The following is a 144,179-nucleotide window of genomic DNA, read 5'->3' on the forward strand; positions in this document are numbered from 1 at the left end:
TTCTTAGTTTAATCTATAATTTATCTAATATTCATGAACAAACTTAAAAAGAATTGGTTTGGAAAAAGGTTAGCCTTGGCTCAAACAGGAACAAAAACCTCCATGTTAGAAGATTTTTTGGGAATCAACTTTTTGCAGGCCAGTGCCAGCATGAGTTCATTAAGTTGAAATGCAATACATTTTCCAGCTCTTTTTTCTTCTTGACATTTAATTCTTTATTCAAATAAATAACACAGTTACTGCTGCCAAATGACCATACATATGCCTCACCTTCAAATTGTTCATCACTTGATGCAAGGACAAAAATGGAGACAGATATGTTCAATTCCAAAACTAAGGATAACCATAAGACTGAAAATACTGAAAAGGGAAAAGAATAAACAAAAACTAGACAGTTAACCGGAATTCTAATATTTCTTTTGTCAGTTACAAAAAACAAATACACTTCAGTTATACTGTCAAAACCTGAATGTCTAATGAAAATATTTTTCTGGAGCCAATACAGTCATTTCTTTAACAATCCACTGCTACTTAAGTTTGTTGAATAAGTTTTTTGCTACCTGAAATAAGAAAGAAAATAATTGTAAAAAAAAAAGCTCCCTCTGTCAGTATTTTCTAAAGCATTTATTCATGTAACTTATACTACTAAATTGTTTAACAACTTTAGTCATTCTATTAAGTTCAAAACTTAATCATCTAGTTGTGACTTATTTTATAACTAAATGTACTTTCAAACATTTTGTTTCATTTAAACAGCTATATCCCTATAATTTGTAGTTTTTACGTATATTTATATGTATATTATATATAATTGGCTATAACTATTGCAACTTGAAAAAGTTCCTGATTACAATATATATATTTAATGCTTTTTATAGTAGTATGTAATAATAATGTAATATTATATTATATTGTTTTACTAACAAAAGGTATAAATAGTTTCATGCAGTTATGTTCATCATAAAACATCGTAAGTACAAAAGTAGAATTCTTACAAGACTGATAACACGGAGTAAATTTGATATCATCCTGGAAAAATTTGGTGTTTATTCATATACAAACTTATACCACGTCTTCTTATATCTATTATTTCTAGAAAGAACCATGATTTGATGTTTAAAATGTAAATTTAAAGGATACCTATTTCTGTACCAAATTTATGAAAGCAGTTTATACTATATAGCCCCTCATTTTCAAAGATTGAATGTAAAAAAAATATTGAACATGACTTGAGGTCTACATTTATATGGTTTTATAAGTCAGGATATAAAATCAAGTTTCTCTTTTGACTCAATTTCTTCAAGACTGAGTAACAAAGAGATGCTACTTGTCTATATTCCCATAAAACATGACAAATAATCATTGAATTTCAACATAATGACACATATTCCTTTTCTACTTTATTGTAGCATATAATGCATGAGTGTCATGACTTGTGTAAATGTTTATAACAAAGCTGTTCAATAGAAGTACACCTTTTTGTTATTTAAAACACATTTATAGCTATACAAACTATTGTACCCCCAGTCTGCACGGTTAGCTACTAGTCCGATGCCCCAGACTAGTAAAATTTCATTTGGACTAGTAAGTTTTTGCAAAACATTTGTTTGGTCAAATGAGAAAAATGTCAGAATATTGGTCTTCGGACTAGTAGTTGAAAAAGTTTTTAGTGCAGACTGACCCCAAGATTGAATCTTTAAAATAGATATATTCCTTTCAGAGACTTTTATAGCTGACTATATGCAGTATGGGCTTTGCTAATTGTTGAAGGCCATATGGTGACCTATAGTTGTTAATTTCTGTGTCAGTCTCCTTGGCAATCATATCACATCTTCTTTATTATAGCTCCCTTCAAGTGAGAACTTAAAATGGAATTCCAAAGTTTCAAGCTCAAATCTGACTATTACTCAAGAAAAGTTCTCAGATCCTTGATCTACAGGAAATCATAAGGACTTGAACAACTGACATGACATTTCTTGATAACAATTATAAAGCATGAATAACCCATGAAGAGCAATATAACTGGGATGTTCAAAGATAATTCATGTACGTTTCATATTGAGTAGTCCATACATTTATCTTTATAATTCTAACATTTACTGAACTTACACAATGATCTACACAATGGACATAATCTAAAACTTCTTCATAACATGTTTCTTCTGTTTCTTTCCGACTGCTTACTCTTGCATTACAAGAATCTAATGCATCTTTATATTTGACACACTCAGCATTCTGCTGGCAGGATTCTTTTATTGTTACTTGAATGTCCTGTAATCATTCATATAAATAGTATAGAAATGCATGTAGGGATACACAATTTTATAATTATGATTAGCTCATATCTGCCTGTCATTAAACTTTCTTAGGTTTTTGTCATGGCCAATCCTAACATCCATTTGTTCACCTTATTTCAATAAAAATAAATATTGTTAACCAGAAACCAAAAACAAAATTGAATCTTACATTTTCTATATAAAAAAAAGTATAATCAAACTATATATTAAAAAAGTAAAATGTACTACATTGTATGTTCATGATGTTATAGTACCCTAAAAAGATTTTTGTATAATTCTAATCTTAGAATTATATGAGATATACTTGTCATTTCTGTCTTAATTTGTGTGACATGATTTTTTTTCAGTAAATAAAATAATTAACTCTTATTCTTATGTCACTTTAGTAACTTGTGGAACTTAATTCATTGTTATTGTTTATGATAACATGGTTAAGAAAACTGTACTTAAATCAACAGTTTTCATATTTTTCTTTGTGTATATTAATCAGGATATGAAGTTGACACACACTACAAGTAATTATTTTATAATCCTAATAACCTTCAGCTTGGATACTCAAAATAATCAGTCAAAAAATGTATCCATGCTGGTATGCAATAGTAGTAAAACTGACTATTATTAAAAGGCTTTACAATGTTTATTTGTTGACTGATGTTAGTTTTAAGGTTGACTTATTTTGAAAACTTTAAAACACTTTGTGTAAGAAGTTAAAATTAAAATGATAAAATTCTAAGATCATTTATACATCTATATACATGTATGGCCAATCCAAGATACATGTAGCAAGGCATCATTCAAAGATTATATTTTTTCTGAAAAGGAGACTGAACTTATCATTATATCCACTGCAGGTTTATAAAACCATTAGTCTTTGTGCAATTTATTTGTTTATTCATAAAGTAAAAATAATAATAAATATTTCAGAATATTGTCAAACAAAATACCTCTGGTTCGTCATCCTCATCATCATCTGCTGGAGCATCATCCTATAAACAGAAGAAATACACATTATTATTACCACTTAAATCTTAGACAGATGAACTTACAAAAATATCATCAACAGATTCATGATGTTTCTGGAACATTTATTTTAGTTACAAAGGCATATATCTATTTTATTAATACCTCAAAAACAAGGTTGGCAAAAAAGCGGTCAATACTAGATCTTTTAATTTAGTTAAATGTGTTTTTTGTTGTTTTAATTTGTTTGTTTATTTGTTATTTTTTGTTGTTTTTTTTGGAGGGTGTGTGTGTTTTATCATTTGTACATGACTACAATTAAAAAGATTTAGTCTGTGCCATAGTTGTGAATTATAGAGACAAGGAAGGCAGTTGCTCTATGCCTACATAAACACACATTCTACACATTTGGTCTTTGCCAATGTTTGCTGGAGAATTTTTCATTGGCCATCATACTACATGTTCATTGTCTTATTTTATTAGATAGATAGAGTTTTTTAACATCTCACCGTTAATATACACAATACAATATTCTAATATGACGTGCTTCTTTCGCTTTGTAAACAACACTGTGTGAAAAATCTTGATATATCTATACTTAGCGCAGACTCAGAGATATACATAATAATGGATGTTACAATATACCTCCCACGTAAATCCTAATGTATTTGAACTTACTTTGCAAACGCTTTGCCAATTTATTGTATTAGAAATTGTAATAAAACAAAAGACAAAAGAACTTTTATTCTTATTCGGATGCATAATAAAAAGAATTAATATATTGCAACTAGTTTTGTTTATTTCCTAAATATAGTACACAGCTATATTTTTGTGCAATGTCAATTTCATCATGGAACACTTTCTCTACAATCCGGTGTTCACTAAGGGATGAAAATAAGCTTCATATTTATGTTACTATTTAAAAGCTATCGATATACTTATTTAAGTTGCAGTATAAAAACAACGCTCAGGATAAAATTAGAATATCAGGACCCAGGCCATGTGTAAATTTCCAACAAATCTATGGCTTCCATGAATTATTTCTTAATTTACACATGTTACATATATCATAAAAAAACATAGATAGATATTAATGCCATTCTTAAAGAATTATGAGAAACTCAAAGTAAAATTTCATAAAAAAAAATAAAAGGAATTTATAAAACTATGTACATCTTTTTATTAAAAATTCTTAAACAAATTATGAAAATTTTTAGTCTCAAAATTATTGATATAAAAAACGTCTCCTACTGTCTAAAATAAATTAAAATTTCTAAAACAAATTATGAAATTTTTTTAGTCTAAAAATTATAGATATAAAAAACATCTCTTTCTGTCTAAAATAGATTTGCAGGTTTTGGTACATTTGTAAATAACATAAATGTGTTGGGGATGTGTTGGCATCCCAACACAAAAGACAGTTTCTCAAGATTCATTAACATGTTTTAAAAGTTCTCATCTTCACTGTTTATATATTCATACAGTTCATTTCTTAAATTGTCACAGAGTGGACATTCAAATAGTACATGTTCCTCAGTTTCAATTTTATTATTACACATAAAGCAAGTCCATTTATGCATTGCAGTGCTCTAGCTAGAAATCAAAAGGGGCAGGGTGCCAGTGGAGGGCAGGGCACTTTTTATGATAAGAAAAGGCACTGCTCATTTTTTTGTCTACGTTTCTGTGTGTATCACGTGTTAACGAATCTCTTTTTTTTTACTGTATATGTTGTTTTTTTTTAAATAAAGATGCTTTTCAACTATAGTCTTTATTTCATTGTTTGTGTAGTTATGAATGATATAGTACATCTTCATCAACATATTATGTTTTTACAGTTTAAGTTCACTCTACCCATTATCAAAGAATATGCTTTTTTTTTTTTTTTTTTATCTATATAGGAATTATAGCTTTTAATATATCATATAATCTGAAACAACAAATGGAAGTTTTTAACGACCTTGACTGGCTTTGCATGGTCGGCTATAATCTGAATTTGAGAGCATTACTAATTTAACAATTTTTATAACATGGATTGCAAAAAGTATAATTATCAAGTAGAAATTGCAATATATATTTTTTAATATGTTCAAAGACAGTTAATATCTTTAAGGTAACATTATTATGTTATTATATATTCAATTGGTAATTTATTCCTTTTTTTGATACTAGATAATATTTTTAGAGCACAAATTTGTAATAAGCTAAAACAGGGGAAATAAACTCCAAAATCAATTTCCACCACGTTTGTGTTAATTAAAAACTGTGCTTGTCGCTAACAAGTTGAGATGGAAGGCATTTCTGTAAAGGCATAGTTTTATTTTGATGACTTAAATTCAATTCTAAAGTCATGAAAGTCTTCATTTATACGCTCTTCCATTGTGACTTGGAGATCGAAAATGCCGACCCAAGCTAAAGCTAAACACACTCGCTAACACATTCATCAAAAGTATGACAAAAAGATACGTTGTCCTAATTAAATTACCTAGTTATTAACACCTTTGAAGTCTTTATCATTGTAATTGATTGTAATGACATGATTAACCTGGGGGCAATCACAAAGGTGTCATATATGTAATTAACTTGGAGATCAGAAATCGATGAAACAAAATTTTACCAAAACGGCACAATATAATTTAGGAAAAAGACGTCAGGGCAGAAGGGCGCGGATGAAGGCACCCAGGGCGCGGCTGAGGGCACCAAGGGCGCGGCTGAGGGCACCCAGGGCGCGGCGCCCTTCTATTTTGGGCTAGCGAGACCACTGCATTGGTAAACGTTTGTATTATGGCAAACTTAAATAATGGAATTCCAAGAAAGTTTACCGTCAATACAATGATACATCTTGAAATTTAATCATGCTTTGTTTTTAAAATATCACAACTTTATGGTTTGAAATTAGTTCACAATGTCTCACAAATAAAACTATAATAAAACTAAACATTTAAATCAATACCCATCTGAATATATTTTGTGCATAACAATAACTTCCATGACTTCAGTAACAATAAAAAGATGAAATTAGGTCCTTGACTAGAATTTGCAGAAATATATTTCTGCAATTACTGAGTAAGTCTCTGATATAAAATTTAATAATTATTATATTTTTAATTGTTACTTTTAGCAGGTTATCGTGGACATGGATCTTTTAAAATAATTTTTGGGATCCAGGAATTCATTTTTTTTTCAAATCTCAGGATATTGGGATTTAAGTTTTTTCAATTCAGGGCCTCAGGATTCCATGTTTTTAACCCCGGGATTTCGTGATCAGGACCCCTTGAATCCCCCTGCCCACTCATAATTTATGGCAAATGTTACATTGTGGAAAATGCCCTCTTGTAAATAGCATCTAATCTAAAATATGTAATTTTCTGTAACTATTTCAATAAAGAAATATGTAAACACTTATAATACACCTTAATTTCCTTTTATTCAAGTTTATCTATAACATTTGAAGTCAAGGACACAGATCAGTCAAAGGGCATATATGATATTTGAAAAAAATTCTAGTTAGAAATCAGGAAAGGTGTTGAAAAAAACGAAATGGTTTGTCTTTTGAACCCAGTAACTAGTTCTTTTTCATCTTTTACCTCTACCTCAGGGTCTTTGAGGGCAACTGTGTTTTCTCCAAGGGTCATTTTGGAGTTGAGATTGTGAAGGAAAGTTAATATGCAACTTAACAATGAACACCTTTTCAGCCCCGTTCAAACGTTTAAAAGACGTATTTTATGAGCAGATCAGAATGAGGATTTAATGAAAAATGCAATTTATATGAACGAGGTGCACCGAAGAACTGTAGATATCAAGAAACAAATAAATATTAAAGTCAAAAATTTAACCACAAAATAATTATTCCAATAAAATTTTAATCACTGTTCATCAAATTCTCAAGACAGATACTAATTAAATGTCAACCTGATTATCTGCTCATGAAATGACTACTCCCTGTCGTGACGTCAAGAGTAGCGGGCATTGTGAAAACAGCTGAAAAAGGCCTACAGCCTAAACCATTCATATACCTGTACACACAGAACAAATACGTCAAATGTACAGATAGTCAGTATCTAAACTGTTTATTTTTCAAATCATGTTGCTCGTTTGAAAAAAATATATATATATGTCTCTGGCAGCAATGAATTCAAATGATGCAAAATATGCCAAAAGAAAGCTGGATTTCCAAAACCAACCGTTTCATTTTAAGACATTTTATTTGGACATAAAGGCGGAAACGGTGAAGAGGAAAGTCATCAGAAGAATCAGAGAACTCGGGGGAACTGTCGAAGGCTTTCTATCGAAAGATGTACACTTGGTTATCACTGACAAGAAAAATGGAGAGTTGGAAAGAAAATCGAATAAAGAAGTTAAAACAATACAGATCAGTAATCTGAGTAGAGGTATGTATTTGCACTTGAGACTTTCTGTAATAGTAGGTCTTAGGTTTTATTCATGCATTGAAATATGACATGCCAATTCCCCTTAAGGTCACTGCAGCCGTTTTGTTTGTGCAATACAAGTAAATCAGTTCATTTTGTTGACGCAACTTAAATCACATTCAGCGATAGCATGTTCAAGACACGTTTAAGACTGGTCCAAATAATTATGACGTCTTGAAAGGCTATTATACCTTTTGTTTTGATGTCTTATAGCAACATATATTTTTCTTACAGGCACCAGGTTATTAGTTTGTGGGAAAAGACGTCATAATTATTTGAACTAGTTCAAGACCAATGATTTTAACAAGACGTATTGAACACATGACCAGTTCAGCCAAAGGTCTTTTTTTTTATGATACTTTCAGTTAAGCATCAGTGGTTTCGTCCACAGTTGATTTGTCCTAACTTTTCATAATGTTATAAAATTAAGAATCGGGGGGATTATTTTACTGTTCAGAGGAAATGGGAAATGGTTGTCAGGGAATGAGTCGATTCAGGGTCCATTTGCCCAAAGTTCAATCAAAGTTTTACTGTTGGATGTGAGATTAAGGAACAGAATTGTCTTCAATCAACATGATCAAAGAACAAATTAATACATTTAATGATTTTTATTCTTGATTGCCTCTTTTGGTTTTTTCATACTTTTTATGATTTCTTTTTTGTGTTTCAGGAAGAGCGTTACTGTTGAAAGCAAATGCACAAAGTAATAAGAGAAGATCATCAGTAGGTGGGAATGATATTACCCAGAATGCATTAAATCTTGGTGTAAAGGTGGATCAAGCTAGTATTTTTCTTCGAGATTCCAGTAAATTTATTCATGCTGTGAAAAAAACAAAGAAGACGAATGAACTTGATGGAATAACACCTTTAGAATGGACAGAAAGTGAAAAAGAAAACACATGTTGCCTCAAAATTGAAGATACAGAACAGTTGTATAAACCTCTGATAAAACATTTTGAAACATTCCCTACATTATTTTATAACGAAGAAGTTGCATCACCATTTGTTAAAGGTGTGGTTCTAACAAAACAGACAGATAAAATAGTCAATAGATATTCTACAGCAAAGAAAACTGTGACACACAATAAAGGAGGTTTCTGTGAGGCATGTGATTATTGGTACAAATGTTCATTAAGGGAACATATCAAAAGTGCAAAACATGAAAAGTTTGTTAAGGATCAAACAAACTTTGATCACTTAGACACTGTTATAAATAAATTGCCTTCTTTCTCAGATTTCTTTGTCAAATTGAACAAAATGCCAGGAAAAGAATCAAATATGGATACTGAAATGCCTTCGCTACGTAATGAACTTTCAGAAAAGGATAATGAAAAAAGAGTATCAGATTGTTCTATGCCAAATTTGTCATCATGCATTGTTGACACCATTGATGTTCTAGACAGTGAGATGCCATCACTTCACAAAGAATTTCCATATGACACAAACACACAAGATTCTGGTACTGGTCTAGACATACAAGACAGTGAATTATATGATGTTTCAAAGTGTGACATAACTGATAAACATTTAATAAAAAGAACAAATAGTGATTCTGCTTTACCACCTGATGAAGATTTTCCTATACAAAATGTATGTTGTACACCATCCCTTCATTACCATAATGACAATGCTGTTTTGATGGATGAGATTACTCACAAATCTACAAATACATTAACCTCAGTACAAAATGTTACCTCTAATGTACGCAAGAAATTTTCAAAGATTTCTTTGTTTGAAAACAATCAAGATATTTCAGAAACCTGTGATAATTATTCTAGTATCAAAGACAGACTCTTTCAAGAAAAAAGCATTGTTTCTCAACAAAAGGTTGAAAAATCGTTTTGTTTCTCTGAAATATCATCTCCCACGTCTAAGGGGGTGGGTCAGAGTAATTTTAAAGATTTGGTCACTAACTGGATTCATGAAATAGAAAACTCAGCACATATTCCTAAACAAAACTCTGGTGATCGCAAAACAAACAATGATAACTATAGTGACATTAGTTCTGAAGCTACAGACATGACAGAAGAATATAATCCTCAGGACTACCATAATATGATACGGAGTAGAACAGACAAAAGTGAGGTGACAAAAGAAGGTATTAATAGTTTATACGGGAATATTAATATTGTCAATGAAAACAGTTGTTCAAGAGATAGTATTTCACTGATATCTATGCCTGAAACCCCTGAAACAAAGAAAACAACTTTTTCAGGATGTAAATTTGGAATCTTGGATGATTCTTACGCAACACCAGATAATACTCTATGTGCAAGTGACACAAGTGTTTATAGTATGATATCAGAATGCACCCCATTCAATCAAAAGAACACTCATAATTGTGGACAAGAACATTCAAAGGGTCCTTCTTCACAATTAACTCCTCATTCTCATAAAGATTTAGATAGTGAAAATATTGGTTCAAGTTCAAAACAAGAACCCATAAAAATCAAAATAAATTTGAGTGAAATCAAGAAAAATGGGAAGAAAGCGAAAAGAAAGGTCAAAGTTAAAAGAAGAATATTTCCTGATAATCAAAAAGAGAATTACGACTCTTTCTATCAAATGCATCAGCAGGGTGAAATGAAGATCAAGTTGTGTAAAGTTGCTAAAACGCCAGTGCAAAAGAATGGTGACTTGATGTCATATTGGAAAGTGAGGAAGAGTGGAGGATGCCGGCTTGTATTCAGCTCTGAAAAAAGAAAAGAAAATGATATTGGAAATAAAACTGGAGACATTAGTAGTAAGAGAGCAGTTCCTAGTTCTGACTCTGAGAAAAGAAAAGCATGTCATCTGGAAAATGACCACCACGACCACTCAGAAAAGTTAAGGAAGAGAAGAAAATGCATCTATTTACAGTTTTTCTGATTTAATTTAAATTTTTTAGTGGTACATGTATTATGATATTTATCTTTGAGTAAAAATGATTGAAAGTTTTGCCTGAGATTGTATCAATTTTGCTGTTAAAATTTTATAAGATTTACATTTTTAGAGCATTCGTGATTTTACATGCAATCAAATGTACCTGTAGTTCTATTGATTAGTTCATTGCAGGTGGTTTTCTTTTATCTTTTTATATGGTTTTAAATAACAATGATACTGAATCAGTTTACTTTTTAGATTTTTTTACTAATCATAGTAATTAATTTCAGTCAATATGAGTTGTATAGAATTAAGGGTAATATTGACATCTAATTTTGTATTTATTTTTAAATCTGTAAAAAGACCAACTTATAATTATACTGAACTCTAAATGCAAATTTTAAATTATTAGATAAGATCTAGACATGTTAGACATTCATATTTATTGTTATATTTATTTTCATGATTTTAAATATGCCTGTTACTACATGTATATGATATAGCGCAAAGCGCATTAAAATGTATGGAATGTTTATGTTTTACATGAACTTATTTAAACATATATAGTGACCATGGTCATAATAGTTGCATCATATATAACCTGTGAGAACCTACTTTTGACATACATGTACATGACATAATTACAATGTATCACGATAATGAAAAAAAAATTGTAACTTTAATTGTAATTTTCATGAATATGAAATAGGTTAGTTTTACTATCTGATGGTTGAAATGTAAAATATTTGTATAAAGCTTCATAATTCCTAGAACTCAGTTTCATAGCAAACTGCTGGTTTTTTTTAGGTTTTTGTCATGTAAATTTCTTATTTATTGCATTGTTAGTAATTAGGGAAACTATCAAGACTATAGCATGTATACATTTTTTGGTTGCTGTGTATACATGTACATGTATTAATTTGATCTGTTTATGGCCATTTCAATTAAGATAATGACATGAATATATTTTTTTTTTAATCCACATAATAAATGATTTTTGCTTTCAAATTTTTAATCTTGAAAGCTTAAGCTGTAGCAGGCCAGCTGAAGGACGCTTCCAGGTGTAGGAATTTCTCTCGCTGTATTGAAGACCTGTTGGTGACCTTCTGCTGTTGTCTGCTCTATGGTCCGGTTGTTGTCTCTTTGACACATTCCCCATTTCAATTCTCAATTTTATGGTAGTCACAAAAGTTAAAAAAGTGAAAACTTTTCAATATTTTTAATTTTAGGCAAAATGTTTGTTTTTGTTGCCAACTTAAAAACCTAATAGAAATAGCATATATATATGCTAAAGAAAATTCAAATATCTGTACAAATGTATGTACTTACTTCTTATTATTTGGACCATCATAACCACAAATTTTTTTTTACATGTTAATATATTGTGAAAATTATTCTGATTCATGTTTTAATCAGCATTTAAGCATTGTCTATTTCATATATTTATATGTCCTACAGTGTTATGGAAAATACTAATTCTTTTTAAAGTTTTGTACATGATGTATTATTACCATTTATTTACCAATATTAAACCGTGTTCTTTCAGAAAGTATGCATCCTTGTCCTTTTTTCTCTGGTCTCATTTGTAAACAGTCCATGTCTCCTTTTTATGCCCCACCTACGATAGTAGAGGGGCATTATGTTTTCTGGTCTTTGCGTCTGTTCGTTGTACCGTCCCGGCAGCCGTCCGTCTGTCCGTCCGTCTGTCCCGCTTCAGGTTAAAGTTTTTGGTCAAGGTAGTTTTTGATGAAGTTGAAGTCCAATCAACTTGAAACTTAGTATACATGTTCCCTTTGATAAGATCATTCTAATTTTAATGCCAAATTAGAGAATTTATTCCAATTTCACGGTCCACTAAACATAGAAAATGATAGTGCGAGTGGGGCATCCGTGTACTGTGGACACATTCTTGTTTTATTTAAGTATTAATTTAGGGTGTCGTTTCTTTATTTTTCCTTAGTTATCCCCATATCTTTTGTCTAATTTGTAAAATGAGTGTTTTTTCTCTAAAGTTGGATGCCTCTTTGACTTCTTTTGGTAAAATCAAAAAGTTTAGATGTTATACAAAGAGTGAATTTGTTTAAAGGGGTATTACCTGTCAAATATAACTGATTTGACTCAAAATTCTCATATTTGATTTATAATATACTATTTCAAATGTATTTCCAAATTACAATATAACATGTATAAAGTCTGAAATAAATGACTCCATAAGATAAATCAACATTTAGTGTGTATTTTAGTCTGAATGCCATCTAATCAACCATTGGGAAGACCTCTGAAGACTGCCAACAATCACATGACCCAACATTTAAATCAACCTAGATATAAATAGGTCTGTTTGATTTTATAATATAGGTAAAAATAATAAGCTCATCATTGGTTTTTTCCTGTGTAAGAATGATTTTTTTAGTGGATAAAATCAGTTGATGAAAGAGTTCGCCTTTTGTTTCACTCTCAATGTTGACATCATTTTTTTCCTTTTATTAAATGGCCGAACAAGACTCATACTCCAAATACATGCACAACTCATCTCTAGCTAATTTTTATGCCCCCACCTAGGATAGTAGAGGCGCATTAAGTTTTCTGGTCTGTTCGTCCGTTTGTTCATTTGTCTGTCTGTCCCGCTTCAGGTTAAAGTTTTTGGTCAAGGTAGTTTTTGATGAAGTTGAAGTCCAATCAGCTTGAAACTTAATACACATGTTCCCTATGGTATGATCTTTCTAATTTAAATGCCAAATTAGATTTTGATCCCAATTTCACGGTCCATTGAAAATGGAAAATGATAAATTAAATGCGAATTGGGCATCCATGTTCAGTGTTTTCCTTTTTTCACTAAGGTAAGGTGGGTGTTTTAAAAAAATAACTTGCAACCGGGTGGTTTTTTTTTTAATGTCCAACCTTTTTTAATTTACTGTGGGGGTCACGGAAATAAAGATTAGTATAATATTCACATTTTATGGAGTTGAACAAACATAAATAGAAGTAGTCATATTAATTGTCAAATATTCTTTGATTTTATTTTTTCAAAAAATTATCTTTTATCTCTTCTTTCATTTACAATTTTATGCATCAGCATGGATTTAAGGCCTTTCGATCCAGGTTTCTGTTCTGTTTCTTGCTTTTGTGCCGTATTTTTGGCACACAGAACAGTAGTATCCTTCCTCTGTGACTACAAGTCATTTGAAGTCTTGCTCATATTTGTCTTCACTTGCGTGTCTTTTCCGTTGTTTGGTTGATTTTTGTTCAATTTCCACAACTTCAACATTACTATCAATTTTATTTAACTTATTTGGTCTAATATTTTCTTTATCATCATCGTCATCTTCCTTTCTTTTCCCCCGATTGATTAATAAAAACATTGAAATTTGACGATTGGACGCCATCTTTGTCAATGAAAACAAGGCGGGATTAGTATTCAAATTTTAAAGGTACGGAACCGAAAAAAATCCGGATTTTGAAAAAAAAGCCGACCACCTCCTAAAATCGAAAGGTGGTCGGCTTTCAAAAGAAGGTGGTCGGCACACCCGGCTTAAATGCCGAATGGAAAACACTGATGTTCTTGGGACACATTCTTGTTTATTAATTATTGAACCAAAACAAAATCATATTTTATTTTTGTTATATCATGTAGCTAATGCCCCTTTTATAAAGCATGTAAAATGAATTAAAATGTTTTTGGCAAAACACTTTATTAACCTAAGGTTGATGATTACTGACATTGGGAAGCAGTTACATAGGTTGTATGGGGAATCCCTGTCAGCAAATTTTTGATATTTTCTCAATGGTAATGTAATACCAATATGGATTACTGTATTCAAATGGTTTTAGTGATTGCAAATAGAGTTAGTAGTGATTTACATGTCACAGTGAAATTTGCTGTGAACTTGTTTATTGATGATATGTCATAAATTTTCTAGAACTAGAATCAGACCGTTGTGACGTAGCTACTTTTAATTTGTTAGTATTGTTAGCAATATAATTGTATTTGTCATTTTTGTTATTCATGTAATTAAGTGGTAGATATTTTTATGCTGGATTTCAATTAGTGTTTTATAGAAAGTTATTTTGTAGCCATTTTTAGATCCATATTAATTTTGAAATGTATAAATGTAACACTAAAGTATCTTGTTTTCCATTTTGCCAAAAGGTGACATGACATTTGCAGTGCATCAGTAGGTGTCACACAAAATTAAAAGAATTAATAGTCAATGATAGTTGTATATGTTTATTAAACAAACTGGATCTTTGAAAAGCAAACACAATCAGCTTACTGTCCAACAAGAGACGCCTACATGTGCCTATTATTAGATTTTCCTGATAAGTTAATTTTCAGAGTTTCTACACTGTGGATTCATTTATTTTCTTGTGTACCAAAGTTTTGTGGATTGAGAAAAATTGTAATTCTGTGAATATTTGGTGTTTTAGAAGTGAACTTCATATAAATATACTTACTTTTTTTAAAAATGATTTGTCATTTTATGAATAATGTTTTTAGGGGTAAAATTGCATTTCTCAGGCTTATATCTCAAAAACTGCAGCAAAAAGAGCAAAATTTACATGGTTAAATATAATCAGCAGGTCAAGGTATGGCTATCTGGCTATCTGATTTTTAGGTTACTGCCCCTGAAGTGATGATTTTAAGGAAATTTTGTAGTTTTCGGTTATTATCTTGAATTTTATTATAGATAAAGATAAAACATATAACATAAATAAAACATAAACATCTAACAGCAAAAAAGTTCAGAAAAGTACAATGTAAGATCTACAAATAAGTTTGTATGACCATTATTGTCAATTGACCCCTTAAAAGGAGTTATTGCCCTTGAAGAAAAATTTTCACAATTTGTTCATCTAGTTTGCTTACTTTGAAAAATCTTTTCCTTTGAAACTGCTGAATCAGTTTCAAAGTATATGTATATGTATTGATTTTGTATTTTATTTCATTTTATTTCACTATGCTAAAATGAAACATAGGGAGGGGTAAACTGCATTTGCATGCTTTTGAAGAAAATATGACGGCATTTAAGTCCATTCTTTATAAAAGCTTTTCATTTGTATTCCTATTTTCTAATATCCTACAATTTGTGTATATTTGTCTTTGATGTATATGCAATATGAATTTTCAGTAAATTTACACAATTTTTAATTTAAATTAATGTTAATTAAGTTATTCAATGATATATATTTGGGTTGTACATCTATTTTTTGTAATATCTCGTGGAATATTTCCAAATTTTTTGTTGAACAATGTCCATTTTTCTGATCATTCCAATATACAATGATATATATTGAAGCCAACTCAATTCTTTGTTCATGCTATATTTTTAAAATTGATGTTTTTATCTGATATTTTTATTTTAAATTGTACCAATTGAGCAAAAATTATTGTTCAAAAGCTTAGAAGCAATAAATTATATTTTGTTTTATTTATCTGTTTATATGTGTTTTTAATTTTTTAAGACATCATATATTTAATTTCCCATATAAAAATTCTGAAATATCCCCAGTATAAGTAATGTAAGGAAAGGAGTGATTGTATTAAAGTAGTACATGACTTGTCAAGTTTCATCTCAGTTCGTTTTCATGGTTTATTGGTCATGGAAGGTTTTCAGTTTAGTTTGTTTCAAATTCAATGGAATTGCAAGAAAAAGAATCATTAAACTTTTATTCAGTGAAAGGACATGTACATTATCTTCTTAGCAGGGAAACATGAGGTTAAATAGATGTGGTTACAAAATAGGTATTTACTCAATATACACTTTCAATGTATAGATAAATATATCATGCATAATCAAGAAATTATATATATAGATATACAATGTATGAAGATGTGGTATGAGTGCCAATGAGACAACTCTCCATCCAAGATCATCCAAGTCACAATTAGTAAAGAGTAAACCATTATAGGTCAAAGAATGGCTTTTAACCTTTAAATGATGTTTCAACATTGATTTTAGTATACTTATGCTTAGAAGTCCTAAGTTTTTTGTCATTCATTGAAACTTGATGGATATTTTATTATGAATGGAATGTATCAAAAATTGTATGCAATGAAGGATCCTTAGATTATCTCCCCTTAAACGTATTGTACAGTTTCCTTTCAAAATGGCAGCCTCCATAAGAAAAATTGTTAAATTTATAGGTTTGTAATTAAAACTGATAACGGCTTCTCACATTCATTTTTTAGAGAACGTACACAAGGAATGGCTATAGACTAATGTTTCAAGTTAAAAAGAATAGTACTTGCTTGTTTTAAATCAAAGGCACTCGAGTCTAAGGGCTCACACTTTTTATGAATAGTAGCACTAGCTGCCTAGCAGTATACAATGCAATATTATTTATACAATACATATTTATTCTAATTAAGGTCCACCAGGAGCAATGACCAGGATAAATCATAATTAAGTTATGTCTGCCAACACATACAAACTATACCATGTAATGTATTGAGTACAAGAATACTGCTGAAAAAAAGAAGGCTGCTGTAATTATCACTAAATAAATACAAAATGATGATTTATATGTTCTGTGGCTCTTATCACTAAAAATTTTCAAAGAAAAAAATTGGAGTAAGTGACAAATATTGCACAACATGTAAACTAAAGTCAATCTGTAGATCCATAAAAGTAGACAGTTCTTTGTCTTTGTACACTAGTGACACCTGTTTCTTTAGTCCTATAACATATGACCTCGGGGGCATTATTTACTATTTCTATTTACTGTTCTGATATTTTTATTTTACTATTAATGTGCCACCATTCAAAAAAAATAAAAAATGAAAATATCAGTATAAAAACGTTAAAAATTGAATAAGAATGCGAAGTCATATGTTATAGGACTACTGTTTCTTATAAGTTGAAAATTTAATTATAAGTTGTATCCAGTAGTATCTCGATTGAGTGAAGGATGTGGTAGTGGTTATGACAAGTCCGTCCGTCAGTCCGTCCGTCAGTCAGTCAGTCCGTCCCATGAAACTTTCGTCACATTTTTCTCAGGAACTACACATCCACCCTTTCTGTAATTTGGTATCAACATTTATATATGTCAGCCACACCGTGTGATGCGTTTTCAGATTCATCACTTGACAACTTCCTGTTTACCGAACACTTGTATGATTTTACACATGATAGCCAAGTTGAAAATTTTCGTCACATTTTTCTCAGGAACTACAATACAAGGATTTCTGAAATTTGGTTTTAGGATTTATATAAGTCAGCTATACCGTGTGATGCGTTTTCAGATTCATCACTCGACAACTTCCTGTTTACCGAACACTTGTATGATTTTACACATGATAGCCAAGTTGAAAATTTTCGTCACATTTTTCTCAGGAACTACAATACAAGGATTTCTGAAATTTGGTTTCAGGATTTATATAAGTCAGCTATACCGTGTGATGCGTTTTCAGATTCATCACTCGACAACTTCCTGTTTACCGAACATTTGCATATTTTTACACTATTAATATTATCCACTTGCGGCGGGGGTATCATCAGTGAGCAGTAGCTCGCAGTTTCACTTGTTTGTAACTGTATACTACCACTGTTGCCTGCATCCAAAGAATAACAAGGGAAGAATTCCATTATGTGCAGCTTTTCACAGAATTACTGCAGTTGATCAAAGGTCTATATTTATATATTTATTTTAAGATATAAACAAGTCTAAATTGAAAAAACGTGTGCATGTAAAACAAATTTCATTGTAGACATGGTAGAGGGGTCTAAATACAGTACAAACAACAATTTCCAAAAGACCCAAAAAGTGAAAAAGTATACATGTAGTTTAACAAAAAAACACATTTGACTAACTGGTTGAACAAGTGATGTTCTTAAATCCTGCTGACTGCCATTTATGATTGCCAAATAAATTGATCAGAAGATGTAACAAATGGATCTTTACATAATTTAAAACCAAACAAAAAACAATAAACTTGCGGCAAAAATGGTGAACCACAAACATCAGGTGCTAATTTTAATTACACCATATCCGGATTTCAACAATTAATGTCTCTTCATTGATGTTAGGGATCGAAACAGTATTTGGAAGGCCATATAACTTTTAAAATAAATACATTTTTATATCAATATGTATTTCAGATATTGGAGCAAACCTTACAGGTAGGTTTAAATCTATAATTATAGAGTTTGATATTGTTATCTATTGTCTATGTGGAGAATTTCATTTTAATTTCTGAAACCTAGAACTTAAATGTATAAATATTAATAATTTGTAACACAAAATTTGGATTCAGAAATAAAAAACTAGTAGATTAATTCTATTTCTAGATGGGGGATTTTATTTAAATTTATAGAAGAATTATTTGTATTTATTTTTTATTTGCATGGCTTATATAAATATGCATCACCTCAGTTATTTTATAGTAGCATGCTCACATGATTTGCAGAAGGTACCGTAGTGAGGACTTGAAAATTGTTATTAAATGCTTCAACCCTAAGCATGCAGCATTTAGGAGAAAGAGAAAAGGCAATCAAGACTTGTTGCCCCCGAGTCTAAAGTATGTGTCAGTTTAGGGTGACGTGTCTGTCTATAGACTGTTACCTTATTAACTTACACATTTAATACCCAGCTCAGCCAGTCTGGTGAAATAAAAGCAGAGAATTAATTCATATCTCATAAGCATGTTCTTAATATTTTTGTCATGAATATGCATTAAATTTAACACTGGACTTATAACAGAGCCATCCATCGTCTTCATCATATTATATAAACATATATGCAAGTAAAGCCACTAAAAAAAGTTACTGCACAGCTCTCTTCAAATCACAAGTCCAAAAGAGGGTATAATATTTACTGCACAAGACTACATACAATGTATTTTTGTTGATAGCTACCAACCAATAACTATTGCATGTATTGGTGAGAAGAAATAGGTTATACTAATGGTCTAATATGTGAAATAACTTGTCGAAGCTTTTGATGAAAATAAATATTTAATGAGATTTCTACAGTACACATTATTTCCTATAAAATAATGAAATTGGATTTAATAATAATAATAATAATTTATATATTCCATCACTATTAAAATTTGTGATATCTCACATTCAATTCTTATATTTAGTACAGTACTTTGACTGTATGGAACTGTTTCTATCTTCTTTTTTTCAGATCCTGTTTTTAGAGGTGTATACCATGGAGCTAAAAAACATGAAGGTTAGTTATCTCGAAACTATGATTAAATTAGAATAATTCTACAAAAGATTTATATGAAAAAGCTCTACATGGTATTTTTACATGGAGTAACTCTATAATGATGATACTCATAACTCAATATATATATACTGTCTCCAAAAGCCCACATACCAAGGGTTATTCAACATGTTTAAGTATAGCATAATAACAATATGGTGAACTGAACTTATTGAATTCAGTAGTATGATCCATCCTGAGGTGATGAACTTCTGTGTGAAATGGGTAAATATTGAAAAACTATTGCAAAGCCTCCATGAAGTGTCCTGATTTAGGAAAAGTGTCTTAATTGTCATAACATACAGTGGGAATCAAAATTAGCCACAGTTGTAATTCTTCCTAAATATGTTTTATTTGCTTTAGTACTATGTGTGTATCTATATATTAAGTGTACATTATTTTAATGACAAAAATTTATTATTTATTTTATAGATGATTTCAATGATGTATTGCAAAGAGCATATGATAATGGAGTAGAAAAGGTAAAGTGATTGTATTATAAATAAAGATTTCATTTTCATATTACAAACAGGATTTCAAAACTAAATAAAATGCTCTTTTGAAAGAAAAAGTTTTGTAAGTGTGTAAAAAAACCATTCAAACAGGTGAATAGAATATCTTGTGTTATTGAGATTTATACTATATGTATCTCAATATAAACCCAAGGACAAAGCAATTTCTAATAAAGAGTTTAGAAACTTTCATGAGAAAAGGGCTTATAAAACCAGACTTATAGATAGGTATCAAATGTATGTTGGTTATAACAATCTATGAGATTTGACCAATGAAACTGCATTTTGTATTTCAAAAACTTATACATCTCATGGGTAACTTGAAGACGAAGAGAAAATGTAACCAAGATTTCCAGCTGCCGGCACATAAGACTAAATATTTGTTTACTTCAAGTGGATTAGAGGATAATTATTGATTACAGTTTTAAGCTTTATTTTATACTGCCTAATATTTATATTGGGAGTTCTAAACAGTGAGTGGCTATTCCTAAATTAAGTTAAATACATTTATGTTGATTTGATTAGTCAAAGCTTTCCAAATTTGATAATTTGCCAATACTTCCCATCCTTGAGTGAAGGAGAAGAAAAAGACACCTTAAAATATTTTGAATGTCCTTAGGATGTAGATATCTTGATGGCTCATGTCTGTTTGTCATGTTAATTAAATAAGTCTTATAAGCTCGTAAGATTAAACTGGGATTTTTATTTTATGGAAATTACTTACCATACTTTAATACATACACATCATGGGATAAATGTAACAATGTTTTTAATAGTTTATGATTTGAAAATTTCTATTCTAGATAATGGTGACATCAGGCATGCTGAAAGATGTAGTGGATGCTTTAGATATATGCAAATCACATGGTTGTTTTTTTTTTTTTATATGTAACAGTATTTAGTAACACTATCACTTGCACTAATGTAAACCGTTCTATAAAACTGGCAGCCTTCTATTTATTGCCAGTATATATCTTGCTTTCATGCATTTCAAGCTTAAAATTTCTAATGGTAGTAAAAGAAGTGATGCAAATTGGAGTCAAAATGGTTGAATCGGAAAGTATGGAATAATTGCAATCTACTCTTGTAATAGACTTCAGTCAAAGTTATATAACTTCTTCCTATTTTTTTGTAGTTCAGCATCCTAGATTTAGTTTTTACAATTAAGTGTTTCACACAAATTTATAAGCCAGAACTTAAATAAATTTAAGAAAAAAAAAAATAACCTCTATCCAGTTATTAACCTTGAACATTTTTTTGTTTTCCTGTTTCATCACAGAATGTAAGTCGAAGGGATTATTATTAGTGATCACAGCATATAGACTATTTGTAAAAAGCTTTTTATGTAATGATTATCATGTTGTCTGTATGATGATATTGTAAAATATCAGCTCTGATTCACAATAGGAAGCATTTTGTCAAGTGAGCTCAGCGAATCAGATAAAAAAGCCTTCATATTGTGGCAGACTATCGATTGGAATATTTTAAAGTTTATCATTATATAATTACATATATTGTTGCAGAAAATCTCTACACAACTTCTGGATGTCATCCCACAAGATGTACTGAGTTTGAGAAGAGTGGTGACCCAGACAAATATCTAAGTGATCTAATTCAGGTTGTCAAGGATAATCCAGACAAGATAGTGGCCATTGGAGAGTTAGGACTAGGTATTACAAATGAAAATTATACTTAAAATTCAGACAAGATTTTAGTTTGGAGAGTTGGGTATGACAAATATTAAACAATACATATAGTCTAAACAAGATAGTAGCTATTGCAGAGTTTGTACTAGGTATGACAAAAACAAATGAAATGTATAAAATCCAGACAAAAGTCTCAATGATATATTCTTATCCAGGTGTAAGAACATTGCTTTGAAATAATTTTTATTGCAATTTTATAGTGAAAACAGAGTACTTTCAAGATCATCCAAAATCCAAATAGTTACTTAAATATACAGCAAAGTCCAAGTTGATTAGAGACACATGTTATATAACATACATGTTGATGTAAGCCTGGCTCTCTGGACACACATAGCCTTTATGGTTTCTCTTGTAAGTGGTATCCATTAGGCTATGTGGGATTAAAAACTGACTGTTTAAAGCATAGCATGTTTTGTTAATACACAGTCATGCCAGAGACATCTTTCTAAGATACATATTTATTTTGAACCAAAAGGCTGTCTCACAAGTGAAAGGTTTGAAGCTGGTGAAGAACCCTATTGAATTTCAGGATTGTTTGTCAGGCAGCTGTTGAGGGTTCATGTCACAAATACTATCAGTAAGATCCCATAATGTATTGCCTAATTTTATTTTTTGAAGTTCTTTTTCTGAATTATAGTGAAAGATATTGATGACATATGTTGCATGGTTTTGAGGAGTGTAATCTCTCACTTAAGTATTTTAATCTTTTTTAGATTATGACAGACTCCATTTTTGTCCTAAAGAAACACAACTCAAGTTAGTATGATAAAGGTCAAGACAAATTGTACATGTTACCATTCATTGTATATGTTACCATTACATCTGTATTTCAGCTGAATTCTAGCAAACAATCTTTAAATTTTAGGTTTTTCTGACACCTGAATTTTATCAAAATGTCATTAGGACAGATAGTTCAAAATTTGGTTTGATACTATTTTCGATATATGTTATTAACTTATGAATGATATTCCAAGCCATAATAATTTTATATGGTTCAACAACAATCAACAGCTGTTGAGTTGACTTCTTTCCATGCTCGACTTTATAATGATAAGTTTCATTCATCTGTCTGGAATCCTTGATGATAAGTGTTTTAACATTCCACTACACGTCTACAGACCTACATTCAACATCTAAGATACTTTGACTTAGTAATATGCTGAATTGCTCAGAAATCTGATATACTATATGAGCATGTCAGTTGAATAAGTTTGGATATCCAAGAACAGTTGGGTCATCATGATGACCTATATTTGAAATTGAGTATCTGCTTACTTTATTATTTTCCAATAAAAAAAAACACAAAAAAAAACAGCCCCCCTTTTCATACCCCTAGATGTAAATTATTTTAATAAAAAAAAGTATTATCAGTTTCACCCCAAGAAATTATTAATTGTTCATGAATAAATCTTAGCAGTTAATCAAAATGATTTCCAAAATGAAATTCCTACTGTCTATAAATAACAATGAAATGTAACTGTTTCCTGTTAATAAGGGGTTTCCCGAATTTTCCCGCCAAAAAGCACATGGCTTTCAACAATTGTAAACAAAGCATTCAATTTGTGATCATAGATTACAGCTTTAAATAATTTAATTTGGATATAGATATTAAATTTAAGGTACAGTCAAGCAATGTTTTTACTTTCTTCTGGATTATAACTAGTTTGAAAGATCAGTTTGAAAAATAAAACAATTTTTGACATCAAAACAAAAACGATCTGAATTGTAAATATTCAGTGACCCATAATTTTTTTGAACTCTGCTACGGAGGTCAAAGTTACATCATGTTTCAACCCAATGATGTGTATTCTCTGTTACAACTAATCAACAGCGTTTGATATAAATATTTCGATGTCAGACTTATGATTTCAAAACGTAAAATTTATACTGCAAAAGGTTTACTTTTTATTTTTCACGGAAGGATATTTGGAAGCTGTATCAGGCTATAATATTTATCATTAAAACAACTTGAACTCCCGATTTCTATTATGCAATCGAAGTCTTGAATGTTGTTCTATCTAATCAACGTGGTTGTAAAATCAGAGCGTTGCATCTAATTATGATCAATTATCAGTCCAGTGAGTTTGAAACACCTGTAGAGTTTTGTCAATTGTCACTTCATATTATAAGATAATAAAAATTTCACACATAGCGGGATGCATAGCGGGTATGATACATGCATGGCGGCCGAAATTTTATGCGTAGCGGTACCGCTATGCATGAATAGCCTAGGGAAAACACTGGGGCCATAAATAGGGTGTCTTCTCATTTATCCAACTTTTAAAAATAAGGTAAAGTCATTTAGCCAACTTTTTATTTTTGTTAATTATTGGGTTGTTTGTTTAGTAATAATAAGGTGTCTTTCTAAAATTTGACAGTAAATTTGTTCCTGTATGTTTTTATATAGTCAAGAAATATATATAACATAGGCGATAGTAAACTTGTTACATTTCATTTTTTTTTTAAATTTGGTATATTTCAAATAGTAAATAAATGTTTCATAAATATATACAGAAGAAACCCACAAATCAGTAATATTTGTTCATTTGAGGTTTTGCGTTAATTTGCATTTATACTAGTAACATGTATAATTGATATAGCGTTTTTACTTCCCAATCTAGATAGCCTTTGTCTTAGATGCATGATTTTTTTATTAGTTGTTAGTGGCTTTGACCTAGCTGTCAGATAACTGCGAGTACTCTCAGATCTGTTCATAGCGTCTTTTTGTGTCGGGATGTATAAGTACCCGGCCACGTTCACTTGTATTTTTGTCCATCTGATGAGTTAAGCCTTTTTCAACTGATTTTTATAGTTCGTTTCTTATGTTGTACTGTTATACCACTGTCCCAGGTTAGGGGGAGGGATGGGATCCTGCATTATTTATGTATGTGCCTGTCCCAAGTCAGGAGCCTGTAATTCAGTGGTTGTCATTTGTTTATATGTTACATATATGTTTTTCGTTCATTTTTGTCGAGCCTGCAACTTTTGTTGCAGAAAGCTCGACATAGGGATAGTGATCCGGCGGCGTCGGCTACGGCGGCGGCGTCGGCGGTGTTAGCTCACTTCTTAAAAGCTATATATTTTAGAAGGTGGAAGACCTGGATGCTCCATATTTTGTATATAGATGCCTCATGTTACGAAGTTTCCGTCAGTCACATGTCCATTGTCCTTGACCTCAATTTCATGGTTCAGTGACCACTTGAAAAAAAAGTTCAGATTTTTTGCAATGTTAAATTCTCTCTTACTGTAAGTAATAGGATAACTATATTTAGTATGTGCATACCTTGCAAGGTCCTCATGCCCGTCAGACAGTTTTCACTTGACCTCAACCTCATTTCATGGATCAGTGAACAAGGTTAAGTTTTGGTGGTCAAGTCCATATCTCAGATACTATAAGCAATAGGTCTAGTATATTCGGTGTATGGAAGGACTGTAAGGTGTACATGTCCAGCTGGCAGGTGTCATCTGACCTTGACCTCATTTTCATGGTTCAGTGGTTATAGTTAAGTTTTTGTGTTTTGGTCTGTTTCTCTCATACTTTATGCAATAGGTCTACTATATTTGTTGTATGGAATGATTGTAAGATGTACATGTCTAGCGGGCAGATGTCATCTGACCTTGACCTCATTTTCATGGTTCAGTTGTTATAGTTAAGTTTTTGTGTTTAGGTCTGTTTTTCTCATACTTTATGCAATAGGTTTACTATATTTGTTGTATGGAATGATTGTAAGGTGTACCTGTCTAGCGGGCAGATGTCATCTGACCTTGACCTCATTTTCGTGGTTCAGTGGTCAAAGTTAAGTTTTTGAGTTTTGGTCTTTTTATCTAATACTATATGTCATAGGTCAACTATATTTTGTGTATGGAAATATTTTATGATCTCTATGTCAGTCGTGCAGGTTTTATTTGACCTTGACCTGGTTTTCAAGGTTCATTGCTCAGTGTTAAGTTTTTGTGTTTTGGTCTATTTTCTTAAACTATAAGCAATAAGTCAACTATATTTGTTGTATGGAAGCATTGTTAGCTGTACATGTCTGCCTGGCATATGGTTCAACTGACCTTGACCTCATTTTCATGATTCATGTTAAGTCTATGTGACAGTCGTAATAAAGCTTTAGATTTAGGAGTAGCAACATAATATCAATGATTAGTAAAGAAGGCGAGACATTTCTGTGTGTGCACTCTTGTTTTACATAAATAAGGCCGTTAGTTTTCTCGTTTGAATTGTTTTACATTGTCTTATCAGGGCCTATTATAGCTGACTTTGCGGTATGGGCTTTGCTCACTGTTGAAGGCTGTACAGTGACCTATAGTTGTTAATGTCTGTGTCATTTTGGTCTTTTGTGGATAGTTGTCTCATTGGCAATCATACCACATCTTCTTTTTTTATATTTGGTAGTATCATATTGTTTCAATATCCATTAGTTAGTAGCTTAGTCACATCATCGGACCTACATTTTGCCAGCAAGTTCAAGCACCATATGTATTCATGTACCAAATACCACCTATCGGAACTAGACAGTGACATGATTGCTTTAATTTAGCACTGTTTTTGTACAATAAAGTCAATTTTCCATATTCAATCATGTATTCCACATTAAAGCCTACAATATTTACTAGTAAAACGAACGAACTTTATACTTCAGTGTTTGTTTGTCTTGTATCATGTGCTGCTCAGAGAAACCAATAGAGAGATATTTATTAGTCTGGCTTCTTCATAATTTGATGCTAAATTGTTGAAACCCAGGAGCTTCTGAGCTTTCCCATGGACCCTCTACCAGAGCAACCGTAATTACGCCTTTCGTTCATAAAATCCTGGCCTAGGACTATTGAAATGTTTAGTAACCCCTTATACCGTATGATTTGGAACTTCTCGTTATTGGTGTTCTGCTGTTAAGATCCATCCAATCATTTTAACATACCACAGACAATTAATGGAGAGAGTTCGGCATAAAAAATGTAAAACCCTAACACTTTCACTATAAAATATACATGCTCCAAATCAGGAACCGTTACATTAGTGCATTACATATTTATTTTATGTTTTTGGGCAAAAATAAGGTCCAAATTTTTTTCATTCTCCACCCCCTCTTTCAAATATCCTGGAAACGCTCCTAAACATACACAGAAAACAGACTGACCCAACTTAAGGATAGACTACAGCAAGGACAGATCAACGTATATCACTACACTGATGCAGTATCCCACCTACTTAAACCAGGATGAAGATCTACTGAACATTCCTTTAGTGTGTGCTATGGATATTTCTGTGCTACTTTTTTAATCAATGTGCTTGAAATGCTTTTGTTTATATATATATAAAAAACAATATATGTATTATATGTTGTGTGAGTTTTGTTCTGGTAAGTCTTTGTGTACTTAAACGTATTCAACTTATATTTTGTCTTATTTGGATCATTTAGTCAGAAGAACAGAAAAAAATGAACGAAGAGGGTCTATTGCACAATAAAAAGCTCAATCTCATTAACAAATCTCTTCATGAATAAAATGCAACTGATATTTTTCTATCCAATTCATATTTTAACTATTGGTTAAAAAACTTTAAAATACTTTCAAATGATTTACAATTCATTAACTAAATGTCAGTTGCACCTTTTAACATGCTATATGCTAAATGATACTACAGAAAATTTAATCCGGGTATACTTTTCAGTCTTATTTTTCACCTGTCATTCAACCCAAATTGTAACTGAAAAACCCTTTGTTCTTGAATACCTTTGATCTCATCTATCCAACTTCTTTTTTTACCTTTACTACCTATAATTTTAAAAAGTTGGATAAATGAGAATGAACCATAAATAGATCATGATCCAGAAGAAATCATTCTAATTCTAGAATAATCTTTCTTGTAAAAGAATTCATCTGTTTGACCTTATATATTACAGATATTTTGAAAAACAGATGGACCTTGCAGAAGATACTAAACTTCCATTATTTCTCCACAGTCGAAATTGCCATTCAGACTTTATTGATATCATAAAAAGAAACCGAGATCGATTTAAAGGTGGGGTGGTAGGTAGATTTTAGACAAAGAGTACAAAATGTAGATGGTAGCCCAATCTTCATCTATACTGTAAAATCTATGTTTATATGGAAGAACAATAATTAAGTCTACACATACCTTAATCTTTTGCTATTAAATTTGAATACATTTTGGGAGTTGAAGAACAAGTTAGCTGTATAACACTATACATTTTTGAAAGTAGATTTTTATAATACTCAGAAAAAATAGATGTATAAACAAGGACAAACAAAAAGGAACAAACACAAGGTCTAGATATTCAAACTTGGTACAGCACAAAATGCAATTTGGTCAAATCAATTTAACACCCCTCCTTTGCATTCTTAACATATGTTGTAAAAGAAAAGTAAAACATACTATGAAGCTGCACAGTTCACCTACAGTGTTTTCCTTTTTTCACTAAGGTAAGGTGGGTGTTTTCAAAAAATCACTTGCAACCGGGTGTTTGTTTTTTAAATGTCCAACCGTTTTTTTTTTTATTTACTGTGGGTGCACGTGGGGTTCACAACAATAAAGATAAGTATAATATTCACATTTAATGGAGTTGAACAAACATAAATAGAAGTAGTCATATTAATTGTCAGATATTCTTTGATTTGATTTTTTTCAACAATTTATCCCTTTTCTCTCTTCTTTCATTTACAATTTTATGCATCAGCATAACAGATGGCTCTTGCAGGACTCCCTTCTCCTGTGTATGCAAGGCTGTTCGATCCAGGTTTTTGTCCTGTTTCTTGCTTTTGTGTTGTATTTTTGACACACAGAACAGTAGTATCCTTCCTCTGTGACTATAAGCCATAATGAAGTCTTGCTCATATTTGTCTTCACTTGCGTGTCTTTTCCGTTGTTTCAGTTTTTGTCAAGCCTGCAACTTTTGTTGCAGAAAGCTCGACATAGGGATAGTGATCCGGCGGCAGCGGTGTTAGCTCACTTCTTAAAAGCTATATATTTTAGAAGGTGGAAGACCTGGATGCTTCATATTTTGTATATAGATGCCTCATGTTACGAAATTTCCGTCAGTCACATATCCATTGTCCTTGACCTCATTTTCATGGTTCAGTGACCACTTGAAAAAAAAGTTCAGATTTTTTGCAATGTTAAATTCTCTCTTACTGTAAGTAATAGGATAACTATATTTAGTATGTGCGTACTTTGCAAGGTCCTCATGCCCGTCAGACAGTTTTCACTTGACCTCAACCTCATTTCATGGATCAGTGAACAAGGTTAAGTTTTGGTGGTCAAGTCCATATCTCAGATACTATAAGCAATAGGTCTAGTATATTCGGTGTATGGAAGGACTGTAAGGTGTACATGTCCAACTGGCAGGTGTCATCTGACCTTGACCCCTTTTCATGGTTCAGTGGTTATAGTTAAGTTTTTGTGTTTTGGTCTGTTTTTCTCATACTTTATGCAATAGGTCTACTATATTTGTTGTATGGAATGATTGTAAGGTGTACATTCTAGCGGTCAGGTGTCATCTGACCTTGACCTCATTTTCATGGTTCAGTGGTTATAGTTAAGTTTTTGTGTTTTGGTCTGTTTTTCTCATACTTAATGCAATAGGTTTACTATATTTGTTGTATGGAATGATTGTAAGGTGTACATGTCTAGCGAGCAGATGTCATCTGACCTTGACCTCATTTTCATGGTTCAGTGGTCAAAGTTAAGTTTTTGAGTTTTGGTCTTTTTATCTAATACTATATGTCATAGGTCAACTATATTTTGTGTATGGAAATATTTTATGATCTATATGTCAGTCGTGCAGGTTTTATTGACCTTGACCTGGTTTTCAAGGTTCATTGCTCAGTGTTAAGTTTTTGTGTTTTGGTCTATTTTCTTAAACTATAAGCAATAGGTCAACTATATTTGTTGTATGGAAGCATTGTTAGCTGTACATGTCCGCCTGGCATATGGTTCAACTGACCTTGACCTCATTTTCATGGTTCATGTTAAGTCTATGTGACAGTCGTAATAAAGCTTTAGATTTAGGGGTATCAACATAATATCAATGATTAGTAAAGAAGGCGAGACATTTCTGTGTGTGCACTCTTGTTGAGTTATATTAATAGCCTATGTTTAAACAACAATAACCACTAGAACAATGTGTTGAATCCTATAATATATTCTTTCTTAAGGTGCATTCCTTTACTGGTACAATAGAAGAGGCAAAAGAATTGGTTGAACAGGATCTGTATATAGGTATCAATGGATGGTAATACATGTACAGTTAGGTGTTCATTAAAGGGAAAATTCACGATTTTTTACTTATGGTTTAAATATGTTCATTATGACATAATATATATATTCACAAAGTTTTATCGCTATATGTGCAGTAATAAAGGAGAAATTCAATAATTAATGAAAAAATATCAACTACTTCCTGTAGGTCGTGACGTTTTCTCCTGATTTTTGCATGCCGGGATTTAAAATACAATCATTAAAAGTCTTGGTTTTTAATCATATTTTAACGTAATCGTAAGCGCGCCGATGACTTATGCTTTATCTAATAACCATCCGATAATAAGAAGATAAAACGCACAGACGTTCAATTGTACTCATTCGTGAGATAAATTATCTATGTTAAACGTATATATTCGAATTATTTTTGTAGACAACACAAAAAGTTATAAATTTATTTTTAATAAATGCATTTTCGTACTGATAAGGTGAACAAATTAAAGTACAATAATCTGTAAAGACAATATGTTGGTGTACTATTATTGACCTTTTACTATCTCTGCTATGGCTAGGTTTATACGATGTGTGTATTCACGGTTCTGTGGCAATACTCGTAGATGGCTTGTTGAAAGGTAAATTGTTATTTGCACTTCGGTATTTAACCACGCCTCTAGGGCACACCTTGCCAGGTGTGACTGTCTATTCGGATCAGTGGTAGCATTTAATACACACATTAAAAATACATATTCAAGTTGGTGACAAATAAAAATTGGTCGCCATGGAATTATTTAATTATATTTGGTGCTATTATTTATTTGAATTCAAATAAGTTAATTTACTAAGAAATACACAATTTTCGGTTAAAGACGGGAAACTTAATTCATATGTCAGAATGAAATGATATACAAGTCTTGTCCTTGATTTATGTCTCATAAAAAAGGGGGACTTAGAAATTAGAAATAGCTTTACTAAATCATTTTTATTTGTCTTTATTAGGCGAAAAAATGTACGAGAACACTTACATTTAGACTTTTGAAAGCCATGTATTAATTAATATATGAAACTATCTGAAGATAACTCTACCGAAGCGGAATATAATATGTACAAATAAAGAAAAAAATATTTTTGTAATGGAATCGAAAAATTACGAATAGATATTCTTTTCAAGTGTGATAAACGTCAACCAAATTTATTCATAATGGGGAACGTCCTTATTAAAATCTGAGACAACTATAATAATCGTCGTCTCCCAACGTATATATATACTTAAATAACTATTTGATCAACGATGTTTAAAATTAAAAGACAACAAATTTAATGTTATCTTTCCCTATTTTTGAATGTTATTATAAGTCTGTTCAACTTGCAAGAATACCCCTAAAGCGGACAAATATCCGACAAGCAGTTTATTCTTTAAATTGCTGTCATTGAATATCAAGAAAGAAAATAAATCCCGAAATTGATAATCAATAGTTTTCCTAGAAAATATTCACATTCCTTGGGGATTATTAGTGTACGTCCAGTTGCATATATTTTACATGAATGTTGGAACAATTGTGATGATGACGAATTTCGTCCTTTATTCGAGAACAATTTAATTGATATATAAATCTGTGAGTTTTCTATGTTCTTTACTTCGATGAACCAAAGCAAGTTATAAATTGACCTGTATTTAAATCAAATTGTTTCTTTTTTTTCTTCTTCTTCTTTTGGTATACAATAGTCTATCGAATTCGTTGATTACATACTGTTGGCATACATGGACTAGTCTATTTACAAAACTTTTACCACAATTTACACAAAATGTATGTTTCTTTCTTATGTTCAATGTATACATATTTTAAATTGCGCTACTGACTATAGTTCCGTAACTTTCTACCAGGCGTATGTATACACGAATCGTCGACAAGTGCGCACATTTTTTTTAGATCAATAATTCTGGTATGTTCCAATCTGTCCTAAACTATTGACAACGAGTATATATTACATTTTCCCAAATTAACCCTTGGAAAAATATGTAAATAGATTTGTATTTTTTCAATTATTTTTTTTTTGTATTATTTTTTTTTTATAAATAATATTCTTTACACCAGAAATGTTATTTATAAACAAGCGTATGAGTTCAGTAATGACTAGTATATTATATCACTTTCAAACACGCAAGACAAAAATGTATATTATACATGCACCTGATAGTTCAAAATGGAAAGTTATAAGTAACGGTCGTGTACACTGATCAATACCTACAGAAGTGAAACGATGCATGAACTTGCAAGCCCGCCGGACAGGAAATCGATTGAATACCTGGACGTGTCACCTTACACCCCTTCCAATACCTTTGGGAGTAATACCTTTAGCCATGCTGGTGATCAGATAAGGGAAGATCCGAATTTATTTAAATAAAGTTTATTACTTGAAAGAATTATGAACGAATTAGATTTTCAAAAACAATTTCCACGGAACACTTATTTATCATTTTATGATTTGAACTTTGACTTTTTAACTAATTACAATATTATCAGTTTAAAAATAACAGACTATATGGTTATTTAAAAATATAAGACCATTTTCCGTATCAAGTTAGTCAGTCAGATAAAACAACCGTACGATTGACAAGATATCGACACGCAATTACGACTACATCGTTTACTGTAGTTTTGTTCCTTTGTGGTTTATTGACATATCGGGATTTTTCATCGGAGAAGGTGACAAGATGGCGGAGAGTAGAGAACTGATACTCAAAATTTAAAATCGATGGTGATCTCTTATTTAGCGGAATAAAACTTTAATATCTATAAATTTGAGCATTTTTATACAGAATGGACATAATATCAATTTTTGATTTTTTTGCGAAGTTTCCCTTTAATATTATGCAAAAATTGGAATTTATCTCTGTTTTTTCAAATTCTAATATGATAAATTAAATAAATTCTTTGAAATATTGGTGAATATTAAAAGTCAACCTCAGGAATATTTTTTTGTGTCATTGGGTTGCTGTCTCTTACATAATAACTTCTTTTATTTTGAGTAAATAGGACTACTTGTACTTTTGTTTATTTCAAAGCTTTGTTAGAATTGGATATTTGTTGCTGTACCATTTGTTAATATGTGAAATTACTTTTATTTTCATTTTACTGTGGGCTAATGAGGCAAACTTTTAAATTACTTTTTATGCCCCACCTACGATAGAAGAGGGGCATTATATTTTCTGGTCTGTGCATCTGTCTGTTCTTTCGTCTGTTCATCTGTGCGTCCCTCTGTCCCACTTCACCTTAAAGTTTTGATTAAGGTAGTTTTTCATGAAGTTGAAGTACAATCAACTTGAAACTTAGTACACTTGTTGCTTATGATATGATCTTTGTAATTTTAAAGCCAAATTAGACCAACTTCACGGTCCACTGAACAGAGAAAATGAAAGTGGGAGTTTCAGGTAAAGTTTTTGATGAAGTTGAAGTACAATCAACTTGAAACTTAGTACACTTGTTGCTTATGATATGATCTTTGTAATTTTAAAACCAAATTAGACCAACTTGACAGTCCACTGAACAGAGAAAATGAAAGTGGGAGTTTCAGGTTAAAGTTTTTGGTCAAGGTAGTTTTTGATGAAGTTAAAGTCCAAATAACTTGAAACTTAGTACACATGTTCCCTATGATATGATCTTTCTAATTTTAATGCCAAATTAGATTTTTATGCCCCACCTACGATAGTAGAGGGGCATTATGTTTTCTGGTCTGTGCATCTGTTCGTCTGTTCGTCCGTCTGTCCCGCTTCAGGTTAAAGTTTTTGGTCAAGGTAGTTTTTGATGAAGTTGAAGTCCAATCAACTTGAAACTTAGTACACATGTTCCTTATGATATGATCTTTCTAATTTTAAAGCCAAATTAAACTTTTGACCCCAATTTCACGGTCCACTGAACATAGAAAATGAAAGTGCATGTTTCAGGTTAAAGTTTTTGGTCAAGGTAGTTTTTGATGAAGTTGAAGTCCAATCAACTTGAAACTTAGTACACATGTTCCCTATGATATTATCTTTCTAATTTTAATGCCTAATTATATTTTTATCCAATTTCACGGTCCATTGAACCTGGAAAATGATAGTGCGAGTGGGGCATCTGTGTACTTTGGACACATTCTTGTTTACCCAATTTCAAGGTCCATTGAACATGGAAAATGATAGTGTAAGTGGGGCATCAGTGTACACTTGACACATTCTTGTTTTTTATTTTCCAGGTATGCCCTTAATTGTTTAGAAAAGAATTAATTTATTTGAAAGTTCTGTTTTAACTTAAATTGACTTCAACCAAATCATAGATTTGTATTATATTGTGAAGAGCAACTTTTCCCATTACAGAAAGGGTTGGTTATGATAGTTATGTAGTGTTATTTTCATGATATCCTCAATTGTTCCAAATGTTGTGTTGTTTTTCAATGTTACCAATGACTCAATCAGAATTTGCTGTTATTTGTTTGGGACATAGTATTTCTGTCTAGTTGACATATTCTTTTTGGTAATATGTTTTTATTTCATATATTTTTTCAGTTCCTTAAAGACACAAGAAAACCTTGATGCAATGTGTAGTGTGCCATCAGAGAGACTTATGATTGAAACAGGTAAGACATGAGTGGAATAGAACAATCCTACCTCCCATTTATGTAACTTTAAAACAATAGTCAGTTTAGTTTGTTATTTATTCCACACTACAAACCTATCTCCTTTTCAGTTATAAAAAAAAGTATTGAAGCCCTTATATGTTTGTAAAGTTGTTGATTGGTATACCCAGATATATGTTGCTTATTGTTGGTTTATATTAAATTTGTGTGTACAATTTGAAGAAATTGAATAAAAGTGTTTTTGTATAATTTAAAAAAAAAGGTAATTTTTAATGAACAATTTTCATTGTTTCAGTTAGATAAAATTGAACTACATTAAAAAGTACTTATGGAGACTGTTTATTTATGATTTGTAGATGCTCCCTGGTGTGAGGTTAAAAACACACATGCAGGGAAAAAACATGTGACAACAAATTTTCCTTCAAAGAAGAAAGAAAAATGGGAAAAAGGAAATACTGTAAAAAGTAGAAATGAACCAGCTCATATAATGTAAGCATTCATTTTACATGTGGTATTTTGATATTTCATTGAACAAAAAAGATTGGAGGGAAAGGGAATATTTATGTCATTTGCATGCGCGTAGCTACGTTTACGTCAAAACGCCCGGGCGTACACTTGAATTTGGTAAAACAAAATATTTTCATCTAGATATTATTAAAAGAATTGGTTAACAGTACATCAACCTTCTAAGTCTTTCTTCAATTGCTTGTAATTGAGACTACTATAACATAGTATATAGTAGTCTCAGCTTGTAATTTCGAATAAAAATGACAAAATTGGTGTCATAGTTATATATTTATTCATTTTCTGTCAAAGTCTAAATCTTCCGTGATTTCTATACTCGCTTTCCTTTTTTAAAAGAATGTCCTTATGTACTTAGATTCGAAATGGGGTTTGCATTTGTTTTTATTATAACTGTGTGGTTCAGTATGTGGTTAAAATTTTAATATATCAATAGCTATTTATGTCAAACTATCGCATGATTTTGCGATAGCTGAACAAAAACTGTTTATGGTCAAAAGAGTATCCAGCGCATCATGACGAAATTATATATGATGAGTTTTCTGTAATTTATGGATGTTTAAAAGGAATTTCTTGAACTTGATTTACATTCTGAGGTTAAAATTTGGTGCATATAAATTATTTGTAAAACCGTGGTCAAAGTTAATGAAACTTTCTTGGAGGAAAACGCGTATAGCATAAGAATAAATTTCCATCCTGGTAATTATGATGTCGAGTTAATTTACATGATTAATTTATAAACCTCCATATTTTGTCATAAAACCTGTGCAGAAATTAAATGAAAATATTTCATTTGTTAAATCCTGTAATGGACTGATAAATAAATATCACTGAAATGAAAAATATCAGGCAAGAACCAGGGTTTCTATCTACACATTTTAATATTGCACCTGAACAACTCAGAAAATTAATCATTTCATGTTCATTTACGATTCTAAATAAACAATGAATAGATTAAACATAAAAAATAACCATTTTCAATCTACAGAATGTTGTTATTGATATGAGTTTTCAATAACAGGAATGGTATGTCATTCTCAATAACTTTAAAACTTCTGAAGGCTTAGCACCCGCCCATCTACTACCAGCTGGTTCATTGGCCTGGATCCAATAGGGGCCTTTAGGCCCTGACCGAGGTTCGGGCGTACACTTGAAAATTACCTAGCTACGCCACTGATTTGTTTGTTACAGCTGCTTGGGGAATTATTTTTACACTGTGCACTAGAAAATGAAGGAGAATATGCACTGTGTTATAACTTTTTTCTCTGTGAATTTGAGGGGAAAAAACCAAAGAAATATTGATGGCACAATGTCCTTGACTTTTCAGGCTTTACCAGTACTATGTCTGGGTTTTTTTTTATGGAAAAGGCTATTCTGAAGGAGTTTAGCCAACAAACATAAAAAGTCATAATCTGCAATGGCAGAACAACAGATACATTTATGGCTTTTAAAGCATTAAATGTATCTGCTTATCATCTCAAAGTCATAGTGAGGCCTTCAACATGGTGCAAAAACTTTTCTCACTGCAAATACATGATGGTCTGTGTAAGTTAAATATTATTCTAGACAGCAAATCTTTTTGTATACTGACTACTAACCCCAAGCCCCTAACCCTTAGACATGTTTCAGAATTAAACAGATATTTGAAAAGTTTAAATATAAAAGCATATATTTATAAGGTTATAGTTGTGTCTTTCTTTCAATATTGTTTTCTCCAAAAGTAAATCATTGCAAGTTTTTTCGTATTTGTAAAACAGTGTTTTATATAACCTTAAAATGAAGTTTAGTGTCTGTTCATCTGTAAATAATGAGTCATTGCTAATTTCCTGTTATAGTGCTACATTTAAATGAATATACACAGAGACAGAGTCATAGGTAATTTAAAGAATCACATTAAGTAAAGATATTTTTTGGTTATATAATTTTGTCAGCAAATGTAATAATGAACACAAAAATTCTCTATTTAAAAATATGACATGCTTGACGTTAACAAGCCTGTTAGATTTTTTTGCATACTTGATTCCCATAGGATTTTTCGACAAAATATTGAAAATATGCGTTACGATACTGTTGTCAGGTCATTAAAGATTGCATATTTTGGCTTTAACATTGATTCACTGATAGGGTCTTTGCATCGGAACTAAACACATTTATTTCTAAAAAAACAGTTGTTGGCATGACACGGGTTATGTTCTTCTCGTATATTTTATGATAGTATGATACTAAACCCCTAACGGGAGGGATTGTACCTGATATTCATATGATGAAGACATAATCTTTCAATCAGTTTAATTGAGGTCTGGAGCTGGCATGTCAGTTAACTGCTAGTAGTCTGTTGTTATTTATGTATTATTGTCATTTTATTTATTTTCTTTTGTTACATCTTTTGACATCAGACTCGGACTTCTCTTGAACTGAATTTTAATGTGCGTATTGTTATTCTTTTACTTTTCTACATTGGCTAGAGGTATAGGGGGAGGGTTGAGATCTCATAAACATGTTTAACCCCGCCGCAATTTTGCGCCTGTCCCAAGTCAGGAGCCTCTGGCCTTTGTTAGTCTTGTATGATTTTAATTTTTAGTTTCTTGTGTATAATTCGGAGTTTAGTATGACGTCCATTATCACTGTACTATTATGCATATTTTAGGGGCCAGCTGAAGGACACCTACGGGTGCGGGAATTCTCGCTACATTGAAGACCCATTGGTTGCCTTCGGCTGTTGTTTGCTCTATGGTCGGGTGGTTGTCGCTTTGACATATTCACCATTTCCTTTCTCAATTTTATTTGAAGTATTAATGCATTGCGAAAAACAAATATTCCATCAAATATATTTTATTCGGATATTCTTATGAATATCCTTTTCATATTTGGTACAAAGGAGTAGGTTCAGTAAGACCCCTTTTTGGCCCCAAAATATAGCAGTTTTACAAAATTGTTAAAATGTAAACCTTTAGTTATTTATAGGACAGTAGATTGCTTCTGCTACATAAATATGGGCTGTTTTTGACAATACAATGCACATATATCCTGTACTAGCTCCATTAAATTTTAGACGGTTTTCGTGTAAAACGAAAGTGGCCGCATTCGTGTTCATCCTTAATATTGAAATGTAAGTTGTATTTTATGATACTGTAAATTCAGAAATTATTGCGAGGTTTTTATTATTGCGAATAATGCGACTGAGTTGTAAACGCAATAATTAAAACTCGCATTTTGTAATATTTGAACTGACTTAAGCATGACTTTTCTCAAAATCGTAAAAATTAAAATCGCATTCAAGTGTAAAATGACAAAATCGCAATAATAAATGCACGCAATAATTTCTGAATTTACAGTAATACATAACATATATAAAGGTTGAGGATGAACACGGATGCGGCCACTTTCATTTTTACCAAAAACCATCTGAAAAGTGACATTTTTCGACATATTAGGTAGATTTTTCATATTTGACCTTGAATCGGATCGTTTTTAATGACTAAATCTGTTAAAATCTTTTACATAAACTAATTAATTCAAATAAAATAGACACTTAAGTGTTTAAAAAGTGGTCAAAATCTTTCGTCAGATGAACCTGAAATTTGAGGCCAAAATCGGTCCTTACCGGACCTACTCCTTTTATTAAGTACTTTGTAGTTAAAGCGTACTACACACGCGTCAAAAGGCGTCATTATGGAGTAAAGGGGGTGGCGTCATTATGGAGGAAAGGGTTAACAAGAACCCTGTCCATGTTTACCTTTGGTTATATATTTGTGTGTTTTATTTGAATTTGATGCTTATTTACATCTATAGTAGTCTTTGTTGTATTGATCCTAGATTAAGTATGATTTACACTTTGACATGAGGTAAAGGCACATCTATTTTTGCCCTTGATAAAAAAGAAGATGTGGTATGATTGCCAATGAGACAACTATCCACAAAAGACCAAAATGACACAGACATTAACAACTATAGGTCACCGTACGTCCTTCAACAATGAGCAAAGCCCATACTGCATAGTCAGCTATAAAAGGCCCTGATAAGACAATGTAAAACAATTCAATGAGAAAACTAACAGCCTTATTTATGTAAAAAAAAATAAACGAAAAACAAATATGTAACACATAAACAAACGACAACCACTGAATTACAGGCTCCTGACTTGGGACAGGCACATACATAAATAATGTGGCGGGGTTAAACATGTTAGCGGGATCCCAACCCTCCCCCTAACCTGGGACAGTGGTATAACAGTACAACATAAGAACGAACTATAAAAATCAGTTGACATGAAAAGGCTTAACTCATCAGATGGACAAAAATACAAGTGGACGTGGCCCAGTACTTACACATCCCGACACAAAAAGACACAATGAACAGATCTGAGAGTACTCGCAGTTATCTGACAGCTAGTTCAAAGCCACTAACAACTAATAAAAAAATCATGCATCTAAGACTAAACTATCAATCCGTACACATCCAACATCCGATGGATTTAGTGTAAAGATGTCATAAACAGCCAGAGAAAAACATGACCTTGTGCTTTAGCATGTTTAGATGTCTTGTTGTGTTTTTGTTTTGTGTTGCTGTTGGATGTATTTAGACATCTGTTTTGACTTATTTGTAATAAAAAAAAACAATCTTTAATTTATTCAGTGACATCCTATATTTCTTTTACACATTTAAAAGTCATATGTAACTTTATCTTTGTAATTATTTTTTTCAGACAAGTTCTTGAAGTGATGGCAGGTGCCCGTAATGAAGACAAAGACAGTTTAGCTGAGATCATGTTTAACAATACAAACAGACTTTTCTTTGGTGTTGATTAATAAATTAATTTATCATACCTTCAAAGAATTATTGATTGTGTTTGCAATGTTGAAATTGGAGGGAAATTTGATGAAAAGAAATATTGATGGATGGTATAAAAGTTATTTCTCCTGATATATAAAGTGACCAAATTATCTTATCCACTACTTTTCTTTAGTTCTTCACATTTTTATAGTGCTAAAAAAGAATGAGCATAACACTGGCTGTCCGGTTGTCTGTCATAAAACAATTGTTTCTGGAGTTTCCCTCCATGCTTTAATTATTACTACCATCCACAAAGAAAGTTTTGTGTGTACATATATAGGAACCACTCTGTCCATCTGTCCATGTTCTTTTTAAGTGAAACTCCTCATAAACAGCCTGCTGACCAAGCATTGATGAAACATTCCACAGTTATAGAACAGTACCTTATATCAGTATCATGTGGTCTATGGTGGATTATTGTCCTAGGCAAACAAGCAAAACACCAAAATCCCTTGTCACTGGTTTGATAGTCACAACCCTCGTGCCTCTCTCTCTCTGATTTTGAAAGTACAAACAACATATATAGAGCAGCAACGTGGATATTATGTAGATCACATCTATTTTCATGCCAATAAATGGATAAATCATATATGCTCAGATATTTAAGTTACAGTGTGTGTGTGTATATATAACCCTGCATTTCAAGAAAACTATTATATTCAAAATTACATATATATTGTGCATTGTGTATGACTCGTATCTGTTCTAAAACAGGTCAAAGAACTATAATTATGGATAAGGGAGATGGAATAAGATTACAATTAAAATTACCAAAATGTGTTCCATTGCACTCCAGTGTTTGGTTTTAACTTCACAATTTAAAATGAAGTCTTTCTTAACCTTTAAGTGCCTATAGGCACTTTTATTTATTTTTTCATTGTGGGTGCTTTGATATCTTGATGAAATCATGCCGTTCCAGTTTAAGGCATAATCTAAAATGAGATTTTATTTGTACATAAAGTTTCCTTGATATGAAAAGAGATTCCTCAATAATAGAACCAATTTTACAAAAGACTGATCCTTATTCTAATTCATTTCAGAATTATGTTAGATAATTTTTACTACCAATGATCAACTTACCAAACGGTCCTTGTGATAGTAAACCACATTCAGCATCATTTCTTAGATCTCAACAACAAATTCAAACTGTTTAAATTACTGCGGAAATATATTTTTCTAGCAAGTTATATATAGGACAATACATGTGGCATTTTAGACCAATTAATCAGTGTTGACAAGAGAAACATAAGTATTGTGATTCTAGCATTACATATTATTGGGATAGACAATAATTTCAGTTTTTATCAATTGCACAACAGTTTCCACCAACTTATTTTTGTCAGGTGTCACTGTGGGATAAAGGCATTTAGAAGACTCCAGGATTAAATCAAGTTCCTATGATAAATGAGATTCATTTTCTTATATATTCATTCGTTTTTAGTGTGAACTTAAAAAACACCAAATGTTGAATGGGGGAAAGTTTAGTGAAAATTGACAAACAAAAAATCTCTCAAGGCAATTAGACTTAAACTTTACAAACCTTTAATGCACATTATATGATTCTAGTCTGTTATTTAACTGTGACTTGTACTTAAAAATTTAGTTCTCAGTGAAACATACAGCAAGTAAGTAAAACAAAATGAAGGAAGAGTAATTAAAAAAAAAACACCATTTACAGTATGTAAGTTTAGTTGTAATAAAAAGGTGATACCATGAGATATATATGTTTATACACTTAAAATATTCAATGAATAATGCCTTTTATAATTGAATCCTGTAAATGTAGGCAAAACTAAATTCATCTCCATCTTCTTCATATTACCTACACAATGATAAATAATTAATCTAAATGACCTGTTGTATTTATTTCCATGCATTTGACATATCAGCTAAACTAACAGTACTATATAGTAACCAGAATCAAAATCCATGAATATACAATAAATTTGAATGTTATATAGGAGGAACTATATAATTGTCATGTAGAATAGTAGTGTTTAATAGTTGATTATATTTTTTTATTTTTTAGAAATAGTGTAAACGTTTATACTACTTCCAACCTCTACCGCGAGTTTATCGTGTGTCGCTTGAACAGCAATATATCTGGGTTGATTTATTCTGTCAGTGTCAGACAATAGGCTATACATATGTCCATTGGTTGCGTTTATCTGGTAAATTTTATTGTCTGCCTTACTTGCCACAAATAAAGTGTGTTCGTGAAGGGCCACGCCCCTGGGTGTATTAATTTTGTTAACCCACTTGACTTCTCCTTTATAATCAACACAATGAATGTATCCGTCGGAAACATTCGCTATGAAAACAAGTTTTCTGTCATTATCATGAACTAGACGGATTGTGTTGCCTGTAAATTGGCCAAAACTACTATTTTGACCTCTCACTAAATGTGTTATGTTACCATTAAAATCCGTTACAGCAATTTCACCATCGTCGCCTTCACCTAACTCAATAGCAAACGATCTCCGACTATATGAAATGCTAAATGGTTTATCCTTTATTCCAAAACTTCTCTCTTTCCATAAATTATTGACTTTATCAATCTTGTAAATACGGACCTCTTTTTTGTCTGCAAATGTTATAACTACTTCATCTTGAGAAACGGCAGCAATGCCTCGTGGCTCGTCTGTTAATTCTTTCTTCGTTAAAAGTTCGTACCATTCTGGTTTGAAAACTTTGAGACATTTGTTCTTGCTGTCGATGACAAGCAGACGACCATCTTGTAAAATAGTCATTCCTCTAATTCGAGTCATAGCGGTTTCTCCAGGTGCAGTACTGGGTCTTTCGGTAACTAACCTTCCTCTGTACAAGTCTTTTACTGGATTCAGTATGACATTGACCTAAATCAAAACGTTATCAGCATACAATGCAAATTTTGTATTGTCAAATACAACGCCCAATATCGAGCAGTACAATTATAAATCATTAATTTGTATGGTTATTTCTGTACTTATTCAGTATCCTTTGTGGTATCACAATAGCAATGGATACAATAGTTTACCAAATTGCAGTTCGAATTCTTCTCCAACAAACTGATCAACTGGTAAGATATTTAAAAAAATTGCTCAAGTGAATGATTGTTAGTATGAAGTGGGTGTTGTGAAATAAAAAGTAATACTTGCCCTCCAGCTCCAGTAAGTTGATGTCTTTGTCATGAATTACAAACAAAATTATGACTTACTATAATATGACTCACTGATTTAGTAGGTATAACTTTGACATGGAAACTTCTTTCATAAATATGATTTATAAATAGAATCATATTCAAAACAGTGTGGCTGTGGCCATTGATTGACGACCTAAATTATCCCACTGACTGGGACATATTAGGTGAACGTTTGTCTGTAACGACCACTGCTCACTACTTACTTATTATAGAATTTAAACTGTGGGGTCACCAAAGGATCTTAACGCCTTTAATAATAAAATAACTCGAACAATTAATCAGGAATAACCTTTATGCTTTGATTTATATTATTGATATAAATCAAAACATCGTGTTATTCCTGATTAGTTTTTCTAATTATACTTTATTCAGGTGTTGAGAACCTTTTGTGGCCCCACAGTTTAAGTGTCTTTAACAAATACACCGTTATTGGTGAAGTTTTCAAACTATTTTCAGAAACAAGAAGTTCGTAAAAGCACTGTTAATCTTAAAGAGACGAATTTTGGTATATCCGAACAATTTCCAGTTGAAATTTTGAAAAGAAGAAAAAATCTACTGCCGAAACTTAGAGCACTTAAAGAAAATGAAATAAAAAGTAATACTTGCCATCCAGCTCCAGTAAGTTGATGTCTTTGTCATGAATTACAAACAAAATTATGACTTACTATAATATGACTCACTGATTTAGTAGGTATAACTTTGACATGAAAACTTCTTTCATAAATATGATTTATAAATAGAATCATATTCAAAACAGTGTGGCTGTGGCCATTGATTGACGACCTAAATTATCCCATTGACTGGGACATATTAGGTGAACGTTTGTTATAGAATTTAAACTGTGGGGTCATCAAAGGATCTTAACGCCTTTAATAATAAAATAACTCGAACAATTAATCAGGAATAACCTTTATGGTTTGATTTATATTATTGTTATAAATCAAAACATCGTGTTATTCATGATTAGTTTTTCTAATTACTTTATTCAGGTGTTGAGAACCTTTTGTGGCCCCACAGTTTAAGTGTCTTTAACAAATACACCGTTATTACTGAAGTTTTCAAACTATTTTCAGAAACAAGAAGTCCGTAAAAGCGCTGTTAATCTTAAAGACACGAATTTTGGTATATCCGAACAATTGCCAGTTGAAATTTTGAAAAGAAAAAAAAATCTACTGCCGAAACTTAGAGCACTTAAAGAAAATGAAATAAAAAGTAAAACATGCCATCCAGCTCCAGTAAGTTGATGTCTTTGTCATGAATTACAAACAAAATTATGACTTACTATAATATGACTCACTGATTTAGTAGGTATAACTTTGACATGAAAACTTCTTTCATAAATATGATTTATAAATAGAATCATATTCAAAACAGTGTGGCTGTGGCCATTGATTGACGACCTAAATTATCCCATTGACTGGGATATATTAGGTGAACGTTTGTCTGTAACGACCACTGCTCACTACTTACTTATTATAGAATTTAAACTGTGGGGTCACCAAAGGATCTTAACGCCTTTAATAATAAAATAACTCGAACAATTAATCAGGAATAACCTTTATGCTTTGATTTATATTATTGATATAAATCAAAACATCGTGTTATTCCTGATTAGTTTTTCTAATTACTTTATTCAGGTGTTGAGAACCTTTTGTGGCCCCACAGTTTAAGTGTCTTTAACAAATACACCGTTATTGGTGAAGTTTTCAAACTATTTTCAGAAACAAGAAGTCCGTAAAAGCGCTGTTAATCTTAAAGACACGAATTTTGGTATATCCGAACAATTGCCAGTTGAAATTTTGAAAAGAAGAAAAAATCTACTGCCGAAACTTAGAGCACTTAAAGAAAACAATGTAAAGGCATATTTTGTGAGAGACAAACTGTTCGTAGCAGGTAAAGAATATGTTGGTCCATAGGATACACACAGAGATCATTCTCGAAATATCAAGTGTTTAAGTTGGAACATTCATGGTATTATTTCTTGTATCGATGACAATGACTTTCTTAATTTTGTTAATGATTATGATCTATTATTTCTTTGTGAATCATGGTTAAAGGGCAGTAATAAGCCACACTTAAATAATTTTGAAAATTTATCGTCATTTGGTAGATGTAATAATATAGGGGTTAGAAACGAGGGTGGAATATGTTTTTACTGTAAACCATATATTATGAAAGGTATTGAAAAAATCAAGGAAATTGAAAATGGTATTTTATTGATAAAGCTAAAAAAAGATTTTTTTCATAATGATACTGATATTTACATATGTTTTGTGTACACACCCCATGAGAAGTCCTCATATTATAATGTAAATGACTGTGACTTTTTTTAATTAATAGAAAATATTGTTTTTGAGTATAGAGAAAAAGGGAGACTACTTGTTTGTTGTGATTTTAATAGTAGAGTTGGGTTACTAGATGATAGGCTAGGTTTTGATAATTTAGATAGATATGTTAGTAATGTAGTGCATGATGAAAATCCCATTACTCCTCCAAGATGTTCAAAGGATACAACAGTAAATAAGTTTGGTCGAAAGCTTGTCCAAATGTGTCATAACACGGGTTTAACTATATGTAATGGTAGACTACGAAACGATCTGGCTGGACAATTTACATTTTGTACTTCAAACGGAAGAAGTGTGAATGATTATCTGTTAACTTGTCCATGTGATTATAAATTGGTTGAGAATTTTAAAGTTCTGGAACATAATGAATTTTCTGACCATTCGCCTTTATTTTATGAAATTCCGACTAATCGAACGTATAATGAGGAACATTCTTCAAACCATTATACATATATAAAGTGGGATAATGAGAAAGTTAGCGATTACACGCAAGCATTACGGGAGAAACAAACTGATCTGTTGGAACTAGTAAACAACATAAATGACAATGAAAGTGCGAACAACGCCGTAAATGTGATTACCGATGTTATATTCAAATGCGCGTTTAATGTTTTTGGTAAAACATCTGTTAAAAAACATTTAAGTAAACATAAACTTAGTACAAATGATTGGTTCGATCACTCATGTAAACTGTTTAGAAGTGAATTTCACCAAGCACGGAACCGTTTTCAGCGCTACCCAAGCAATCCCAATAGACAATTATACGTGACAACAAGAAACGAATACAACAAAGTTAAACGAAAAGCGAAAACACGATATAAACGTGTACGTGGACAGGGGCTAACTCGATTGGCTAAAGTGAATCCTAGAGAATTCTGGTCAAAAGTTAGACCTAAGGGTCGATCTAGATGCGCGGCCGATGCAAAAGACATTTTAAAAACTTTCTTGGTGCGGAACCTGGTGATTTATCAGAAGAAGTTAAAACGTTAATAGACAACATTCGTTCGGAAGATCTTCACATAGACGATTTAGATAACGAATTTACTGAATCTGAAATTGAATCTGCTATTAAAACACTAAAGCGTGGTAAAAGTACAGGAACAGATGAAATCAGTGGAGAAATATTTTTATCAGATTCTCAACTATTTTCAACATTTTTAACAGTTTTGTTTAATAAACATTTTGAATTTAGTATATACCCCGATAATTGGATAGAAGGAATTGCTATACCTGTACCAAAGAAAGGGGATCTTTCAAACCCTAATAACTATAGGCCAATTATATTGATTAGTGTATTTTCAAAGATCTTTACTTCAATTTTGAATAATCGTTTCCTTTGTTGGGCCGAAGATAATGAGATTCTTTTAGCAAACCAGTTTGGATTTCGCCGCCAAAAATCAACTGTCGACGCTGTTTTTATTCTTCATGGAATAATATCAACAACCTTGTCGCAAAAGGAAAAAATGTATTCAGCATTCGTGGACTTTTGTAAGGCTTTTGACAATGTCGACCGTCGCATACTTTGGTATAAGCTTTTCAATAGTGGAATTAGTAGCAAGTTTGTTTCCATGGTGCAGTCAGTATATGCAACTGTGAACATTCGCGTTAAATGCGATGGATTACTTTCAGATGTTTTTTGTAATAATATTGTTGTAAAACAAGGCGAACCCTTGTCTCCTCTACTTTTCATATTTTTTATAAATGACATTGCTGATGATCTACGTATGAATGATAATAGAACTAGTGATTACATAAGCCTTAATGGATATTTGATATATTTGTTGTTATTCGCTGATGACACTGTTCTATTTGGAAAAACGCCGGAAGCTCTCCAGTTTCTTTTAGATAAATTATTCGTCTACTGTACAAAATGGAAAATTGGGGTTAATAAGGATAAAACAGAAGTTGTAGTTTTTCGTAAAGGATGGCAAAGAGTAAACCAATTAATGGCATTATGACAATACGGAACTAAAAGTAGTCGATCACTATGTATACCTTGGAGTTCTTCTACATTACAACGGTAAATTTCAACAAACTCAAAAACGCCTAGCGGGACAGGGAAGTAGAGCGCTTGCAGCATTGTTAAACTCATTAAGATCTACTTATATATCACCAGAACAGCAATGTGCTATGTTTGACAGTCTAGTTATGTCTATTTTAAACTACGCCTCTGAAGTATGGGGTTTTCATCATGCAAAAGAAATCGAAACTGTACATAATAAATTTTGTAGATTTGTTTTAAAAGTACCCAAAAACACGCCTGTCTGTTGTATTATTGGCGATCTTGGTCATTTACCTATGTATGTTACTAGGAAACAAAAGTTGTTGAAATACTGGGTTAATATTATAAACAAGAAACCAGATATTGTATATGAAATATATCAAGTTCTAATTGCTGACTGTAATAATGGTAAAGAAAATTGGGCCACAAATGTTCGTAATTAACTTTTTCAACTTGGATTTAATTATTTATGGTATGTTACATTTAATGTAAACTTTGATATTTTGAATGAACGTCTGTTAGATCAATTTTATCAGAGCTGGAGTGAGTCTGTAGAGAGCTCTGAAAAACTAATATTGTACAAACTGTATTCACTACTACAAGTTCAAACAAAAACTGTTATTTACAATTTGATGTGTTTTTTTGCGTGAAAGTTGGAAACTCAGAACTTTCATATTAACGTAGTTATATATATGCATCTAATTTTTTTTTTCATTAACAAAATGTTCATATTGTTAATTATGTTCTCTGCAGTTTTGTATACCTATGTATTAGTATAAATTTCATGTTGCTTACACATGATAATGTTGTAATTTAAATGTGCTACAGCATAATTGTGCTTATTGCAATAAACGTATTTATCTTATCTTATCTTAAATACATAGTGAGCAGCGGTCGTTATAGACAAACGTTCACATAATCTGTCCCAGTCAATGGGATAAATTAGCTCGTCAATCAATGACCACAGTCACACTGTTTTGAATATGATTTTAAATAGTTCAAACCATTGTTTTGGAATTCTATAATTTATAGCTCTCTTTTTCAACAGCAAGTTAGTGCGCAATTGTAATTTGGACACTTTTTCTTAATCAATTACTAATCTGCTACTATTAAAGGGAAATAATTTACATTAGCGTAAAATCAGCAAAATTTTTGTTCTGTCTGACAAATATCAACTTCCTTCATTAAATAAGTAATTTGTTTGTAACATTATTTCCATGATTATAAAACTATTATCCTCTGTCCTTAAAATGACGTTCAAATTTATTTTTAAGTTGATTAAAATTTTGAAAAAAAATCCTATTAAAAACCTATTATGGCACATTCAAAGTTCTATAAATCATACAGATTCCTCTGTAGATAAAGAAGGTATCTCCAGCTCAGTTGACAGCAATTCTTTAAAAGCATGAATTTTTATTGATATGGTACAATGATAGATTAACTGTATTGCTAAACTTTGAATTGTTCAAAGTACTAATGGTTTTCTACCACAGTGAAATAAATAACGTAAACCGGTAAGCAGTATTTGGCAAAACCTTTCGTAATTTCGTGTCCTCAAAGCTCTTCAACTTAAGATAAGATAAGATAAGAAAACTTTATTTTGATTCGGCATAAGTACAAATAAGCAACACAAGCTCTAAGGAGCTTTTGACCGAATATAAAAACATATAAATAACATAAAAACAGTGCATTAATTTAGACAAATAAAACAACCTGTAATACAAAGTTGAAATCTCACATACATAGCATGCAATAAAAATAAGCAACAAATTATCGAATGAAGTAAAAACATGCTGGACCAGAGCAACCAAAAAGCAGCTATACTTATATAATGCTATCACGTGACTTATGTAAAATGGACGTGTAAATTTTTCGCTCTCATGAAATTTCGAAATGTGATTATATAGACCTTTTATTGCGAACAAAAACATTGTCAAATAAAATTGAGAATGGAAATGGGTAATGTGTCAAAGAGACAACAACCCGACCATTGAAAAAAATAACAGCAGAAGGTCACCAACAGGTCTTCAATGTAGCGAGAAATTCCCGCACCCGGAGGCGTCCTGCAGCTGGCCCCTAAACAAATATATACTAGTTCAGTGATAATGAACGCCATACTAAACTCCAAATTGTACACAAGAAACTAAAATTAAAATAATGCAAGACTAACAAAGGCTCATAAATGACAAAGGATAAACGATATCATAAACAGAAACAGAAAAAACGAAAAGAAAGGGAACAGGGGCAGCAGTGGTAGTGATTCGCAACAAGACTGTAAACCAAAACATTTCAAACCCGCGGACCCAACGAGTAGTAAACACGATGCCAGTATATCGGTGAGTGAATTGTTGAATCAAACTAACTCTATATTATACGACTCGAGTGAAAAATTTGATGAACTTGATAACAGTGTATTTACTGATTTATCTCCTGATCAATAAGATCCGCCAAAGACACCAAAGCCATCAAAGCCACCCAAGACACCAAAGTCAAACACGAAAGAAATAACAATGGCATCAAGCAGCAATCCACAAAAACAAACGCGTCGATTTTCTCGTTTCCGATAAAATAGATACATTAATAAAAGTTGTTCAAGATTTGAAAATTGGTCAAGAGGGTATGAAACGCATGTTTGAGTCTAAACTTGACAAATTGAAAACTGATTTCATTGCTAGTGTTGACAACAAAATTAGGACACTTCGTGATGAAATATCACTAGACCTTGCTAGAGAAACTAACCGTTCCGATTAAATAATCAATACTATCCAGTCAATTCAATCACGTATAGACAATGTCGAAGAACAAGGGAAACAGATCAACTCTCACCTAGTAAACAGTAATGATAACGATATGTTATCTACAGTACAACCTTTAAACCCATTAGATAACAATGAAATAACAATAACAGCCAGTGGTATTCCGGTTACAAAGCATGAAAATCTGAATCAAAAAGCCGAGAGCTTAATTTCCGCTCTTGGAGATGAGGTTACTTAAAACGTCCGAGTAACTGGTGCGGTACGCTTATTAACAAGATCAACCAACAGACCCGGAATCGTGAAAATAAGCTTTCGAAACACGCATGACAAAGTACAAGTTCTTAGAAACAAAATGAAACTAAAAGACAATGCCGTATACAATAAAGTCTACATAAAAAGCAGTAAATCTCGAATAGAACGCTTGATCGAAATGAATGCACATGCAGTGTTGCGTAATCTACCTAATGCCCAAGCAAGAAGCCTACGTGTTGATGCAAACGGACGCATTAAACCGGGAAATTTTCAACAAACTATACAACCTTAAACCCAAGAAAACGATCAATCGTAACAGCCCACCCGGCCTATTGACTCCATTTAACTATGGCATTTAAATATTTGTGGATGGACTAATGAAAACAGTACATTGAGAATAGAAATTATTAAAGCAACTAATTGTGATATAATGTCCCTAAATGAAACTCATCTTACTAACGAAGATAAAATTAGGCGCCTAAAGCATCTAGTGGAGTCGGGGTACTGGTTAAAAACTGGTTAATTGAACATTTTGATATTTCCGTGGTTAATAAGTCATTTGATGGAATTCTTGGAATTAAATTTACCGGCCGTTCTACTGAATTTGAATTTATTGTATTTGCGTGTTATTTGCCTCCCGAGAACTCAAGTAGAGGCCGTGATGCTCAAAGTTTCTATGCACATCTGTTATCGCAAATATATATGAACAACGAGAATGATGGAATATATTTGATAGGAGACTTTAATTCACGAATTGGATCTCTTCCTGAAAAATTGAATGATTTCGATAATCTACCTAAAAGACAACCGTTAGACAAAAGTATCAATCAGCACGGACACGAACTATTAGATTTTCTGAATGAACCAAAATTTTGTGTACTCAACGGAAGATTTCCTAACGACAATTTTACCTCTATATCGAAAAAAGGGAAAGCCTTACTAGATTATATATGCGTCCCGCATGATATTTATGAATATTTGAATTACTTTAAGGTGTTAACTATTCAGTAATTTGTTGACGACAATAGGTTGCTAGGACTAATTGGTGACAAATCAAAATTACCTGATCATTCGGTAATTATGTGTGAATTTAAAGTAACGCATCATGGAATTTCGTATGGGATTAAAGATCAAACTAACAGCCAACCGCGTTTCAAGCTTGACCGCATTCCGTTAGATTTCATGGCAAGCGATATTAGAAGGTCCGCACTATTTGAGGTAATTGATAAAATTGAACGATGTAGGGAAACCCAAGATAATGTAGACAAAATTTATGACAATTTGTGCACTGAAATTTTAACTGAAATGAACGAAAAAATACCGAAAACTGGATATGATAGAGCCAATAAAAGACTTAAAAACCGGAAACTGTATTGGAATGATAACCTAACGAATTTATGGAATGATATGCGACACTAAGAAAAGGATTTTATACAATGTGGCGGAAATCGAAATGTTAAATCAGCTCTTTGACGCGAGTATAGTCAAGCGAGAGATGTTTTTGATAAAAAAAAATCTCAGACGAACGGAACGCACATACAAGAAAGCTATGGCAGTATATTTTGAAACAATGGTTACAACAAACCCTAATCATGAGTTCTTGGAAAAGATCAGAAAGCTTGGTCCTAGAAATGTTAAGGATATTCCGATGGAAGTCGTTGATGAATCTTGTGAAGTCTTAACGAACGAACAGGACGTACTTAACAAATGGCGTATCGATTTTGAAAATCTATACAACGGGAAAAAACAACACCGAATTGGAAAATGACCATTATAATCAGTCAAAAGTTCATAAAAATTTATTGGAATCTGAAATGGAAGATCCGTTATTTATGCCGAATGAAGATTTAAACTCTAATACTAGTATTACGATTGATGAAATAACTAATATAGTGATGCATGCAAAATCAAAATCAGCAGGTGGACCCGACCAAATTCCGTACGACGTTTTAAAGTACCCGATAGTCATTCAAACATTACAACAACTCTCCCAACTAATATTTGACACCAGTATAATTCCAACCATCTGGAGAAAAGCCATCATATGTCCAATCTTGAAAAGGACCCGTCATTAGATCTCCGAGTACCAATGAACTACAGAGGTATAAGTCTTTGTCGTGCACTAGCAAATTGTTTAATTTATTAACCAACGGATCGACAGTCATCTTGAAAATAATGATATTCTTGCCAACGAACAAAATGGGTTTAGAAAAAATAGATCATGTGAAGACCATATATATACTTTGAATAGTGTCATCAGAAATAATAAATTAGTATTTATTGCATTCATTGATCTGAAGAAATGTTTTGATTTTATTGACAGGGAATGATGTTATACAAACTTTTGCTGAATAAAGTTGATGGGAAGTTGTACAATTCTGTTAAAAGTATATACCAAAGTTCCGAGTCCTGTGTTTGTATAAACGGTAAACTAACATCGTGGTTTTGCTGTAAAACTGGTGTGAAACAGGGAGATAATTTATCGCCTACACTCTTCTCTATATTTATAAACGATTTTGTCAAAGAAATTAATGACCTTAATCTTGGGGTAGACTTACTTGAAACGAAGTATGTTTGAGAAGGTTGAAAATTACAAATATTTAGGGATTACATTCGGTCATAAGAGAGGTTTCGGAATGCGGAAAATTTATCGCTACACCAATTGTCGGTACAACGATTATAGTCTGCATTAAAGGCGACCTTCGTAATGCGATCATCTTCAAACTTGAAGAGTCTGTTCCAATACCTGACCATGTTTATCCATCTTCCCATCAACTTTATTCAGCAAAAGTTTCTATAAAGTCTCTTATCAAATATATTCCATCATTCTCGTTGTTCATGTATATTTGCGATAACAGATGTGCATAGAAATTTGAGCATCACGGCCTCTACTAGAGTTCTCGGGAGGCAAATAACACGCAAATACAATAAATTCAAATTCAGTAGAACGGCCGGTAAATTTAATTCCAAGAATTCCATCAAATGACTTATCAACCACGGAAATATCAAAATGTTCAATTAGCCAGTTTTTAACCAGTACCCCGACTCCACCAGATGCTTTAGGCGCCTTTCTGTGTATTTTAGATCTATTAAAGCCAAACCATGTATACCCAGGGACAATAATTTTATCTTCGTTAGTAAGATGAGTTTCATATAGGGACATTATATCACAATTAGTTGCTTTAATAATTTCTATTCTCAATGTACTGTTTTCATTAGTCTATCCACAAATATTTAAATGCCATAGTTTAATGGAGTCAATAGGCCGGGTGGGCTGTTACGATTGATCGTTTTCTTGGGGTTTAAGGTTGTATAGTTTGTTGAAAATTTCCCGGTTTAATGCGTCCGTTTGCATCAACACGTAGGCTTCTTGCTTGGGCATTAGGTAGATTACGCAACACTGCATGTGCATTCATTTCGATCAAGCATTCTATTCGAGATTTACTGCTTTTTATGTAGACTTTATTGTATACGGCATTGTTTTTTAGTTTCATTTTGTTTTTCAGAACTTGTACTTTTTCATGCGTGTTTCGAAAGCTTATTTTCACGATTCCGGGTCTGTTGGTTGATCTTGTTGGTAAGCGTACCGCACCAGTTACTCGGACGTTTTAAGTAACCTCATCTCCAAGAGCGGAAATTAAGCTCTCGGCTTTTTTATTCAGATTTTCATGCTCTGTAACCGGAATACCACTGGCTGTTACGTTTCATACCAATTTTCAAATCTTGAACAACTTTTATTAATGTATCTATTTTATCGGAAACGAAAAAATCGACGCGTTTGTTTTTGTGGATTGCTGCTTGATGCCATTGTTATTTCTTTCGTGTTTGACTTTGGTGTCTTGGGTGGCTTTGATGGCTTTGGTGTCTTTGGCGGATCTTATTGATCAGGAGATAAATCAGTAAATACACTGTTATCAAGTTCATCAAATTTTTCACTCGAGTCGTATAATATAGAGTTAGTTTGATTCAACAATTCACTCACACCGATATACTGGCATCGTGATTACTACTCGTTGGGTCCTCGGGTTTGAAATGTTTTGGTTTACACTCTTGTTGCGAATCACTACCACTGCTGTCCCTGTTCCCTTTCTTTTCGTTTTTTCTGTTTCTGTTTATCCTTTGTCATTTATGAGCCTTTGTTAGTCTTGCATTATTTTAATTTTAGTTTCTTGTGTACAATTTAGTTTAGTATGGCGTTCATTATCACTGAACTAGTATATATTTGTTTAGGGGCCAGCTGAAGGACGCCTCCGGGTGCGGGAATTTCTCGCTATATAAATTACAATTACGTACTAACTTGCTGTTAAGCTGTAAATTATAGACTTATAAAACAATGCTTTGAACTATTCATTTATAAAATATATTCATGATAGGAGTTTTTATGTCAAAGGTATACCTACTAAATCAGTGACTCATATTATCGTAAGTCATTATATTGTTTGTAATTCATGACAAAGACATCAACTAACTGAAGCTGGATGGCAATTATTACTTTTTATTTCACAGAACTCACTTCATACTAACTATCTTTCACTTGATCAATTTGTTAAAATATAAGTACCATGTGATCAGTTTGTGGGAGAAGTATTCGAAGTGCAATTTGGTAAACTGGTTAGCAATTGCTATTGTGATACCACAAAGGTTACTGTCTAATAGACATGTTCACCATAAACCGATACCGAAACCGATCCCGAAGCCAACAATAGTAGTGAGGTAAATGGTGAATGTTTATATTGTTTAATTAACTCAACCTTTTACTCCATTATATTGTTTGATATTTGAGTTAACAAGGTTGACTATTACTTCAATTCAACAATTTACATGAATCTATCCCATATATAAAGACAAAAATTACCTAATGCTTTACCATTCAAAGTAATTTTGAATACTTCGCTTTCGTTATCAAATTCGTGTTAGAATATAATTTGAACATGGTGCACTCGATATATAATTTTGTTGATAAGTCTGCTTGACTGTTTGCATCAAAACAGTGACTGTTGGGTTCCATAACAAGTTGCGGATATATTAAATGTCATGTGCAATAATGTTTATATGTATTTTTATATAATTCATTGAATTTTCATGGGTTTCATGGGGGGGGGGGGGGGGGTATTTGATTGTGGTTAGCCCAACCAACGAGAAAAACAACAACATATACAACTGATGTTGTTATTTTCAATAGTTTCCAAATTCATTGGATCAACAAAATGACATTTGCCAGCAATACATATGACATGAATTCAAATTGAAACAGTAGATAGTTTTAATAAAGTATATTTGAAACTAATGGGAGAGCTAAACAGAATAAGACAGAGGAATAAAAAAGTGGTTCTTACAAACTGACAAAAGAATCTTTTAATCGTTTTGATTTGGTTTCAAGTTAATAAGATTTTACCTTACATTTGAACAAATGGCTTAGATGTTTTATGTAAGCATCATTAGTTCATGAAGCTATGCATGAAATTTGACCAATTCTTCATCAAGCTTTCAGATCAATGATTATGTTGCCTTCAGCTGAAGAATATAAATCGATGAAGGGTGATTGGGCAGAGTTGGAAGAACTTGTTCGATCTATTGATGGCACCTCCCATAGAGTAAATCGACCAACAAAAAATCAGGCATTGTTTTTTACTGGACATATAAACTGTATTTATACACAAGTCATATTAGACACAGGAAAGAAAATAAGATACATCAAAACTAGTTTCATATGTCGTAATAATGACGTGATGACTTACAAATCGGTCGGTCCACACCGTTTCCACTTGATTGATACTTACTCGGCGATACCATATATCCATCTGAACATCATATTGCTTGATCATATAGTGTAAGGCAGCTACGCCATCAAACTGCAATAATCCCTGATCAACGCAAATTTGGCATAGAAAATATTCGTGCAAGAAGAGTTAAAGTAGGTTCTTTTTATAGAAAGAGACGGAACGATATTGTACCTATTGGAGAACTATGTGCAGCTTCTTCCTTACGTGGAAACTTACTTCATGATTAATGTACATCATAAATAATCTGTATAAACATCTTAAATATATATTACTTGCACGTATAGTAATATATGTAATAATGGTTGAATTTAACTTTAACGGTTTTTTAAAGATTCAAGTGAATTGATGAATTGTAGTAATTCTCCATCTAGTGTATGCAAATTTCAAACAATATTTGAATTATTTAACATTATAAACTTTTATCATTTACTATTTTGGGTTTTGGTATCGGTATCGGTTTCGGTTTCGGTATCGCCTTATGGTGAACATGTCTAATGGTAATCATCATACTTGAAAGGATTATTGAAACAACTTTCCCTTTCTTGAAGATGTTCTGTTTGTTCCTTCTATAGAATAACTATCGTAGTAATTGGTTCGATATGTGCATGTTTTGTAGTAATGTATCCAGGTTTAGTTAACGTAATATTCTCATAGCTTAAGGATGTACTTAGGTGAGGTTTTGGAATTTGTGTCAGAAGTACGGACTCCTTGGTGTTTTTCCATACAATACAATGTAAAATATTTTGCCCCATGACACCCATTTATTTTTTCATATATAAGACTTAATAGCTCTTAAAGGTCATTCAAAATTTTAGAAGATTCTTGATTTTCTTTCTTTTGTTTTGAGACCCAAATAATACCAATGCAATATAAGGCAAAAGTCCGAGTCAGCCTTTTCCCGCCATATTTTACATCTCAAATATCTCGAAAAGGAAGTCCATGACCTATCAATATTTTTAGCTTATCTTTATCCTTAATTGATGCTCTACCAGCTTATAGTATCAATTTTAATTTCTTAATTTCTTAATTTTTACCTAGCCTCACCTAAGTACATCCTTAACTGTGCATTGCGCAAAATCGAAACTTGTATCTGTTACAAAAAATGCACAAATACATCTGATAGATAGGTTTCGTCATATTGCTATTGTGGAGTATCACTGAGCTGCTCAATTTTACAAAAATGCAGGCTCGATTTTACAAATATGAAGCCTTTTAACTTCAGATTGTAGCTACCAGCTAACCAAACAGGGGAAAAAAACCCGATAATCGGTACATATGACTTTGATGTATTGAAATTACTAAGAAATAGATCAATCGATATCCGACTAGATTATTAATCAAATTGTTTTTAAGGATTTGTAATTCGTTACTTCAACCTCAGCAACTATGATTTTCTAATGTCGATTTAACCTCGTACCGACCGCATACAAAGGCTATTATTGTATAATAAAATTATTTCTTATCAGTAGGCTAGGAACACTGAGCATGGCTGATGCCTTCAATAACTGCGAGCTTTATTCCCCGCGCACGTTTCGGATCAAGAGGGGGGGGGGAATGAAGATATTCTTTTCAATATTTACCTGTGCTTTCTTTTTCGTGCTATCCTGTACCACACTACTCGCAGGTCGGATTTCCAGACTTGAGTCCCAAAGCTTCAGAGGGCACAACTGGTGGTCCTTAGTAGCTTTTACTAAATGATGTCTCCCCGAACATTCAGTACAATACATCTCTCTACATGAGGCACATAAACTAACAACTTCCATTTTTTCTTCACAAATTTCACAATTTCGTCCAATTTTAAAGCTTGACGCACCAGAAGCATCAGGTGATAAACGTAAAAGAATGTGCGACTTCGTAGCATTTTGTCTTGTATGAACCTTTGTACATCCTGCACAGAAACACTGGGTACACTCAACACAATATGTTGTTTGAGTTAGGGGTTTATTACACCCGTCACATGTTCCAACGTCCATAGTTTTCCCTGAAATAGTAGTAAACAGATTGGAAATATAATTGTAAAGAGACATGGTATATGATTGCTGATGAGAAAATTTCCACAAAAGTTCAAACGATGTGTATGCAAGTTATGGGTAAGCCCCGACATGGAAAATGTGAAACCAGAGGCAAAAGATACCAAAGTGATATTCAAACTCATAAGCCGAAAATAAACTGACATCTCCATGACAAATAACAGTACACAAAACACAATATAGAAAACTAAGACTGAGAAACACAAACACCACCAAAACTGGGGTGATATCAGTGGCTCCGGCAGAGTACACATATCCTGTTCAAAATGTTGCACCGTCGTGTGGCTCATATTAGTACAACCCGGTGATAAGTTTAATTCGGTAAATAATGTATCAACTTTAACAATAATGACGACCTGATTTATTTCATATGAAGTTACAGAACCAACGAAATCCACCGAGGTACAGCCTCCCGACTTAGGAAAAGCACATAAAAAGGTGGAAGAGTGAAAATGGACTTTGCACATGGTTGATGGCCACACGGTGACCTTTAGTTCTTTAACTTTTAGTTGAATAGATTTGTTTCATTTGCAATTTTGCCAAACAAATCATGTTCTCCCTGTCTAAAGCACCTGATAAACGCATGAAATTGGGCAATCCAGAGGTGCAGTCAAACTCATAAATCGGAAATAAACTGACAACGCCATGGCTAAAAATGAAAAAGCCAAACAGATGAACAATAGCACAAATGACACAACATAGAAAACTAAAGAATAAAAACCACCAATAACTAGGGGTGATCTCAAGTGCTCCGGAATGGTATGCAGATCCTGCTCCACTTGTGGCACCCGTCGTGTTGCTCATGTTGTTAGGTAGCAATACACAGTCAGAAGTTTAGTTTCGCATTATGGCCCCTGTGAATTTTTTAAATATGAAAGTTTTTGTACAATAAAATTGATTTTTAGATAATTGAAGAATAATATAGACTTCTTAGTGGGTTTATATGAACATTAAGATTGTTTTTAACATGTTTTATAGGCCATTTATATGATTGACAGTCCGTATTTTCCTATCCGTACCGTTCATAGGTCCATACATTATTGTAGTGTTTATTAACAAAGATTTTGCGCTCGATCTTTTCAATTCAATTTTATGGAAAAACGAGCAGATAAGCATATGATTTTTTTGGGACCACTTGATAGATATAAACCTATGGATTCAGCAAAGGTATTACTGTAATTGATTGAAATTTTCCTTTAGACCAAATTTTGGAGACTTTTGTGACATGTTCACCCCCCTTTTTTGCTATATTTTGTATCTTAGAAATGCAGATTGTTGCCATGGTTACACCCAAGAGGGATTATATTTCACCCTTATGACCATTAGAAATCAAATCTATGGAAGATTCTCTTTCTATAAGTATATACATGCATAACACACATATAAAGCCTTCTTTGTTAGACAGGAGGGGAAAGCGGGTGTTTTAAAATTATGAGTGTCAATTTTAAGTTTTGTTCCTAACTGTGTATTGCTACCTTACAAATCCGGCAAATAGTCCAATTCGGTAGGTCACATTCATGAAAGGGAAGGAGATTGTAGTTACGACGTAAGGAACATATCCGATATCATTTGTGAAACGGTTATTTCATAACGGTCACCCAACTCGTGATTGTGTCCGTAAAATTTACGAAGGGAGAATTTTAACTTCATCCGATTTGGAACTCTTGGTTTAATAGCTTCCTTGTGAGCAGCAACCCTCTATCAAGAAAATCATGATAGCAAATGTAAGCACGGGAATATCGTATCAATTGGGAGATATATACCCAGTATGCAGGAACATGATTACTTACTATTTGGTTTTTAAGAATTCTACAGATACAGTCCCAATCCAATAGCTGTATCTGATTAATGATTTAATTAATTTGTTTTATTGAAATCACTGACTTGATAATTTAACAGTTTAACATAAATTACGTTGAAGGTTTAAATTGTTATTTCGAATACTGGTAGAGCGAGTCTTTTGAAAAATACACCATAATGAGTAGTCAAACATACAACGATCAAAAATCAAATTATGGGTTATCCTGTGATGTGTTTCTGTAAATTTGCAAAAAGAATGAATAAAATTGAACTCATCTGAAAAGAATTGATAAATTTTTAAACATTTTTGATCTAATCTTAATTACTGCGTAAAAAAACCATCGGTGGTTTTAAAACCCAAAGACGTAAACGTAAACAAACAGTAAAGTGGATTAAAAACAGGTAAGTAAAATCCTTGTGCGATTATTTGTCAAAAACATTTTAACCAATATTTATCTATGTTTTATTCTATTATTAAAGGTTTCTTTTGATAAAGGTAGCAAGTGTTCTTTTGTGTTTCTTTTCAATTTTATATTTGGCATATCCTTTTACAATCGTCAACGAGGCATATATCACATGCATACAACATTACTTTGACATTTATAATAAATTGCAGCATGATGACGACATAGAACGAGATCACTAGAATCGTAATGAAATAATAAATGCATGCCTACTAAAAGGATAGAAACAACAAAAGTGAAGATGAGACTACTTTCAAACTATATCAGTAACCAATGTAATTGAAATAGTTGACTTGACAATGACGATATATTCTGATTATACAGTTTAAAAAATTATTAGTACACAAGTACAAGGGGTGTTGTGTTCCTAGATATACAATTCCGTGATTAGGAGAGTAAAAAAGTGTCAACCTTGTCATATTTTCTAATTTTTCAAGTTTGATTATCTTGTATACCACAATACAATTTGCAACACTACATAACAACAATGCCTTAAGTTTGATATATTTATTTTGTGTTCTTTATTAAATCTTCCATTATTTTTCAACATGATGTGTAACAGAATAATTTTAATTTGCATATATTAATTACATAATAACATACAAATAATTATAACATTTAAAAGTATCTTTGTGTCTTGACGTTTTATGGCGTTCCAAGATGTTTAAAAATTTAGTTAGAAAATATAGTTTCATATTCCAAAGCATGAATTAAATCTCTATTTTCAATAAAGGCAACAGTTGTATACCGCTGTTCAAAAGTAAAAAAATATTTTAAGCAGTAATAAATGTGGGTCACAAAACCAAATCCGAGGGAAACATATCAACTATAAGTAAACTCATCATAGATACCAGGAGATAAGAGGAGAGCGATGTGTAACAGAATAATTTTAATTTGCATACATTAATTACATAATAACATACAAATAATTATAACATTTAAAAGTATCTTCGTGTCTTGACGTTTTATGGCTTTCCAAGATGTTTGAAAATTTAGTTAGAAAATATAGTTTCATATCCCCAAAGCATGAATTAAATCTCTATTTTCAATAAAGGCAACAGTAGTATACCGCTGTTCAAAAGTAAAAAAATATTTTAAGCAATAATAAATGTGGGTCACAAAACCAAATCCGAGGGAAACACATCAACTATAAGTAAACTCATCATAGATACCAGGAGATAAGAGGAGAGCGATGTGTAACAGAATAATTTTAATTTGCATACATTAATTACATAATAACATACAAATAATTATAACATTTAAAAGTATCTTTGTGTCTTGACGTTTTATGGCGTTCCAAGATGTTTGAAAATTTAGTTAGAAAATATAGTTTCATATTCCAAAGCATGAATTAAATCTCTATTTTCAATAAAGGCAACAGTTGTATACCGCTGTTCAAAAGTAAAAAAATATTTTAAGCAATAATAAATGTGGGTCACAAAACCAAATCCGAGGGAAACACATCAACTATAAGTAAACTCATCATAGATACCAGGAGATAAGAGGAGAGCAACTGAACAACATAAACACTGAACTGCTACAAAAACAAACGCCAACGTACATTGACTCTTGATAACACCTGCCATATTCCTGCCTTGGTACAGGACATTTTAAGAAAAATGGTGGCTTGCACCTTATTTTATGGCTAGCCAAACTCCCGCTTATATGGCAAAATTTCGCTAAAAGGACAACATGAAAATGATTACCTTTAGTAATGATCAATAATACTTTGCATAGCATATGCGTTATCACCACAAACATCATCATTTAATGAATAGACATCAACTTATCAATATATTTTAAATGAAGTCGGGACTATGAATCTTTTTAACAGTTCCGTTAAGATGGTGGTGATATCTTGGTTCTTATAAGAGCTAGAATAACTGTTGATGGCTATTTCAAAAGGGTTGCATTTGTAAATACTTCTCTATTCATATTTTTTATTATCAGTTTCCCACATCTTTCAAATAACCCTAAAAGTTTGATTTTCATAATGGCCGGTGGTTGCTGATATCAATTTATTTTTGCATTTCATCTATTTGTTTCCACTGTGAGCTATGATATGCTTCAGTATGTCTGTATGTGCCAACCTACTCCTATCACAGTAACAGCAACTGAACTAGTAAGTCATTCGCATTGTGGACTGGACAATACAAACATTTGAAAAATGAATAAATTTGAAAAGTACAACAATGCTTCAAGTTATGAAATACAAATTATTCGTAAAACTAGTAAATGTCAAATAAGAACAACACAAAATAATATATCAACGGCATAGAGCTACAAATAATGGCACAGTTTATAAGGGAATAAAATTGAACATGCAGACACAACACATTCAAAACAACTTTGTTCAAGAAGTTACAGAACACTGGCACGACTGAAATGAATGCAACGTCACTGAAACCTTACAAATACACCAACAAGTAAATAAAAAATATAAAAAACATAAAAACATACCAAACTGAATGCACTGTTGTTATTGGGTCCTGTAAAATGGAAGTGACAATAAACAGAGAACGCGTGTTAGGGGACACCGTTCACATAGTTGCTGTTTTATTCAAAATCCAATTGATAAGTACACCCTATTGAAATGATATCAACATGGAATAAACCATTCAGAATAGTTTGTAGTAACTACAGTGTAGTTGAACATATCTTTTAATAAGTCATGTACCATTAAAAATATAAAAAAAGGAATGAAATGCTTCTAGTTTACAACATCTACACCACCAATTGAACAATGTAGTCATTTATTCACTTTACATTAGTGTAAAGCTCCTTGCACGTCTATATACTTTTAATATACAAATATGTGTATCGAGAGTTTTGAATACAGTTAGATTTTGATTGAGAGGCACAAATATCGAAATATAAAAGCAAAAGTTTATACATACATGTACGTTAAAACGAATTGTCTTCAATATTTGATCTATTTAATCACCAATCAATATACCATACTGGCTGCATCGTTATGCCTGAGTTGCTAAGCCATTACTAACTTTAAATTCACAGTTTCGAACTCAGTCAACTAAAACATATATTATTTACTCTATACAATTTAAACTTTTTTACTCTCTACCTGCGTAGAATGATTTTTAGATAAGAGTATAATTTTTTTTCTGAATATGCAATTTAATTACTTAGTACTTATTTCATCCCAATCAATTATTTTATTGGTATAATTTCTGTCTTTTTGTTGTTAAATTAGTAAGCAACTATGTAAAATTGACTGCTTGAATTGAAAGAAAAGTGATTGTCATTTTGATTCATCGCAAACTCATTTTCCGCACATCATAATATTAAATTCTATAGGGTATAATATAAATATCAAACGTTTTTCAGCAATTATACACATCATTATAAAAGTAAGATATCATCCGGTGGTAAATGTTTCTTAAAATTTCAAATTGCACTTGGTTTTGTAAAATATTGCACCAAATATTGTCTTTTAATTAACAAAAAAATATTTAAAAAAAAATGAATCTGAAAGAAAATCTACATAGTTTTACTTTAAACAGAAATTTAGTAAAAAAAATCTAAATCTAATGAAATGTGTGCGATTTTGTTCTTCTTTATGCGATTCTAATTATGATGATTTGGTGCATGATCTGGTTTCATATATGCAGGTAAGTAAAATCGTTAATACTAACACATATTAACCAATATACATGTATCGACTTGTTATTTCTTATTAGAGGTTCCTTTGGATATGGATAACAAGTATCTAATTTTTCTTTACAACTGAATAATTGTCATATCGTTTGCCGACGCGTATTTCCTCATGTAAAAAACTTTACTTCGGCATTAATAGTTAATTGCATCGTGATGACAACAAAGAACAAAATCACTGTTCAAGTATCGTCACGGAATAGTAAATGTCTATTTAAAAGACCAGTGGAGATGACAAAATGATATCAAGAAAAATAGACTATTGTAGTTGGATGAGCTAAATATATGTACTTTTGACGATTAAAAACACCCTGCAAGAATGCACCGGTAAATCGGAGATTTTTAGGAATTTTGGCAAGATTATATATTATTTATCCCAAAATTGTATAAATGGAAATCACAACATTATATTGGAAGTGCAGCTTATATTTTTCTAGACAAGACAAGACAAGACAAGACAATTTATTACAACTTAGGCACACGTATGGTGCTACAAGAGGATAACAATTATACATTAAAAACTACATACATACTTATACATTTACAAGAAAGTCACATAATAGATTAATAATTGATATCAAACAATAAAACTGAAATATATTTTGTTGATTTGATTGCAAAATTCTTAATTGCAACGTGGTTAGAAATTATTGTAACATGCTATGAATTATGAAAATATTTTTTCAATATGTCTTAGAAACATGCACACTTTTGTTAGCACTGGCACGTTACAGTGTGATAATAGACCAATAAATTTCAATTGGGAAGGATTTTTTTATGTAATATGTAGGTATATACCTTTCTCTTAAAGACATAATTTGTTTATTTGAACATACAAAAAAATAATGATATTCGTCACCAATGGTATTTGAATCGCAGTGACAGCATATACGATTTTCTCTTGGTGTATTTTTCCACCGACCAACTTCTATAGGGATTTTGATGTTTGAACATCTAAATTTACTGTAGATGTATCGATCTGCCACTTTAAGATTGAGTAAATATGGCTCTAAACAAAACATTGTTTTGTATGAAGCATAAAACACACCTCTAGATGAGTTTGTCATATCAGCAGATATAGCAAAATGTACTCCTGAATATGATTTTTTTTTTGTATCAGAAAAAATTCTAGACGATAGCAAATCAGTCAGCGATCAAAGTACGGTACCGAACTGTAACGTTATTGAACTAAAAGCCACCCTTCAATCGGCCTTAGACCGTATTTCAGAATTAGAACGTTTAGAAACGGAAAACCAATAAACAATCAAACACATGAAAACCGAAAACAATAAGTTAAAAACTGATCTCGAAAATGTGAATGACATATTAAGTCGACACTGTGTTGCGAACGAACGAAAATTTATACAATACGATGCTAACCATATGTCTGATTCTTACACGACCAGCGTTCAAAGAATAGGTGCTGAGATCGAAAGGTTCAACAAATTGCAAGCTTCTCTGCAAAAACAAGTTAACGAATTAAAATTATCAACCCAAAAATCATACGCCGAAAAAGTATCAACAGAAACCCCGGCTCGAACCTCAAATCAACCGTTTCTAAAACAGGTGAACTCTATTCCGAATAGAAGTAATCAGCAGACAAAAATAAACATTCCAGTGTGCTCACCCGTAACGGACTTACCAAACGAAGTAAATAAATCGACTAACGGTAACATTTCACCACTGTCAACTCCGAATTCTTACACGAATACACACTCGGACTCACATAAAGATAACGGTCTGCGTGAAATTGATAAACAATTGAACACGACTTATAAAATACCTGTACGATTGGATGGGGTAACCGAGAATATAGATACCTCCCCCGCAGATTCTGATGAAAACTTTTTTACTGGTGTTAAAAGAAAGAGAACGGCGAGATATTATCTCTCGGGCATTAATCCAAAATCCACGAGATCAGGGATTCTAGCTTATCTCGATAAAGAAAACGTACATGTGACTTACTTGAAATTGTTTAACCCAAAACATAGTGCACAGCGAGTATCTGCCAAACTCAATGTTGTTGAAAATTGCGCAGATTATGTTGAATCTTATAATTTTTGGTCGGATGGAGTACAATGTAGAAAGTGGTTAAGTAATTATGAGTGGAACCATCGTTTTTCAAATGAAACTGAAAACGAACAGCACCATGAATAAACTCTTTTTCAAAATGTGTAAAACAAAACTTAACTGTTGTATTTTGCGTATATTTCTTTTGTTTTTGATTATGTCTAGTCTCAAATTATTAGCATGGAATGTTAGAGGCATAATGTCCTCCACTGTTTGTTTAAGTAGTCTTTTGAAAAATACAGATTGTGATATTTGTGTAGTTTCTGAACACAAACTTAAAAAGAGTTCTCTACATTACCTTTCCACTATTGAACAGGGCTACACTTGTATAGGTAAAGCTGAAGACTTACCAAATAAATATCATGCTTATCATGGGAAAGGCGGTGTTGCTATATTGTATAAAAATACTCTACAATTCTCTGTTAGTGAGATACATGATACCAACTCTGAAAGAGTTGTGGGTTTACAGATAAAAACCAAATCAAATGGGTCAATTTTTATTTTTGGAGCATACTTACCTTCTGACGATAGCTTAGATAATTATAGAAATGAATTGAACATGTTAGATACTTTAGTTTCTTATTATTGTAATTATGGCAGTATTATTGTAGCAGGCGACCTTAATGCTAGTTGTCGTACTAAAGACAGATTGCATTCAAACCATTGTAAATCTGACGAATTGCAAAAATATGTTAAAAGACATGATTTGTTATTTTCAGGTGGTAAAATTAAGCATACAGGGCCTGATTATACGTTCATAACTAAGAAAACTATGATTGACTACTTTCTTGTAAATAAGAGTGTACTTAGGCAACTGAGGTCTTGTGAAATTCTTGACGAAGGTTCGATTAGCAGTACTTCCGATCATTTACCGATAATAGTAGAACTTTTAATAGATAATAATCCACACCGAATAATGAATTCGTATAGCAAATTTCCGGCTTGGCATAAAATTAATGACGAAAATATAAGAAACTATCAAGAAGCTATGAACGTACCAATAGAATTGTTAACCGACCGAATTAATTCAGACAATGTATATGTAGATACTGTTAACACGGAAATCGAAAGCATTTTACATGCAGCGGCAGATTCCGTTATTCCTAAGTGCGTATTTAACCCATATACAAAACCATACTAGACACCCGATGTAAAGAAAGCTCATCAGACGGAACGGTCAATGCGTAAACAATGGATGGCAGATGGACGGCCCAGAGGAATAAGTCATGAATCGTATTAACATTACAAAAAAGCCAAATATGAATTTCGGAATGTGCAAAACGCAGCTTATGAACAATATATTCAAAAATGTTACGATGACATAAACGAAGCAGCTGAGTGCGATATCCGGTTATTCTGGAAACTAGTAAAAAGATGTAAACCATCAACATCAAGAATTTATCCGGAAATTATCCATAATAGTGATACATGTAATAACCCAGAAAGCATTGCGAATGCCTTCATGGACTATTTTTCAAACATTTGTACAACGGACAATACTGACACTTTTGATACGTCAAAGAAACAATTTATTGACAGTGCGTATTCAGAGATTTTAAACACCTGCTGTAACTCCAATGAGAACCTACCTGGTGGAGTCATCAAAGAATGTGAAGTGCGCGATATTGTCAAATCCTTGATGCGTAAAAAAGCCAGCGGACACGACAAAATTCAAAACGAACATTTGATATACGGCGGAGAAGTTCTTATCCGTTGCCTTACTTCATTTTTTAACCTCATAGTGAAGAAAGGTCGGGTACCTTATGACTGGAAGTTTGGTTTACTAGTACCACTTTTTAAAGGAAACAATAAACCTAAAACATCTCCTGACAGCTACCGTCCGATTACACTTTTGCCGTGTGTTTCAAAGGTCTTTGAGCATGTTATAAAAATCCGTTTGCTAATCATATTGGAAAACATAAACTTCCCTAACTGTCAACAACAAGGATTTCAGAAGAACCTCGGTTGCCTAACAGCTTCCTTTAATCTACATGAGACAATTTTTCATAATCTTGAATTTTGTAGTAAGATTTTTGTAGCTTTTCTTGATAGTAGGAAGGCATTCGACACAGTCTGGAGACTTGGTCTTATGTACAAATTGTTTCAACTAGGTGTGAACAATAAATTATGGGTAATAGTCAATGACTTTCATACAAACACAAAAAGTGCTATAGTTGTTAACCAGCACCAGTCAATTTTTTTCCCAGTGTTAGAAGGTGTAAGACAAGGCAGTGTGCTGTCTGGTTTACTGTATTTAATTTTTATTAATGATTTAATATGTGAAATTGAGAAATGCAATCAAAACACAGGTATATACAGTATCAATTGTGGTGCACCTGCTCTTGCTGATGACATATCATGTATTGCCACGTCCCCATTGTCTCTCCAACGCATGCTTGATGTGTGTTTCGAGTACTCTAGAAACTGGCGGTTCTGTTTTAACGCAAGCAAATCAAGTATTATGCAATTCTCCATAAATACAAGAGAAAACAATGTCAACTTCCACTGGTGTATTGGAAATAAGACTATTCCATTATCTGACAACTATACACATTTAGGTATTGAACTTAATTCTCGATTCAAAACTAAGAACAGAACTATAAATGCTTGTAGAAAAGGTGAAAACGCATACTTCGCATTGAAAGGAGTAATGTCAAGAGCAACTAATCCGTCTGTATTAGTTAAATTATACAAAACTGTTGTCTTACCAAGCGTTCTTTATGGCTGCGAAACATGGAGTAACCTCAAATCCTGTGATATAACGACGCTTAATTGTTTTCAGCACTTCATTGTCAAACACATTTTAGCTTTAAAAACTTCTACCAGATCTGATATGTGCGAGAGCATTATTGGAATTCATCCGATTATGAGTTTTATTCACAAAAGAAAACTGTTCTTTTTTCAAAAACTGTGTATGTTAGATAACAATTATCTTTCAAAAAGAATATTTTTGGTTCGACTATTTTCATTCCTTATAGACCCTCACCGCCGTCACTATGGATACATTCCCGATATTATTGACATTTTAAGAACATATGGACTAATTCAATATCTTACCGAATATATCGATACTGGTAGTTTCCCATCAAAAAGTCAATGGAAATCGATTGTTCACAAAACAGTTAACGAACAACAGTCAGTCAACTGGTTAAACCGTATTGCGTTAGATGACAATTTTATACGTTTTAGAAATATTCATAAAACAGTTTCTATGACAAACTTCTGGAAATAAGCACATTCGTTTGCAGAAATACGAAATTCATATTTTATTACAAAACTGTTAGCTGATATACCAAATTCATCAAGAGATAAATGCGTCGAATGCGAAAATGACTTTAATGATGTCTATGTACATGCATGTTGCTCCTGCACTTGCACTATAGAACTGCGCGATTTGTGGTGGGATATTATCATCGAGAATTTTTCGCTACAACTTTATTTTGAACTAAGTGAATATGATGATGAGGATATATATCAAATTTTGCTTGGAAGAATTCCATTAAATTTAAGTGAAGAACATTTGGAGTTTGAGAGGCTTTGTCACGCCCATGTGGTTCAGTGCTTAGCATTATATGGACGTTGTGTCAGGTTAAGCAATACATGATATGTCATCAATCGAGATTATATAAGGCCTTAATGCTGAGAGACTAAAGTGTATATATTTGTCTGTATATGTGAAAAACTGTTCTGTACCTATTTCGTTTATTTTTTTGTTGTCTGATATTTAGTTAATTGTATGTATTCATTGTATCTCAATTATGAGGAAATAAAGACATGAATGAATGAATATTTTTTCTATACAAGACAAGACAAGACAAGACAATTTATTACAACTTAGGCACACGTATGGTGCAACAAGAGGATAACAATTATACATTAAAAATTACATACATACTTATACATTTACAAGAAAGTCACACAATAGATTAATAATTGATATCAAACAATAAAACTGAAATATATTTGGCTGATTTGTTCGCAAAATTCTTAATTGCAACGTGGTTAGAAATTATTGTAACATGCTATGAATTATGAAAATATTTTTTCAATATGTCTTAGAAACATGCACACTTTTGTTAGCACTGGCACGTTACAGTGTGATAATAGACCAATAAATTTCAATTGGGAAGGATTTTTTATGTAATATGTAGGTATATACCTTTCTCTTAAAGACATAATTTGTTTATTGGAACATACAAAAAAATAATGATATTCGTCACCAATGGTTTTGAATCGCAGTGACAGCATATACGATTTTCTCTTGGTGTATTTTTCCACCGACCAACTTCTATAGGGATTTTGATGTTTGAACATCTAAATTTACTGTAGATGTATCGATCTGCCACTTTAAGATTGAGTAAATATGGCTCTAAACAAAACATTGTTTTGTATGAAGCATAAAACACACCTCTAGATGAGTTTGTCATATCAGCAGATATAGCAAAATGTACTCCTGAATATGATTTTTTTATGTATCAGAAAAATTTCTATTATTGGAGAACAGTATTTTACTTATATGATCATATGGACTCTCTTATATATAATTTCCAGTAGATGCAAACAATTGTATTCAAATTAAAATTAACCCATAGATCGACAGTAAAATCGAACCTCAAACTTCAGCTTATTCACAATAATTTTTTATTTCTGTTAATGTCATCCCACATAATTTTATGTCATCTTTTTCCCGTTTTGTTTTTTTTTACAAAATTATACATGTTTCCAACTTTTTTTTCGGCACATGCATCGCATTGTGATAATTGGCATTTCATTAATATTTTGTTTAGATGCAATGAATTTTAATCATAATCTGGAACAAAATATTTAAATAAGGAAATCATATGTGAATCATTTTTTAATCACGGTATATAAGAGTAATCTCTTTGTTATTTGATACAATGGTGTTATGAAATTTGAAATACAGTTCTGAAAGGTTTTTTTTACGGCAACAATAAAGTCATGCGAACAAGTAATGAGCGTACTAGTAGGAGTGGCTCGTCCGGATTTAAACCTACTTTAAACAAATTAAATGTAAACAATAATAACTGTTCTTTCCGAGATTTAGATATTTTAGTTTTACACGGGAAACTCTACAATAAAATTAACGGTGAAAGGGACAATTTTTCGTTCCTTAATGTTAATTTTCCTTTTTTTAGACGGTGATTTTCATTTGACACCGTCTTACGTAGTTTCATATCACAAACAACTCGTTTGCGATGCCAGGCGCGTAGCAACCCGTACGCAAAAACGCAGTTGCGTACACATCGAAAATTTCACAAAAATAAAAATATGGTAAATCTAGTAAGAACAAAATTAAAGTAATGAAGTTAATAAAAAAAAATATACAAATATGTTATAGATCACTTTGTAGCTATATTCCGTTCCGAAAACTAGTCTTCCCTTTTCATTTACGAAACCAGCATAGTAATTCTGTTGCTGATGCAAACAATTTAAAATGGCTGAGTCCTCCGGGTGTCAAAACACAATTGTTACGTCTTCTATGCCTCCTTACCCTGACATCTTTTCTGAAGATTCCAAAATAACTGATGAAATAAAATATCACATTCTTAAGAGACCATGGACATCAGTTCATTCTTATGAATTTCCTGTGAGGTATGTATAAGTCTTAAACAGTCTAGACTAGTCCAACTCAAGTTTAGCGGGGGTGGTAAAGGGTAATTTTCGTGCAACTGTATTCACCTTTTTTTTTCATTTGACGTTCAACGTGTTTTCACTTTTTTAAATTTTAGTGCAAGACGGGTGCCTCTTTCGTTCAACAAGTTACATGTTCCCAAATTTAAATAAAAGTGCGTGTTTTCCATGCTTTCAGTTTTAAAGTTTTTGTTTTCCGTAATCCTAACTTGATTTGAATAAAAAAAACGTTTTTTTCGAGAAGTACTGATCCACCATCCCAACCCCACCCTTTACTACCATTTTTAACCTTTACTAACTAGCTAACTTTGAGAATTTTATCTTAAATTTTATTTAGGGAGCTACCATTTGATTTTTATGGGGGGGCTAGGATGAAAAATTTTGTCCTGCTTTTTTTTTTAGTTGTAATCTCTGTCCTGCCTTTTTATTTTTTACTCTATTCGGTCCTGCCTTTTTTTTTACTAGTTATGCTGACTTTTTTTACACAAATTGTCATCCTGCCTTTTTTTTTTACCAAGTTGCTGATCCTGCCTTTTTTTTTTACTCAAAACTCCTGTCCTGCCTATTTTTTTCAAATTTCATCCTAGCCCCCCCATAAAAATCAAATGGTAGCTCCCTTAATATTGTTGAAGAAAAAAAAAATGATTTGATTTTGTTATGCCCTACCTACGATAATAGATGGGCATTGTGCTTTCTGGTCTGTGTATCCGTCTGTCCGTCCGTCGTATGCCGGTCTCGATGGCAACGGCAGAACGGTCTTTTAGTACCATAAGAAGAGTGAAGACCTAATTGAGAAATACAATGAAAACGAATCGTTTATCTGGACTCGGTCTTTTGAACATATACCGAGAATTTTTTTTTAAAGCAGACACGGTTTAGGACATCTTGAGTAGAAAAAAAGAAAGGAAATTGGTTTTTCAGAATTAATTTTGAGAGAAAAAAAAAACCTGAGAAACACTGCTTGTTCACTCATAAAATAAAACATAAAGATATATGTGATTCGAATTTTTATTTGTGTATTTTCTCAATAAAAAAAAATACCATTTAAGTTGCACAGTGTTGGCTTAGAAATAAGTTTGTTTTCTAATGTAAAGTGGGTTCAGCATGATTAGGTAACAAATAAAATACATACCTAATACCTAATCAAGCCATTTTAACCCACTACACATAAGGGGAAAAAAAACAAATTGTTAAGCCAACAGTACGGGTTTCTTTGTTTTTCTCTGATTATTTATTTCCAAAGTTGACTTGTTTCTCCTAAAAGTAAGATTTCTGTGAGGTCATTTTAAGTCCTCGGAAATTGCGAGAATGCAGGATTTTGCACCATTTACCCCAGAGCTTCTGGGGGCCTTGAGCGGCCCCCAGATCCCCTGCCGTATAACTTCATTCTCCGGCATTGCGTAAACATCAAAATTGCCTAGCTACGCCCCTGGATGCCCGTGTCTGTTGTGACGTTTCGGATTTTAATGAAAGGAATCTATGTATTAATGGTAAACTATTCAGCCAGGAATATGGATTAACCACAAGCTACTTTAAAACTTAACTAAATTCTTCTAAAGATGTAAAGTTAAGGTTGTACTTGTAGAAAACTGAGTTTCAACGGGAAAGCACACCCTCATTTTTACGGAAATGTTGTTTACCGTGCCCAGAAATTCTTTAAATAAACTAATATTAGATCTCTGAATAATAAACTTTTTGACGAGTATTTGAATGGATTTTGTAATCAATAGATTAAAAGCAAACTGCTTATTATCATTGTTATATACATATGCACAATTTATTGCTCTGCTATTTATCAATACCTTGGCATTGGTCATGTTTTCTGTAACTGTTTATGACGTCTTTACACTAAATCCATTGAATGTTGATTGATGATTTAGTCTTAGATGCCTGATTGTTTTTATTAGTTGTTATTGGCTTTGTACTAGCTGTCAGTAAATGCAAGTTCTCTCAGATCTGTATTTAGTGTTTTTAAGTTGTTTGGACGCACAAGTACCCTGCAACCTCCACTTTGTTTTTCTTAAATGTATTTCTTATTCTTATGTTGTACTGTTACATCATTGTCCAATGTAAGGGTTGGTTGGATACCCGCTAACATGTTTTAATATTATCCACCGCATTCTGTATGCATGAGCCTGTCCCCAGCCACAGTGGCGGATCCAGCCATTTTAAAAAGGGGGGTCCAACTATATGTCCCCATTCAAATGCATTAATCGGCCAAAAAAAGGATGGAACCCCCTCCCCCTGGATCCGACAATGAGCCAGGAGTCTGAAATTCAGTGGTCGTGATTTTAAAAACTAGATCAGGCGAACTTGTAAGATAATCAGGGAGGTCATTTATGATTTTGTCAGATAAGGACCCAGATTGTGACTCTGTTTTAACTCCTTATCCATTTTTCAAAAATTATAGACATACTCTTAATGATTTTTTGTAAGTTAAACCCTTCCTTGTGTTTGTTTATTAAGTTTTATCCCGGGTGAATGTCATAATCGAAATTCTTCTCGAAATTAATAAATAAGGCATCAGAAGTATACCGCTGATTAAAACAGGCAAACGCTCTATCTTCTTCTGTATCACCAATAGTTACAAATAAAGGTCTTAAGAAAGACTCACGATATTATATTTATCGAAGCCTTTACAAATACTGTCAAGTATCTTTTTAAAAAGCTTTCCCAATGTATCAGATATATCAGTTTGGTCTGCTGAACGTCTCGTCCTTTTTTCTGAAAAAAAAAGTCATTAATTTTTATATTCCAGCTTTTCATTTTTGCTAATGTGCTTTTGTCTAAATGCCTTTTTATATGATCTTATATTACTTTGTTGCATATATGGCTCTGTACTTATACATCCCATCATTGTGTTATTTTGCTATGTTAAATTTTCATATTATTGTCATTTTTGCTGATGTGTTTTGTTTATATGCCTTTTTACGTTTCTTTGTTACATATTTGTTAGTTTGATAGTGACTGGTGTGCCCCTATTTTTCAACATTTTTACCTATTATACCTGTTTGTTTTGTTTGTGTGTCAATATAATGGAAATTTATGTAACTTTCAAACAAGTGAGAGGTTGAGCTAGTTATAAAACCAGGTTTAATCCACCATTTCCTAGATAAGAAAATGCAATATACCAAGTCAGGGAAATAATAGTTGTCATCAATTGATTTGATGTGTGTTAAGTTTGGATTTTGCCATTTGATTACGGACTTTTAATTTAAAAATTTGAATTTTCCTCAAGGTTCGTTATCGTTGTTGTTTTACTTTTTATTATCCTTTATAGATCATAAAGAAGTAGATATTTTAGTTTCAGAAATCCTAGTTTCAAATCACCAAAACATTATTTGTTTTCAAGAATATTCAAAAAACTGAAGTCGTTCTTTTAGTTCATCTTATTGATTCCATATTTTTTTTAATAGTTTGATCAATCTGATGGGACAAAGACACTTGTATTGTCCATTTCTTAACCCTACAATTCACCAATCAATTACCAATACTGCTTGCGTTTTTCATAATTAAGTGTTTTTATTAGGTCAAGTAATGACTGTTTATATCATGATATGTCCATACGGGTGTATATAAAAACGAAAAAGTGAAAATAATTGATCCCGATCCGGTTGCGCTTGGTTCAAATCCTTAATATTTACAATGTTGATCATATTCAATAGTATATCATCAAGATACAAAGTAGGTCTGCCTATTCAAATACAACCACTTCAGTTTTATTTGAATTACTTTTCAAAACATCGATCCTAACGGTAAGTGTACACTCGGTCAAGTCGGCTATGGATTTTTTTGGAAAAAAAAGTTTGTTTCCAGTTTTTGGAGAATAAAATAATTTGTTTTTGACCCTGAGAAAAAAAAATGTTTGTTTCACAATTGTTTTCGACTTGTCGCCAAACAAATAGATTGTCTTTCGCCGAAGGCGAAAAAAAAAAATTGTCAAAAAATCCATAGCCCCCCCCCCCCCCCCCCCCGAAAATCAAATGGTTGCCTCCTAAGCATATAAAATAAATAATGGAATGGTTGTGATTTTAACAATGACTGGATCAGGCGAACTTTAAAGATAATCAAGGAGATCATTTATGATTTTGGCAAACAAGGACTCAGATTATGACCCTGTTTTTAATGTGAATCTATTTATAAAAACGCATAATGTTCTTAATTATTTTGTAACAGTTGAACCCTCCCCTACATTTGATGATTAAGTTTTATCCCTGTGCGAATGGCAGTATCGAGACCCTTCTGAAATCAAGAAAACATGCAAACAGTCTACCTTCTTCTGTGTTACAATAGTTACAAAAAATTATCCTGAACATCACTAATGCAACATTTATTGTACTAAAGCGCATCTGGTACATTAAAATTCGTACAATTCATGTTATGAAAGCTACATTTTTAATCATTTGTATAAACTAATTAGGTACTTGCATCAGTTTATTTTATCATGTGACTAACGGTGAAGGACTGGGAATATCATATTTGATGTGAGTAAAATGCATGGAAAAGGCGTTACAAGAGTGAAAATGCCAAATAAAGCTTTTCTCATCACTTGGAGTCAGACGCCTGTCGTCGTCGTTAACTATTACAACAGTCTTCTCGGAACCACTGGCCCAAATTTATTCAAACTTGTACACAATTATTAATAGGGAATCTACTTTCAAAATGTGTCTGACGACCACGCCAGCCAAGAATGCCAACATGGCTAAAAATAAAAGATAGGGGTAAACTGCAAGATTTGTCTATTATCTTGAAAACCGATGTGAATATAGAAAACTTAAGACGGTTACAAATGATGAAAGAGATCTACCTTTTGTCTACTTACGTTTAAACTGCAAGACGACTTTTTATAGAAAAAAAAAATTGAAAACAACACGTTAAATAATTTCTTGCGTCCGAAGCGCTTTTCTAGATTCATAGGAGTTATTGTCTTAAATATCAAATTTTGTCTATAGGTTTACATTCTTGTCTAGTAATTTCAATATTTACATAGAAACTTTTATTAAGAAAAATGATTTTACAAGACAAGATCTACAAACAAATTAGCATTGCTGAAAAAGTCCGAGAATTCCTTAAGTAATTTGAGTAATTGCCCTTTAATGACGATTTTTATCATTTCCTTTTACGATTTTGCATAACATCACAAAAAATAATATAACAGATAGATAGAAACTTTAAACGGGAACAAATGACCAGATAACATTAAAAATAAGTTATCATGATAGAAATCGTCAGTCGTAAGTAGAAGTTGTTGAAGATGCAGGTGGGTCTTTAGAGCCTCTAATTTCATTTCCTACATTTTTTTAACTCGATAATATTAGAATTTGAAATGTTAAAAAATATGATTTTGTTCAATTTTCAATAGCAATTTTGTGCACACTTCAAAATGATGAAGGTAAACTATATTGAAAGAAGGATCTATTTCTCCCTCCTTTAAAAAAAATCAAAACCAAATTTTAACGAAAGAAAAAGAAAAACAAGAAGTGATTAGGGATGAAGATTAAGCAACGACGGAATACAAATAATGATATCTACAATTAATAATAGGAAGCACGAATCAATAGTTATGTATAATGTTAAACAATATCTTAATTTTTTCTCAAACAGTTATACGTATGAATAATGTTTCCAGCTACTTCGACGGCAAGTATTTTAGTTTGTACACTGTAGGCCAGAAATCTTGGTTCAATGATGCTGTCTTTGCCGTTCACAAGGTTATAAAGAATTGGTACCTCCCCTCCACCGAGGTCAGTTTTCATCTGATATACTTTGTTTTCAGATTTACTGGCTATAAACAAAGTGTTATCATGGTGATGAATTCCTCTAGGTGATACTACTTGTACATTCCACACAATGACTCCATCGTAATCTACGCAATTGACACAATCATCTTGCAGATTTGCAATATAAAAAAGTTGCTTACTATGATCATGTGCCAGTCTTATGGTATTTCCGGTAAATTTGCCAAAGCTTCTCGTGTATCCAGAAATTTCTTTCAGTACATCTCCGGACAAATTGGTGATGATTATCGCTCCAAATTTTCCTTCTCCTACCTCGATTGCTAAGGTTTTTTCATGGCCTTCACTGTATGAAATACTAAATGGCTTTTCGTCTACTTTAAATTTGTGTGTGTCTTCAAAACTTCCTTGCTGTACACGGAACATCCTTATGGCATGTTTATCAACAAATGTTACTGCTATCTCTTTATCAGCAATTGCAGCTATTCCTCTGGGTTCGTGAGTGAAATTCCTTCTAAAAGCATATGTGTACCGATCTGAATTGAACAGTTTCAGACTTTTATGACGATTGTCAATGACAATCAGACGACCATCTGGTAAAATGACCATGCCTAAGGTACAGGCTGTTCCCTTATCATCCCCTGGAACGGTGATTGGTGTGTGTTTGTGATGTGTTGCCTGATATTCTCCTCGAACCTAAAATAGTCAATAAGGAGAGCACTTAAAATCAAACAATGATGCATAAATGTTCTAAAAATATGAGGCACAACGACTATCACTTTTAGGTTGCGCTTTGTTAATACAGCTGTTTCTCAAACCACACCTCTTTTCTTGAGATATATACTATTTATATATATTTTGTATTGTTTACGTACTGGTTGCCAGATATGATCTCTGTTTCATCTCATAGAGAGATATATTGTAAATGTTACCAGTATAAAATATATGGTTGTAGTGAAGGTAGGGGAAGTACAGATATTTCTAACAAGTTTTGGGACTTTTAAATGTTGAAATATGTCGCACAGCCTTATGTTTTGACCTTGGAATAACATAGTAGTCTTTATCAAATTTTCATTCTAGAATATATATTTTTTACGCATCTTCATAGTAAATGTATCACAGATTTAGCCGCAAGGGTTTTCCTATTGCCCGCGTCACACTGTTCCGATTTTTATATACGATTGACACCCGAATGCGAAAATTGTAAGTTCGTAAGTTAAAATACCAAAAAGTGACCGAAGCAAGTACGATGAATAACGAAGTCTATACGATGGTGCCGAAATTATATACGATAGCAAAAGATAGACATACGAAGGTTAACCAAAGACGGGTATTTAAGCTTCATATCTCAGCCGAAGCCTACACGATGGATCACGAAGGCTACACGATGGATTATGAAGGCTACACGATGGATTACGATGATGGCGCGATGGCCATACGATGTCTAAAAGATGTCGTGTACAGCTTACGATGTATTTAAATTATATACCGAAGGCATCACGCTTTTTAAATTGTTTGATCAATATTGAATATATATTATATTGTACATTTAATTTCTGGTTTAATCATAAGACGGAAGACCGTGGGCTTGAAGGGTAAAACTTGACTCTGAGTCTCTGCATATAATGCCACCAAAATCAGGGAGAGGAAGAGGAAGAAGGAGGAGTATGAGTCTGTACAAGTCTGCCATGCATGGCGGGAAATCGATCTTTTTGTCTAATTCTTATAAAAATTAGTTTATTATCCCCTCGCCTACTACATGTAAGTTGCGTGTAGATAAAATTGTTATGGACACTCTAGAACTAAAATGCTCAAAACTTGGTATGGTGTTACTCATTAAGAATATCTCAAGCGCTATTGACTTTAAAGTTCAAAGGTCAAGGTCACAGTGGCAGTTGTAATACAAGGCAATATCACCCTTGTGGACACTCTAAAACCAATATGCTTCAAAAGATTTTAACCATATTTGGTATATTGTTCCTCCTTGTAATGATCTGACATTTTTTACGTTCAAGGCCAAAGGTCAAGGTCATGCAGATGGACTTGTTTTTTCTCTCCTTGAAATAGCATAATACACAGGAAATTGGTTGCTCATTTTTTTTACCTGCTGGTTCTAAAGACAATATTAAAGGTATTTCCAGTTACTGAAAGTTTTGGTTGATTTCTAAAAAAATAGTTTATGTATCAAATATGCATAGTCAATTTACCATTTTCTGCATGTGTCATATACAAATATAGTGTCCATATTTGTCCCCAATATGTTACATACGAGGGGATGCCACGCTCGGCATTGCCTTGTTTGAACTGTAAAATGTGTGCACTAGTCTGAATAATCACCCATAATTATGCCCATGTTTACTGATCTATCTTAAAGGTAAGGTAATGGGTTCGTTGACCCTTTTATTCAAAAAGAGCTCTTTCCAGGAGAATATCATAATAATATAGACAAAAGGAAGGATGTGGGGAAAGCAACAAATGCGGCAAAATATGACATATAGAAAACAAAATGGTTATGAAGTAAACATTCGTGTGACAACAACTCAGACGATACATAAACAAGAATGTGTCCCCAGTAAACGAATGCCCCACTCGCACTTTCATTTTCTATATTCAGTGGACCGTGAAATTGGGGTAAACCCTCTAATTTGGAATTAAAATTAAAAAGTCGATTGGACTTCAACTTCATCAAAAACTACCTTGACCAAAAACTTTAACCTGAAGCGGGACAGACGGACGAACGGACGCACAGACCAGAAAACATAACGCCCCTCTACTATGTAGGTGGGGCATAAAATTCAGAATAATGAAGAAAAAGTTGGTTTCCCTATATACGTGTACCTGCAGTGTTGGTGTACGAGGCGCGTTTATGATTTTCATTATGTTACTTGATATGAAAAATTGACAAACAACAATATTCTACTTGTAAAAGTAAATCCTGAGCCTGTAATAGCTGCTCTTTTTGTTCCATTTGAATTAATAGAAAAAACGCTGTCGCCTTTCTTGTTCTCATAGAATCATGTGATATGAGCTCCATGTTTTGTGAACGTCTTTCTTAACTGTCGTATTAGACTGACCAGTGCATATCGCGCATGGCACTTTAAATGTATTTTAGCGCGAAAATTAACTTACATTTGATTTATTGCCGTCGTAGTTCCATCTTGTCGCCTTCGTACTTTTATTCGATGGCAACACGACGGGATTACGAGGTCTTCACGAAGTCGTGTTGCCATCGTAAGACCTTCGGGTAGCTTCGTGATTCATTCGTGTAGACATCGTTATGTCAAAACTGCCCGATGGAAACGATGGAAACACGAATGCAATACGATGTTCAAAGATGCATTCCCGGTGACATTACGATGGTAAAGGATGGTGATACGAACTCAATACGAACCCTCCACATCGGACGCACCTTCGGGGATTTTTTAACATGTTAAAAAATTTAGAACCCTTCCCGAAGTTGTCCCCGAAGGCTAGAAAAGTGGCCGATGGTTCTACGAGGGTTAAAGATGGCACTACGAATAGCCCGATCTGGATACGATCAGTCCCGATTTTGAAAATTTCAATAATCGTGTTGCCATCCGCGTAAAAATCGGGACAGTGTGACGCGGGCATATGGGAAATTGCATTGTCTATATTGACAGAAACGCAACCTATGTGCACAGTTCTAGTATCATATGATTCGGCTTTTTAACTTTATCCTCATTGCTGTACATTTGTCGAAATGTGCATCTGAAGCATCAAACTTTTTAATTCTGTTAAACGCAATAAATATACGGTTGTTATTAAGAATTGAATGCTCTTTTTTGTAAATTTATTGGGGTGTAAGAGCGTTGACCGAAGTACATTTTGTATGAAGCGCGGAAGCGCTTCATACTTAAAATGTGCGCACGGTCAACGCTTTTACAACCCTATAAAGTTACAAAAAAAAGCATTCAATACTTATAATTACATTTTTACCTATAGGATCATGAAAACACGCCTTTTATCAAGTTTTTATTTCATTTACCTGTGCACTTTATTGTGGGACCTCGTGTCATCATGAATGAGAAGTTTTATTGAGTGATACAACTGCTTAAGGAATAACACATGAAGTGCCGTTAGCCAATCAGAATAACGTATTGTAATGAAACATACATCTAATGTAATTATTATTTGATAATAATATTGCGTTTTGTTTTTGAGCGCAAAGATTATCAATTGCCTCTTTTTGTGTTTTATGATATTGTAAGTTGCTTATGAATCTTCCCCAAGAATAAATCTAATACAACAACAATAAATGAGAGACAGAAGATACAGTATTTTAAACTCATCAGTTGAAAACTATCTGACAATGCCATATCTAAAAACTAAAATTAAAAAAGACAAACAACCGTCTACAAAACACAACATAGACTGAGCAACATATTTCAGCCAGATACCGAGGTCAGCTTAGGTTCTTCACATATGGCACCTGTTTTGTTTGTCATGTAGGTATTTGTTTGATGATAAATTTGGTTATACCAGGAGAGTTCTTTTTAAAACAGGACATCACAGATTATTTTTACGAAGATGATGTTATTAAACCAATAAATCTAGAGACGAGTCACGTACGGTCATTTATTTGAATAACTTTCATAAAGGTTATATTAACAACGTAGCAAGATCTTTAAACATTAGTTCAAAGTTATCGGTAAAATCAATATTTTTTTTTATATATATTTAAACACAGCTAAATATAAACCACTATAAGTTGTGAAAACTTACGGTCCCACGTCCTGACAAGATTGTATACTTATATTTCGGCATTGCAAAAGTTGATGCTTGATATTTAGTTTTACTATAGAATTTGGGAACATGATTTAAGCACCAGTTGTAATTTGCTTTGAAGTAGCTTTCAGTAACCGGTAGTAGTCTTAGATCGGTATAGTGTTTCTTTTTTTGCTTCGGAAACAATTTGTTGGTTAAAGCCATTTACAACTATTTTTTTGTTTTATATAGTTGGTTACACCACTGTCCCCACGTTCTGTTTGTGCCTATGCCAGGAACCTATAATTCAATAGATGTGGTTCATTGTCGTCTATCTTGTATAGTAAATGTTTGAATAAATTTTGTTTCTCAATTGATCAATAAGGGACCTTTTTTAACTAACAAAACGATATGAGTTTTGCTCATTTTTGATAACCATAAGGTGACCTGTAATTTCTTACGTCATTGCGATTCTGGTGGATAGTTGTATCATTGTTAATTTTACAACATCTCCTTATTTTGTTATATTGGTGTTACATGTATTATACCATGGAAGTATTAATACTTCCATGATTATACTAACATTCTGACATAGTTGATTATCACTCCCCTGCGTTATTATCCTACCAGGGGAAGCATGAAGATGTTGTTTTGTTTCTTCATCAGTATTGTGTTTCTGAGTACAAATTTCACAAAAGGACTGTTTGCAAACATCACAGTATGATTTTATCACTGTCTTCTTTTTACAGTTCCCACACTCTTTTGAAGCCTTTTCCATTTGAACCCTGAAAAAAATCTATCATTGTAGAAAAAAATGTAAATGTTCAATCTAATAAACTCATTATAAATACCAGTATTAAAATTTTACATTTATGCCAGGCGTTTCGTCTACAAAAGACTCATCAGTGACGCTCGAATCAAAATGTTTAAAAGGCCAAAAATAGTACGATGTTGAAGAGTATTGAGGACCAAAAATTCCTAAAAGTTTTGCCAAATACAGCTAATCTATTCAGGCCTGACGTAGAAAAGCCTTAGTTTTTCAAAAATTCAAAGTTTTGTTAACAGTTAATTTATAATTATGAACATGATAACTCAAGTAACTGCGAATACCTTTTTTCTGTTATTTAGATAAAAGAAAAGGAAAGGGAAATGTGTTCAATTCAAAACTTCTACTTTACGCATTTTACTAAGCCCGTTGCAGTGACTGGTTCACTTTTAAATAATGGAGAATTTCAATACAATTAGATTTTAATCGAATGACGCGGGAAAAAATAATAATCAGGAATTAAAAAAATGAAACGGAAGCTGAGACTTGCATATTTGTTAAAATTAATTGTCTTCGACAAATAATCTATTTAATATAAAAAAAAATCAACAATACTTACTGCATCAATATTCATCAAGTGCCGTTGCTAACTATATATGTCATAGTTTCAAATTCGGTCAACTAAAACGTGTCGTAAAATTATTTACTTTATTCAATTTAAACTCGAACTGCGTAGAATGATTTAAAAAGACGGCATTATATTTCAAGCTTTTGCATTTTAATATATTTTGAATTTAATTCAAATCAATTATTTTCACTTTTTCAATTTTTTTATACGCACGCAAGGAACATATGATACTAAGGGAGCTACCATTTGATTTTTATGGGGGAGCTAGGATGAAATTTGAAAAAAATAGGCAGAACAGGATAGGAGTTTTGAGTAAAAAAAAAGGCAGGATGAGCAACTTGGTAAAAAAAAAGGCAGGATGAGTGGAAAAAAAGTCAGGATAAACTAGTAAGAAAAAAGGCAGGATCGAATAGAGTAAAATATAAAAAGGCAGGACAGAGATTACAACTAAAAAAAAAAGCAGGACAACATTTTCCATCCTAACTCCCCCTCCCCTAAAAATCAAATGGTAAAAATCAAATGGTAGCTCCCTAACAGTTGTTCCTCCACAAAATAGAAACACTTGATAATGAAAAACTCAAGCAGTATTGGTAATTGATTGGTGAATTGTAGGGTTAAGAAATGGACAATGCAAGTGTCTATGCCCAATCAGATTGATCAAACCATATTAAAATGTTCACAGAATCAAAAGATGAACTCAAAGAACGACTTCAGTTTTTAGAAGGGATTTCAACGAGTACTCGAGTAAGAAAAAGATATTCGACTAATCGGTTTCCTGTTTGAATATTTTCTTTATTGTAAAAATGCATTGAGTGTGTCAGTAAAGGTAATATCTTTGGTTACTAGTAGCTTGCTTGCTAGTGGAACCGTAAAATCATTATTAGGTTAGATATACTACCCTCCTTTAAGAGTAGACTATAGTATGTATGACTATACTACTCCTAAAGGAAATTAGTATAGTTAGCCTCATAAAGACTTCACGGCTCAGCTAGCAAGTCAAAGATATTAACTTTACATACACACTCAATGCATTTTGCTGCAAGTAAAATTGATCTTCTTGTTAACCTCTTTCGAAAGATTAAATAGGCATCACTGATTAATCCTACCGGTAAATAAAACAAGAACAGTCAGTGGGCCCCCCGTATAAAAAAATCTGATTCAGCTTCTGAAATTGTTGGATATGGGTTTTCCTTGTCATCATTTTGAAAAGATGTTTATTAAATTATATTAATTATATTTGTTTTACTTAATTAGTATGTGTAGGTAATAAGCTGTTACAAATACTTATTTAAATGGTTATGCGTCCGTTCAATAATAAACCACAGAATGTAAATACGTATTTTTGTGTTTCCATATTGTAGATATGTTACCGAGTGAGTACTCAAGTATCGCCCGATAAAACCAAACAGTACTCGATTAAAAATTGTTCACCAAGTTGACATATCTAGTTATTAGAGAATAACTGAATATTTATGAACAATATTGTTCAGCAAATGAAATTGACCCTTCAATTTCCAAAACTGCTTTGTCATCTATAAATATTTTAAAATAAACCAGCAGGCTTTGCTCATATCTATAATATATTGGGAAAGTTTTTTAATATGATACTCGCCAACCGTCTCTTAGATACTAGTATATCACATCATTAATGATAGCAAAATTTAATGTTATCATTAAAGCACGAAAATCTGACCATATGTTTTTTTGTAAAGACCATCATTTGTAACTATTGTATTAAACACGGAAGAAGATAGAGTCACTGTGTCTAAACCACACCGGCAAAATTTGATCGGACTCGATGGTATCTAACATCCGGCACAATGACGGAACATTAATAGACAGAAGAAAGATTGGTTTCTCCTTATTTTCTTATTTTTTTTTATGATATCGAAGAATGTATAAACATATACAACTATTTTCTATTGTGATATGCAATATTTTCTACAACCGTTCTATGAGGGGGGCAAGGGGTTTAACTGTTATGCTGTTATGGGGCATTTTAATTCTTTGTTATCTGTTATTCTGAAAATATATTTACTGTTATCTGTTATTGTCTTATTCTTTGTTAGCTGTTATAGGACTATTATCTATTTTGTTATCTGTTATTGTGAGAATCTATTTGCTGTTAACTGTTATTGAAAATTGGAATGTTAGCATTTTGACAGCCAGTCTTCCGTAGACATTGAAGATAATTGAAAATTGTGATTTGGATGGATACTAGTCTCATTGGCACGCTTACCACATCTTCTTACAATGTATATCTATTGGGGTCTTTCTACTGGTAATATCGGGTGGCTCTGTATTTGCAGAAGAATTTCAGTAACATACATCACATAAATACATAAAATTAATTGGACCCAGGACCATTCCAGTATATATTATTAGTACCCTTTGTAATAAATTCCATTGTCTGTGAACATGTAGCATTTTGTACAAATTATAATCCCCTGTCAACGTATATTTGTTCCTAATAATATTTGTTCCTTAGGGAAACAATATTATAATAATATTTGTTCTGCGGAAATTATGTCATGGAATAATTTTTCCTTCTGTATTATATTTGTTCCACTGATATTAGGAACTTATCTTATATGTTGATGAGTATAACTAATGTTCCTATTATGGTGAAGTTTAGTTTACAATTGATTGATTATTATATAAATCAAAACAGATTAAATGCTAATTATTTCATTATTATGTAAAATGAAAAGTGTTAATGAGTTAGATATATTCACCTATACACAGCAAACACCAGCAATATACCGCTGTTTGTACGGAATTTTATGAAGCTTTCACGGGTATGCAAGCTCCATACACTCTATTGCGTAATATAAAAATAGTTGTAATATTCTATAGATTATTACCTTATTTCTCTAGACAAACACGTTTCTTCGTGTTATATGGACATATATAACTGAAACTAACCAAAATGCTACAAATTATACTCAAAACTAAGAGTTCATACTGTCTTCAACACCATTCAAAATAGTCTACAACATGAATTTACAGAGGAAGTAGCTTCCCTATGTTCAGCATTTCTAACAGAATCAATAGAAGATAAACAGAAATGAGTATGCATGATTATAAAAAGGGAAAGACAATATATGGATTGGGTAAATGTATTGTAGGAAAAACATCAATAAGGCGCAAATTTATCAACTACCCTTTACAAATATTATAATAATGTTATACTGTAGAGTAATGTCAAAAGAGGCCTTGGAGCAAAAATTGGTGAAATACAAGTCCCAGCACCTGTATGTGCAGATGACATTGCCGTTCTAGCAAAAAAAAAAAAAATGAACAATGAACCAATGACCTCTGGATATTGTACAGTACCACACAAAAAAAATGGACCTGACGAAAACAAACCTAGAAGAATCTGAGGCTGTATACCCAAAACCAGATGCTCCACAAGGTGCAGCTTTATACGAGGTTTTGGACACAGAATGAATGTGGTCTAATGAACTTAAAATATTTTTTTTTGTCTTTGAGCAATCACTATGCTGTTGAATATTAATCCTCTCAAAAAAATGTTTGGAGAAATTTTCTTTTTATTTATGAAATCTGAAATGAGAAAAATTTAACCCCCCCACCATTTTTTTTCACATCCCCCTTTCCCTATTTCAAAACTGATCTCAATTCAAATTTCTAATGGAGTTTGCAACAATAACTACTCATTTAAATACATCATAAAATATTAAAATGTAACAAAAAGTGCTTGTTATCACTGAATGGTAAAGATTGTTTTAATTTATCAGTTGGTAGTAAAAGTGAATATACATTGTGTATTGTATAAAACAATGATTTAAGTTGATTCAACTACTATTCTGGACAAAGAAAGATAACTCCAATCAATTGAAAATTTCTGGCTATTGCACAATATTGTGCAATTAGATATTTCTTGCTATTGCGCAATACTGTGCAATTGAAAATATTTGCTATTTCACAATACTGTGCAATTGAAGATTTCTTGCTATTGCGCAATACTGTGCAATTGAAAATTTCTTGCTATTGCACAATACTGTGCAATTGAATATTTCTTGCTATTGCTGAATACTGTGCAATTGAAAATTTCTTGCTATTGCACAATACTTAATATAATAATTTTGGATCCTGATTTGAACCAACTTGAAAACTGGGCCCATAATCAAAAATCTAAGTACATGATTGAATTCAGCATATCAAAAAAGCCAAAGAATTCAATTTTTATTAAAATCAAACATAGTTTAATTTTGGACCCTTTGGTATTTAATGTAGACCAATTTAAAAACGGGACTAAAAATTAAGAATCTACATACACAGTTTGATTTGGCATATCAAAGAACCCCAATTATTCAATTTTTGATGAAATCAAATAAAGTTTAATTTTGGACCCCGATTTGGACCAACTTGAAAACTGGGCCAATAATCAAAATTCTAAGTACATTTTTAGATTCAGCATATCAAAGAACCCCAAGGATTCAATTTTTGTTAAAATCAAACTAAGTTTAATTTTGGACTCTTTGGACCTTAATGTAGACCAATTGGAAAACGGGACCAAAAATTAAGAATCTACATACACAGTTAGATCCGGCATATCAAAGAACCCCAATTATTCAATTTTTGATGAAATCAAACAAAGTTCAATTTTGGACCCTTTGGGCCCCTTATTCCTAAAAACCTGTTGGGACCAAAACTCCCAAAATCAAACCCAACCTTCCTTTTATGGTCATAAACCTTGTGTTTAAATTTCAAAGATTTCTATTTACTTACACTAAAGTTATGGTGCAAAAACCAAGAATAATGCTTACTTGGGCCCCTTTTTGGCCCCTAATTCCTAAACTGTTCAGACCTCAACTCCTAAAATCAATCCCAACCTTCCTTTTGTGGTCATAGACCTTGTGTTTAAATTTCATCGATTTCTATTTACTTATACTAAAGTTATTGTGCGAAAACCAAGAATAATGCTTATTTGGGCCCTTTTTTGGCCCCTAATTCCTAAACTGTTTGAACTAAAACTTCCAAAATCAATCCCAACCTTCCTTTTGTGGTCATAAACCTTGTGTCAAAATTTCATAGATTTCTATTTACTTAAACTAAAGTTATAGTGTGAAAACCAAGAAAATGCTTATTTGGGCCTTTTTTGGCCCCTAATTCCTAAAATTTTGGGACCAAAACTCCCAAAATCAATCCCAACCTTCCTTGTGTGGTTATAAACCTTGTGTTAAAATTTCATAGATTTCTATTCACTTTTACTAAAGTTAGAGTGCGAAAACTAAAAGTATTCGGACGACGACGACACAAGACGACGACGCAGGACGACGATGACGCCAACGTGATAGCAATATACAACGAAAAATAAAATTTTTTGCGGTCGTATAAAAAATGAAAACCTACAGGTTAATGTAACAGAATTAACATTTGAAGAATATTCAATCAATAGTATACAAGTCCAACCACCCTGGTATATTTTTTAAGGATCCTTTTGGTCCTATAGCTCCTCAACTCTTTATGAATTTGTTCATTCCAAGGTTTAAAAGAAACGATTCTGATGCATCAAAGTGTTATTTTTTATATCCAAGCATATTGTGTGCTCAAACATTATTCAGTTGATTTAGACCAGAAAAGTATTACTAAGTGATCCTAAGTTAATTCTCTGATTATTCTTTTTCTCATTTTGAATGATTCACAATACAAAGTTTGAAGCTGATTCTTAGGTTTGAAAACAAAATGAATAAGTTGTCTTTTTTGTTGACATTTTATTATTGCACTAAATCATTTTTTTTACAAAAAACGAACAGCATTATAGTCAAAAGAAAAAGAGAAAAATATAAGGGAACATGACACATTGCAGATGTCTAACTATTGAGCTACACAAACTCTACAAATACAGGATTATACTCTGTAATACTGGAGAGAGGTGAGCAGCCCATGCTCCACCAGTGGAACATGTTTATATGAATAATGTGATTGCAATATCCAGTTTGCATTGTGTTTCCAGATAACAAAAGAAATATGGAAAGAAGCAAATACTTTAATTCCATAAAAAACTGCATTACCGTTAATACTAAGTTCTCAAAATGTTAGATTTTATCAATTTAAAGAAATCAAAGTAAAACAAAAACATAAAAAAATTATGAATGTTTTAGTCCAATCAACAATATTTTGAATCTGATATTTTCTTCTTAATGAAGGTGTTTGTCAGCATACTATAACATAAATGTACCATTTTTGATCACTTATTTCAGTTGAATTTGATAATAATGCCACTGAAAGATCATATGCCTTAAAACATGGTATTTGTACAGTGAAAACTACTTACTGGTAATCAGATTGGAAACAGTTGTAATATCAGGCTGAAACTCATATTTTTAAACCTTGACATTTCTTAAAATAATTCAAAACTTAATTCCTTGTTTGGCCTGGGTTAGTGTCAAGTGCTCTGTATCTGTGTCATACTTTATAATACTACTGCACATATAGGAACAGAAGAATGTTCTCTATATGAACAAGTAGTGTTTAACACTTCCTTCTGTAAAATCTTAGAATAGTGCTTTAATTAAATAAGGTGAAAACACATAAAACAACTGCAACAAATCATCATTAGTTTTTAATATCTAATACTTTAACAGTAGACATATACTACTGCCTCAATCACCGATGAAATTAATGTCTACTCTCTTTTGAGACTTCATGATATATAATATTTATTATTTACAGTAGACATATGTTACTGCCTTATTCACAAATGAAATGAATGTCTATGTTTTTTTTGAGTCCTCGTGATAGTATTTTTCATCTACAGAAGATGTATGTTGCCTCAGTCACAGAGGAATAAATGTCTACATTCTTTGGAGTCCTCAGGATAGTGTTTGTCTTTTACAGTAGACAATATGCTACTGTCTCAATCGCAGATGAAATAATGTCTACATTCTTCTTAGACTTCAACATAATATTTTTTATTACAGTAGACATATGCTACCGCCTCAGTCTCAGATAAAATGAATGTCTACTCTCTTTTGAGTCCTCAGGATAATATTTGTTATTTACAGTAGACATATGCTACCGCCTCAGTCGTAGATGAAATGAATGTCTACATTCTTTGGAGTCCTCAGGATAGTATTTGTCATAAAAGTCTAGTATGAACTCTTCAGGTTTAAATCCAAATTTTTGGTAGAGTAACATGGCAGAGTTTGTGGCTGAAACATGAAGTCGGACATCTTTACCCATACATGTCTGTAAAATAAATGTATATAAGTAAGGGTATATAAGTAAGGGTATATTAACACACAAATTGTTGCTGTAGGAATTCAAAATATTACAATATACTTGGTTGGAAAAAGATTTATTCAGATTAGAGCCATACATTTGTACACATTCCTCAAGGTACATTACAATAAAGCAACAGGAATACTATTTCTGTCCATAGTACATACTAACATAAAGCAAGGAACAATCAAACAATCAACCAGAATACATACATTTAATGAAATATTTCTCATCTTCCATAGGTGAAAGACAGCTGTGCTTATAAATGAGACGTTTATTTGTGCCATGAATTTCAAAATGTTAGTGATAGTAATATTGTTTTATAGTAACTATTATACAAACCTGAATTAAATGATACAACATAAACTTGGCAATCCCTGCCCCTCTCCATTCAGGATGTGTGAAAATAAAGGATATGTAGGCTTCATTATAGGATACATCTGGCACCATAAAGGCAAATCCTATCACAATCTTTCTACAAAATATCCAATATCAATATTGTTATTTTTCCTTCTTTGTTAGTAATTAATAGTTTTTCATGGCATACATCTTATAGAGCATACATTTCTTTATTGGTTTACCATAATATTCATATGTCTGCAGAACCATCTCCAATTTACAATGAACTACAATTATTTTGGACATTTAATAAATCACTTTGTTTATCTCTCTGTTGTTTCCGGCTACAACCGGCCATCCTGTACATCTATGGTGTGTCAAACTATATAATTTAATGATTTATAAGTCTAGTTTTAAAAAGTTGAAAAAAATTCCAAATAATTCATGTTTATTTTACCTGAATAAAGCAATAATACTGAAATCTGGATACTGAAGACACTCTGACACTAAAAAACAATAAAAAGAAAATTTATTTTTAAATTAACATGAAATAAAGTGATGAAAAATATTTAATTAATTTTAAATGATAAATATTATTCAATGCTAAACTTTAATATTTTATCAAAACAATTCAGGTATAATTATTACAGCCCACATGTTTGTACCAGATGCTTTGACTAGAATTATTGAAATTTGTCATCAAACAGAGTCAGAGATGTTACACAGTCAATACAGAAAGACAACTTTTAACAAAGGTAATATGTGGATAAACTTCTGCCTCTAAAATATAATCATCTATAAAATATAAAGCATTTTTAGCATAGGATGATTTTCACATGTATACAAAAGAGGGACGAAAGATACCAAAGGGACAGTCAAACTCATAAATCTAAAACAAACTGACAACGTCATGGCTAAAAATGAAAAAGACAAACAGAAAAACAATAGTGAACATGAAACAACATAGAAAACTAAAGAATAAACAACAAGAACCCCACCAAAAACTAGGGGTGATTTTAGGTGCTCTGGAAGGGTTGGCAGATCCTGCTCTACATGTGGCACCCGTCGTGTTGCTTATGTGATTACAAATCCAGTAAATAGTATAATTCGGTAGGTCACATTCATGAAAGGGAAGGGGATTGTAGTTACGACGTAAGGAACATATCCGATATCATTTGTGAAACGGTTATTCCATAACGGTCAACCAACTCGTGATGGCGTCCGTAAAATTTACGAATGGATGATTTCAACTTCTCCATTTGGAAGTCTTGGTTTAATAGCTTCCTTGTGAGCAGCAACCCTCTATCAAGAAAATCATGATAGGAAATGCAAGCACGGGAATATCGTATCAATTGGGAGATATATACCCCGTATGCAGGTGCTGTTGGAATGTTGCAACTTAGAAATGGAAAGTTCACAATTGGAAAGCTGAAATCATCTCTTTTGTCGTAAAGTTTTGTTTTCAACCGACCCTCATTGTCAATTTCTAGATGTAAGTCAAGATATGAAGCCAACTTAACTGTATCTGTAGTATCCTTTATCTCTAGTTCGATGGGATAGATGCGTTCCACATAGTCACCAAATTTTGAATTGTTTAGTGAAAGAACATCATCTATATAGCGGAAAGTAGAGTTAAAGGATATTGCTAACTTCTTATCTTTCTTCCTAAGAAGTTCCTGCATGAAGTCAGCCTCATACTAATAAAGAAACAAGTCGGCAAGTACAGGGGCACAGTTTGTTCCCATTGGAATGCCGACGGTCTGTTGAAAAACACGTCCTCCGAACATAACAAATATGTTGTCAATCAAGAAATCAAGCATCTTGATAATATCAGTTTCAGAGAATTTTTTGTTTGAATCAGAGTGATTCTTTACAAAGTAGGATTTATCCCCCCCTAAGACAAGATACTTGTATCTACGTTGGCCATTCTTTTTTATGAAGCAAAGTAATACCAACTCTTTCAATTTGTCTTTTAGTTTGGAATGTGGAATACTTGTGTAAAGAGTAGAAAAGTCAAATGTTTTAATACTGTTACAAGATGAAAGAGAGTTAGATTGTATGTACTCTAAAAGATCTTTGGAATTTTTATGTATCCACATCTGATTCACGCCACCTCTAGAATAGGCAGTTTCACAATAACTTTACAGCCCATATTTGATTACTGATAAAATAGATGTTAATAATTTAGAAAGAGGTTTCGTGGAGCACTTGGAAGACCCAGCAATATACCGTTGTTTGTAAGGACACTTATGTAGTTTAGGCATCCAATACAGTGATGGAACATCCAGTTCTTCATCTTTGGTTGAAATTCCAAAGGAACATAGAACAGACCTATGATAGGTCTTTTGCAACATTTGGGTCTTTAAAGATTGACGTAGCATGGGCATTGATGGACCCATTCAGTTTCTTAATTCTGATTTGTATCAACGACCTCACTGCCTTATTCCATTTGGAAAGAGTGTCTACGTCTTCCTTCTCGCGCTTAGCCCATTGTCTGGCATAATCCTCGACTGAATCCATCAAAATTTTAAAGTTGTATTTCCAATTGATCGATTTAGGCTCACGATATTTCGGACCTTTCGATAATGCATTTCGTAGAGAAGTGTTATTAACAATGTTAAGGTCACCGGTAATAACGTGGCCAGCAGGATTATATGTGAATTGGGAACTAGCACAAGTGCAATCAGGAGGTTTAGACTTGAAGTCGTCAATATCCAGATCCTGCAAAACGCGTTTGTAATTGAAAATTTTAGTTGCAATAGGTTTGGTATAGGTATAAGAAATTATTGGTACAGACTGGTCTTTGAAATAAGGAGGTATTTTCGATTGACCTAATTTATGATGAAGGATATTGCCTAGGTTGACGCCATCGAGACCTTTGTTGGCAAAGGAAAGATTTAGAAAAGATCTTTTCTCTTTTTCATCTTTTCCAATGCGAACTGGCTTGAAAAGTCTGTGACTTGCAATATCCGAAATTATAGCTTGAAGTTTGTATTGATTTGAATGAGGGTTTGTAACAGTGGATTCCAAACATAAATTGAACAGAGAATGAATTTTTTGAAAGGGGTAATGAATAAAGTTTCGTGCGAATGTGATGAATACCTAACGGCTTTTGTATGAATGGCAGCAAGTCATTAATAGAAACATCATGCAGAGAAGGTGATGTATAATGACGATGACCATGACTGCGTCTACGTCGAGGAGTCGAGTTGAAAATATTCATCACATTCACCGAGTTACATGAAGGACTAGATAGAATACCTATACCATCAACAGTGAAACCGATGTGCTTTTATCTGCATCATTATTTTGAAGTGGATGCCACTTAACAGTATAATATACAATTCAGATATACAAACCATTAATTTATTGGCCAAGATTTCAAAACATTTTTCAGAAGTCATATTTATTCTATCAATATCATCAGTATGTTTCTAATAGTATAAATGAACAAGATTTATAGTAACTTAACTTACAATCAACTCCTGGCCAGAAAAACTCCCTACACAATGTGTTAACTGAAGGTATGTGTTGTGGACGTACATAACAATAATCTATTGGTGGTAACTTCCCAGGTATCCAAGAGGAATCATTTCTATCAATAAGCAGAAAAAAACAAATCTTAATTTGATAAGGGAGCTTCCAATTGATTTTTATGGGGGGGGGGGCTAGGATGAAATTTGAAAAAAATAGGCAGGACAGGAGTTTTGAGTATAAAAAAAAGGCAGGATGAGGCACTTGCAAAAAAATAAAAGTCAGGACGACAATTTAGGTAAAAAAAAGTCAGGATAAACTAAAAAAAAAAGGCAGGACCGAACAGAGTGAAAAATCAAAAGGCAGGACAAAGATTACAGCTAAAAAAAAATGCAGGACAAAGATTACAGCTAAAAAAAAATGCAGGACAAAATTTTTCATCCTAGCCCCCCCATAAAAATCAAATGGTAGCTCCCTAAGATATATTATGTAATATGAATAACATTTAAGGTAAATCTGTGTGCAATTAATATGCTATTAAATATAATGCATGAAGTAATTTTGTTGTTGAATAGATTTTAAAACTAAATAACAACTGATATAAAAAGTTTATATTTGGCTTGATAAACTTCCTTTACAACTTTGGTGTGAAAACCAGTTAGTACATGTACCTGAGAAATAATATTTACCATACAACTTTAACAATTCAATGAATTAAAAATGCATAGTCAATTTTCTCAAAAGAGAGAGACATATAGATTCCATAACTGCAACAAGTGTGCTACAATATTTCTCCACTCGAGACAGTTGAATTCTAATATTTTAAAAAGTGTGAGGCTTGCTGTTACAGTTACTGTTACTGGTAATTTCCTCCTCTATCAGGAGCACTCCCAAAGGGATACATCAATTTAAAAATATAGTCTAAGAAAAGATATTTACAACTTACGTTAAACTGTACAGTTATCTCACCACCCTTGGTTATTGCGTATACTAAAAGCATTGTTCATTTGGCATACTTTAAGTCTATTTACACACGGTCTATAATATAACTTCTTATGTTTCATCTTTTAGGAGATAAGTTCTCCTCACATGTAGTCCATAACAGAATGTCCTTGTTATTTGTTCAATATCAGTATAGTTGTCCTTTTTCAAGTGAATAGATGTTCTCACACTTTCACATGTAGAGTCAAGAATAAGTTTCATTAGAAGTCCATCTTTTTCAAGATCTTTGTACGTTCCTTTTTTTATGTTTTCTATATAACACTTTAGAGTGTCCAAGTGTTTTCTCCGTACGTCTTCTAATCTGTCACATATCAATAAAAAATGTTCTAAATCTTCTGTATCATTTAGGCACATTTTACATTTTGCTGTTTCTTTGTTATTACTAAACTTGGCTTTATTAACTTGTAGAGTATAAGTTCCTGTTAACAGTCTGGCTTTTACTTCAGCTTTTTTCACCTCAATATGACAGTTCGGTACAGATTTCCATATCTGATGAGCATTTCCTGTATGTGACTGAATATTTAGTAGTTTCAAGGTTGACTTCTGTTGTTTCTCTTCTTGCCACTTTCCATCCCAGTAGTGTATTATATGTTTCTTTACTGTTTTTTTCCATTTCAGAGTATCATATTCATTCTCTAATAAAGTTTCAATTTCTGGTAAACCATATTTCTCTAATCTCTGAATAACTTTGATAATGTAACTTTGCCCATTGCGTTTTGTCATACTTAGTTGTCTTTCTAAAATTTTGAATTCTAAAGTTTCTTTGTTGTGGAGGAGATTTCCTAGGAATGTTAATATTAAACGGTCTACTACTACCTCAACGGGCTCCACTTCTAGAAGTGAGTAAGTGGCAATATTTGCTGTCCATTCTGGAAGACCCTGAATTTGTCTACATACTTTCAACTGTAGTCGCTCTAATTTAAGGATATCTGACTCAGTAAAATTCATTACTTCTATTCCATATAATGCTCGTTTCCTTGCCAGTTTTAGTCGATCTTTAGTGTTCAGTTTGTTTTTACTATTTCGTATCAGTCCTAGATGTTTTGTTTCACTCTTTTGGGTTATCTCATCTTTTCCAAGGTATACTGAGAAATTACTATGACATTCAGTGATAGGTACCAAATATGACTTATTTGGGTTTATAGTTACTAGATCTTGTTTTGTACAGTTTTCAACAATGTCTAATAATGCTTGTACTTCATGTTGGTTTTCTGCCAATACAGCTATGTCATCAGCACACGTTGGGGCCATTACTTTTATGTTTCCTATTTCAGCTCCAATGTCAGATCTTTCTAGTGCTTTCAGTATATTGTTATTATATCTCTTATACAACATTGTTGACAATTTTGCTCCTTGTGTTACTTTCACTTCACCTGAGAGACTATTATTCCATTTCACTTGTATAGACATATTTCTATATAAATTACGTAAAAGTATCCATATTCCACCACAAATTTTGTCATGATATAAGTTGTTAAAAAGTATTTCATGATTGAGTTTATCAAAGGCCTTTTGGGCATGAAGGGTAAGTAGAAAAATTTCTCTGAAGAGTTCCTTATAACAGTCTGCTGTTTGTGTAACAATAAACGCTGTATTAAGTGATGATGCCTTTTCTGTGAAACCACGCTGTAATTTACTTTGTTTTGGTAGTAGAGTTGGTTCAATTCTGTCTTTTAAGAGACTTTCAAGTACAGTTGAAAAAGTATTAGTAACTGTTATACCCCTGTAATTTTCTGTGTACATCTTGTCTTTGCCGGTTTTTAATACTGGAGTAACGGTTCCAGATTTTATTTTTTCTGGCACATCTAGATTGTCAAAAATTAAATTGATGATAAATACTATAAATGGTACAATCTCTTCTGCTCCATACTTGAAATGCTCTGAGCTAATTCCATTAATGTCTGGTGATTTTCCTGTTTTCATCTTTCAAATTGATGACTGGACCTCATCTACAGTCGCTCTTTCTATTGGTTGTAGATTTTCTTTTTCTATAGATTCATTGATTTCGTTTTGGATCTTTACGAGGTTAAGTTTTTCTTCACCAATCTCATTCTCAATGTCATTATTAAATAGTTCTGAGAAGTAGTCCCTCCATCCATCTGAAGTTTCCTCTAAGGCGTTTTTATTGAAAACCATTATGTCTGGATTTGAAGTATCAGATCTTCGTTGGTTTTGTATTAATTTATGAAATAGTTTGTTATCACTTTGGCTTGGTTTCATAATTTTCTCTGTAAGTACTATTCTTTGCGAAGCATGTGCCCTTACGTTGTGCACTCCTTAATCGCCTTTTTGCAGTTTGCATTTCATTTTTAAGTTCGTGATTTTGCATATCTTGCTTCCATATGTAGAAGGCTTCTTTAGATTTTCGAGAAGCATTGTTTATGTCTCGGTTTCAAATACTTTTGCCTTTTTTTGTAACAACTGATTGTTTTCTATGCTTTGGGATAGAAAGGTTTCCTGCATAATGTAGGATATTCTCTAAATTTTCAATTGCTTCTGATGTTGTTTGAATTTCAGTTAGATCTATTTCTTTCAGTTTAGTTGTGATGGCTTCTTGGTATATTTGTTTATCACATTTTCTCCAATCAGGACGTTTAACTATTTTTGTTATCTGCCGTTGTTTTCTATTCAATGTTCCTAGAACTTTCATTTTGACAATTGTGTGGTCAGAAACATTTAGAGGCTCAATGTCTGTTATAGATGTTCCAGACCGTATGAGTATTTGGACCGTACGCGTACGGTCTGGACCGTATGCATACTTTTTCAAAATACTCATACGGTCGGACCGTATGCGTACGGTCTGACTATTATTAAAAAGTTGGTCAAGTTTATTAGATACAAATGCATATAGCAGATCAACATAACTTAACTATCAAATTAATATAAAAAAGTTCAATTGTAATTGAAACTAAAACTTTATATTTTAACTTGTTTTTAATTCACGCTAATTAAATATGCTAATCTCTTGTATTAAGCATGTCGATCAGTAGTACATTAATTGTATTAGGCCACACCAATTTAATTTCTTGTTCTACGGATTTTTGGACTCAAAAATTTGGGGCGAGCGAGCGATTTGAAAATTTTAATAAAAAAATATTTAATTTGCAAATTTTTGAGGCGAAGCTTGAAAAGTAAAGGCGAGCGATTATAATTTTGTTTTGTAAACATAAAATAGTAGGTTTTGACAATATTAAAACTTGATTTATCACTTGTACTTTGACATTTCTTTAATTTCTGAAGTATTTTTTCCCTGTTCACCAAGAAATAATTATATCTGGTCTATGTATGTGTGACTGACAATGAGACAATTCTAGATTCAAGTCATAATCAGTTTGGGGAAAACCCCTTAATGTTATAAATGTCCCTTTTACATGTTTTATGAGGGATCAATTTAAGTTATAATATATTTGTAAGGGCTCATATTTTCTCAAAGAACTATATATCTATCTGGTATTAAATGGTCAAAACATGTCAAAGAATTTTGTATAAATATTCCTGGACTTTAACCTTGTTAAATTAACACATTTACTTTAACAGTTTAATATTATTCAAAATAAGTGGACCCCTCTTTTTGAAAAAGTTGTTTAAAATATGATGTAACTCTCCTCTTTTTGAGTACAAAATTCTAAGTTTTCAAAGGTTTTGTATAGAAGAAATATACAAATCCTTGGTATTTCTATTTTCTTTTCTACATCAGTAAAATGACCCCTTGTCTGAGGGAGGGTTGTTCTCAAACTGATAATAATTAACTGTTAACACAGGTTAAAGTACGGCCTTTTACACAGGGCTTTGATACAGAACAAACAGCAAGCTATAAAGGACCCCAAAATTATTAGCGTACACAATTCAAACAGGAAAACCAACGATCTAGATCTAATTTATATATCTAAACGGGAAAATACCAATGAACAACATCAACAAATGATAACTGCTGAACGACAGGCCCCTGAATCAATTAGGACAGGTGCATAAACATGCGGCGGCTATGGATAGTTTTGTTTCGCAAGCATACAATATAATTGCAGTTGAAGGCAAATCCTTCAGAAGTTCTTTGTACTTTATTCTTACAACGAACATTTTTTGATAGGGAATATAAGTAAGGGGAAAGAAACATATCTTTTGTTCTTTACAGGTATTTCTGTTATAAATTTATCACTCCCACTTTGGATAAATAGCTAGGTTTCATGCTAAAACAAATATTCCCACAGTTATTTACACAGTGTGGTGGGGTGCTTTTATGTTTAAAATCGTTATATACAGGTTAGACTGTGATTTAAAAACAAATGTTGATATCTTTTTATAATATTTACAAAAAAAACGATGCGGGAAATGGACATGATTACATTTCCGGATGCGGGAAGCGGGAATTTAAAAAAAATAAAAATATTCTATTTTGAAAAAAATAAGTGCGGGCGGGTCCGTCGAACAAGGAATCAAATTGGTGTGGCCTTATGAACGCTGAAATTGAAGATATCAGAAGTAAACATAAAGTGGGAGTTCAATTGTTTTAAAATATTTAGCAACTTTACCAAAAAAAAAAAACAAATGCAAAAGAACATGCATGAACTGCATACATGAAATTGCTAAAAATATTACGTTACTTGAATTGTGTCACCTTGGGCGAGAGTACCAAAATAGAATTCATATATACAATTAAACAAATACTAGGCTAATTTCAATTGTTCGTTTGTTCATTTTATCTATCTAATTGTAACAAATTATCAATAACAATTTGTAAAACTAAAAATAAAGATTGTTTCAATTTAACCCATATGATCAAATAACATGTATGGTCAGATCGTACTGGACCGTATGCGTATACTGATACGGTCCGACCGTACGCGTATGGTCAGACCGTACGCGTAGGGTCCAAATACTCATATGGTCTGGAACATAGATACTGTGTACCTTATATTCTTCGCAGCTCTCTTTTGGAGAAAATAATCTATCTGTGATTTAGATATCTTATTATGGTTATAAAATGTTGGTTTAATTGGATAGTTGTGTGCCATTTCCAATTCGTTGTTGATTATAAATTGTTTTAAAATCATATCTCTTGATCTGTTGTCTCTATGTAGTGACGCATTTAAATCTCCACAAAGCATTATTTGATATTTTTCCTAATATTTTTCAATTATCTCTTCAAGCTGAGCTAGCATATCTTTATATTTGTCATCACAATTTTCATTTCCTGATGGCATGTAAACATTTATCAAGCATATAGGCTGCTCTTTCGTATTCACTGTTAGTACAATTATGCGTTCATTTCCATCTGGCATATATTTCACTGCATTGTCAATGTCTTTTCTCCAGAATGTAGCCACCCCCCCCCCCCCCCCCCCCCCCCCATAACCTCTTCCACATATGATATCTGAAGTGTCGATAGTGTCATCAACTGATTTTGCCTCTACTTCATGCATATTACTGACAGTATTCAAGTAATGTTTCTCAGATGAATATAACCAATGTTCTTGAATACATAAAATTTCACATCTCTTTAGTACTTGTTTCAAATAAAGTTCATTTGACCTAGCATTTTGTATATTTAATGTACCTATAGTGATTTCCGTTTTTGTGGATGATTCGAGGTTGAGGCTCGGCTGTGCTCTATAAAAGGAGTAGAATCTCTTTGTTCTTGATTTCCTGAGTTTGAATTATTTTCAGTTTCTTTTATACTTGCTGACCATTTAAATAATTAAAATTTTACTGTTGAGAGTGGAGAAATATCGTAATACACAAGTTATAGTGGTGGAATCTGTTTTTCTAATGATTTTATTCTTCCTTTGAAAGACTTACTGACTTACTGTTCTTTATATGTGATGTCATCAGGCATGGTTTCCTTTTTTCATGATGTCAATATTTAATTTCGACCAATCATATGCAGAGAACAGATATTTCACTTGTAAAAATAGCAGAAAAATTAAATTTTTTTTTTAGGTCATTGTCATACTTCCCTGGATGTATCCTTATGCCAGGTTATCTGAATATAAGTCAAATAGAACTAAAATCAGTCTTAAAAACTACAATGCGCATGATAGCTTGAGGAAACGGTCATACTGATAAATTTAACATGGTAGTTTGAGAATTGACACATAAAACCAGTCTGCTTATTGAGTATTATAGATAATGGAATGATATTTACCTGTGAGGATAGGCTTTGATCTCTTCTAACAATAACATCTTTTTTGCTTTGGTTTCATAATCTCTTCTGATAAAAGGCTTCAGTATTCTATAAAAAAAAAAATATCCTGAAGTGCCAATAGTTGCCATAGAAAGGAGAAATAAAGTGAAAACATAGAAATTTTAAAAATGAAATCAGTATTATGACAGGGTATGCAGTTGAGTATATTTCTCTGTTATTATACATCATTTAGGAAAAATGGGGAAAGAAATTGTGTGAACATGACAATAAACAAAATGTTTTATACCTTATTTATTACACCAGGGGCGGATCCAGCCATTTTAAAAAAGGGGGGTTCCTAACCCAGGACAAAGGGGGGGTTCCAATCACATGTTCCCATTCAAATACATTGATCGTCCAAAAAAGGGGGGTTCCAACCCCCGGAACCCCCCCTTTGGATCCGCGCCTGTACACTAACATCATCACCTATTTTGTAAAATCAAGTAACTCTTTACATGTTAACACTGGTGTTGATTCTATGTTCAACTTCATTTTATTTGTGCCTTTTTTCAATGTCAAATGTTAAGCTCCAGTAAAAATTTTAAACTCAAACCCAGTCTTGTTTAAAATGTTTACAAATATTAAATGCAACATATCAACATAATCTAGCCAAACAAAAAAACTTATCAATCAACAATACACAAACTTACCTGGCTGTATATGGACTAATGATACTCTGTAGCTGGTCGTCCTCTGTACCCACTAATTTATTCAGAAAAGATGGTTTATGTTGTGTTAATAGTTTAGAATTGAAGGCTACAGTCTGAAATGTAAAGACAAAATATGTTACAAATGTATCTAGACATCATAAACACCTGATGCAATGTTCTAACCAGATGCTCCGCAGGGCGTAGCTTTATACGACCGCAGAGGTTGAACCCTGAACAGTTGGGGCAAGTATGGACACAACATTCAAGCTGGATTCAGCTCTAAATTTGGATTGTGATTAAATAGTTGACACAGCATAGGTTTCTGACACAGAATGAATGTGTTCTAATGAACTTAAAATTTTTGTTTTCTCTTAGAGCAATTCACTATGCTGTTGAATATTAATCCTCTCAAAAAAATGTTTGAAGAAATTTTCTTTTTTATTTATGAAATTTCAAATGAGAAAAATTGAACCCAATTTTTTTAATCACATCCCCCTTTCCCTTATTCCAAAACTAATCTCAATTAAAATTTCTAATGGAGTTTGCAACAATAACTACTCATTTAAATACATCATAAAATATTAAGATGTAAAAAAACTGCTTGTTATCACTGAATGGTAAAGATTATTTTAATTTATCAGTTGGTAGTAAAAAGTGAATATACATTGTATATTGTATATAACAAAGATTTAAGTTGATTCTGGACTAAGAAAGATAACTCCAATTAAAAAAAAATCTTGCTATTGCACAATATTTTGCAATTAGATATTTCTTGCTTACTATTCTGGACAAAGAAAGATAACTCTAATTAAAAAAAAATTTGCTATTTCACAATATTGTGCAATTAGATATTTCTTGCCATTGCGCAATACTGTGCAATTGAAAAGACTTGCTATTGCACAATACTTAATATAATAATTTTAGATCCTGATTTGGACCAACTTGAAAACTGGGCCCATTATAAAATATCTAAGTACATTTTTGGATTCAGCATATCAAAGAACCCCAAGATTTCAATTTTTGTTAAAATCAGACTAAGTTTAATTTTGGACCCTTTGGACTTTAGTGTAGACCAATTTGAAAACAGGACCAAAAATGAAGAATCTACATACACAGTTAGATTTGGTATATCAAAGAACCCCATTTATTCAATTTTTGATGAAATCAAACAAAGTTTAATTTTGGACCCCGATTTGGACCAACTTGAAAACTGGGCCAATAATCAAGAATCTAAGTACATTTTTAGATTCAGCATATCAAAGAACCTAACTGATTCATTTTTTGTCAAAATCAAACTAAGTTTAATTTTGGACCCTTTGGACCTTAATGTAGACCAATTTGAAAACGGGACCAAAAGTTAAGAATCTACATACACAGTCATGACAGTTAGATTCGGCATATCAAAGAACCCCAATTATTCAATTTTGATGAAATCAAACAAAGTTTAATTTTGGACCCTTTGTGCCCCTTATTCTGTTGGGACCAAAACTCACAAAATCCATACCAACCTTCCTTTTATGGTCATAAACCTTGTTTTTAAATTTCATAGATTTCTATTTACTTAAACTAAAGTTATTGTGCGAAAACCAAGAATAATGCTTATTTGGGTCCTTTTTTGGCCCCTAATTCCTAAACTGTTGAAACCAAAACTCCCAAAATCAATCCCAACCGTTCTTTTGTGGTAATAAACCCTGTGTCAAAATTTCATAGATTTCTATTAACTTAAAATAAAGTTATAGTGCGAAAACCAAGAAAATGCTTATTTGGGCCCTTTTTGGCCCCCAATTCCTAAAATGTTGGGACCAAAACTTCCAAAATCAATACCAACCTTCCTTTTGTGGTCATAAACCTTGTGTTAAAATTTCATAGATTTCCATTCACTTTTACTAAAGTTAGAGTGCGAAAACTAAAAGTATTCGGACGACGACGACGACGACGCCAACGTGATAGCAATATACGACGATAATTTTTTCAAATTTTGCGGTCGTATAAAAATATAAACATAAAATCCTTTCTGAAGGATCTATTCATTTTCAACAGAAAATGTAGATTCATATTTTTAGAATCTTGTAATTCATGTAAATGGGCATTTTGGCTTTGGGATACATATATTATCAATGATGGCAACAAATAAAATAGTCTAGTGCTACAATATTATTCAAGATTATTTTCAGGTTTGGTTTTTGTAAAACAGTCTCATTGAAGATGCAGATAACAAATGCCTTTCCCTATGAATAATAGAATAGTCCTTATTTTAGTAGAGTCCTAAAAAAGGATATATATTTACCTTTCCTGATGAAGATAATATCATGTTTAGTTATTTTTCATGAGTAGCTTTAGAAAGGTTACATACAAGAGAAATTGTTGATATATGGACAATAGTACATCATGACAATGGTTGTACCCATTAACTTACTTGAAATCTGTCGAGAATCCTGATATCACCTGGTAAAAATCTGTTTGTAGGTAAACCATGTGGATTCAATCTGTTAACATCCTATATTAAAGAAAGAACCATATTGTTTATAGACTATTCAAAGTAAATCAGCCATATGTAATATTTTCTCTTCGACAATGTTGATCATACAAAAAAAATGTTCAACCGTAAGTCTGCCTTAAAGCTACATGAAACTTAAAATAAAAAAAGGGTTAAATATGTTTTAAATACATGAATGGCTAAGTTTTACTCCAAAACAAGTCTATCAATTCACTGGTTTTTCATGCTTCATACTCAACAATCACTAAACGACTGAAACAACTAACAAAGTCTGATACAATGAAATCAAAGTTCTTTGAACTGAATGTCTCTCCATAAACCATTTAAAATTTCTTGTTATCTGTTTATAAAGAACTCTGACAGTATTAGTGTGTACCTCTTGTATCCAGCTGTCTCCCCAACATTTCCTTGCCATTTTGTTCATCTCCATGTCTATATCAAATATTGGTTGACCTCGTTCTCTCTTCAGCTACAAATAGATAATCAGTTAACATATCGTTATTGATATTTATATCTATACTATTAAACGAGAAGACCTGATTTTGGGTGTCGCTTCTCCTCCTTCCACAATAAATTAATCATCATGCCTCTGTGTCCTATAGGTAACATGTATAGTCGCATTTGTCATCCATTCTTATGATCATTCAGTTTGGGTTATTTTGGGATAAAAACGAAAAAGAATGCATCCGGATATTTTCCCGTCATTGGACAAAACTTTAAGTCATATTAGACTTCCGGTTTGTGTTTTTCTGTACTTTGAACATACAAAGACTATGAATAAAGTTTATGAATTTACTTTCTGCTGTCATTTTGAGTTCTAGCATGTATCATCCTTGCTTAACGTGTTTCAGTTTGGGTTATTTTGGGAGGAAAACAAAAATGAATAATATTTGCTATTTATTTTGGGAAGAAAACGAAAATGAATAATATTTTCTATTTACTATCAATTAGTTTACAGTGGCAGATCCAGAACTTTTCATATAAAGGGAGGGGGCACTGACTGACCTAAAAGGGAGGGGGTTCCTCTCATGCTTCAGTGATTCCCCATATAATCAACAAATTTTTTCAACCCAGCCATTATTATTCATGACGTTCACTGATGTATATATATATATATATGTAAGTACCTCTGACTTTTGATACCTCTACTGAAATTCTCTGTATAGTAATTAAAGTATATATGCATGTTCATAGAGTACAGAAAAACAGAAGGTATAAAAATCGGCATTTGGAAAATAGAGGGAGGGCAAAAAAATGTGCCCAGTCCCTAAGTACCCTTGACTTTTGATACCTCTCCTGAAATTCTCTGTATAGTAATTAAAGTATATATGCATGTTCATAGAGTACAGAAAAACAGAAGGTATAAAAATCGGTATTTGGAAAATAGGGGGAGGGCAAAAAAATGTGCCCAGTCCCTAAGTACCTTTGACTTTTGATATCTCTCCTGAAATTCTCCAGTCAGTATATTTTTTTACAGTTTACATACGCTCTATTTCCCCGCGATTTCGCGGGTGTGTTCTAGTCTATTCTAATGATGAAAACCGTCTTGGTAACCAAAGAAAAGTAAAGAATTTTTAAATTATTAAAAGAGTTATAATCAAACAACTTCAATTAAAATAGCAAACTTAAATCTACACAATAGTTTTGTAGAGGGTTGCTACAACATGAATGAGATTACTCCAGATGATGTTAATTATACACTCGGAGAATGATCTGTGAGAGATTTTCTAATACTAAAAGATATAAACTCAATGTAAACATGTTTGTGGAGTTTGTGTCATTTTCTTCTTAGCGCATGACACTTTATATGTTACCTGTCGTATAATTAATTTCCTCCGCAGTCTGTTTATTTCAGGAGGGAGCTGACATGTGTTTGAAGCATCATTTAATTTCTTTAAAAGTTGTCTTTCTTCATACAAACTCATCAAAGTGCATCTAAAATCAAAATAAAATTTCAATCATTAAACAGAAAATGTATGTACAAATATTGTATTAAATATATTCAATATCAGACTGTAACATTCTATTACACTTGTGTTTATTTATATTTATCATATACTTAGCATTGATATGATAGCTTTTGCATATGTGTAATGAGCGGAAGTACACAAGCCATAATTTCCCACCCGGGCTGATAACCCATATCAGGGGCATCTTGTGCAAAAAACCCATAATAGTGCCTCTCATGCAAGTTACTTCCGGTATTTCTGGTATCGGTTGTTTACTTTTCCATTGTGACGTCAGATATTTTTTATGACAAGGTCAAAATTTACGGGAACTTTTGTGGGGATAGTTTAGTACTTGCTAACAAATGCCATTGACAATTATGAATCATTTTATAGTACAGCAAACATGAAGTAATAATGATCATAAAACTCTTCCAAATTATCAATGTTTCAAAATGCCTCTTTTAGAGGAACTATTAATATCTTTATCATATACTTTCGACAATTGTTTTATGTATGGCAAATTAACAAATAAAATAACTAAAACAACCTATTAAATAGGAAGATAAATAAATATGGAGGTAGTGATGTTATTGTTGGATTCATAATTTTACTTTTATTTAAAGTTTTTGACTGTTTTAGTTATTTTATTTGCTAATTTGCCATACATAAAACAATTGTCTAAAGTATATGATAAAGATATTAATACATGGCCTTTTCCATATCGGCCCGAGTATCATCCCTTGACCCATTTTAGCACCTCGACATCGTCTCAGGCTGATATGGGAGTCTCGGGATGATACCCGGGCCGATATGGAAAAGGCCATGTATTAATCTCTATGTACCGGACAGGCTATGATCTTTTTACTGACATGATTACAGCCTTTCAAGAATATCTACTGCCATTCACCTTTGTTTCATCAGTTTTTGAAGTTTACCTGTACTTTTGGATTTAAGCTTATACAATTGTTGCATGAATTGTTACCTTTGTGCAAAAAATAATGTAATTAGATTCAGAAACAGTTTAGAGAGAATAAAATATGATTTCTATTGATTTCAATATGGTCTTCATTTTAAATTAATAAATGCCTTGGTGTGTTTAATTAAAATCCTATTTTGTCTAATCAATTATTTTATGTAATTCATTATAGACTGAAACTATCACTAAAATGACTTTTGGAATAGTGGTTGTGATACAATATCCCTAACTTTTAAAATTAAGAAATTATCTGCAAGTTTTTTTAAAGCAATTTATAAACCCAAGATGATGGCAAAATCTATGGCAAATTGTTTAACCCTGGTCGTCTCTTTCTATTTTCATATCATTTTTGCAAAATTATTCAAATTTTGTTATTACTTGTCTTCTTGTATATTTTCCTTGTTTTCGGTCTTATTTTCTTTTTCTATTTTAGTTTTGCCTGTAGATTTTCCTCTATCACTGTGTACTGTACTTTCATTTTCATCAGCACTACTGTTTTCACTTTCACTTTCTGAATCCACAACAGAATCATTATCTTCTTCTTTAACTGGTTTTACTTCCTCGTTGGTTTCCATTGGTAACCCTTTTCCTTGGATACTATCAGAATCATGAACAACACACATGTCAATATCTTGAATTTCTTGTTGGATTTCAACTTTTCCTGAATAGTTAAATTTATTATCTCATTAAACATTTGAAAGCATGTTTCTAATTTGTCCTTTTCATAGTTTATTAAAATTCAACGAGTCTGCAAATTTTTTTTTTTTAAAAAGAATTTGGAAAACTGGTTATTTCTAGAATTATTCCAATTCTTATGCGTGCTGTTCTTAATTGATGTCTTATAAACATTCATTTTTTATTTATTTTTTATCATTTTCAATTATAAGATAGAGATCATTCTTTTGATAAGATATGTTAACTTAAGTGTTTTTTACATCTTTCTAATCTTTTATTCCTTATTTACAAAGGTACCAGTTTTCATTCATTGATTTGTTCAAACTTGGTATTTTACTGTTTTTTTAATCTTTTATCAATGTATTTATACCTTGAAAATTTGAATTACATATGGTCACATTGAAAATATTTTTATTGCAACTCTTGAATAAATAAACTACCTTCAGTAGCCTGAAATAGCATCTCAGTATCTACAGCATTATCACAGACTGTGGACAGAATGTCATGTAACATTGGAGAATCACACTGTCTTGGTGACCCTGGTGGAGGAGTTATGGTTCCTGGGTCTATCTCTAAATCACTGTCAGAATCATTCACATCTGTATTATCAGCTGACATCAACAAAGAAGGAATATTTACTAAAAAAAAGATTAATTCATCTTTAAAAACATTAAGGTTGTTTATTCTAAATGTTATTTAGTGGCATTTTTGTAGATCTTGTATTGATGATCATATATTTACTGTTTCTAGTTTATACTTATCTATAAAAGTATGACTATTCAGCCATGTTGATGAATCACTTAATAATCCAAATTTGCTGATCATTTTTTGCTCATTAAATATTCCTTTTATCAAATATTGGTTTTTTTTTTTTATAAAATACGCATAAATGGTAAAAGTCATTATACAGGAAATAAACTCCTACAAGGAGTTGGCTGACAATTTCAGACATGTTTAATTATTGTAAATCTTATTGTGCTGAACATGTTTAGTATGTTCCTCTATATCATGTATTCCTTCTGTAAAATACACAAAAGGGAGTAAAAATCTTCTTTTAAGGAAATAACTTCTCTAAGGGGTCATCCTGACTTATTTGTAGATCTGATATTTCTAGTTTAATATTTTAAACTGTTGATTATTTTATCATCAATTCACTTTTACTTTTTTTAAAGAGATATGAGCCAAAAACTGTATTTCACCCTTATGTTCTATTTTAACGACTGTGACCAAGGAGGAGATTTTTATAAAAGTTTACATTTGGTCCAAGGAACAATAAAAACTTAAACATTAAAGTATCAAATTCATTAATATAAACCCAAATGTTACATAAAAGAAATACCAACACTCTGGTTTAAGTTCATTTTCTGTCAACCATGAATCTGTTTTAGAGCTGCTTGCATGAGAGAACTGACTGTCATCATCAACTTCACTTTTCACAGAACAAAATGATGAGTTTACAGGAGAAAAACTATCGACTGAAGACAGAGTACTTCTACTCAATGAGGTGTTAGTATTATGAGACCATGAAAAGCTTGGATCTACAGGTTCCTGTTTTATATACTGCATGAATGTTGTTACTAGATTGTCTTGACTACTACTCTGTACAGGACTAGGACTGGGCTGAGAAAGAGACTCAAAAATCTGTTTATCTGAGCTGGATGTATTTAGTGATGTGAAACTTTTTGCTCTCCTGATGTCCTTAGCTTCCTGAATAAAAGTATCATCTATTAGACACATTCTTAATTGCATCAATTCTATAGAATCTTTTCTTTTACAATATGTTTTCAGATTTCTACTACTTATGTTTGAATAATTTTAAAATTGATCCATAAATAAGGAAATACGAGAAACATGTGAATTAAGAACTCATAATATTTTAATTTGAAAAGATGTGTTATTTTTAAAACATACATCATACACATCAGAAGAAATTAGTTAATCCAACACTTCTTTTGCTTTGTAAACAAACCCATGTTCAAATTCCAATAGAACATGAGATGAGTGTGTGTGACATCACAATTAAACTTGTATTTTGAAAAAAGCAAAAGATCAAAATGGACTTTAGTGTTTGGGTGCATGCTAGGAAATTAAATCTAAAATTCTATTAAAAGGTATGTTTACCTATTTGAAGTTAATCTTTCAATTGTGAAAAAGTTGGCTTTTCTAAACTAGTTGTGATTTATCATGTCAAAATAATTATAGATCTACTCCTAAAAACAAAAGTTCTGAATTTTCCTATTAAAATAATTCTAATATGATGCTGTATGCACATTTTAACATAGGTAGCATTATATTCATCAATATGTTAATAACATATAGGTATTGACAAAGATAATGCCTACTCATGTTAAATGACCAAATAGCATGTCTGGGATTAAAGATGTGAATATTCTTAATGGTCATATATAATTTATCTGTCAATACCAGTATACACAATGTAATTCATTTAATATTGTTAGTCTGACTAATTCCAAGTGATATAAGGGTATTGTTGACAATTTACACCCTGATTTACAGACACAGTATATAGGAAATAAAATGTATTTACTGTTAGAGTTTCTCTTTTAGCTTTCAGTTCCATGGCAGCTTCGATGGAAGTTTTGCCTCGTCTGTTCCTGAGTCCCTCCACTTTACTTAGACTATCAACAGGAGATACAGATAATCTTTTTCTATTCTGTCTGGCAGTTTGTATGGAAACTAAAACCAAATCAACAAAAATGTTACCTTTCATAAACATCACACTATAAGTATCACTAATCAACTCCAAGAGGTACACAAAATAAGAAGTGGACACATTCAAAAATATTTTTAGCACACCTTCTGGTAGAAGTGAACACTCATTTACAAAATACAATGTATTGCCTACAAAGCATATATTCAAGGTTAAGTGCAGACAAATATTGTTGTTTTTTTAGCTGTTATTAAGTTTCAGAATACAGTGTGCTCTTGAAAAACTCTCATTGATTGAAACAAACATTGTTTTTGGTTATTTCAATCAATACTTAGATAATTAAAGAACCTTAGTTAGCACACTCCCACATTGTCATCGGAGAAATAAAATAAGTGTAAGAAAAAAAATTGTATAAGAAAAAAAAATTGAATCATAATTTCCTGTCAATATGCACATCTACATAGTATGTCCTTATTATCTACAAAGTTTCATGAAATTTGGTTGTGTGGTTTCAGAGGAGTTGCAATGACAAACTGTTGCAGCAGTACATTGAAGAAAATAAGTTCAAAGGGGCGTAACTCCTAGAAAAAAATTGAATCGTAATTTCCTGTTGATATGCACATCTCCATATGTCCTTCAAATCTAAAAAGGTTTCGTGAAATTCTGTTGTGTGGTTTCAGAGGAGTTGCGATGACAAATTGTTGCAGTAGTACATTAAAGTAAATAAGTTCAAAGGGGGGCGTAACTCCTGGAAAAAAAATTGAATCACAATTTTCTGTCGATATGCACAACTACATAGTATGTCCTTATTATCTAAAAAGGTTTTGTGAAATTCTTTTGTGTAGTTTGAGAGGAGTTGCGATGACAAGAAACAGGACTGACGGACAGACAAACTGACAGACGGACGGACTGGGGGACGGAAGGACTGACTGACGGACGGGTCAAAAACATTTTACCCTGGGCAACCTGTTGCGTGGGGTATAATTACTCACCATGGCTGGTATATGGTGGTTTCATTTCTGTCAGTCTCCACCAACCATTTTCACCTAATTCCTTGGCTCCTGAGGTAAATACTTGAGGACATCCAGATGACAGGGTACCAGCTACTGTTCCATGCCATAATGAAGTTTTCTTTCTACAAGAATATATATAACTAGAACACACCCGTGATATCGCGGGTCCGTGACTGAATTAAAGTATATAACTATGCTCAAGCCTTATTTTATTATTAGTATTGTGATCTGATAAAGTCATGCCTAAGATACACTGCTTTAATTCAAATCTTTCTGTTTGAACCCGTCGAACTGGAACTAATCAATTATTGGTAATTTTAATTATTTGGAAAACAAAAGGTCCTGGAATGGAGTATTTTTTAATCAACAGCATTGTCCTATAGGTATATTAGTTATAAATAAAGTTGAATTCTTTGATTCGCTGTTTTACGTCAAATTGAAAATTGTACCTATACCCCTTATTTTTAGTCCAGATTTTTAGTATTGTTATCTTAGAAAGTCTTACTGATTAAAATACTACAATAGGTAACAATTTGACAATTTAGTAGTGTTAACCCTGTGATTATGACCCGTGTATATAGCATATAAATCCTGAATACACCGTTTGGTGGTGCGCTTCAGATGCGGAATGTACAGATAAGGTAATAGGTAACAGGTGAATATACTATTGGTATCGGTATCGGACTCGACCCCGAACTTCTTAATTATTGGCAATATTAATTACGTGGAAAACAAAAGGGCCTGGAGTGGTGTAATTTTTAATCTACACCTTTTTACTATATTAGTTATAAATAAAGTTGAATTCTCTGATTTGTCGTTTTTACGTGATGACGGCTGACAAATTGGACCTCGTCATTTTAGTATTATAGATGGTACCAATATTACTGCTCTTATTGTGCATTTCAACAAAAATGTCTCTTCAGTGTTACATCAATTAATACCTGATTTATTTCAGAAGGTAAAGTGCCTTGTGAAGGATCAAATAAAACAACTCAAGCTAGGTATACTGTCATTTACAGGATTTGATTTCTAAACTTTTGGTATGAATATCTAATATAAAGATGTGTTCATCACACCTGTGTTCTTAAAATAAGCTATCAATTAACTATAGCTATATATGCACAGAGTATTATTGCTTTAATTTATGATACCGGGGGTAGTCAACATCCAGTGATCAACAAACCTTTGTCCTCCAAACAAAACTGTCCAGTGTTTGTCTATGTAGGCACATATATGTTCCTTCCATCTAAAGTAGCCATATTTTCCAACACATCCAGATAACTGTAAGTTATATAAGGCCAGAAGTACAACTTGAGACCTGCAATCAGTCAAATGTTTATCAATTAATACAACCATAATCTGTTAATTGTATTAATGAATGACCATGGCATTGGTAAGGGTTATGGCCCCAATATTTAAGTCTCTTAATTTAGAATGAAGTATTTCAAGTTACTGAAAATTGAGAGAAAGACAAAAGGGACATTTTGTTAAGTTTTCCTCACATATATACATAATAAAACTTCAGGATTTCTTCCACAATTAAGCTTAGGAAGTATAGAGCGCATGGTTCTATGAACTAAATAATCAAGTCAAATGGTTCTTCATTTATATTAAACATAATGTTAAAAATCCTTTTAATTGAAGCACGCCTATATGCTGCCATAGAGTTAAATAGGAATCTAAAGGTCAGCATATTTGTTTTAGCACAAAATCAAAAATATTTGTAAAGGAATTCTGATCCTTCCTTTAAAGTTTAGGAAGATATTCACTTGAAGCTTCAGAGGAAAAGACATTTTATTATTGCCTGATTTGCATCAATAGTTTTCATTGACTTTCCTGTTATTATTGTTGTGCTTGTATGTGGTGTTGTGTAAATTTAGCGCAATCAGATGTCTTTTTGTTTTTAGTGTGAAGTTGAATGTATTTGTCCTCTTTTCTACAGGTTTTAGAGCAGTTTACATCCTGGTACTTTTGATAGATGGTTGTCTCATTGATAATCATTCTTTATTATCACGCATAGACAGCTTTTTTTTCAGTACTGTATTTGAAATGCCATATTTCATACTCCTACCCTCCTATGGGGTATAAAAAGGTAAATATAACTAAAAACTTTGAACTTAATGCCCACAACTTGAAAAAACAAATCCAGTTATTGTTAAGAAATGTAAAAGACAATGAAAGAAGAACTGTTAAAATCCTATAAAATTCTATTAAGATTTACCATTGCATCTTTAATCTATCTACTTCTTCTTCTCCACTGTTATTGCATTCAGTACAGACCAAGTGAAAAAATACATCACCTGCCAATAACGATGGCTTTCCCGTCTTTAAACAATCTGATAAAAAATATTGTTTACATAATAACAGAACATGTATATGCTATCAGGGTTGTTCAATATAAGTATGGATGAGACTGTGAGAAGATAGATTAATTGATACATATTTGCTTTATGTATACTGTGGATTCATTTATTTTCGTGGGTACCAATTTTCGTGGATTGAGGAACTTTTGCATTTTCGTGGATATCTGATTTCGTGGTTTTGTCAAAGTCTGTATACAACCCAACAGCAAATTTGTGATTCGTTGAACATTTAAATTTGTGGTTCACTTGTACCAACTAAAACCACAAAAAATGGTATCCCACGAATAATAATGAATCCACAGTATTTGCAAATATTTCATGTATTATCCAAAATAAACAACATGCTATCTATACATGTATTGACAGCAAATACTGAGTTGCCCTCCTCTGGGTTTAGGATTTTCTCACTGCGTTGAAGACATTTTGTGGCATTGGGCTCTTTTCTACTCTTTGTTGAACTGTTGTCTCTTTGACACATTCCCCATTTCCATTCTCAATTTTATAAGTATTTTTGAAACCATAAAGGTATTGCTCATTCACTATAATTCATTTTTTATAAATTCATATTTTTTTTACAGAACTTAGGATTGTTCAGTGAAAAATAACATAATATTTGGTTAATGTTTGAGTGACATACATGTATGTAGTATTACATTATATTTGTGATTGCCAAATTTGCTTTCAATGGTGATACTGCAAATAAAGGATTTATAAATAAAATTGAATACACTCTTTATTACTCAAATTCCTAGTTATTATACAGTACGTACTAGATGACTTAATTGGAAATAACTCTTGGTGGTGAATTCTCAGTCAGGTGATTTTTCTTGATGCTCTAGATCTGCCATTTTGGTGGCAATGTCCCTTTCCGTCTTATTTAATAAAACCCTACTGTACCACATTTTCTAGAATTCTTCATTAACTCCAAATTTAATTAAAACTTTGTATTTTGAATTTTCTCTTCTTTTCAATTCTTTTAACATGTTTAACTGTCATTGACTCTATAAAACTGATAAATCATACCTATATGGAACTGTCGTCTACATTTCATACATGTTAACTTTGGAGTCTCTTCATCAATTTCCTTTACTTTACAATAACAATGTGTTGCCTCAGGTTCCATATTTAATTATCTAATCAATCATACTATGGTTATGTCTGTAACAAAAATTTTATTCAGAAAAATATGAAATAAGGAAGATACATTTAGCTACAACATGTATTAATTCTTTAGTGTTAATGCATTGTTGATCGAAAGAGGAAGAAGCTACTTGAAGTTAAAGAAGTAATGAAACCAGGGGCGCATCCAGAATTTTTGAAAGGAAGTGTGTAATTCCGCTAGTACATTCATTGGGTTGGGAGGCAAACAAAATTTTGGATGATTTTATGCAAAAAACAATTAATTGTGAAAACATTTAATAATCTTTTTTTTTTAGCCGTCAAACATGTCAAAGGGTAGTCCAAATAATTATGACATCTTGAAAGGCTATTATATTTTTTTCTTTGACGCCTTACATCGCAGGAAGGCGTCAAAGCAAAAATTTGAAATAGCCTTCCAAGACTTCATAATTATTTGGACATAGTCAAAGGGCAGATAGCCTTTGCCAGACGTCATAATTATTTGGACATAGTCAAAGGGCAGATAGCCTTGCCAGACGTCATAATTATTTGGACTAGATCACCACCAGAAACATTCTTATATATAAATCGCTATACATGTGTAAATTATAATTAATTTCCACAAAAGTTCTATTGTTATTTTTTAATTAGGTTGAAAAATGTAACTTTTCCTGTATGCCAATTGATTATTACCAAAAGATGGCAAAACCAAAAGAACCAATCAAAAAGAAAAAAATAGCATGACAAAAGACAAAAAAAGGGGGGTGAAACAGAATAAAGAAAATACATACAAGATTATTTATAATGTTTGATCATCAATATACTTGTTGACACTAAAAATAGTTGGTACTAAAGCATTTCCCTGTGTATATGAAAAGCAGATTGCAAACAATTTTGTTTTGCCGCAAAACCAAAACACCGGAAATTCCAATACTAAACGTAAGTACAAGTTCGGTGTAGACGTGAACGATTTTACGCCTGAGTGTGTATTATCACAGTCGCCTGAAGATTTAATAATTATAGCGAAAAAATGGGGGAAATAAAATATTTTTAGTAGTATTATATAGAATAATAATACTACTAAAAATATTTTATTAATACTACTAAAAATATTTTATTTCCCCCATTTTTCGCTATAATTATTAAATCTTCAGGCGACTGTGGTATTATGAGGGGGATAGGATATTTATCGGGACTCCGGGATCGGGTGTTTTTAAGCTCGGGATTTCGGGATTCGGGAATTCGTTTTTTTCATTTATTTAAATTCGGGACCTCGGGATTTCGTGTTCAAGTTTTTAAGCCAGGGATTTCGGGATCAGGACCCCTCAAACTCCGCATACACCTTATCGCTAATCCCGGCTGACCCGGCCGTTTGAACTTTTGACGTCAACAACAATCACTTTTCCATTGTTGCGTCAGATATTTTGTTTTATGACGTCAACATTTTACGGGAACCTGTGTGAGCAATGGCGGACAAATAGCGATAAGGTGTATTAATATGAATCTATTATATATAGTCTATATAATAAACTTCTCATATTCCAATTCCACGGAGCATTCAATTAAATAGATACTACGTCAAATATTTTTTGATAAAAGTAGGCCTTCAATCATTCAAGCACCTTTTTAGCTCATCTGGCCTAAAAGGCCATGTGAGCTTTTCTCATCACTTGGCGTCCGTCGTCGTCGTCGTCGTCGTCGTCGTCGTTAACAATTTTTCAAACATCTTCTCCTCTGAAACTACTGAATGGATTTGGATGAAACTTAGCATGATTGTTCCTTAGATTATCCTGCACAAAGTGTGGGCTTCGATTTTTGATCCGTCAAAAAACATGGCCGCCGTTACTTAAAATAGAACATAGGGGTCAAATGCAGTTTTTGGCTTATATCTCAAAAACGAAAGCATTTAGAGCAAATCTGACATTGGTAAAAATGTTCATTAGGTCAAGATCTATCAGCCCTGAAATTTTCAGATGAATCAAACAAACCATTGTTGGGTTGCTGTCACTTAATTGGTAATTTTAAGGAAATTTTGCAGTTTTTGGTCATTATCTTGAATATTATTATAGATAAAGATAAACTGTAAACAGCAAAAATGATCAGCAAAGTAAGATCTACAAATAAGTTAATATGACCAAAATTGTCAATTGACCCCTTAAGGGGTTATTGTCCTTTAATGACAATTTTTCACAATTTGTTCATCATATTTGCTAACTTTAAAAAATCTTCTCCTCTAAAACTACTGAACCAAATTCAACCAAACTTCAACTGAATGATCAGTAGGGTGTACAAAATAAAGTTTGTGCTTTATTTTTTATTTCGTCAAAAAACATGGCCGTCATGGCTAAAAATAGAACACAGGGTAAAATGCAGTTTTTGGCTTATATCTCAAAAACTCCAGCATTTAGAGCAAATAAGACAAGAAGTTAAAGTTTTATTAGGTCAAGGTCTACCTGTCCTGAAATTTTCAGCCGAATTGGGTAACTGGTTTTTCAGGTATAATGCCCCTGAATTGATGATTTTAAAGAAATTTTGCAGTTTTTGGTTATTATCTTGAATATTATTATAGATACAGATAAACTGTTTATAGCAAAAATGTTAAGCAAAGTAAGATCTACAAATAAGTCAATTTGACCAAAATTGTCAATTGACCCCTTAAGGAGTTATTGCCCTTTAAAGACTTTTTTCACAATTTGTTCATCATGTTGACTTACTTTAAAAAATCTTCTCCTTTGAAACTGCTGTATCAATTTCAGCCAAACTTAGGCTAAATGAGTTTCAGAGTATCTAGTATAAATTTTATATTTCATTTCCTTGTATGTCAGAAACATAGCTCCTATGGCTAAAATAGAACATAGGAGAAAATGATTTTTTTTTGCTTTTGAAGAAAATAGGACGATTCAAAGAACATTTAAATAAATTGAAAAGCCAAAATAATCATTGATGAGAGATTTAACCAAAAAAATAAATTAAGGTGAGCGATTCAGGCTCTTGAGAGCCTCTTGTTTTATATGCAGATTAAAAGGACATTGATATTGCCGGGTCATATTGACGGTAAACACTTACTTTTAGTAACAGACTGAGGGAACACCACTGTATCTGTATCTGTATGAGTGCGTTGTAAAACTATTCAAGTTAACAGCATGATTTAGAGCTACGTTACCTGGCCAAAAGTGTTCGTCACCTGCCACTTTCTTTGCTCTATATTTCAAATAAAAACACATTAAAAAAAAATATACATTTTGAAGACATTTTGGTTGGATTGTTATAAGCAGCCACAGACACTTGTCTCATATCCCCCCCCTATATACCTTAATATAACACAAGGTACTTAACTCGCATTCTTTGAAAATGTTCACCCGGTCGCGAATTTCTGTTATATGGCGATTTCTCGGTTCTCAACCCCACTAAAACTTGTTATGCCGTAAAATCAATATTTTTTCCAACACGATGGTGTATAATACGCATACAGTGATACTTTTGTTGTCGGAATCATCCATAGCAGGCCTGCCCAAGTATGTCAATCGTAATTATTTCGTCTACCTACACACAGGCACTTGCCTCAGAAATGTTTTTCCCATTATGCCATAATATAACATTATATTATATTAAGGTATATAAGGGGACAAACCTAGTCAAAGATAGAAAATTGTCTAAACAATATTTGTTAATTTAGTCATCGTTTTGTGAGGGGGGGCAAGGGGGGTTCCAATAACAGCAAAACAGTAAATTGATTTGGCGTAAAACAGATAACAAGGAATTGAAAAGGGACAATAACAGATAACAGTAAATGAAATTTTAAAATCAGTCCGGTCCAGGACCAATACAGTACAGTCAGTACATCTTATTATATAACTGGTTGTATGGATTGCTAGGCCTTAACAGAGACAAATATATTCACTTATTTTAAGTATATTTTGTCGAGAAATTAAATATTTGAAGCTGTTAAAGACACATCTTTATTTGCAGCAACAGTTTCTGAGCTTCACTTTTCATTATGTGAACCAGTTAAAAAGCGATCGAAAAATTGATAGTCAGGGTTCTCTTTCATGTAAATACAAAGAGGAGGAGTAGCACTTCTAGTGTGAATGCTGAAGAAAAAGATGTCGTGTAATTCCCAAAGGCAACATTTCACTCACATGCTCAAACAAATGATACATTTATACTATTTTTGTATTTTGTAAATAAGTATAAAAGGAGATGTGGTATGATTGCCAATAAGACAACTATCCAAAAGAGACAAAAAGACACAGAAATTAACAACTATAGCTCATCATACCACCTTCGACTATGAGCAACAAACCAATACTGCATAGTCATATATAAAAGGCATTGAAAAGACAAACGAAAAACAATCAAAACGAGAAATTTAACAGCTTGATTTATCTAAAAACTAATAAACGAAAACAACCACTGAATTGCAGGCTCCTGACTTGGGACATGCACATACAGAAAGTGGCGGGGTTAAACATGTTAGTTGGTGTCTATAAACCTTGGACAGTGGTGTAACAGTACAACATAACGTTTATTATTTGGTCATTGAATTACAATTATATACGGTGTATCAAGGCTTTCTTTTTATAAAAAAATCCATATGATAAGTTATTGTAAAAGTTATACATTGTTGAAAGTGATTTTAGTCAAATTTCATATACAAATTGTCATTTTCACAAATATATATATAATTTGTACAAAAAATGTGTACAAAGTCAAAATACAAATTATAATTTTTAGAAAAATGTGTACAAAGTAAAAAAATAAATATAATTTGTACCTATTTTATGTACAAATTATAATTTGTACAAAATTTTACATCTAAAAACATGTTCACAGACAATGGAATTTATTACAAAGAGTAACAATAATGTATACGGGAATGGTCCTGGACCTCACTGTTTTTAAATATGTTTATGTGATGTTTGTTACTGGAATCCTTCTGCGAATACGTGACCTCCATATCACCAATGGAAAGACCCCAATAGTGATAATAAAAAGATGTGGTATGAGTGCCAATGAGACAACTTTCCATCCAAATCACAATGTTCATTTTTTTCAATTTCTACTCAAGATTGGCTGTCAAAATGCTAACATTCCAATTTTCAATAACAATTAACAGCAAAACAATCTCACAATAACAGATAACAATAAAAATAATTGTCCTATAACAGATAACAAGGAATAAGACAATAACAGCTAACAGTTAATATATTTTCAGAATAACAGATAACAAAGAATTAAATTACCCCATAACAGAATAACAGTTAAACCCCTTGCCCCCCCTCTTTTGTCTGAAGTTGTTTTTATTTTCTCTTGATGTGAACACAGACAATAACATTTTACAATTTCATTTGGTTGAAATTAATAGCATATTTCTGTCCAGATTTATGTAATTTGTGAGAAATTGACAATAACGCACAAAAAAAAAATATAACCCAATAAACAAATAAACCTATGACAATTCTGCTTCTATTGGTACCAGTTGCTTAATATCAAACTAGAAATTATCCGAAAATATTTTTTTGAAAAATGCAGTTTTATACGAAATATGTAGTGAAAATCGCAAGTGACGAATACTTATGGCCCGGGACTGTGCATATTACCTAACTCTGTTGTATATGAAGGTTTTTCTCTTGTTTAATGGAATTTGCTCGTCTATTGTTAGTGAAAAGTCTGAAACTCATCGTGTGCAGAATTTATGTCATGAATCTTTGTAGAGTTCAAAGTTTGCTTAAAGTCCTGTATGAATAGCTCTCGGTTTAACTGCTAGTAACTTCCAGTTATGTTTTAAAACGCTATTTAATTTCACACAATGGACATTACTTAGACCACAGTTATAAGATCTTATAATGAGAAACTTTTTGTTATAAGTTTTTCCTATTTTTAAGAATAACATTCTAAAGTGATTTTAAAACATGTTTTTAATTCAACATCACACATGTTTAACTTTAGGGGGATGTTACACCATGCAATGGCAGATGATAGGACAACATTGAGAGATGATTGGAGAAACGAAATGTTCAATGTACAGTGGTAAACGCCATGTTACAAGCTATGTTCTATTAAAGAATTGAAAGATGCCAGGGTCCTTTAGTTGCCGAGCGTTTATAACTTCAACAAGCTGAGAGTAGCTAGTCGATTGAAAGATCGACTGCATCGCCTGGGGGGGGGGGGGGGGGGGGGGGGGGTCCTGGGAACATAGCTTTTCCTGCAAAAACTACAATCTTATGTATAAATTACTTATTTTAAGCTAAGAAAAATCGACACTTACTACAAAAAACACACCTAAGATGATATAAAATTGCCGGACTCAGGCTTTTTATCAACTACATATTTTTTGTGTTGTGTTTGGTGTTTGAATTACCACAGACAGTCGACGGTATTCCAAAGTTGACAAATTAAACACCCTTACTGGCCGATAAGTATTTGTAGTCAAATGATGCAGAATAAGCACAAAAAAAACCAACAAAAAAGTACCTTGGAAAATTATTTTAGAAAGTGAAAGACCTGGATGCTTCATACCTTGTATGCAGAGATACCTTATTTTACGATGTTTCCGTCTGTTATATGTCCATTGTTCTTGACTGCATTTTTCATGATTCATCGACTGCTTGATAGTTCTTTTGTCATGTGAATTTCTCACTTATTATGAGTAGTAGAAAACTATATATTATTTCTAAAAGTATTTGGGTTCCTTGCAAAGCTTACATTTCCATCAGACAGGGTTTACCTGTCCTCGACCTCATTTTATGGATCGGTGATCAAGGTTTAAAATACATGATTATGTCCTTTGCTCAGATACTATAAGAAAACTGGTCAAATACATGTGGTGTATGTAATGATTGTTAAGAATACATGTCAGTCTGGCAGGTTTCATCTGACCTGAAGTTTTTGTGTTTCGGTCTGTTTTTCAAGTTCTTTAATCAATAATTCAACTGTATTTGGTTTATGGAATGAATTTTGAGGTGTACATTTTGGTCTAGCCTGTATCGTCTAACCTTGACCTCATTTTCAAGGTTCATTGGTCAATATTAGGTTTTTGTGCTTTTGTTGGTTGTTCAACTACTAGTAGCAGTAGGTCAGCTTTGTTTGGTGTATGGGACAATTGTTAGATATCTGGCAGGTACTATCTGACCTTGACCTCCTTTCATGGTTCATTGGTCAATGTAAATTGTTTTGTGTTTTGGTCCCTTTTTCAAGTTCTATTAGCAATAGGTCAAATATATTTGGTGTAAGGTGCACATGTCTGTTTTAGGTTATGTGCTAAGGTTGGTTTTCCAAATACTAATAGCAATAAGTGAGCTAAGTTTGGTGTATGGTACAATTGTAAAATGTCTCACAAGTATTATCTGACCTTGACCTTGTTTTCATGGTTCATTGGTCAATGATATTTTTTTGCAATTTTGTAATTTTGTCAGTTTATCAGATACTATAAGCAAGAGGTGGACAATATTTGGTGTATGAATGATTGTCATGATTGTATGGTGTACATGTCTGTCTGGCCATGACTCCATTATCATAGATAATGTTAAAAAAACTAGAGGCTCTAAAGAGCCTGTGTCGTTCACCTTGGTCTATGTGAATATTAAACAATGGACACAAATGGATTCATGACAAAATTGTGTTTTGGTGATGGTGATGTGTTTGTAGATCTTACTTTACTAAACATTCTTGCTGATTTAAATTATCTCTATCTATAACAGTTGTCTCTTTGGAAAATGTTATTAAAAATCTACAAATTTTATGAAAATTGTTAACAATTGACTATGAAGGGCAATAACTCGTTAGGGGGTCAATTAACTTTTTTGGTCATGTTGACTTATTTTTAGTTCTTACTTTGCTGTACATTATTGCTGTTTACAGTTTATCTCTATCTATAATAATATTCAAGATAATAACAAAAAAACAGCAAAATTTCCTCAAAATTACCAATTCAGGGGCAGCAACCTAACAACCGATTAACCGATTCATCTGAAAATTCCAGGGCAGATAGATCGTGACCTGATCAACAATTTTACTTCCTGTCAGATTTGCTCTTAATGCTTTGGTTTTTGAGTTAAATGCCAAAAACTGCATTTTACCCCATGTTCTATTTTTAGCCATGGCGGCCATCTTGGTATGTTGGCCGAGTTACTGAACACATTTTTTAAACTAGATACCCAAATGATGATTATGGCCAAGTTTGGTTTCATTTGGCCAAGTAGTTTCAGAGGAGAAGATTTTTCTAAAAGATTACTAAGATTTACGAAAAATGGTTAAAAATTGACTATAAAGGGCAATAACTCCTAAAGTGGTCACATGACCATTTTGGTCATGTTGGCTTATTTGTAGATCTTACTATGCTGAACATTATTGCTGTTTACAGTTTATCTCTATCTATAATAATATTCAAGATAATAACCAAAAACAGCAAAATTTCCTTAAAATTACCAATTCAGGGGCAGCATGTGGCACCCGTTGTGTTGCTCATGTTATTGCAAACCCCGTAAATAGTCTTATCGGGTAGGTCACATTCATGAAAGGGAAGGGGATTATAGTCACGACGTAAGGAACATATCTAATATCATCTGTAAAATAGTTATTCCATAACGATCAACCAACTTGTGATGGTGTCCGTAAAATTTTCACTATTTGGAACTCTTGGTTTAAGAGCTGCCTTGTGAGCAGTAACCCTCTATGAAGAAAATCATGATAGGAAATACAAGCATGGGAATATCATTTCAATTGGGAGATATATACCATGTATGCAGGTGCTGCTGGAATGTTGCTACTTAGAAATGGAAAATTCACAATTGGAAAGCTGAAATCATCTCTTTTGTCGTAAAGTTTTGTTTTCAACAGACCCTCATTGTCAATTTCTAAATGTGTCAAGATATGAGGCCGACTTAACTGTTTCTGGTGTATCCTTTATCTCTTGTTCGATGGGATAGATGCGTTCAACATAGTCACCATATTTTGAACTATTTAGTGAGAGAACATCATCTATATAGTGGAAAGTAAATTTAAAGGATATTGCTAACTTCTTATCTTTCTTCCTAAGAAGTTCCTGTATGAAGTTAGCCTCATAATAAGTTTATGTGATACTTGCAGTTGAACCTTTGTGTTACAGACTTTCAACATAAATTCAATAAGACAGACGGGACATTTCACCATGTGCACTCTGGTTAATCTTTTAGTCTTGTCAGTGTCCTTATGAATGATAAAGCGCTTTGATACCACTGTGGTATGACCTTGACGGTAGACCTAGTTAGAGACTTCATCATCAATAGAGATTTCTCTCTCATTCAATGAGATCATGTCTCCCAAAAAAGATGCACTCTTATAAAAACAAATTAGATTAGCATCTGCAAACCACTTATTTGCACAAATTCAGTCTACTCTAAGTAACAATGACCTTAACCACAAAATCAATAGGGATCTTTATCTCATTAAATGTGACAATATATCAATGTTTATTAAAGCTTTTATCTGTGCTTTGTGTGTATTATTTTTAGTGCTTCATACTGATATATTGAGTTAACTGCAACTGATTTTTACAGTTTGTTGTGCTGTTACACCACTGTCCTAGGTTAGGGGAGAGTTAAGCACTCACACACATGTTTAATTAGATATAAAAAGATGTGGTATGAGTGCCAATGAGTAACAACTCCCTGTCAATGTAAGAAACTATAAAAATCAGCATAAAAATACACTAAATATCATTGGGACACTTCTGAAATTGCAATGAGATAACACCACAAAGTTGTTTAGCTTCATATTATGCTTTCAGAAAATTCAGTTGGAAATATCTAAAAATCCCCAAGACAGACATTATAAATATTTGGATGATGCCTTCAATAGCATGGGTAGGCCTCATATCTTTGAAAAAGAACACCTTGTTAGTCAAAAAAATTATTCATATATCAATCTCTAAATGGCTCTTAAAAACTATAGAAGAGGAATACAAATTAACCATTTTGTTGTTGTTATGGCCTCATCTATGATTTTTTTTGGTTGAACAGCCTTTCCTATTTTAGAGAGCTATATCCAAATTAAGAGCACTTTATGGAGGCAGATGAAAACTGATTGCTAGTTATTGATATTCCAGTCTTTAATGATAAAAACAGGAAATAAAAATAAAATTGCCAAAAAATTATCAAATGTATTACAACACCCCCTAACAAAAACGTCATGTACATATAAAATGCTTCACAGATCTATTTAAAGTTCTTTTCCTATTTCTCCTTCTTTTTTTCTTCTTTTTCTTTCTCTTCTTTCTTTTCATCTTCTGTCTTTTCTTCTGAGTGATCCTCATAGCTACAATGTATATAAATTGGTGTTATAGAATTGACTTCAAATAGCTCTATAGTACTATTCAAAATAACTATATACGAAACTGACCTAAGCATGAAAAATCAAAGTTGATCATTTCCTTATTTTTGAAGTATACTCATTTCTCCTTTCAGTCATATTTACATGAAAAAGAGGTGAAGTTCCGGTGTGTCTATCAAATAAGAATGTCCTACATGGACAATTACATCTATCAATGTTTCTATAGACCTACTACTCATAGTACAATTGAAAGGAGTTGAGCCAATAACCCCAATTAAAAGCCCTGTGATGGTGAACTTTAAACTTCACTTGTTAGAGTAAATCTAATGTGTTTCTTTTGCTCAATGCATTATAAGTATAATCCTCAAACTGTAAATATAGCTACTGATATAAGTTATATGGTTCGCTACTGACCCCCTACGGATCCATAGAGCGTAAGTAAAATCCAAAGGGGGTGAGGCCGGAGGGTCAGTAGTTAACCGTATAACGAATTTATCGCACGCTAGACTTTTTCTGCTGTGTTTTGTTGAAAAATAAACACAACAACATTAATAGATGACGTCACCATTAACGCGTCATGAACCCCCTATGAAATTTACTAACCCTCTACGGTCTCATAGGGAGTCACCATGTGACGGCGTTAAACCAATCACAACATGATAATTTACCTGCGGTGCGATAAAGTATAATAGACGAGAAGGAACTTGGTATTATTATATTTTTTTATCTGTACTTTAATTTGTCCATTTCATTGAAATGTGCTGTATAGCTGTAAGTGTAAAACAAATGTAACCTTATCCAGATCATATCATATTACAAGATTTCCTTCATTCTATGATATGTGTATACAGAACTTTGGGCTCTGTCCATTACATTTTTTTATTGCAACTTCACATACTTTTTGTAAAATAATTTAATTTTGGATGAAACACATCTTCAAATTGGCTGACGTTGTTTTTTTTATCACCTCATAGATATAATGTGACCTTTACATCATCAATGTTTTACTCTGGTTTTAAACGAATTTAGAACTAAATTATAAGAAATAACTGTAATATTTTTGCTGTTTATTCAAAATAAGTGTATACAACCTGACAAGAAGTTATGTTGAATATTTTGACCTAGTACTTACTTGAACATGGCCTTGACCTCTCCCTTTAACAATGCGAGAGCAATTGGGATTCCTAGACAAGCTGGTACTAAATATAATAAGGCAGGCTGAAAAATACAAATCAATCTTATACATAAAACCAAGCTGCAAAATACAAAGTTTAAGAAGGGACTAATAAAGGTCACCGCTTTTGTTCCTCAATTGGCATACATTTATTAAAGCATTCAAACATTATTTAAGGTTTACTAAGAGCATATAGAGCAGAAACAACAAACTAAGCCTATATCTGTTTTGATATGTATCTTCTACTGTTGTTTTTTTTCTATGGTCGGGTTGTTGTCTCTTTGGCACATTCCCCATTTCCATTCTCAATTTTATCATATAAAACAATTTTTTGAAATGTATTCCGAAACACAATTCTTTTAATACCCTGGCTTGTAATTTCCTACAAATACTGCAATAGCATAACTTTGCTTAATCATATAAAATAGAGATAATTTAAATTTCTAAGCTTTTAAATATAAATAATACCCTTATAATCTAACAATTATGTACCTCAATTTTTTTCAGAATTGCAATATCCATAAAATCTTTATAATTTATCAAAATTTGTATAAACTTCTGTATCATCCATTATATATAATACAATTAACCATCTTAATCAATGCACTGGATGATTCAATATAAGGTTTAAACATTCACTAATCAATCAAATTAACATTACCTGTGCATGCTTGAAGAAATGCATTACAAATATGGTCATTACTAGTCCTAAGAAGTAAGCAGCAAAACTAGCATAAAAATAGGTCCTTGATTCTTTCTTCTGACTGTAAAAAAAAAATCAACATTTAAACACACTCTTACAATGATAAGCCATTGTTTCTACGACATCCTTTATGATTCAATAAGTTTTATGGAGAATCTATTTTCTAACTGCAAATTTGCAAACAGACTGAAAGATTTTTTAGAACTTGATCTACTGTTGTAAAAAATTGCAAATTTCTTATTTGCTATTCAAAACGTCCTGAGAAAAATAAAAAGTTCCAAACTTAACATGAAATTGAAGACATAAATCCTTCAGAGTGAAAGGATGAGAATCTAACATTTACACTCCTATGGTCTTGACATATAAATAGTCTTTTGGGTTTCCTCAATATCTATATAACATAAAGTCTAAGTAAAGCTATAAATATTCCAAAACTTTCCTTATACCTTTATTAGTTATAAAGCTTCTAGGTGTAATTACTTGCATATATCGAATCTTTCTACAAATCTAGTAAAGCTTTAATTAGGTGGAATATCCCTACGTTTACCCATTACATGTATATCTCAATAGTAAATTTTAAAGCTATAATCCAGAGGATTTCATTATCTCCTCAAGTGTAAAGGTTAAAAGTACAACAACTCTTGGGATATATAATAGTGCTATAAATACATGGAATATCCCTATACCTACCTAATATCAAATCTCAATAGTAAAGCTATAAATATCCCTGGGATAACTATGTCTCCCAGTCCTAACATGGCAAAGTTATTGGCTTCTAAGCCTTTCTGTAACAAGTCTTGTGGGAACACCACTGAAAACAGATAATTAAAGCATCTAACATGTTGTTATTATACAACTAAAGTATAAACAAATTAAAACTTTAAAATTCTTTATTTTTTTATTAATCGTGTTTTTGTGATCCTGTAAAAAAACATATAATTATAAAGTTTGAATGCTTCTTTTAGCAATTTTATAGGGTTGTAAAAGCATTGACCATGCTCCCATTTTTAGAATGAAGCTCTTCTGCACTTCATACAAAATATACTTCAATTGCTTTTTTGTAGATTTAAAACATAAGATCTACCAGTATTTCAGCAGTAGCAGAAATGAGGGCATCCATAAAATCTAAAAGCTCATCCCTAAGATTATAAATGTCAAGTCGTATTTAAATTCGACAAGTGGTTTAAGTTTACCCCACAGTCAAATGACAGTCAGACAACAAACAGAAGAAGCCAATGGCAATAAGGTATACGGTCGTTCGGGCCCCAAACCAATCCGGCCCCAAGTCAATCTGGCCCCAAGTCAATCCAGCTCATGTCGATACGGCCCCATAATGAATGATAAGGAATAAACTATATAGACTTTTAATAAGTGGAATTTGTAAAAAGTATCAATGATGGATGACAACAGGTAAGTGAAGTATGAATATATTAGAGTACCACTAAGATGAAATATTTTTAGTCTATAACTGGTTTGTTTATTCAACAATTGTCTGATGATTGTGAACTAAGGTAATGCCACTTGTAATCACTTAATTCAATTAAATCCTGATTCATTAAAGTTACGTAATCAACAAGGTCTTTATAGTTTGATCTTTTGTTTGGTGTTACATGTATGTCTTATAATAATATGCCAAGGTCAAACATGTTGATCACATACCACACAAGGAAAAGCCTCAATGTTGTGATATTTTAAAAGCAAACACATTCTGTCTCATCTTTTATAGAAAGGATTCGGCAAATCAAACAACATTTAAGCCTGAACAAAAAACAAAGTTTGTATGTATCAGCTTGGGGATCGGCTTGTACCGTTGTATATGCAACTATTTGTTACTACACAGGATGAAAGACTTAGGATCACAAACATTTATGAATTTCAATTAATATGTATCTTTATTTTTATTCCTAATAAATATATATTTTATTGGGGCCGGATCGACGTTGGGCGGATCGACTTGGGCCGGATCGACATGAAAGCTTGCAATAACTAACACTGGCCCTTTTGACCAAATTAGCTAAATCATTAATACTGAGGAAAAATTATGGGCTACATTTATATAAGCATAAACAATGAATTTTGATTTGACTTTTTGGTACAGTGGTACTTACATTTGATTGGTGCTTCAAAGGACTTAGCAACTGTCACCATGACATTGGTGCCAAACACCTGAAAAAGGAACAATGTACTAAATTAAAGTATGCATATGTAAAACACTTGGACCTAAAATGTTGAAACTCATCAGCTGTTAATACACATTGGGCACTCTCTCAAGTTCTACAATGCTGGTAATACACATTGGGCACTCTCTCAAGTTCTACAATGCTGGTAATACACATTGGGCACTCTCTCAAGTTCTACAATGCTGGTAATACACATTGGGCACTCTCTCAAGTTCTACAATGCTGGTAATACACATTGGGCACTCTCTCAAGTTCTACAACTCATCAGCTGGTAATACACATTGGGCACTCTCTCAAGTTCTACAACTCATCAGCTGGTAATACACATTGGGCAATCTCTCAAGTTCTACAACTCATCAGCTGGTAATACACATTGGGCACTCTCTCAAGTTCTACAACTCATCAGCTGGTAATACACATTGGGCACTCTCTCAAGTTCTACAACTCATCAGCTGGTAATACACATTGGGCACTCTCTCAAGTTCTACAACTCATCAGCTGTTAATACACATTGGGCAATCTCTCAAGTTCTACAATGTATTGTGTACTTTATTAGGATATTTATTTAATTATGTCTTGTATAATTACAAAATTTGTCCTTAATTTAGGTAAGTTAAGCAACCTGTTAAACAATTAGCTTCAGCTTTAAAACTGCAACTGAAGATGGGCAATTAATTATATTATCAAAAATGAACATTGGTTTTCGCAACAACAAAAACTGGTAGTAAAATTGTATGCGAAAAGAACCATGATTACTGATATTAATCATTACTTACCCAGAATATGTCATATACAAAGAGTCCACCTAACAGTATGCACCCAGTGCTCACTTTGTTCAGTGACAAGAGTTCTACACCATTGATAGCAAATGCCAATCCAAACAGGTTGTTGGCAATCCAATGCTGAAGACAGAAAAAAGATCAACTTTAAATAAAAAAAGATTCCCTTTTAAGTGGAACAGTCACATGCTTAGACTACATGTATATGTCTACCAATCTTCAATTTCTATTTAGAATAACAAGGATACAGACAAAATCATTTTTAACATTCATTGAGTGTTTTGACAAATGTTTTCCTGAACAAATTGCATTCAAAATTAATGAAAATTCTTTTATCCAAATTACAGAGAAATTTCTTGCATTTTGCAAAAAGATTATTTGGAAATTGTTTTTGCATATATTTGTATGTCTTTAAGGTAAATTCTGAACAAAACAAAGTTTTCTTGTTTAAAAACTGTAAAAACTTTACCATAAACTATAGATTATTTTCCGATATCATTTTCACTTACCTTTTTGACAAGATACCATATGCCAATAAGTCCACAAATGACTAGACTAACTATGTCTTTTCTGTCAAACATGTAATTTAACAGCTCTGAAAAACAAGCATAAAAGCTATCAATCAAACTTATCTTTGAAGGGTGAATCAAATTATTTTTTCAAAGTCTACAAGAGCACCTATACAGTAGACCCCCCTCCTAACCAGTAATTTGCAGTAAATGTAGACTTGAATTAAATCAAGTGGACATAATGTGTGTCTTTTTATTGCTATGAGATATCCTTTATTGAAACAACAATTACAGGAAGACTGCTAAAACAAACTTTTAAAGGCCTTATAAATGGGAGACACCTTTCATATTCATAAAATAAGGAAACTTTTATTCATAAAAGAACTAGGGAAAACTCAAAGCCTACGGTCAAACTCATCAATTTTATTAAAAAAAATATATTCACTTGCTTATATTGGGTCTCATTAGCCATAGGGTTTAAGCTTTACATGGGATTGGTAGATTTCTGTAAGTGTGACATGTGAAAGTCAAAATTTTTAAGCGTGAAAACAGGAAACGAAGTTGAACTGCGTACATAATTATTACAACGATAAGCGCAATATAGAATCTGACAAATCAATAAGCAGTATCCGGGATCAGACCCCCCTTATTCACTTTCTTTAATCAAGTTCCCATTGTATAGTATATTTGTTGTGGACAATAGGTATACATATGTAGTACCATATCTTTATTGTAGAGAAATAGATGTAAAAAGTTTGTCTTACCTTCTTTCTTCTCTTCTTTGCCTTGTGTGAATATCAGGTGGTAATCCATATTTGGAAATGAAGGTGGGATGAATTTTGATATGATTGGGCTGAAAAATAACAGATTTATGATAATTGCCTTGTATAGTATTTGGTCATATCAGTCAGATAGATTTGTCACATCAAAAATAAAATTACATTCCTTTCCAAAAGTAGTTTAATTTTCATTCTTTTTCAGAATTTTCATACATTTAACTTTGACACTTTTTGTCATTCAAAAACTACAAAGAATAACAAGGACTTTATAAGATTTTCAAGTACTTCTTTCATTACTATTTGTCATAAAATTATGAAAAGAAAAAGAGGGGTTATCAGGCAAAATGTTTAATGTGACTATATGCCATTGGATAAAACCAGAAAAGAACAGAAAAAGTTATCAGACAAAAATTTTAATGCGACTATATGCCATTGGATAAAACCAGAAAAGAACAGAAAAAGTTATCAGACAAAAATTTTAATGCGACTATATGCCATTGGATAAAACAAAAGGATTCTGAAAAATCAATCAAAAACAAGTCAAAAACAAGACAAGGGAATAACTTCAATATTTATAATTAAACTAGAAATAAAAAACTCATACATACGTTCCAATGTGTGCTAGAGCCATGACCCCAAGTAAGAAGAAATAAAACGTCAGTAATAAGTTAATGTAGTCTTTAGAAAATACCTGCAAAACAAAAAAGTTTTATACAAGCATGATATATGCAGCTATACAATGTAACTTGAAAACTAAGAAGTAAACAAGTAAATTATATGTAAAGTGTTAACAGAACTTTCTTAAATTGTGCTTCACCAACATTATATTATTACATATAACAAACTGTTGATATTTATTTGACCATTCTGACATTCACTGGTACATCTTGTTTATTCAAAGGAGTTAGTTCTGTAAAGGCCATATTTGGCCCAATTTTTAAATCATATGTTACACGATAAAAAATGTTGATGAAAAGACATCCCAAATTTCATATTGGAAATACATGTACAATGTATGTCATAAATAGAGAGATGCAAATTTTACAAATTTGTCATGATTTCAACATAATTCATGCCTAGGAACATAAGAGTGAAAGGGTCAACAAACTACATCATCATCATAATTCAAGTAAAATGTCATCACAAACAGTATGTTAAAAGATCTTATCTATTGACTCATGGGCTCTTTGTTTCATGTCCAAAAAAACAATTGGTCCATTTTCATTTAATTTTTGTAGAAAACCATAATGAGTGCAATTTGTGACGAAGTGAAGGTAAGTTTTTTTAACAAAAAGACATATTTCCTGTCTAGTCATTGTATAAGTGATGTTGATCAATAAGACGATTTAAGGGCCTTAACATACTCCTTTCTGACTACTTGATTTGATTCAGACCCCAAATCTTACCCATAAGTTTATCTTGTTTATCTTGTTTTCCAGCTATATCATCTAGGACAATAAAGATGTGTATGCATATAAACCATACATCAAAATGTTCGGAAATCCCTGGTAACAATTGTATGACAGGCATAGGGGTTAAAGGATATATATTCTGGTACATTGTATATACAAAATATAAAGTACAAAAGAGGCTTTTTCATGGTGAATATGGGGAGGTGGACAGAAGGTTTTATTTTCAAAAGATGACATTTGGAAACCCCATTTATGCTCAGATTTTAGTGTGTCATTCAACAGCTGATTCCACTTTGACCTCTATAACCATGATAACCAATAATCAATAGGGGTCTTCCATGCTATTCCTTAACCCAATGAAGTAATCCGACATGTTATTGTACATGTACCAACAATGACCAAGTATGGTACAAGTTGGACATACAGTTAAAAAAAGAACATTCATCAAATTAATTTTGTATTCCAATTTCCAGCTTGACCTTGACCCTTGTATTCATGACCCCAAAATTTATAGGGCCTTCATTACTCTATGCAGCATTATTTAATCAAGTTTGGTACAGTTGAATATTTATGTAGTCTGAAAAGAATATTTTGACAATATTTAATTCAGCATATCAATTGCTGCTTTAACCTTGACCTGTTGTCCTCTTCTGACCCCCCAAAATCACTTGACTACAGAACTTACCCACTCCATGGGGCATTATAAAACCAAGTTTGGGGACATACTTTTTTAGAGATCAAAAGAGTTTGAATTGATGACAATTTAGCTAATAAGGTATAACCGAAATGACCATTAACATGACAGCACCTTTACCTTGGCTTTCTCTACATATGTTTAACATGTACTAGATGTCTATGTAAAATGTGCCAAAAGACATACAACCAGAAACATGGTGACATAAGATTCAATACATAAAACTAAAGGTGCATGTACTATCATGACTATCAGATGAACCTACCTGGAATACTAAATAAATACCAAACAGTGTACAACTAGCAATAATAGGAAACATTGCAGCATCTTTACCCGTCATTGTTTCAGGTTTTTCTCCAGATTCCTATAAAACATGAAAATGATATAGAATTAAAAATAGTCAATATCAGATAATTTCAATGATTATTATGGGCATTGACAAGGCCCAGCTATATCAAGAGTGATATGGTGTTCATTTGTATCAAAAGATTTAAAATTACAACTTTAATATTACATGTACAAGTACCATTGCACTCAAAAGAACTGCCATGGCATTCAAGTCACAAATACAAATCCGCTTTAATGGCTGCCTTACATGAAATATATATATTGTCACATAAGGAAGTGCACAGATGTCACTTAAGGAAGTCTGTAAAGAGTTCTGTTAATGGACTTTAGCTAGGCAATTTGAGACTTTATGCAGCAGCCTCTTATTATATATACATGCTATACAATTACATATCTCTACAATTAGCAGGGAAATATACACAGAAAACATGTTTGAAATCCTAGAGTTAGTCTCAAGAGTTACCCTCTACACTGATAATTATGATTCGTTTGTTTAGAACTGGGATTATTATACTGATTGGTGTAACGCTTTCCAGTCCCGTTAGTATAATAGTTCCAGTTTAGAACAAATATTCAGAACTTGGTGAATTTATAGTCCATATGTCACCAAGTCATACTGCCGAAAGAGGCATGGACAGTTATTTCTAGCAGACTTTTTGTAGTCAGACTTCATTATTTTTCATCCAATTACAATTAAATCTGTCATCATGGAGAAATAATGAAAAAAATCATGCCAGACAAAAATAAAAACACAACATATGTCAATCTACCTTCTGGTCCTTGTGATATTTCACTGAGCGGAAAGCTCCTACAAAGATCGGGAAGATTGCCATTAACAGTAAACTTCCATATGCAACCGCCATTCCTTCTGGGGTTGCCGGAATTTTCGCTGTAGCATTTGCAGCTGTGTCATTTCCAGTAATGTTTACAACCGGTGCTTCACTCACGCTGTCTGCCATTTTCAGAGTATAAAAGTTGAATGACTACTTCCGGTAAACGTCAGCAAACATAAATCGGAAATTCCCTTTTTCTACTAGAGTTATCTTTCTTTGATTAATACAAAACTAAGTACTATCTAGAATAATACATTCTGATTATGGCCCGAGAACAGTTATTTCGTAGTGCTTTTATTTTAAACAATAAATTTAAAAATAGCACCTGCTCTATTTCAAAAAGATTTATAAGTGTAGTGTATACAAAATAATATCAAAATTATATAAAATCTACCAGCTCTAACTCAAAATATGGACAATTCTATGTTAGGGGGGTCTAAAATTCAGTTTGACAGTTTTAGATACACTATTTTTTTTACCTTTTGAACTAAACTTTACATAAAGATTTAGCACCCAAATTATTTTTAACATGTAATTCCACCCCTTAACTTAATTCTTCATCCATGATGAACTCAAGAAATTAATTGGGAAAGTGTTTAAAAAAAATGCAAGTTGTACACTGTTTTCTCTAGGGACTATATTCGACCATAAATGTGTCCTGTGACCTTATGTATCTGATATTAGTATACTTTTCCCATGATATATGTATTCTATACATTATTAGGATGATATCTAGTTGTTATTAAACAAAAGAAAATAGAACTATATATTAGAGTCGTTATAACCTGAGACTACTAGAAGTTATAGTTATTGACCAAACTAAGTCGGTATATATCATTAAATCTGCTCGGCCGGATGACCCTTATATTTTATAAGTGTTATAGTAGTCTCAGGTATAACTTATGGTCAAGTCTGTTTTAATGACAGGTTTTTGATGGTCTGCAAAACAAAACAGAAAATATTTCAAAAAAATTTTGAAACTAAAATCAAATAAATTTCCTAATTCATTTTTAGCTCACCTGGCCGCCATGGTTAAAAAGAGAACATCGGGGTAAAATGTAGATTTTGGCTTATAACACTGAAAACCAAAGCATTTAGAGCAAATCTGACAGAGGTAAAAATTGTTTATCAGGTCCAGATCAATATGCCCTGAAATTTTCAGATGAATCGGAAAACCCGTTGTTGGGCTGTTACCCCTGAATTTGTTATTTTAAGGTAGATGGGGTGTCTAAATTATAATCCATAGAATCTTTTAATAATTTGCCAAAATGTAGTTCATATCCTGCTTGTTAAAAAACATTAATAAAAAGAATGGGTCACCGGACTTATTTTCACACTACAGGTTGTGCAAAATTGTAAAGATTTTGTATAGATTATGCATGGAAAACCCCTTTTTCCGCCATAAAACGCAAACCACACCATAGAATTTTGAGATAAAATATGAGAAGATAGCTCCAATATTATGCTTTCAGATAAGAAAAGGAAAAAATGGGGTCACCGGACTCGTTTTCTTGCTACGTGTAAAAATGGGTAAATTCCTAACACATTCTATTGTAAAAGTAACACTATCTGAATTATCTGCCCTTGCATTTGAGTTGCCTCCCCTTATTTGACAAAGTTGGAAAAAAATTAATCAAACAAAAGAATTCTTATTTTTGTAAAATACAATTATAAAATTGATCAAACATGGCATTTTCTATATCATAATGAAAATTCTTACACATGAATTACCTACTACTATAAAAATTTGCACATTTTATCAAAGATCAAGACCTTGTTTTCTAGTATTTCAAAATCCAAAATGGAGGAAGACACCCTATCTACCTTAAGGAAATTTTGCCGTTTTTGGTTATTATCTTGAATATTATTATAGATATAGATAATCTGTTAACAGCAATAATGTTCAGCAAAGTAAGATCTACAAATAAGTCGAACATGACCGAAATGATCAGTTGACCCCTGAAGGAGTTATTGCCCATTACAGACAATTTTTAACAATTTTTCGTAATTTTTTGTAATCTCTTACAAAAATATTCTCCTCTGAAACTACTGAGACAAATTTAACCAAACTGTCCACAATCATCATTAGGGTATCTAGTTTAAAAAATGTGTCCGTTGACCCCGCCCGCGAATCAAGATGGCCGTCATGGCTAAAAATAGTACATAGGGTAAAACGCAGTTTTTGGCTCATAACTCTGAAACCATTTTAGAGCAAATCTGATGGAATAAAATTGTTCATTAGGTCAAGATCTATCTGCCCTGAAATTTTCAGATTATTATCTTCAATATTATAATTGATAGAGATAAATTGTACACAGCAAATAATGTACAGCAAAGTAAGACCTACAAATAAGTCAACATGACCAAAATGGTCAATTGACCCTTAATGGAGTTATTGCCCTTTATAGTAATTTTTTAACAATTTTCATATATTTTTACAAAATATTTCCCTCTGTAACTACTGGACCAAGTTCATTATAGATAGAGATAATTGTAAGAAGCAAGAATGTTCAGTTAAGTAAGAGCTACAAATACATCACCATAAACAAAATACAATTTTGTCATGATTCCATATGTGTTCTTTGTTTAATATGCACATAGACCAAGGTGAACGACACAGGCTATGATATCTCTAGTTTTAGTTTAAAATTTAAACATTATAAACCGATTTGCAGTTTCTTGATTTAAAAAAAAAGAGATATTATTACATTGTTTATAACAAAGTTTCTAGTGGAACATCTGTTAGGCGGAACAAATATACGTTAACATACATACATGGTAAGTTTACTTAGACGTTACGCACGGTAATGCGTTCGGATTAAATTTAACTTATAATATTTTTTAGAACAGCAACTATTCGCCTATACAAAAACAACCCATCAACATGCATTTATCTACAGAAAGGCCTGGACGTGATTTTCTTATTCTAACTTAATTTTATAAATTTGTGTACTATACATTTATTTAATGGACAACACAAATCGCACTTTTACGTTAATAATCTCTTTTCCAGCGTAACATTTTCAGATTAAATAAAATGCATTTCCCTATGTTCCGTTATAATTTGGAACATAGAATCATCGAAATTTGGTACATCAACTTCCCACTAGATTTTATTCTGATGTTTTACCTGTTTTTTTGGCGTTAGCTGACATTTGAAGCAAATCCTTAACGAAATATTCAACAGAGGAATCCGTTTTTATGTGTTAGAGAGAATGAATCTAAATTTCGAGTTCCATTATTATCATTTTAATATAATTACATCATATCAAAACTATACTCAATAGAAGTTCTGTACAAAATTACGCATTTTCAAAGTTTCAAATGTAGAACAATCTTTTTCATGAAGCAGAACATAAAAAGAAAACCATTCGTATATGCGTATATGCGAATGGTTTTATTTTTGAGAAGCGTTTTCTTCCTAGCTGGCTTGCAGGTTTTCAAATTTGACTAGCTTTTTTGTAACGAGAACTTTAACATAAAGAAGCAGGATCTAATGATGGTAATAGGTGATTCAAATTATCACAAGTTGGCAATGTAATTCCAATATCTATACAACTAAATTTCATTGAGCCGCAATTCCTCTGAAACCATACTAAGTCGGATATTTTACATGACGTATGAATGTAGTATTTTATACTTCCTTAATTTGTCTTTGAAACAATATTTTTTCCACAGAAAACGCCAATTTTTGAGATAATTACACCTTATGTAAGAACCCTGGGTTTTGATTGGTTGGTAGCCAGTGTATTTTTCACCAATTTACTGTTATCAAATGCATATCGTTCATTTTTGAACGACGCCGGGGTATTTGCAAAAGTATATGCCTTTTTTACCCTCTCTACCATGGTATTTTAGGTATTTTTCGCAAATTCCCCTCCTTAACATGATATATCTGTTTAAAATACCCAAATTCGGAGACCCTATCGATCCATGCCATATATGCTTCGACGAATTGCCCGCGAAATTTAAAAACCCTTTGTTTCATAACTTGAATTGTAACGCGATTTCTCGGACATTGTTTCAACACTTGCCCAATTATATAGTATCGCGATTTCGCGGGCAACTTCTAGAAATTACTATAAGATTAAAAAAATGCTTTGATTAAATCTGCTGAATGTGTTGATAGTGTTTCGCTCTCATTTTATATCATCTTTAAATAAGTTTGATGCGAAACGATACATGAAAAGGCCAGCATATATTTTTTCTTATATCCTGGCCTTTATAATAAACATTTCGTATAGAACTGAATTGAGCATGCACTCAGGATAAACCTTGTTTTCGGGGACGGATTGTGTAGATTTATGGAATATCAGATATTCAAATAATTTTAGTATTAAAATATTTTTAAAAGTTTTGCAAAAATGAACAAGTGTATATAACACAGTGTTATCGGACGTCATTTTTGTTTATTTATCAATTTTATTTGGCAATCGCCAATGGCAGTCAGCAGGATTTAAAGAACATCAGTTGTTCGACCTGTTAGTCAAATGCGTTTGGTTTAAATATACTTTTTCACTTTTTTGGTCTTTTGGAAAATGTTGTTTGTGCTATATTTAGACCCTTCTACAACGAAATTTGTTTTACATGCACACGTATAAAAAAATACGGTTTTTATCCAACGCAATCATAGGTTTGAACGTAGTTTTCAATTTAGACTCGTATATATATATATATATATATATATATATATATATATATGTCGAAATCTCTTTCCCCACTTATATATAGATATAGATAGGTGGGATCTATATATAGATATAGATAAGTGGGATCTATATATAGATATAGATAAGTGGGGAAAGAGATTTTGACAGCCTAAACTTCGCCTTATGTGTTTTTTTTCTGACTTAGTTTAATCGTCTTTAAAGCCCGTGATTATGTGCGTGTTGTAGGTCAGGTTTTTAGTTGATATCGAGACATAATAGTCTTATTGAGACAGGTGGAAGTTGTTATTTTCTGTGTCATTTGGTCTCTTATGGAGAGTTTTATCTTTGGTAGTCATACCACATCTTCTTTTGTTATATAAACCAAATCGTCTATTAATTTTATCGGCTTATGTTTTACTGACATAGGTACACGTGTAATCGACCTCGATGGAGTAAACCAGATTGTCTGGTGTTTTATCGAGCTATGCAGGTATGTTTTCGACCTCGATAGACTAAACCAGAGAGCCCAGATGTTTTATCGAGCCAGGTATGCTATACACCTCGATAGACACAATAAGATTCTCCAGTAAATGTTCGACTGGTGTTTTATCGAGCCAGGTATGTATTCGACCCCGATAGACTAAACCAGAGTGCCCAGATGATTTATCGAGCCAGGTATGTATTTGACCTCGATACATTAAACCAGAGTGCCCAGATGTTTTATCGAGCCAGGTATGCCATAGCCCTCTATAGACACAATCAAATTGTCCAGTAATTGTTCGACTGGTGTTTTATCGAGCCAGATATGTATTCGACCTCGATAGACTAAACCAGAGTGCCTAGATGTTTTATCGAGCCAGGTATGCCATAGCCCTCGATAGACACACTCAGATTGTTCAGTAATTGTTCGACTGCTGTAGCACCTATACATGTATAGCTCTGAAATATGCAAGATTGGTTTGGTAAATCGCAAAACCTAATTTACGTTTTGCGCTTCAGGCAATGCGTAGTTCGTATTTGTACCGATGTCTATGGTAAATTAAACTTTTAGATATCTGAGTTACAGTTTGTTTGATTATAAATTTCCTGTAAACATGCTGTGCAACATATTTTTACTTGTTTACTATAAGCTATGAATGTTTACAACACATGATTAATTAACACAACAAATACCCGTAGTTTCGGATCATTTATTAGACGAGGCAGTCGTTTAAACAATCTTACAATGATGAGTCTATTTCACGCTTTTTGCAAATTCTCTTTTGCTTTACATCTTTTACAATGTAAATATTTCACATCTGTTGCCCGTCCTCGACTATTCCTAATAATTTTTCGTTGAATATTAGATACGGAGGTGGAACGTTACCGGTTCGAGATTCATTTACCAGACTTGTAGTACACAAAAGTGATCAAACGTACGCAAACTGCTTCATTTAATTTGACAAAAGATCATACGTCACGCGCAATTTGTACCGTAGTTTTACATAAGAGAAAACCATCAGCTTTTTGCTGTGCGCCGCTTTAACAAAATGTTGATCTTGGTGATGAATTATATTTGCATACCTCTACGGCGAGTTTTGACACAAAGTGAGCGAAATCGTCAGCTGTCTATTAGGCTATGTAAATTAAAATGTCAAGACTGTAAATGTTATTACATAGAAAATACCTATGTTTCCTGTACCAACTGTGCAAACAGCTGCTAATTGTTGGTCTAATTATGATTACGTCTTGATTCGTATCTTAATTAACCGTGTCTGTCAAACTACTCTAACTATTTGTAAAGTAAATGATCTGAGAAAATATAATGAGTTAATGAATGAGTTTTCTGTTAATGAAAAATATTTGTTTTACATCAAGAAAGCATATAACTGTTCGCCAGAAACTGTAATAGCCACACACAAAAAAACAGTATTTTTTTGTCAAAAAATATCATTTGCTGGTTGTTAGAGAATCGCTTGTCACATGTAGTTGCTATATATATTAGATTTTGAAGCCCACGGTTTTTGCTATAAAAGTATTTGACTTGTAAATACAGACGCTGTAACAAAACTTGCATCAGAATACTTATTAACCAGATATGTATTTTACAGATAGAAACGATTATGCGTCAATGTGCAAAATTGAATTGGAGAATGGAGACGGTTCATGCATATATCTTAATTTTGAATTACCTATCAGACAATTATGAGCCGTTTTACATAACAATGAAAGAAGTTAAATAAAATTATCTGAGACACCTTTTATTCTCGTGATAATAAAGATAAAGATAATAGATCTCCAGATATTTCTACTTTAGACAAGTAAAGGCTCTTTGACTGCAGCCAAGTCGGTTTTGATTTACGACCACTTGACCATTATCCGTGCTGGTATAGGTGTCAGACCACCAATTAAAAATCCCTATCTGTTCAACCAAATTTTGCAATTTTCACAGCTTTCTAAATATTTTACCTTAAGTGTAACTTCATAGAGACCAGGTATATCCTTAATTGTACATGTATCAGCTTTTTACACGCCAATTTTCACCATACCTTTAAAGCCTTCTAACAAAATAACTGACCATCAAACAGAGGTACTCCAAAACAAAAACCGGGTTTTCTGGAAATCTAAAATTAGTATACTAAAAAATAAAAAAAGTAAATAATAAAAAAGATTTATTTAAAGTCGGTTATACATATAACAATACAACATAAGCTCTGTAGAGCTTTTATCCGACATACATATAAGACAAGCACAATACATAAAAACACATAAAACATGCAAAGTAAATAATGTTATCAAGCACAACAATTAATTAGCACAATTAAAGCATATAAGCAACATAAAATGCAGATAAACTAACATTCATGCAATAGCAATTATAAAGCACTAAAAGTAATTCAAGCATTAAGAACACATATAAAAAAATTATGCCAAATAATTTAAAAGCCAGAGTATACATGATAAATAAATAGACTGCTCTACAGCTCATTGAGATCTGCAGGAGGAACACTGACACGAACTGCCCTCCCAATTACCAACCAAACTTTTGAACTGACCCAATGGCATTTCGTCCCTCATTTTATTTGGCAGTTCGTTCCAGAGTTTGGCTCCTGCATATCTAAATGAGTGTAGCCCATGGGTAGTTGTCCTTACCCTGGGAACATCTGCTATGTTGTTATTTCTAAAAGAGTAATTACATTTTTTAATTTCAAAAAGTTCATGTAGATATAATGGACATTGTTTATTAATAATTTTATATACCTCTATTGCTATCATTCTAATTCTTCTGATTTCTAAGCTTGGTAATTTTGATTTAATTAATAGTTGTTCATAGGTACTACAATAGTCTTCATATATAAATCTAAGGGCACGCTCCTGTATTTTCTCTATTTTTCTGGTGTTACACTCACCACAGAAGTGCCATATTACAGGACAATAATTAAAATTTGACATTATAAATGAATAATATATAGTAAGTCTACCTAATTTTGTTAAATTTTTACCAATACGTTTAAGTACAAGTAATTGTCTTGATGCCTTTTTACAAATATTGGAAATATGGGCATCAAACTTGAGTTGATAATCAATTGTTACACCCAATAATTTTACTTCTTTTTCACAATGTATAATATTACCATCTAAATTAAATG

At 32.2% G+C, this 144,179-nt stretch overlaps 7 protein-coding genes across 9 annotated transcripts; 2 read left to right on the forward strand and 5 right to left on the reverse strand.

Moving 5' to 3' along the window:
* Positions 1-395: 395 nt before the first annotated feature.
* On the reverse strand, positions 396-6,981 carry LOC139501667 (cytochrome b-c1 complex subunit 6, mitochondrial-like). Of its 2 annotated transcripts, none has more exons than XM_071290815.1 (4): positions 6,842-6,981; positions 3,242-3,283; positions 2,110-2,271; positions 396-560 (listed from the first exon to the last, which is right to left on the reverse strand). In XM_071290815.1, exons 1-4 carry the CDS (start codon positions 6,887-6,889, stop codon positions 528-530), a joined length of 285 nt encoding a protein of 94 aa, XP_071146916.1. In that variant the 5' UTR covers positions 6,890-6,981; the 3' UTR covers positions 396-527. The 2 variants fall into 2 exon arrangements, with proteins under 2 accessions (XP_071146916.1, XP_071146923.1); XM_071290822.1 differs by having other exon boundaries at positions 6,848-6,972.
* A 231-nt stretch (positions 6,982-7,212) lies between these two features.
* LOC139501631 (deoxyribonuclease TATDN1-like) lies at positions 7,213-40,156 on the forward strand. 2 transcript variants are annotated; one of them, XM_071290769.1, is made up of 12 exons: positions 7,213-7,307; positions 18,646-18,666; positions 19,679-19,723; positions 20,192-20,241; positions 21,075-21,138; positions 21,795-21,941; positions 22,691-22,733; positions 27,884-28,010; positions 30,156-30,232; positions 34,739-34,809; positions 35,166-35,298; positions 40,037-40,156. In XM_071290769.1, exons 5-12 carry the CDS (start codon positions 21,078-21,080, stop codon positions 40,137-40,139), a joined length of 762 nt encoding a protein of 253 aa, XP_071146870.1. In that variant the 5' UTR covers positions 7,213-7,307; positions 18,646-18,666; positions 19,679-19,723; positions 20,192-20,241; positions 21,075-21,077; the 3' UTR covers positions 40,140-40,156. The 2 variants fall into 2 exon arrangements, with proteins under 2 accessions (XP_071146870.1, XP_071146863.1); XM_071290762.1 differs by lacking the exon at positions 7,213-7,307 and adding an exon at positions 16,600-16,691.
* On the forward strand, positions 7,307-12,095 carry LOC139501579 (uncharacterized). Its single transcript, XM_071290697.1, has 2 exons — positions 7,307-7,645; positions 8,355-12,095. The coding sequence occupies exons 1-2, from the start codon at positions 7,369-7,371 to the stop codon at positions 10,550-10,552; spliced, it is 2,475 nt and encodes an 824-aa protein (XP_071146798.1). The 5' UTR covers positions 7,307-7,368; the 3' UTR covers positions 10,553-12,095.
* Positions 40,157-42,014: 1,858 nt separating the features above from the next.
* LOC139520465 (uncharacterized) lies at positions 42,015-63,796 on the reverse strand. The gene is made up of 3 exons (XM_071313089.1): positions 63,675-63,796; positions 58,064-58,464; positions 42,015-43,019 (listed from the first exon to the last, which is right to left on the reverse strand). Exons 2-3 carry the CDS (start codon positions 58,454-58,456, stop codon positions 42,183-42,185), a joined length of 1,230 nt encoding a protein of 409 aa, XP_071169190.1. The 5' UTR covers positions 58,457-58,464; positions 63,675-63,796; the 3' UTR covers positions 42,015-42,182.
* A 12,692-nt stretch (positions 63,797-76,488) lies between these two features.
* Positions 76,489-84,085, reverse strand: LOC139520466 (uncharacterized). Its single transcript, XM_071313105.1, has 3 exons — positions 84,017-84,085; positions 83,215-83,416; positions 76,489-78,602 (listed from the first exon to the last, which is right to left on the reverse strand). Exons 1-3 carry the CDS (start codon positions 84,019-84,021, stop codon positions 77,757-77,759), a joined length of 1,053 nt encoding a protein of 350 aa, XP_071169206.1. The 5' UTR covers positions 84,022-84,085; the 3' UTR covers positions 76,489-77,756.
* Positions 84,086-90,599: 6,514 nt separating this feature from the next.
* Positions 90,600-117,146, reverse strand: LOC139501680 (cysteine-rich protein 2-binding protein-like). Its single transcript, XM_071290832.1, has 18 exons — positions 116,974-117,146; positions 116,087-116,221; positions 114,922-115,036; positions 113,884-114,018; positions 112,680-112,822; positions 111,565-111,713; positions 110,360-110,723; positions 109,457-109,654; positions 108,720-109,002; positions 107,231-107,351; positions 105,793-105,885; positions 105,336-105,416; positions 102,920-103,032; positions 102,231-102,317; positions 95,089-95,207; positions 92,070-92,118; positions 91,616-91,748; positions 90,600-91,240 (listed from the first exon to the last, which is right to left on the reverse strand). The coding sequence occupies exons 2-18, from the start codon at positions 116,184-116,186 to the stop codon at positions 91,067-91,069; spliced, it is 2,457 nt and encodes an 818-aa protein (XP_071146933.1). The 5' UTR covers positions 116,187-116,221; positions 116,974-117,146; the 3' UTR covers positions 90,600-91,066.
* Positions 117,147-126,251: 9,105 nt separating this feature from the next.
* On the reverse strand, positions 126,252-136,075 carry LOC139501691 (minor histocompatibility antigen H13-like). Its single transcript, XM_071290842.1, has 11 exons — positions 135,839-136,075; positions 134,986-135,084; positions 133,223-133,305; positions 132,600-132,688; positions 131,836-131,921; positions 131,324-131,449; positions 130,476-130,533; positions 129,058-129,178; positions 128,326-128,428; positions 127,623-127,708; positions 126,252-126,475 (listed from the first exon to the last, which is right to left on the reverse strand). Exons 1-11 carry the CDS (start codon positions 136,025-136,027, stop codon positions 126,394-126,396), a joined length of 1,122 nt encoding a protein of 373 aa, XP_071146943.1. The 5' UTR covers positions 136,028-136,075; the 3' UTR covers positions 126,252-126,393.
* Between the last annotated feature and the right edge of the window lie 8,104 nt (positions 136,076-144,179).

This window comes from Mytilus edulis, chromosome 1, assembly GCF_963676685.1.
Source record: "Mytilus edulis chromosome 1, xbMytEdul2.2, whole genome shotgun sequence".
Taxonomy (NCBI): Eukaryota; Metazoa; Mollusca; class Bivalvia; order Mytilida; family Mytilidae; genus Mytilus; species Mytilus edulis.

Excerpts from the sequence above, each read along its gene's own strand:
- LOC139501631 (XM_071290762.1), top strand. The coding sequence starts at position 16,655 with ATGGCAGCCTCCATAAGAAAAATTGTTAAATTTATAG. Across the intron at positions 18,667-19,678 it reads TATTGGAGCAAACCTTACAG|ATCCTGTTTTTAGAGGTGTA; the intron begins GTAGGTTTAAAT and ends TCTTTTTTTCAG. Across the intron at positions 22,734-27,883 it reads CCTAAAGAAACACAACTCAA|ATATTTTGAAAAACAGATGG; the intron begins GTTAGTATGATA and ends TATATATTACAG.
- LOC139501680 (XM_071290832.1), bottom strand. The coding sequence starts at position 116,186 with ATGGAACCTGAGGCAACACATTGTTATTGTAAAGTAAAGGAAATTGAT. Across the intron at positions 114,019-114,921 it reads GATAGATTAAAGATGCAATG|GTCTCAAGTTGTACTTCTGG; the intron begins GTAAATCTTAAT and ends GACTGATTGCAG. Across the intron at positions 103,033-105,335 it reads GGATTCTCGACAGATTTCAA|ACTGTAGCCTTCAATTCTAA; the intron begins GTAAGTTAATGG and ends TTTACATTTCAG.
- LOC139520465 (XM_071313089.1), bottom strand. The coding sequence starts at position 58,456 with ATGGACGTTGGAACATGTGACGGGTGTAATAAACCCCTAACTCAAACA. Across the intron at positions 43,020-58,063 it reads GCACGAAAAAGAAAGCACAG|GTCAATGTCATACTGAATCC; the intron begins GTAAATATTGAA and ends GTTTTGATTTAG.
- LOC139520466 (XM_071313105.1), bottom strand. Across the intron at positions 78,603-83,214 it reads ATAATCAACTATGTCAGAAT|GTTCGAGGAGAATATCAGGC; the intron begins GTTAGTATAATC and ends TGACTATTTTAG.
- LOC139501667 (XM_071290815.1), bottom strand. The coding sequence starts at position 6,889 with ATGACCCTTGGAGAAAACACAGTTGCCCTCAAAGACCCTGAGGTAGAG. Across the intron at positions 3,284-6,841 it reads TCAAAGACCCTGAGGTAGAG|GATGATGCTCCAGCAGATGA; the intron begins GTAAAAGATGAA and ends TTCTGTTTATAG. Across the intron at positions 561-2,109 it reads TCCATTGTGTAGATCATTGT|GTAGCAAAAAACTTATTCAA; the intron begins GTAAGTTCAGTA and ends TTCTTATTTCAG.
- LOC139501691 (XM_071290842.1), bottom strand. The coding sequence starts at position 136,027 with ATGGCAGACAGCGTGAGTGAAGCACCGGTTGTAAACATTACTGGAAAT. Across the intron at positions 135,085-135,838 it reads AATATCACAAGGACCAGAAG|GAATCTGGAGAAAAACCTGA; the intron begins GTAGATTGACAT and ends CATGTTTTATAG. Across the intron at positions 127,709-128,325 it reads ATTTCTTCAAGCATGCACAG|CCTGCCTTATTATATTTAGT; the intron begins GTAATGTTAATT and ends TGTATTTTTCAG.
- LOC139501579 (XM_071290697.1), top strand. The coding sequence starts at position 7,369 with ATGTCTCTGGCAGCAATGAATTCAAATGATGCAAAATATGCCAAAAGA. Across the intron at positions 7,646-8,354 it reads GATCAGTAATCTGAGTAGAG|GAAGAGCGTTACTGTTGAAA; the intron begins GTATGTATTTGC and ends TTTGTGTTTCAG.